Raw genomic sequence first — 111,764 nt, forward strand, 5'->3', positions numbered from 1 at the left:
TGAGTTATATGATTGTTCTGAAGAAGTATTTTACTTATACATATAATAATTCTAAGAAACAACCAATCTAAAAATGTACATGAACCTTTATTAACTAGGCTAAGAGTTTGACTGACCATGTCATTTACACGGACAACGTCATAAGTAACAGCTAGTAGTGAATATATTATACAAAGCTATGAAAGCCTTTTAAAATTCCTCACACAAGAAGTTAGGGTCGCCTAAATCTCTCCCGTTCGTCTATTAAATACATCGTTACGCAGCAGGATACCGGAATAGTAACGGGACTCGTCCTTTCTTTTTACTTTTTTTATGTAAGGGTAGCCGAGGCATGCGTTCACTTTTAGTAATGCCCAAACATTTTCTAGATGCTCATTTTTGTAACAGTATTTTAAGCTCTACAATACTTTTTTTTTTCGTTTCACAATAACAAATTTTTGCTTTTCCAAATTCAAACGTATTTGAAGAATTCTATTTTAAATTGGATTAAATATTTACCTTAAATAAGTACCAAAATTATAACTAGTGCAGCTCATAATGTGTATATTTTTTTTTAACTTTTCTACAAATATGATCAAGTAAAATACCTTGAGTAAACTAAAGATACTAATTAAATTCTTATCAAAAACTTAAAGTAAGGACCACTGTTTTGTTTCAAGATTGATTTAGGACCCGTTAGAAGATATTATGCGTGCAGTGAGCAGCTACTTTGTGGTCAAACTAAGGGTCCTTTGTTTACTATTCCTTTGTATAAATAACGGAAAGCAGTATTGTATGATGCTTTGTGACGTCACGATTTTAACAATAATAAACTTTTGCTGTCATGCAAACTCCGTTACAAAGTAACAGTTTCTAGTGTAAACCGGGACCAATAGTACATAATACCCTTTCTCAGAATAAGAGCGTCGCCCAAAACAAAAGCAGGAATGATATACGATAGATCATAAATCCTGAGACTGTGACGAATCTGAGGTTTAGAATAATATAAGAGGTAGTTTTGTGCATTAAGTTTACAACATGAATATAAGGTAGCCTCTGCGGTTATGAGAAGATAAAAGAATAAAAATGTTTTCTTGAAATGTAATTGTTATTTGTAATTTTTAAAGCTTAATTAAATAACAGTTACGATCATTTTCGAAATTAAATCATCATTGAATTAATAATAAACAGCTGCGTATAACATGCGACGTCTAGCAAAAAGTTGAAATGAGGATCGAAAACTTCAAGCAATGGCATCGATTGTGAGACATTCAATTAACATAACGCTAAATCTTGCAAATGTCGACTTTTTATGCAACAAAGTATTCTGTTACGGGACTTTTTAATGAAAGGGGTTAATATAAAGGATGCAGAAAAAGCAGAAAAAGGTCTGTGATTACTTAACCCATATCCGGTATTTTGACTATGGAACATATGGCCGTGTAACCCTTTGGCCCCGTTATATCGATTAGTTAACAGTTGTTTCATTTATGTGTAGAATAGTTTATTTTTTATTCATTCGTATTAACTTCTTCTATTTCGCCAGGTGAATCGTACCCAAACTATTATGAAGCCGATTGCTACATTTTTGAATTGAGAAAAAATCAATTTGTGAAAAGTATTACTTAAACAAATTTAAAAAATGTAATACAAAGGCTTTAATAAAATTTAAGGTTGAATTTTTAACAATTACGTCTATAATCAGAACATCGTTTTAGTTATATTTTGATCTATATATATTTACATGCATTAATAAAAACTAATGTTTTTACGGTTTAGATATAAATTATTACTTGTACTTGAAAAAGTTATTTTAACTTACATTATTATGTAGAAATCTCGACGATGTTACAAATCATTTCATTTTTTCCATAGCATTGTGATTGACTAGTATGCTTAACAGATAAGTTATCTAGTGTGTTAATTTATTTTCACTTTTCGCCATATCGAGTGCGTGGCGAGAGAGCCGTGACGGGTAGTTGTCGATGTATCGCCGATTCCTGGAATCGACGCTTTCCATTGCCGACTGAACTGCATCTTCCCGAGGAAATGCACGCGGGTTCGTTGCACTTACAAACTCATAACCCCCTTTCTAAAGCACCGATCCAATTATGTGCACTTTCGCAAGCCACTACTGTCACTCGCCTAGATACGAATAGGAAACTCGACGATGCGCTTGCTCGCCCACCTGCTCTGACGCCGCACTCTGTCTATGCTATCTATCGTCTACCAGCCCTTTGAGCATTAGCGTGTAATACCATTATACGGAAATGAAGAACCATATCTTCCTTTTTAATAAGGCATAATCATAAGTACATGAACAAAATACATGTTTGAAAAACATCTCGTGATTTTCGTGGTAAATAAAGTTAAGCAACTGTATAAACCATACAGGTACCAATCATAGAAATCCACTTCCCAAAAATAAGTAAGAAGTTTTCAACTTTTTCCGATCATAATTAATGCAATGTAAGAAAGTTTTTCCGCCGTAATCACGCTCCGTAGCGCACGCTAATGAAAACGAGACAGGGTATCGAACTCGTCTGCCGACGTTGTCATAATATACTGTCTACATCGTGAGTAATTTATAATTATATTCCATAAACTTATATAGAATATGAAATAATGTTATACACGTCAGATATATATAATGTTAAACGAAAATATATTTTATCAGACAGATCCAAGCTAAGAAAAATGCCTTTTTACAGATATATTTTTTAAAATATATTAATAAGTCTCACACCTTTGGTAAAATACGCATATACTTTTTATCAGTATAAAATATGTGTTCGTGCATAACTGTAAAACAGTTTCGTGTTTTATTTCAAACTATATTCACTCTTTGTCCTATTTAGTCACAATCACAAACAGAAAACACCGACATAGGCAGATATTACCTAACCCTGTTAATAATTTATAAGACGAACTGTAATTTAAATACAAAACTATGTATTTGGTCAGATGATTTAAATGAGGAAGATAATCATCCTGCAATTCAGCAACACAGATATTTGCTGTTTATATTTGCTCTGTAACATAAGCGTTTTAGAAACAAATTTAAAAAAATGTTATAAATGTTAAAACCAATACGATTTTTGACAAGGTAATTAATTGTTAATAAATAAATTGTGAAAATTGTGACGTTTATGACGTATCAGTCAACTAGACATGACAGGCTTGTCCCACATACTATTTCCAGAAACTAGACAGGTTGAACTTGTCATAAGTGATTGCAAAGACGGAGGGGGGATTAGAGTGCATTGACACACTTACCTACTGCACACTGCACTGGCGAAAATGCATCGGCGCCGCGTCGTCACTCGCATCTGCGAACACAACAACCAATCTTATTAGAACTCCTTCACCCTCCCAGTGTAACATAATGGCATTCACTTAGAGTTCAATGTAGCTAATGTGCAGCTCGATCAACATTGGACGCATTATATTACTGATGCCGCGGAAAAGTGGAATGAAGTCCGCACGACGGTGTGGTTTTCACTTACAAACTTGAAGTTAGAATTTGTACAAAATATAGTACTTAGTTTGTATTTTCCATCTATTATCTATATATGCGTTACATTTGTTATAAGTAAAATAAGATAGTTTAATGGTATTATAACGTCGTATTGATGTTTTGGGAACAATGATGGTAAAGGTAAATTTAATTATTTATGAATAAATAATTATGTAATATAAACTTTTATGGCTTTCATTGAAATAGTAATAAAATTAGTCAATAGAAATAAATTTATTATTCAATAAAAGCAAATAAGGTTTTAATATTCACTCTAATATACAATAACACTTTGATTTTGAACATTAATATTATTTGATTACCTTCTAAATCAAAAGTAATGAAAGCGCGTAGTAGTGCACTTGACACAGCGCGAGGTCAATGACTGCGTAGCTGCGTAGCAATGCATTACTGTAGTTTCGTAGCTCACTCCCAAATTTATGTTAATTTGAAGAATTCTAATTTAACATGAATATCTGATGATTTATTAACGATAAGTGACTGTATTTATTAATTATATTTCAGTGTATATTTAAGGTGGTGGACGTTACTTAATATTCGTAGAAAACTCTTTTGCGTTTAGATCCATTACCTTACAACTTTATTTTTTTAATATAATTATTTTATTTTTAAATCGTATAATTTCCCCGTAGAATGTAACTTAATAAGTAATTAAAAATAAAATTACAAGTACCGCGCAAGGATTTTTTCCTCATTTTTGCAATACGACATTCTGTTAAGACCCAATTGTGACGCATAACATTCTCGAACGAGGCATATAAATTCCTAAAAGAACCTTTCATGATGCGTCCATTTGTCACATTTTCTTTTATCTCCTTCGCAACCAAGATTTTGTTCATTAATATGATAATACTTACACGAATGCAAGGCTACTTTTGAGTACTAATGACGGCGTGGCACATGGGTGTCAATGCATCTCGAGATGACAATGAAAGTACAACGCGTTTCTCGCTTGCGATAGTTCGCGGCAATAAGGCCACCCGCGTTCAACGGCCCCGATTGCGCCGTTACGCCGAACGCCGCTCTCGCTGATCGTCACACTATCCACTGATATAATATTAACACTTCTAAAAGATTGACAGAAGTAAGATATGTAAGAAAAAAACTAAAGATATAAATCATACTTTTAAATCAAAGAAAATAAGCCTAAACTAATGTTTTGCACTAATGTATCAGTATAATTCGAATACAATTTGAATTCATTTTCATAAACTGAAACCAATTCAAAAATGGGGACAAATAAAAATGTTGATGTTGATGTAAATTTCCTTGTAAAAAAACTGAATAAAAAAAAACAATATAATGTCCTTTTTCATAAGGATATCACAACAGGCACGTTCATTTTTCTCTGTAACTTTCTACATAAACAAAATATTACTTAACGGTACCTCGACAAAAGGACGATTAATATACTGTATATTGATCGTTAAAAACAAAACATTGTATAAACAAGCTGAATAAACCCGATTGTTGGAAATTTTAACTATTAAGTAATCGTTGATAACGTTTACAGCGAATTTTTCGCATCTTGCTAAAGGTCGTTAACCTGATATTCGTAGAGCCTTTCATTTTCCGTTTTTGGATCTCACGTTTAGTCACAAACTAGTTTCCATCATATATTTTTTTAAACTGGTTATGAAAAGCATACAACTATACTATCACTATATTTATAAATAGTAAAATAGACTACTTTAACATAGAAAAATAGCGAATAAAATAATTCGTTATATTAACATAGTTATTTATAAAATTTATAAGGAGTCCAATGATATAAAGCAATCAGCACAATGCAACAAATTATTATGTGCAACACTATATTATTGTAAATATGGCATATTTATTAAAACTGCAATTTGGTACATCTATACCGAACTAAAAAATCAACTTTTGACTACATGTCTTACATGAAAAGTATGCATTTTTTAAATATTAATGATAATACATAAGCGTGTACGCAAGCATATATAAGCGTGTACGCAAGCAAAGGTGCAATATTAAATCCATCACTCTCATAATCCGAAGGGCCGGCAAACCTTTATTACTTTATCGCTAGAATTATTACACATAAGGATTTAAGACCAGGATCTCGAATATTTTTAGCAACCTATCTACAAAACCAAACAATGCTACAAAACGATGTTATTAAAATACTGTACTTTCAATAAATTACAATAAATATGTTCTTTCTTGGCAGAAGTACATCCAGTGGCTTTGGTTCTTAAACGAATAGTTTATATGTCATGTAATCTTAAAAGTGAATTAGATTTTCGTAATTGTCGGGTAAAAAGAATTTAGTAAAATATATTGATATAAAAACACAACTGGTCTTCGTAGAAAGTAATAACGGTGTAACCAAATACGTATGCGCAAGCGAAAGAAGGTGGCGACCGGCCATGATTCACGAAACTTCGGCCGCTCTGTGACATAATAAACAAATTAATATTATTTCTTCGTCGGAGTAAAAATCCCATTTCCCCATCTTACTCATACTGTTTACCATACGAGTCATCGACAAATCCAAGAATCGCAACTGCAGCAAACGGTATTTTATGTTATCACTGTATTTAATGTATAAATTTCTATCGAGCTACGTACTTATTTGTAGAATATACAGAAATATATATCAAATGCTTTATTTATGAGCCTAACTATCATTCTAAAATTAAATATATCATACATATAACTATATTAAGAAGTTGTTTAATTCAATGAGAATCATATGAGAAGGGTGATGATAAAACAAAATTAATGAATCTTCCGCCAACGTCACCGCGTCGGTCACTGCGTATGTAGATGATTGCAGCAGCTTTCCGGTAATGTAACAGTCGCGTATGCCTGTAAGAATTCTGCTGGAGGTTCGTTGAACTTTTGCGAGTGCAGAACGCAGCAGTAGGGTGGGGGAGCTACACTAGGTCACACCCGGCCGTCGGCACACTTACCTTGACTCGACGCACTCGGCGCCGCCGTGCGCTCTAGCATCGCATAGAAAACTAGGCAACACCCTAGTAGTTTCTCGTAATTATTTTTATGCAAATATAATGTATTTCTTATATGGTAAATCAATAATATACGAATCCCTAAAAAAATTGGATTCAAATATGACAATTTTTCTAAAATCGGGTCAATGTCTTCTCAGGGCTTTTTTTTTTATACAAGATAAACTTCTATAGCAACTAACAATGCAACAGAAATATATTTATATCACATTAAATATTTTCTAAATATGTCATTACAGATAACTTTTATAATTCTTTAAAAAAATCCTGCAGTCAAATAATACAATTTGTCACTTTTTTAATAAGAATGCCGATATTATTTACTGTACTATGTTATACTATAGCATTACTGTGTTTTTTTTTTGGTTTCTTTATGTGTAGCAGAAGTTAGAAAAATCTATTTCACTTTTTTCAAGCTAATATTTCGAGCTTAAATAACTCAAAAATTGGCACAAGGAAATTAACATCTTCATTCATCTTAGGTAAATTATTAAACTCGTTGCTTCCTTGGTATATAATAACAATTGTGGAGTAAAAAAGAATGTCTAATTGCATAGTACTCATCGATTATCACTATTAGGGCTTAAAACAAATAAAAACTATTTTGTTTTATGTTTATATAAGTTAATGAATCTTCAAATTGTTGATTCTTTGAATATATAAAATATAAACTGATTATCATTACATACTGTTTTTACAACAAATACATTATATTAACATGTCTCATAGTAATCAATAAAAACCCGGCTAGCTCGGATAAAATTAATAAAACTAAACATAAACATAATATTGTATATCCTTTTGTTTTCATATAATTTGTAACTTTTCAAAAACGTCGATGTATATTTTTTCTTTAAATTAAGTCTACCGTACTCCTACACGAAATTATTATAAATTGAAATTATTAACGCACTTTCTGACCCCGTAAACATCAGACATTGCCGCCCGTTAAACTGTCATGTCATTGAATTTTATGGATTTAATGCCGAAATATCTCAATTATACGAATTTTGCAGATATATATTGTCGAATAAAAAAGATATTACTTCTCAACGATCTAAAATTACGGATAGATTTCGATTCGATTTATGGTAGATCTACTCGAAATTGTTCAAAACACGACTGAACCGAGGTTTTAAAAGGGTTTTCTTTATCACATTCAGAATTTTAAACTGAATGCTCACAACAATATTCTCACATGCTAGCAGTTCTCTGATGACTCTGGTTTTCTATGTAATCAGTTAATTTTTAAACGTAATTCAATATAATTATTTGAGTGAACATGTATTCAGTTTCAGTTAATAACAACACTTTCTGAATCATAGGTATGTACAAATATATGTATTTTAATTATTATTAATAATTATATTTTTGACTTTTAATAATTTCACAATTAACCAACAACAATTTAAAATATTTTAAGTGAACATAAAATAAAGGAAAATTGATGTTACCGATTACACTCAACAACTGTGTACACAAGAATTATATAAATCCAAACAAATACACTTAATGATAGGTTAGCAGAGTTATGGTATAAGTACCATAACATTATGGATTGTAACTGTGTAAGTCATGACTTGCTGCTTATTTTCTGACCTCTTAGATTATAACAGACAGTATAACAGGCATTCGTTTGTGTTTAGTATAACTAGTCGCATTAAAAAGAATAATGGTAAATGTATTTTTCCAGATACATGCTAAATTGTAAGCAATGTTCTTTCACCTGAAAATTCGTGCTTAGTGTTTGAAATGAAATTAAATTAATTCCAAATTTCGGCCGTGATATGATATGAGCGGTGAATCATAGCCGAAGTTTTGGAGTTCAGACCCAAGCAAGTACAACCGAAATTTTTGTGCTCAATTTGTGTTTATAATTCATTGAACACGAATTCAAAGTACAACATCGTGAGTTGATCACTACAACGAGTATCCAATAAACCGCAATGGAGAAGTTTAGAAGATTAAGCTACAAAGGCGTTAGTCCGAAATTGGGACATAAACAGGCTATCATAATAGCCTATATAAGGCTATATTATTCAGATACTGCATATCCTCTGTGTTAATAACACCAATCCCGTATAGAAGTATGTAAATATATCCAGGATTTTGATTTACTACATGGAACCTACTTGTGATAGTCATACTAATGCCAATTTGTTGTTGTTTCATTTCATACTTCCACCTAACCTAAACTCACACTCCTAACAACTTATCTGATGTTAGAGTCAAAACGTAGCCAGATAAATATTCGATATTTCTGATTTATTTATCCGAACTATATAGTGTATATATCTTTTTAATTCGTATAAAATGATCATGGTAAATAACAAATTTATCTGAAGCAAGATGCTTAATTAATGAAAAAAATGTCTTAGTTTGAAAGAAGAATAGACACGTGCTATTAAAATTTAAATAAAAAAATCATAGCTCAAAATATCCGTCAATACTTTTTAATTTTCAAAAATTATAAATAACAAAGAGTTTTTGGTTACTGGTCTTTTCCGTGAAAAACGCATCAAAATCCGTTTAGTGTTTTAAATGAAGTTAGCGGAGATAAAAATCGTAGCAAAAAGCGACATTGTATAATATTATTAGATTCTCATTACATAAAATTAAACATATGAAGATCGAATTTTCAAAAGATAATGATTGCACAAATCATGACTGCGCGGAATGCTGACAAGAATACGAGCTGCGTTTCCGCATTCAATCGAGTGCTCGATTATCTCTTCGAAAATGCGCCCAACCTCTGCCATCATCAATGTCATTCAAGTGCCAAAAATGATTTAAAAAAACTTTTAATATTTTTTTTCTTTTAAATATTATATTGACCTGGACTGCCAACGGTATTATTATAAAATAAGGTAATAACGGCAAATTTTTGTATCCTTCGCCCTTAATGAAGTTACAATAATATAAGAAGAGCCTGTATCTATGAGTACTGTGCAGAGTGAGTTGTATGTTGTGCGATGTTCTCTTAAAATATTAACATTAGAACTACGTCAAATAAACATTTCCATATGTAAAATTTTAATTAATAAAAACATCATTTATGACATTCAGACTCGACATTAATTTAATAATTTAATAAATAAAATGTCTTTAAAATTGACTGCTTAGTTAGTAGCGTTTGCAACTTTGGATTTTGAAAATAAATTCAACAAATTGCCACAATGTTCTAATTTCCTGACTTTACTGAACTGGCAATAAGCAGTTGTTCAAATGAGTGATAATAATCAATGGGGAAAGGTCCTCGATCAGATAAGTTCTCGGAGAAGAAGACAAAACACTAACGAACCTAGACTGACGACCTAATAAAGATAATACGATATAGCTGTATTCTAAAGGCCTGTCGGCCTTGTGCCTGTCGTAATGGCGTCAATTATTAGGCTCATACCCAGTAGTCGGAGACCATTAAAGTCGAAAGATTCATATGTATCTCTTTATACAACATCCACAAGGAGGAAGTAACTACTAGGTAATAAGAAGCTCATTAAACGTGAACGTTTCCTTGAAATATTTTAATTTTTATTATTGTACTAATTTTATACAAGTACTAATGCATTTTTAAATCATCATCGTATAAAAGATAAAATAAAAAAAGCTCTGATATTCAAAGATATTACACAAAGCTGGAAATCGAATTGACGATTGAAACTCGTAATGGAATATTAGAACATGGAGCATTTAAATTTGGGGTTTTCGAATATATATATTTTAAATTTTTATGATACCTGAAGATAGGCTAGGCGGTGCGTGTAGTTTGATAGTCGTAAATACATATTTTTAATTTATCCTTATTTTATTTCTTACGTTGTTTATTTATAATATTTATATATTATACTTGGTGGTAGAGCTTTATGGAAGCCCGTCTGGGTAGGTACCACCCACTCATCAATTATTCTAACAGTACTTAGTATTGTTGCGTTCCGGTTTGAAGGGTGAGTGAGCCAGTGTAACTACAGGCACAAGGGACATACCCTCCTAATTCCCAAGGTTGGTGGCACATTGACGATGTAATGCATAGTTAATATTTCTTACAGCTACATTGTCTATGGGCGATGGTGACCACTTACCATCAGGTGACCCATACGCTCGCCGGCTCACATATACCTTAAAAACATTGTAGATTTTATTATATAAATTACAAAAATAGATGTTTCATCCTTTAGTAAAATTAAAAAAAAATTATCATTGCTCAGTATGTGAATAAAATCGTCAAACGATCTGAACAAATTAAGAATATAATCGATTCTAATATTATTTAATTGATGAAATAGAATAAAATCTGCGTTTTCCGTTTTTGTTCTTTATGTATCTACATCCTGAACCTATGGTATCTTTATACGTAATACAATCTTTAAAATCGTTAAAACATGGTTTCAAAAGACCTTTTTGAATGTAGTAATGTACATATAATATGTAATTAAAACATAATTATGTTTTAAGGATAAGTATCAAACGACAAAACAACGTGTAATCTATAAGTGACCCAGGTACCGAGACGATAACCGCCCAACCTAACTACGTTTTTTATCCACCGAGGAGCAACTTTGAATGTCAACTAGCGATTGCTAGTATACACAAATCAAACATGTTTTTTGTATTGATCTGCGGGTGATCGAACTCTGACTGCACACTCGAGGAGCTATTGCCAACGCTCATTGCGAAACAAGCTTAGAAATAGAATCTTAGAACTTTAAGGGTGAACACATACGAAGCATATATTATTTAGATAAATAAACGTTTATTATTTCATTAAACTGAAGAATGTTGAGTGTCAAAATATTTTTGGAATGTGTTAGATGGAGTTTACTATAGATATGTAAATTTATTTGTTTTATAAAATTGCAAGTAGGAATGTGCTAAAAATAATTGTGTATTAAATTGTGTAAATATTATACGACACTTTTAATGAGGTGCTTTTATAATTATATTTACTATTTTTTTTTTAACCTAGATGCTAGAGAATTCGTATATGCATGTATTGTCTTCTTCTAATAATACGACTGTAACCTTTTAAACATAGTAAAATATTCAAATAAAAGACTAACCCTTTTTAGAAGTTTAAATGAATATGTTTTCGGTCATAATGTTTTTAATTCCTAGTAAATGATCAATTCAATTACGTTGGCGCGTCCTCCACGTTAAAATATTGACGTGAAATTAGTACGAGCGATGCTCGTACCTATAAGATGTTTTAGTGTGCGTGAAATGTTTCAGTACAAAATAAGGATAAATAAATTAAAAAAAAAACATGTACACGATATTATTTACAATTTTAAGCGTTAATTTAACGTTTAAGGGCACGGAAAGTGAATTGAAAATACAACGAAATATTACATACGAATATCTATAGCTACATGACTTAAAAACTATTTATTCAAAGATACCTTTTAATTTTGCTCTATGTTTCATGACTTTTTATTAAATGTAAATATATTACTAAGACAAATAAAAATCTAAAAAAAAAACATAAAAAATAATATTATTATAAGATACATTGTACTTATTATGATAAATTGTAAAGTTCTTGTTTATACTTATTTCCTTAACTATGTTTACGAAAAAGTTTTCTACGTCAAAAAATAAGGTAGGTATAAAAATCAAAGTAAAAAAAGGTTATAAATGTTCAACAGGCTTATGTATTCTCACTTCTTTCAGAACAAACTTTTTGACACAATTTGAAAATAGGAGTAATCAAACTACTAGAACAATCAGTCGCAGATATATTTTATTTATTTAAATAACGTCATAGACACTTTTGAGTGCACTTTTTATCAGTAGATAAACAATTTAATTGAGATTCAAGATGATAATGAGATCAACACGCAAATTTTAACCACAATTTGCTCAACAAATTCAAACTAGAGTTACTAGATTTTTATATGCTTCATGTTTATTTAAAATTCAATTTAAATAATTATTTATCAGAGCTATTTACAATCTTTATATTCACGCCTGCCTTCTTTATGTTTTCAATATTTTGGAAAACTTTAACTTTAAAAAAATAACAATTAAGTTATTTTGAAGAAAATTGTCATGAGGAATCTTACGTGTTTCGAAAAAAATTAAGCCTTATTCAATCTCTTTTTATCAACCCGTATTGAATAATCGTGATGAATTTCTGATTCAACTTTTCAAGCGACTTCCTTTTCACTTTACTTGTGAAATATTTTCTTTACCCAGCCAACCTACCTATAACCCTACCCAATTTACAAGTTGATACTACTTCATATATTTAAATAACGCAGGAAAGTAATGCACTATCTAAATGATTTCAACATTATTATTTTTTTCAATAATGGTAGAATAATATTTTAACATTCACAGACCGATTATTACTTTTGTCAGTTAAATTTGTTATCAATTGCTACATGAGTAAAAACAAATGATAAAAACCTCGCAGCGATGCGGGTACTTGATATAGTTATTACCTGCGAACACAAAACAATGTTCACAGCATAAGCCTCGTAATATCGTCTCATCGTGAAAATACTTGAAAAGTGTTTATACTGTAACAAGTTCGAAGTCTAAAAACATAATTTACTAAAAATAGGAATATACAATTTATACATTGAATAATTATTGCCAAGATTGGTTCAGACTTTTTTAATAGCGTTCTTCTTTTGTTTGTTTTAACTAATACTAATAATATACTACTATATACGTAGGTACATAACAGATACTTACAATATAAGGATTTTTTGGTTCGTGATGAGTTTTGTTGCAATAATATACATTAAGAAATCTTAATGTATATAGCACTAGTGACGTATTAGATAAAGGATTTTATTATTCAAAACACTAAATAGACTAACACAAATCTTTAAAATTGATAATGCATGCTGGAACAGAAAAAGATATAAAATTACGGTGTTTCTTCTTAGCCCTGAAATAAAATAAAAGTAATTTAATGTATTTAAAACCATAGTTTAGAGCTATTATTTTTCGATAGCCAACATTAACGTCGTCAGCCTCTTGTAATTGGCTAATAGCTGTAGCACTCAAAAGAGTTCAACGCACGTCCACAGCCACAACTAGCCTCACGACTTACACAATGGCGCTTTTTGTGAAGCCTCGCTTTTGGTTATGACATCACCTTCAAGTTTATATCATAAACTCTATGTACCATGTGCTATATTATCATCATTTCTTATTATTTATTATTGGTCAGCGTATGTCGACTACCTAGTTAGTAGCTGTATTACCGCCTTCCAGGTGAAACTAGAATTCCATTTTAAAATATTTAAATAAATAAAGTATACTAAACATTAGAATAAGATTTTATAAAACCAGTAAAAGTAATTTATGTTAAATTTATTCCCATACTGAAAATAGATGACTGATGTTCATAATTTTACCAGATTATAAAGATTTGAGTCATAGATAATTGAACTAAAGAAGTAATTAATTATAAACTATGATATATTTCAAATAGGATACCCTACAAAAAGCATTTTAATTCAAAGTAAAAACATGTAATTCAGAAGAATACTTTATCAGGCGTAATTAAACCGACAAATATACGAATACAAATACATCCCAAGCTGGTTTTTATATGCTTAAGCGTGTAGCTCCTATATACCTAGCGATTCAAGGCATCAATTATGGTGGGAGTTGCAAAAACTTAAGGAATATTTCGGTGGAGGCTTGATGGCCGGTTACGTAAGTTCATCTAGTCTCAAGGCCGAGGACGTTGCACCCGAATCGCTGATCGCGTCCTGCCCGTTCCGAGTTTGGGCGCTACATTTTTTACCAACTAAATATTTGTAGCCCACACGATTCTAGTTGTGTTCGCTGAGATATTTTGATTTAAATCTGTTGCTTGAAAAATTATACAATACAAAGCAAATTAGCTGTTTGTTTTGTTTGCAAGTATTTAATTCTTAAGTAGTTAAATCACAGCCGCTAAAATCTTCATTTTCAAAATTTTTCAAACAAATTAAGTATTCAGTTCAAACCGACTAGTATTCATCTTTGAAATATTAAATCCCCATAAATAAAATTTTAAGACTTTAATCCTCATAAACATTCTACTGAATCATAAATTAGTTAATAATCCGTTCTAATTTAATCCGTAACCAAGGTAAAGGACTGTACAAGATTATTTGAATAGAACTGTCCTTTCTTTCAACAATCAGCTACCGTATAATAAAACTCTTTGTTATTCTGTTAACCAAAAGTATTAGCGAAACGAGATGAAGAGTTGTGCGGGTTTTCCTAATAACTAATTTAGAACTTTAAAAACGGTAAGTCGTTATTGTTAAATTAGTAGCAACAGTCTTTACTGTGACGTTTACTAATATGAGAGATTATGATTTATTTTTTTATCTGAAGACGCTATCATTAGAATATATAAATATTCATTGTTTTATAAGAATCTGTGATTAGTGCCACTTAGTTCTCAAAGTTAGATCGCCTCAATTTTTTTTCTATCTATTAAAAATTGTAACAATGTTGTTTTAAAAAACTTAAAACACATATTTAGACCCCAATCCACAAACAATCACTATTTCTGTCACAGGAAACGTAATAGTTTCAATGTCATTGTGTTTTTGTCATCGCAATGTGTGCTGGGCTGAAGAACCGTTATGTTTTTTACAACAATTTTATAATGGCCACCCTTTAAAAGAAAAAAACATGGGTTCCTCAGGTAAGCAAATCTGATCAAGGACTGCGATTAAGGCTGCGATCGATGTTACATAATGTCCTTTGTTACTCTCGCAAGTAACTCTGTTATTGCTAACTGTAAGCTTTTATTCTTATCTTATATCAATCACATCAAACTATTGTACATTTCAAGCGGCGTGATTATGGAAAAGAGTATGACGTGATATCACGTGCCAATCGATTACCATCTGTCGCTGTTTGAACTCATGACATTCTACTTTTAACTTTATAATGGTTAAAGTCTTTAGAAATATAGAGTCTTGAAATAACGTATGTACATAAACATTATTTACTTGATGTAAACTTGAAAACATGCTTTGAATTAATGGATATATTCTTGAGATATTAAATAAATTATTGATGAAATGTGTAACATTAATGAGAACGACAAACAAAGAGCAAGTATATAGTTCAAAATCAATTTTATTGATATGGAAAAATAATATTGATATTATTTTTAATATCAATAAAGTTTGAAAGATCACAAATGAAGAAGTTATAATGTTATGTGATAATAACTTCATTTCTGTATTAAAAACAGTCCAACATTGTAATTCAACGCGGGATATGCGATTAAGATGTTTTTCATTATTATTTGATGTTTATCATTATGATTGTGAATTAAAATAAAATAATTGTTAAACAATTTGTCAAATATATATGTTTCTATCCATTTCTCCCTCTTTTTTGCTACTATATCTTCTTTTCATTTACTCTCTTTTGACTGTCTTTGAATATAAGAGTAAATTTGGCTCAATATAAAATTAAAAGAATTGAATCACTTCATGAAGAAGTAGAACCTTATTTACTTAAAGATTTACGATCGTTGATGTTCTACTGTCAATAGTCACAGCAAACTAACCTACTAATGTCACGATCTACTAACGGCTTACATACTTGTAAATAAGAAACAATTTCGGATTAGGATTGTATTCAGATTCCTATTTAAAGTTCATGTTCACGTTTTGATATAAAAACGAAACCATAAAAATGCCCGTATTAAATATATTAAAAGGTAAGTATATAACTTACTCGCTTTAAAATTTAAATACTCGTAATGTTGTATTAGTGTAGAAATCGTTAATGAATTTTAAGTAATTATTATTATGACAGTAACTAGTATTAGTGCATATTTGTATATATTTAAACATTTAACTTGCTGCTTTCATTGCTAACACACGAAATGTTTATATAATCTCTAATTTTTATTACAAGCATTGGAATGGAATATTTGCCTGTGTGACGAAGTTTTGGATGGTTTTATTAAAATATTCACCGTAACTGCTAGGTAACAATGTTTTTATTTGAACAGATGAAGATCATAATGGATAAATTAACTTTGTATTTTATTTTTCAATTTAATCGTGACGGTAAAAAGTAAAAATGATTAACAACACTTATTTATACATAATAAATAATTAAATAAAAGAAAAAATAAGTTTATTTACTAAGCGTCAAATTAAATATATTAAAAAAATGATACATTATAGAAATGGGAAATACATAGAACAAATATCATTTGACACTTGTACTAGATTGCCTTGCCGAGATAGAAGTAGTCGTGCGACCGTGGCATTGGTTGCTATCTCGCTCACACGCAGCAGTTCATTCACCCGGGCTCTGAGCGAGTGCGGAAGAAGCGCAGGCGGCGGTCCGGCGGTATGGCGGTACGGGCTGTAGACAGCGGCGGGAAGGACGTCTCCGACCATGAACTGAGCCACACTTTATCAGTTAACCGGAGCTATCGGTGCGCTAACCCGCCTCCGCTCCACCATGACCCTTTAACGTGTTTCAGACTGAAAGCAACGTAGATCTCATATAAGACTTATATTTTTAATAATATTTTTAAGTGACGTGAAGTGTAGTTTTAAGTTGAGTGAAATAACGCTACGGATTATTTTCAATCTGGATATATTTTCGTGGAGTTTACAACTGGATTATTATGATACAATTGGTAAGTGATCGAATATATTTGTATAGCATTATTTTTAGTTTTTATTTATACATCTATGGTCGCAACGTTTTCACGTTTAAAAGACATCAACGCGTATCTTAAGGAAAAGACAAATCTTACTAGACCTTTTGTTAAAATAGAAAATAAAAAATATATTTTAATTTTAGCTATATTATATATTTATAGTTATAATTTTAATCAATTTTTTAATTAGTATTTAAGTAGCATAAATTATAAATAGCTATTATTTTGTTTTTATTAAATGACTATTTTAGAACTAAAATAGGTGACGTAGAATTATGTATGATATTTCTTTTAATTATGTTTTAGCGAGATACAATAGTTTATATTATAAACCATATCATATTTTACAATAGCAACATTTCTATATTTCATTACAAAATATATTAATTTAAATATAAATATTTTCATAAGTAATTACTACATGTAATATCAGTTTAACAATACATAAAGTATTATTAACAATAAATTTATATTATATGAAATTATAATTTAATTATTAATGTTCAAATTTCAACAACGGATCTTTGAAATTAATATTTTAATAGGACAAAAACTTTGAACATGCGCATGTGAGTTAGTTATAAGTATCTTGTAAACTATACTATATATATACAAGAAGACGATGTTACATCATACTACATATGAGCACCCTGGGTAGATTTGGGCTATAATTACCATAAACATCCATGGCACACATGCACACACAACGTCGGCAGTTGCAAAAAACGAACCTTGAACTTCTCGAGTTCAATTTCAAGGCGAATTCGCACGTGAGGAGGGCTTACGTAACTCACCCCACTCGCGCTTAATGACATGTGCGTGCGACTGTAAACAAACTACAATCACATTATATACTTAATTGATACACTTTTTGTTTACTTTACTTTTTTATTTCGTTAACCTTGAAATATAAATGTTTCTATATATTTTTTTTATATTCTTAAGTTCTAGATTTTAAGATGCAAATATTGATAGCCATGAATATCTTATAAAAAATTTACGTATTAAATATATATTATGTATTTGTAAAAATATATTTTACATAAAATCCGACTACAAACCACAGGAAATTAGCGTAAGACAAAAATAATAAAAAATAATGGAAAAACAAACAAGTTTAACCGACGTTAATGTCCATTATCTCGAAATAATTGACACAATGAAGACGTGGACGTGATCATGTAAATTTACATGCACGAACACAACCAAGGCGTATGTACAAAAATTACGAGAACAATATATAAATGTAGCGCGAATTGGATAGATAGAGCCAAAAACTTCCACGCGCCCACGCGAAAGTATACTCTGTGTCGTAAGAGAAAAGATTCAATTTAGTACACGTGCTTCGCGCAGATTCGGCAATGACACTGACTTCGGCCGATGATATAACAGCAGGCTGACAAACCCGTGAAAACTCGGTCATTGAACCGCGAGCTCGCAGCGGCCGCGGCCAGCTCGACTGCTTTCGCTTGCGCGATTTTGTGTTTACATCGCTCACCATAAAGTTGACTTTCAGTCTCACTTTATCTCCTTATGCTAAAGCAGTTCATATTTATTCTATAACTCACATCTCAACACATATAAAATTATAATAAATATAAAATAGATAGGTTTTTGAAACAAATTTCTTATAACAGTTATTTAATATAGATTTAAAGTATTTTATATCACATTGGGAATGTTGTGATTACATATCCCTTTTTTATGAAAATTTAAACAGTAAAAATCGTTGAGATAAAAACCATTTGGTAAATTAGACAAAATAGTTTGGGGCAGGTGTGTACAATTAACTTTTAAGTTTATTATTTTAGATATAAAGCTTAAGTTTTAACTTTAACTTGCACGAAATTGATTCACTGAAGTAAAATAAATAGATTCTGTTTTTCAAACTGGATGTCAACTTTACTTATTCATTTGGCTTAAATATTTTAATGATTATCACATTTATTATTACTTACTTTAAATTTTAGAATTGAAAAATTATTCGTGAATTACTACCAAGAAAGTAAGTATCTCGAGAGTCAGTTGGGGAGTATCTGTAGATTAAAGCGAAAGGATACAGAAGTCTTCCACGAACCATAATAAATATTCTATTTACTAAAAATTTACATACATATTTTTTGAATGCTTGTTTTAACTTTTTATTATAATAAGAAAATTAAAAGCTTTAAAAAAAATTAAACCTTCTTACTCGTCAATCTCTTCGAAAGTGTCTCATTGACAAAAAACAAAAATAAGTTTTTTGTGACTTATCTTTATATTAAAACTTTGAATAGAGACATTTAAAACTAACTTCAAAAGGCATACAAATAAAATATTTTGAAATAAATTAATTGTAAGTGAGTATACAATAATATAAAATAGTAAGCAATATATTTGAAACTGATTTCACTAAAATCATTCATTCCGTTTATGTATCTTGTTTTATAATTATAATTTTTCAGATAATAAATGGGGGTCAAAATTTAAATAATTTATAAGTTTCCATTATACAATGCTGTAATTATCTGAGATAATGACATAAATAAAACCAACGTAATGTAATCGAAGCTCGAAGCTAGAATTACTAGTTTGTATACCTCATGATGCGTACGTACAAATAAATCTAAAAATCTAGTCACCCGACGAGTTCACTTACGCTTACGTAGGAGTGCCAGGAAGGTCCTTGATGGGTAGAAAGTAAATGCTTCGTAAACATCGCGGGAAGAAGGGACGCGCGGGAAGTGCGTGGAACCTGTTCAAGCAACGGTACCTTGGTATGCCCCGGGGCGCGCGGACCTATTATGTAACAAACATTTTACACTCCAACGAGCTTTGTCTTATGTCACATAACCCATTGTGTCATTTAAAAAATATTATGGTAACGTAAACTATCTCAACATCTCTATTCTATATCATACTTAATGTTGGTAGTGACTCATTGTTTTAAACATTATATTTTAAAGCTAACAGAAAGTGTTTTATATTAAAATAAGCCGACCCACATACATATAACTCAAATAAAACATGTATGGAACGTGGTTTCCGGCGGCCATAATAGCGGTTACCGCACCATAGAATCGCATAAAGTACCGTTCATTCAATTGACACCCCGACTCTGTTGAATGCACATTTTTATACAGATAATTATTACATTATGCAATAGGGAAATACTTAAGAGGTCTCCTACACGCGAAGCCTTCGAACCGTGTCATGTCGGTACATTGACTTTACTTGACATTAAATCAATGAATGGATACACGTGTTAAACTTGATTTTATTATGTCTTTCTTTTGTACTAGGTAAATGTGTAAAACTCGCATCAATTTTAAATATTTCCCGTCTACCGGCATGTACTCACGAATATTCGTGAACATGTAAATATTAAAACCCCATAGAGACTCCCGCTGGGCCCTGATTTCACCCTCCTATTTAATTTTTTATCGTTTCGACCTAACGGTAGCATCGTCGCATGGGTACCGTATGAAATATTTTGTAATCGAATCTTACGTTATATTAAACGATTTCTACCTGTCCAGTAACAATGAAGTAAGTTACGCTCTTGATACATTTCATTAAAAATACACAATAAAAGCTTTGCATTTATAAATCTTATCATACTATAACATACTTCGAAACTACGTACACATGAGAAATACACGATAATATGAAAATAACATTAAAAATTTAAAGTTTTATTACATACTTTAGGTTTTCTATCTATGGTTGCACAATAACATTACGTATGGAAACCATGTAGATCTTACACTATAAACCTATTTGAAAAGGATATATGACTCAAGTTACAAAGAAGGCATATACAGTTAGAAGCTAGAACTTATCCTCTACATCTAGATACGCTAGACTCACGCGCGCGACATTGTACTCAATAAATATGAATAATTATTAATATTGCAAGAATTCACCTAATACGTTATATCCATAAATACAGAAGTAAACTTCATAATAATAAGTGATTGTACACATCAGATCATATTTCTTTGTCGAATCTTCTCAAATGAATGTAACGGTACGTCCTCACAATGGCGTCGTTTTTATTTTCCGGATTTAATCCTCTACCTGCGATTTCGGTAAACACTTGCTCTGAGTTTTTTGTTATTTTTTGCTGTCCATAGCTAATTATAAATATGCTTTGTCGTATTATACGATCATATATGAATTACTTTGATATTTAATTTTTTTTAGTTATTTCTAAATATTTACTGTACTAAACTAATTACTTAAAATACAGAGTATTCATAATGACAATCTGTAACTTAGGCTGCTTTGGTTTAATAAATTGATAAAATAGACCAAAGTATATTTAGAAGCAAGTAACAAAGGAAAGTAAACCGTGGTCGGTTGGATCGATGAAAGTAAAGGCCGGTGTAGACGGGTCCCGTTAGCCGGCCGGGCTCGGGCTCACGGAATACTAAGCGCTGACATACTGCGCGGCTTTTGACCCTAGCTACATTCTAGACTAGGACTTCGCACCTCTATACACTCGATTTATCATTTAAGTGCTAAAACTCTACACCATTAGACTGTATTTGTCTAATCGCAGTATTAATTTTTTGTATGACCTATCCTAAAATATAATTCATATGAAAAAAAAAACATGAAAACGCAACTATAATGCTTCCCTAGCAATAATAATTCAATATAATAAAAAAGAACTATAATATCATTTTGTACGTTTAAAATTTTTCAAAACAGAATTCTTTAACAATTCTAAGAATTCCGAAAACTGCATTACGTACCTATATCTTTTAAAGTGATTGCGTCATTGTATCACTAAATGCAAAAACTTCTAGAAATTACGCAAAAAACATCAAAGCGCTCTTTCTGTAAAACCATTAATGTTTTGTTACAAATTGCCTCGGACACTTTTTAACGATATTGTTTTATTATTTCCCTTGACGTTAAAAAGGACTTTGCAATTGCCGTGCAAAAAATGCAATTTGTGCAAATGGCGTTTTAGCACATTACTTTTATATTTATAGTACTACCCATAAACCAAAAGATCCGTTGCTTAGACATGCCTATTGTCTATTCTGACTGTTTTTTATTTCTGAAGAACAAACAAATGTTCATTGCCTAATAAAAAACGTATTGCAAAGAAACAAATCAATGCCCCTAGAAGGAATTTTACAAACAATTTATTTTTGCTAGATGTAGTGCGCCTTATAATAACTAGTACTTAAGTTTGGTGCGGATATAGGCAGGCGAGGACAACGACCCTACGCAAAATTCGCTGCATTGGGCTAGGTCTAGTGCATGCGCGTATGTACCAGCGTCAACACGGAAACATCACGAGAGGGAGCGAATTATGCGCCTGCACCTGGCTAGAGCAGGAAAAAGGCATGAATGAGTATTGAAGCCTACCCCAAGAAGGGGGAAATCGAGTTTGCACTGTGGGTTGTGGGCATTGCATCTACAGTTATAGACAATCCATACACCATACAGCACTGTAAGATCAATAAAGCGTTTCTTTCATTGAACATTATGCATGTGTTGAACGTTTCCTTAATACTTTGAATTATTCGAAATATTTTATATCATGTAAATAATATGTATTTTGAACAGTTGTACTTACATGATTTACTACGAAGACGTTACACATTTTTATTTTATTTACTGACGTACGCACAATTGCCTTTTAACTACTTATTTTACAGCACAATAATATTATTACTTATTTGGACCACAAATATGTAAATTGAATGTAAGCTGTAAGAAAAATAATGGTACCAGTTATTTATAAATAAACGCATATATGATTCGATAATGCATACATTATTTATTACAAAATCAGTCACATTGGAGTGAGTAAAAATAAAGCAGCCTCCAAAACATCAAGCTGTGAGCCTAAAGAAAATTGGTGTGATGTCAACGACCGCTGTTCCCAATACTCATACAGTAAACGCATTTCGCCGCACACACTAGCTTTGTGCGATTTATTCGCGCGTCGAGCAGCCGCGTGCGAACGGACGAGCGAGACACCGCGCGACGTCGGGAGGCGGGGGTTAGCGCAGTGGGACGACGCAGCTGAGGCCGTTCACCCCGGAAGATTCAGTGTTTTGATACCGCTCAAGCCTCCGCCGACGATGAAAACTGCATTTTCTTTGATGCGCTTCACTTTTCACGCTCCAATTGACTAACAATTACACGATTTTGTATTTTTGAATGTACTGACAATATCATATTATGGGAATATGAACATTGTAATTGATAAGGTTTGAAAATATCTTCATGATAAAGAAAATGACGAATTAACAATTACAAATAAGTGTAACCTGGGGGCTGTATATCAAGACACTTAAGTAACTTACCGGAATAAACAATCATAAACATGAAATAGACATTCATGATAATTATACACGTTATAGCTGAAGTACTTGTGACTGACATTATAATATACTTTATTTCTTTCCACGAAAATAAGAGTTTCGGATGTCACTTATAAATAATTTTATAGACAAATCACATTGAAATAAATTCAAATATTGCAAAGTTGTAGATTCAAGAACTATGACTAATTTTATAAAAATAGAATTTTCTTGTTATATCAGTTACTAGAACTTGTAAACAACTCCTAAAATCAATAAAGAGTGACGGCTACAGGGCTTCAGACGTGTCTGCAAGGAGCCAGACGTAGGGATAGGTCATGTTCGCTATAATGGGGTGAAATGGTTCCGTGATTGAGTAACAAGGGATAATATTAACAACGAAAATGTATTTTGATTGTTGTCACACTTTTGTTTACAAAATATTATAAAATAAACTTGAGTTTATTTTACAACATTTAGTAGTTTTTTTAATCGAGAAAATATTATTTAAGAATAGAAAAAGAAAAAATATAACAATAATATTATAAATGTGCGTATAAGGATACATCTAATTTTATATTATATGTATTTTTGATTCACTTTTCATTTTACATTTGTATAGAAACTGAAATATCAAAAAGCAACGCTGGCTGTATTACGTAGACAACGAAGAGTTTGAAGCTGTTAACAGATTAAAGGCTGTAAATAGTGAAATCAATATTGGATAGTGGTAGATGGCAGGGTGTGGTGTGGTGATGTCGATAGAGGAGGCACAACGCAAAACCCCTACTACGGATGGAAGTTCGAGATTACAATAAAACAATGATGAAAGGGACGGGCTCTTTCCGTATGCGTAAATTTAGAGGGAGACAATATTGTAGAGTTAGTAATTTCAATTCGAGAATCAGAGGTAAGGGTGTTTAAAGGCTGTGTCGTCGACCCGCGAGAGTGAAAGCTTGTTCCGGGGAGGCGAAGGCGAGCGCGCCCGCCCGCCCTATCATGGCTTTCGCTACCGTTCTCACGCTAACCTTTTGCACGTTGCTTTTAAAAATACTTTATAAAATGTATGTTTAAACACCAAAGTAAAAATTAAATTGAAATGACTTCTCAGAGAGGATATGCGTAAATAAAGTAGTTTATATAGTATAGTTTTTATATAGTAAAATACTCTTCCGTCTTTGTCTCCGGTTGCTTTTTTACGTAATTCTGGAAAATAATAATCATACGACTGTTTTGTAATGATTGAAAGTTACTACTTCCGGGGTTCACATGGCATCGTCAATAAAGTGCAAGCGCGGATCGGGAGCACGGTCAGGGCGCGCCGCGGCCGCCACACTACGGAAGTAATGAACTTGAATGCAGCGCTCGGTCGCACTGCACCGCGCCGTCCCGCTCTAGTCTAATTGGAGAACACTAGGCGTGAACGTGACGTACTCACTGCACTCGCTGTCAAATTCGTCCGCATTCTCCATCACGGGCCGCTTTCGTCGTCGATGCGTTTATCGGAACGAGACGCGAATATGTGTGTCGATTGCATTCTCGGCGTTGTAAAAGTGCATCTAGGTCGGTCGGCATAGCGCGACGTCGGCTTAGTGCGACGCGCTCCGCGGCTAGACGTGGGGCAGGTCGCCGAGCCGCGTTGCATAATGCGCTCTGAGCGCTGCCATCGAGCACACCGCCCGCGAGGGCCCGCTCGTGCGTAGCTGCCGCAGCATCCGCACGCCGTCAACAGACTCTCGCGATAGCCGCGGGCCGACATGAGAGCGGTGCGCTGGTTCCCACCTCTCGTTCCCTTGCTGACGCTCCGCATACTGCTGGAGTATCTCAAGTCACTCGACATCGCTCCAGCTTCCTAGACCAATAGGTCTATCTCTACATAAATTATTTACGCCAAAGACAATTAACATAAATGTATTCATTGAAAATTCTTCAAATTAAAGTTATTGTTGCTAGAAGAAAGCATTGAACGATGGTTTTTTGTGAGTATTAACAGACGTATTTGTTCCGTTCATTTGCTTTGCCTTTTTTATTAAATCAAAGAAATATTTAAATAATTATAATTTATTTATGTTTAAGTGTATAAAAATTAATCGCTGTAGTGTTCTGATAACCAAAGTCCAAGCCGGAGTGTTCGTGATGATTATACAAGTGTTGCTTCTACTAAATTTAAGAACTAAAAACTAATTTCATAATATAACTACGGAAATAAATAAAACATATATATAAACGGTATAAAAATATTATTATAAAAAGCTTAACAATAAATCCAAAACGGCAAAATTCCTACAATTATTTTTAAATCTTGCAATATTTGTGTGCAAAAATACTAAATATATAAAAACAATTATATTGGTGTTCTGTATACGTTTTAGACGCTAAATTTCAAAATAACTTGCATACTTTTTGAAGTAATTTATAATGAACACTTCAAACTTAGTTTTTCATTAAATAAAATTACTCTGTACTCTGCGACTCTACATTAAAGGTGAATTAATAAACCCATGTAAAAAAATAATCGTCTAAAAATCATCAAACGATATCATGTCGCTGTTTTATGCTTATGACTTGTGTCATGTGTAACACACATAGGAGTATAAAGAAAAATTAAAAAACGATATTATTCGCAAAATATATAAAAGCATAGTTACAGGCGGTGCCCATAATCGATATTATAATCTTTATCTAGACGATGTTACTTATATATATTTGCGATGGAAACGTCTACGTATCGCATTATTATTAGACTGCAAGGTTGCACTCACATACGTAATAAAATGCTTGCAATATCACGGCCAGATCTATATCTCCATTTAACGATTCAATAAATAATAAAAAATGCAAAATTTAAATTAAAAATTCGTTAAGTGTTGACTAACTAAAAACAAAAAAGTTCACAATTGTAAAAACAAAGTAAAAATCAAAATTATTTTATTGTGTCTGTAAATTAAATGTGTCGCTAATTAACGAGTTATATTAGGATGTAGTTAAAAGTAATTAATTAGTACTGTATGATAACGATGTAGATAAAATGGAGCATACACGCGGTGAACGTTAAAGGGCAAGTTCAAGTGCGATGCGCCAAGGTTGCTTCCTACTGCGCGGGCGCCGATGCGCCATGTAGCGCGTTCTATTCTTTAACTCACAGCTGTTATATGCATGTTATTATGCAATGCTATGCATTTTAGTAGAGCCATTCATGTAGTAATAGTATTTATTGTAATTTATTTTTGAATAAATACCTATTTGGTTTTCATAAAAATGACTACTGTAATTATTAAAATGATTGTCAGTTTATTTGTGTAAAATTTGGTGATTAACAATTGAGATTATTAGAATATTTACTTTTTTTAAAGCTTTATTTCATTTAAAATGAGCACAAATGAAATATAAAATGAAATTTTATATTAAAGAAAGTTATTTTAGATACTCAAAATCATCTTCTTAATAAAAGAAAATGTCTGTTGTATAAATATTAAAAAAATAGAAGTTAATTGACCTCCTTAAAGAAATCCTTATTTTTATGCTTCAAACGTGAAATTAGACATAATTTACCTTAGCGAAAAATAAATGCAGCGAATTGATAGCGTCTTGCGTATAGAACTGCGAATTTTATGAAATAATATGATAAATATAACTATTAAAGTTTATTTTGTTCATTTAATACATGATTTGAGATCGGAAATATATTTGTTAGTACTTATAATATAAAATTATACTGAACTTGAAGGTTAATTATACACTCAGCGGCAGAAAATGTGGCCCAAACTCTAAAATTCTTATAACATGCAATTTTGGTATTGCGTATGAGAATTTTAAGTGGCAGCGTATCGTGGCGTTAGTTTTTGTTAATTTATGAGTTTCAAAGTTATAAAAAAAGTTTATTTGTTTAACGTAAGTGGCACTTAACGTTATTAAGTGTAAAAACGCCCAAAACTCAGTTGAGTTAAAGTTCGATATTAAAACGGTCGTGCATTTAACCCTTATTGTTTTGTTTTTAATTTAATCTTTAGTCATTTTTCTTACTAAAAACTGAAAACTATGGCCTTAAGTTCAGCACAAATCGCTCAAACTGTGTTACTTCGGAGTCAAGGTTTTACGCAGCGTGAAATCGCTGTATCTTTAAATGTACCACGTACAACTCTAAGATATGCCCTAAAAAGATACGATGAGACCGGCCTATACACGAGGAGACCAGGAAGTGGCAATATCAGATGCACATCAGCTCGGGATGACCGATTTATCATCCTCGCAATATTGAGAAATCGTTTCCTTACTGCGGGTGAAATAATGCAGCGTCTACAAACGACAAGAGGCGTCCGTGTAAGTGAGCGAACAATAAGAAGAAGAATGGAGGAACAAAACCTGCGTTCCCGAAGACCAGCACGAGGTCCAGAACTGCTCCGGCACCATCGTGTAGCTCGACTTCAATTCGCTCGCGAACACGCTAATTGGACTCACGAGCAGTGGGCTAAGGTTCTGTGGACCGATGAATGCAGAGTAGCCTTAAGGCATCCAGATGGTCGCGAACGTGTGTGGAGAAGGCAAGGAGAAAGGTTTTTACCCACCACTACCTGGCAAACAGTAAGTTTTCATGGTGGCTCTGTTATGGTCTGGGCAGGAATAAGTTCAGACGCACGTACGGAGTTAACAAAAATCGAAGGTCGCTTAACAGCAGTGCGATACATCGAAGAGGTCCTCCAAGAACATGTTTTACCATACATGGAATTTATTGGAAGCCAGGAATTTCTTTTAATGCACGATAATGCGCGACCTCACACAGCATTTTGCGTGAATAGCTACCTATCGGAGGTAGGAATTTCAAAATTGGACTGGCCAGCACGAAGTCCGGATTTAAATCCAATAGAACATGTATGGGACATGCTTAAAAGACGCATCAGATCCAGCATCAACCCTCCAGAGTCTACCAGTGATTTAAAAACCGCCTTGATAACCGCCTGGGAAGAAATACCCCAGGTTGACATAAAAAACATAATTAAATCCATGCCTGATCGCATGCAGGCAGTCATCAAGGCTAGAGGAGGCAATACCCGGTATTAATTTTAAGTCCCGTAAGTTTTTGTAATTTTTTTTTAAAACTTTCTTTTGTTTATTTTTTTCCAATTTTAGAGTTATTTGTTATTTTTAAGATAAAAAATTAATTAATTGAGGTATTACTTTTTTTTTTACTTAATATTCACTTTAATACCTTTAAATTTTATGTACAAAAAAAAATACCCCTATTTCGTGTTTAATTTTGGTGTTTAACCACATTATGTGTTTGGGCCACATTCTGTGCCGCTGAGTGTATATAATTTGATTAAACTAGGTACTGTCTTAAGTAGTTAGATAAGAAACGTATGGACGAGTCGCGTGCGGTTTGATGTGAGCGCACGTCGCGACTCGTGTTGCGTCACGTGTAATAATTATCGACTTCTCTTAATCCCTAATAAAGAGATATAAGATTTTTCTCAATTGTATCGAATTGGATAAACCAATCAATTATACCAACGATTTTAAAAATGTAACTTCATATCAAATATATGAGCATTACTTGATCGTTTTAGCAATGGGTTGAACGTTTATTATTATTTTAACATATTGGTATTCTTTGCACATATTACATTATATTTATTAATAGAAAAGATTTTTTATATTTATAAAATTGAAAATTTAATCTCATCGATATATCGTTAAGAATAAAATATATTTATTTTATTGGTTTAAAAAAGTATATGTTTAATAGTTATATAATTTATTTACAGATAAAAGTTACATAATGCAGCCTTATCGAAGTTATTTAAATTGAAATCGTACCTTAATAATGTATTAAGTATATAAACAGTGTCTTATAATACTATTCCACACTTTTATATATAATATAAAAGTGTGGATGTGTATATATTAAATTCATCACTTATTTTTATTTTACTTGTGATTCATTGCTCATATGGTGTACCCGTGCTTATGTAATGGTATCAAAAACAAACACGATTGGTTTGAGAAAATTTTTGTTCAAATTGGAAAACACTTTCCACGTTATTCATCGAATACACATTGAAATTCAACAATATAGGATAACTTTACGTGTGACAATCGTACAACGAATACAATGGTCATAAATGCTATTTCATAATATTAGGCTTTAAACACACAAAAAATAAAATAAGACTTTTGTCTAATAATACATACTTTTAAATTTTGATTGAATAGCTTTTTTTTTAATTTAACATATAAAACCTCTTATTTATTTAAAAATCCTAATGCTGTTGTTATTTTAGATATGTATAGCAAATAAATTCGTATAGCAAAATTTAAAAATCATTTTTTTACGAATTATTTATTAGACTGTATATTCTCCGTATTCACGTGCTTTGACAGTTCTGGCAAATATTCAACATGCTGAAAATATTATTTGTTGCTGAAATTCTGTTTTTATTCATCCGCATAGCTATTTAAGACTACTTGATAAGAATGTATTACTTTTATTTTCTTTGAAAATTTTTAATTATTAATGTTACTTATTTTATTGCTTCAGGTACACACATTTCTAAAATATAGACAACGGATTTAGTCAACAAAATGAGACTGGTAAGCCACATTTAAAAATATATTCATTTGAAACAATTAACATATATATGTTTTTAAAATAGAATCTAAAAACCAAGCTTTTTAAAATTGATTTCTTTATTTACTCGGCTCTTATCTATTTTGTAAGATCATTAAATTTAGGGGCGAATTAAATTTGTGGAAAATACATATAAATAGGCAAATGGGAAGTGTCGGTGCGCAGTCGAAAATGCGCACTTGTAACAAAACTGGGTCAGTAGTAGCGCCGCCCCTTTATTGAACAGCGCTGTTGTCGTGGTTGCCTCACTTAACTAAAATAAACTTTCAAAATAGCATGACAAGACTCAAAATAGGTTAACTTATCTGGATATGCAGACAGAGTGAAAAGGGTGGAATGCATTTCGTTTGCATTTTTGCAAATGACTGATAGTAGCTCACTTAAGTGGATTAATTACAATCACTGACATTTTAATATGGTCCATTATAAATATATAATTCCACTGAATATTTCAAACGATATATACTCATTTTCGTAATTATAGTTTAATATTTAAATGCAAATTAATGATGTAATGTTTAATGTTTATAGTCAACAAGTGAAGAAGTCCCGACGACGACGGTTGGCCGCACAGCGAGTCCTAGCGCGAGCGCTGTAAACGCAGTGGGTGGATCAGATGCGTATGATGTGACGCGCATGCGAGAAGAGGAGTTTGAAAGGCTTACAGTGTACATAGTGCCCGACGTTCCCTGTGAACGCGGCCTTCCTAATAGAGCCGAAAGAACCCTCCCTCGCAGTCTAGCTCTTAGGCCATCTGCAGTACTATCAACACCTAACACACCGGTATATTTACATAATATATTTATATTTTATTTTAATAAATAACATTCAATTACCCTTTTTTATATATTATATTATTTCAATTTTTAGACTGAAGGCGTGTGGAGTACAGGAGTTATTCCACGTGGTACAAGATTTGGACCATTTGAAGGCACACGTACACCAAATAAGCCAAATGACAAAGTTTCTTGGAGATATTATTGGAGGGTGAGTAAAATTTTTTTAGACAAATATTAATACCTTACTTTGCTTTACTGTATGAAAACCCTATTGATATAAATATTAGTATGGTTGCGGCTTAATTTATCTTTCCTATCCACAAGCTGATTAAAAAAGCCTTACACAGCCTTTAATTATCTGGCACAAATGTGCTCCAACTAGAGTAAATTGTTGGATATATATATGCTCTTCTTTATTTCTAACTAACCTATTCCTCTCTATTTTGGGCCAGGTACAAGAAACTGTCAGACATCATACTTATGGAAATATTAAGGTGAGCCTGGGCTTATTACTCTTATTCTGGTGATGGTCTTAAATTAGCTTTAGAAAAACATGAGACGAAAAATAATTATGAATTTAAAAAAATATTTATCAGACAGTATCAGTCGAGTCCTATATTGTAATGATATTCATTATATTTCGTCCTTGACTTCCCTTCATAACAATTGTAAGCATGTTGCTATCAGCTGCACGCGTACTGTAAATATTAAACACGTGCCATATGTTTTATATAATATGCGTATAAACACTTAATACACTATGTCACAACGATTCACTTCCTTATTCAAGTTAAGAAGTCTATGTTGTTAATAGTTTCCTATTAATTATTACAGATATTCAAAGATAGTGATTATTATTACCTGGATGGTTCGGATACGAGTGTTGCAAACTGGATGCGATATGTGGCTTCGGCGTATTCTTTGTCCGTAATGAATCTTGTTGCATGTCAACACCAAGAACACATATACTTCTACACTATCAGGTATAGATTTATTATTATTATAGATATTATTATTAATATATTGTCCAAATATTATAAAATTGTATTTATTTGGTTATTTACGTGACTTTCCTTTCCAGGGATATTATGCCAAATGAAGAACTTATGGTATGGTATTGTAAGGACTTTGCAACTAGGCTTGGTTACGATATCGATCCTGAACGAGCTACATATTCCATCTGTAAGTAATAATATTTTATGTTTACCTCTTGAAATGTATTGAAAATACATTTTTTTTTTTCAATTTCTATATCTATTTTTACGATTTCAGGTAAAGAAGAAACTATAAAAAAAGCTTATGGCTTGCCACCTGCACCAGTACATCCGGAAATTGCTTTTAATCATATGAAATATGTTCTTGGACTTACAAATGCGAAAGAGCTTTTGGAAGCCGAAATTCCAAGTAGGCGAAGGAAAAGAGAAGCAAGTGATAAAACATTACACGAGAATAACAACTTACAACCTCGAGATGAACAAAGAAATATGATCAAATGTGAGCGATCTTTTGTAAGAAGTGATATATCTACTTTGCCTCTAAAAAGTGATTCAATCATAAATGAGCACCTATCTTTATCACCAACTGGCTTAATGCAACCACCTTCGCCAGTAAAAATTCACCACAGAGATAATCAGACTTTAATTATTCATCAACATAAAGAAAGTTCATCTCATCTAGTAATACACCAACTCGAAAATCAAAGGCTTCATGGCAATAGGTCACCTGCGCAAAATTTACAAATGCGAGAACTACGTGGGCCTTCACCATTGGCACAGAATAATCAGGAAAAACTTGGCAGTAAATCTCCTGTTTTCACTCATTGTGTACCAAACCATTATGACCATCAACTTACGCCTAACGATGGCTCAGTAAGATCAGATGAAGGTTATCACAGCAATGGCTATCATGATGAATTTACTCCTCCTGAGGATTCTAGTGATTCAGACGTAGAAAATTATGTCCTAGATTGCTCAAATAAAACAAACGAGCCAAAAGAAACAGTAATTGTTCAGAAAGTAGATCAAGATATGCACCGTAATGAATATAGAAAAGTCAAAATAAAAATGCCGAGGGCATATCAGTACCAAAATCATAAAGATATGGATTGTGAAAGTGAAAAAGAATTAATAATCGCAGAAGAAGTAATGAATACCTCACCTCAAAATTTATCACCGCCACGACGAGACCCAGCAACGTCTACAGTCATAGTTTTAGAATCATCTCAAAATACAGTGGTGCCTATAAATAAACCATACTATGAAGATGGTACTGTATCACCAACACCTCAGCCTGCTTTTATGCGATATACTCCACCAGATACACGTATTCTTGAAACTATTCTCACAGGAAACAGAATCGACACAAATAATAACGATCCTAATAGAAGACAACCAAATGCTACACCACCTCCATCGTCACCAACTGAAATGGCATATTCATACAAAAAAAGCCAAAGGTATGGTAATGCCTGCAGTCCTGATTCTAGTTCAAATTTAACTCCCTTGCCATCATTACTGCCATTACCACAACAATTACCACCGCCAAATTCAGTTTCTGTTTATTCTTCATCACCTCCCCATACGATTCCACACACTACAGAAATACGTGAAATAAGAGAGATAAGAGAAATAAGAGAAACGCGGTATGAAAGCCATTATCCCAATTATTCATATGGTCTATATTCGCCACCAAACTCAACAATTATTACCCAACTTGGTTCTCCGCCGACAACATATTCTCCAGTTTCATCCACACATCAGTATGAAAGAGCACAAAGTAACCAAAGTAATCACCACTTTCCTTCCTCAACGAGTGTTATAACTCTTAAAAATTGTTCACAATTGAGCTTGATCAATTCAAACGTAAACGGCCAGCTTATACCTCAACACAGCAGTATGAGCCCAGATGGTACATGTAGTTTAATGGTTGCACCAATGAGTCCAAACTCACAATCTTCTCGTGGTTACAGAAGTTTACCTTATCCATTAAAAAAGAAAGATGGAAAAATGCATTATGAGTGCAATGTATGTTGTAAAACTTTCGGTCAGTTGTCCAATCTGAAAGTTCACTTAAGAACACATTCAGGTGAGCGACCATTTAAATGCAACGTTTGCAATAAATCGTTTACACAACTAGCTCATCTACAAAAACATCATCTTGTACACACGGGCGAAAAACCACACCAATGTGATATCTGCAAGAAGCGATTTTCATCTACATCAAACTTGAAAACTCATTTACGTCTTCATTCGGGACAGAAGCCATATGCATGCGACTTATGTATGCAGAAATTCACTCAATTTGTACATTTAAAACTACATAAACGATTACATACAAATGACCGGCCATACGTTTGTCAAGGATGTGACAAAAAATACATCAGTGCATCGGGTCTACGCACTCATTGGAAAACTACTAGTTGCAAACCGAACAATATTGAAGAAGTTTTGGCAATCACAAATGCAGCAAACACCGAATGCATAGGTAATTATTATTAAATATATTTTTTATTTTCACCAACACGCATTCCTGTTTTTCACAAATATCACTGTTTTTTTTTATTTCTTATATTGCATTATTGTTTATTAATAAATAGTAATACCACTAAAAACTGGATGTAACTATGTGTATTCGCGAGAGCAACTGAACGCAATGCACTTTCTCTCCGTAGGTGAACCGCGACTTTCACTTGCGCTCTCGCTGAACGCGGCCGATTTCATTTTCGCGTGCACTTTGCAGGTACCGTCGACAAAGACTGCCACGAAAGAGAGGGGCATGAGGCATATGAAGTGCACTCTGCATCGCAGGGAGGGCTGATGACAACCGGTGGGGCGCGTGTTGCAATGACACATGGCGAAGCTCTCATGGGAGGGCAAGCACACTCCACCACGCCGCATCTAGCCATAGGACACGGGCAGCTTTCACCCGGCCCGGGTGGGCCGCAGTACAGAGCATTGTTGCCTGCTGTTTCTGATCACGAGCAGCAACATTACAGTTCTTCAGCTGGTGAAACACGACCGAGTGTGATAGAATCCAGCCAACCACTCATCATAGAGTGCACCTGAGCCTGTCAGGTATCGTCGCCGCCCTCGTCGCCGCGCACTCTCATCGGACGCGTGTTTCCCCGCCGCAATATGTGATTCCAATTTTGTGATCAAAAGAAAGTATTTGTTAAATGGGTTAAGACATACGTGTGATTAACACTACAGATGGTCTTATTCAGTGGCTATGAGATTACGATACGAACGTTAAGTTGTAAACATGTATAAATATTTAGGCTTAGAATAATATGTATTAATAAGTACTAAGTACTTACGTAGGATACATTCAGTTCAGTGAATAAGTGTATTTTTAGTAAGTATTGTTGTTATTTGTTAAGGTCTACAGCCCTTTCTTTACGCTAATGCTCAATTGTTTTTTATCAACTATATTGTAAATACGATGCTCATGCATCCATTTTATATAATTTATGACTTTTTTCATGTAAATATCCTGTAAATATATACATACGTAGGTAATATATCAGTATAATTATAGCATGGTATTATTAAAGCAGGAACTATTAATTATTCAACATTTTCTCATCTTGTTTAAATGCAAGACGTCGTAAGCAACGAGAATTGCTAAAATTTCACCAAAGAAGGTCTTATCGGTTGTTTGTAAACATTAATTTTATTCTTCATCGAGCTCATATAATATATAAATATTATTTTATCACTTAAGAATTTAAAGCGGATACTTTTATCACGATTTATGTTTTCAATCATTTTTTTTAGAAATTTTATCTCAAATTAGTGGGTAAGTGCCAAAAGCGCGATTATACGTACTTTATTAAGTTTTAAGTTAACCTTAGAAAATATTCATATAGTATTTTCAAAATGTTGTTCCTAATGAATTATTAAAAAAAAGTACGCGCGTATATGAATCAACTTAATTCTAACATTATTTAGAATAGAATGGATGAACTTTGTACATTATCCCTACGCTAGAACAAATGGTGCTTCACATCGTAGAGTAGTCGCTCGTGTCAGTCGCCTAAGAACTGACCGACAGTTACTACATGTAATTATTATTCACCGATTTTACTAGTTACTATTTTATATTCCAAATTTCGATAATTATGATTCTCCTATTCGAAAAGGCTGAGATAAATGTGTAATGTGACGATTGGCGAATGTAACTATTATTCTGGTTTACATTATGTGTAAGTACCTATCCGTCGTATCACAATAATTTAATATGGTGTAACTTATACGTGATGTACAACCGAGCGATAGCTTTTTGTATATTTCTATTGTTCGTAAGATAAGATTTTACACGCAATCACTTATAAAATTATTATCTGTATATTTTATACCAAGCATTTACCTACAGAGCTAAAATTTTTGTAACGAATGCCGTTAGAGATAATTTGTCAAATTAATAATATTATAAACAAACATTAATCAGTAAAATAAAATTATTATGATTTCGACGTTAAACGTATTCTGACGATGTTTTATATTAAAATATTATATTATCGTTACAACAATAATTTTGCAAATTATTATACTCATGTGATTACTTTCAATATATTTGAATTTAAGTATCTCAAAATGTCTTAAAAATTATATCATTTGTGTTCACAGTTACTTGTTACATTGCTCTTGAAATTTATTAAAAATGTTTGCTGTTTTCAATATTGTTTATATTTTTATGGACTATAATATAAAGCAATAATATCGTATCTCTTACTAACGTCGAAATCATCTAGAGTAAAGTACGGCACTTCCTATAGATACCTTAAATTAAAGGTAAAGTGTAACAGTTTACCTAAATATTAATAATTAAAAATAATTGCTATTGCATAATCTTGTTAATAACTTCTCACCATTCCTTGTATTGTTCGTGTTCTCTTGGATTTTATAGAAACTTATGTATTTTTGTACTTTGTATTTCAGTTTAAGTAAAGAATGGTAAAAATTATATTTCTACGTAGACAGAAGGATATTTATATAACAACTTAATCGCACAAATATTTATACATCATAGCTGACGCTATATGCATTAACGCATACATCAAGTTAGCAAAATTATAATATTATTAATATAGCTTGTATAACTATTCTTCTGTTAAAATGATAAGCAATAAAAACAAATTAAGAACTAAATTAAATCGATTTATCTAAGCGTCCTCTGTGTCTTCAGTTACAACCGATGTAAATATAAACAGCTCTAAATTACTTTCAATATCATTTATAGATATTTTATTATAATTAATCAGTCATTTTACTAAAAAAAAACAAAATATTGTATAAAAGTTATACCTAAAACCTAAGAAAAATAGATCGTTCTTACATTATATAAGTACAATACCCTACGGTATGACAACGTAAGCGATACGTAATATCATTGTATTCGACAATTTCTGCTCTATATTTATAAAACAGAAGACTCATATGTCTCGTGACAAAATAATTATGTATTATATATGCCAGAAAACTCAATACTCACTGTAAAGGCCTGTAATTTTGTACACCTCGATGAACAGTTATTTTAAAACACCAAACAAATTAAATCAGGAGTAAAATTGTTATTGTAGTTTTATTGTTCCTTTCCTTTAATTATTTAGTGACATTTTTAAAATGGTACAGTTAATTAATTGTGCATAATAATAATTTAAAATTACAAAGAAAAATCAAAGCATTTTATTTTTATGTAACACAATGATCTTCGGCTGTTTTAATAGTGTTTTACACAAAATATATAAAAGCACTGCAAATATATGAAAATGTTATTATAATAACTTCGTATATACATATATGATAATAAATACAATCTTAACAAATCTTGTGTGTTTTTTGAGTCATATTGTTTTGGGTTATTAGAGTAAAAACATCAACAACTTGTACATTTTTCATTGAATGAAAATGAAAGTGTATTTATTAGAAAGCTTTTATATTCACGTACATTTTATAAAAAATGGAAAACTCAATCACGTGTATTATTTAAAAAACAATTTTTAATTTATTATAGAGCTATGTTACTAGCTATAGCTGCCCATCATAAATACATTGTTTTCATAAAATAATATAATTTTAAAAAATATATACGTAGCCTTAAAATTGTTATGGTTATTCTTATTATATTAAATCTTCGGTTGCTGTTTGTGCAGTACACTTTTTATAATGAGTCCTCATATTCGAAGACTGCGTGAAAGTGAGCTTGCAGCGTGGACAGGAGTAGGGCTTGTCTCCAGTGTGAAAGTTCAAATGAGACTTAAGGTGGTGTTTCTTTGTGAACGCCTTCGGGCAAAGATTACAAATGAAAGGCTTAATTCCTGAAAATAAAACAACAAAAATTTAAAAGATACTCGTGTATATTATTTAACTTTTCCTAAAATCGCAAATATAATTATTATTTATAATATTTTAATGATAAAAAAATATCAGAGCTTTAATACATTTTTAGTTTGATTCGTAATGAAATTTATATTATCAATCATCGCAATTTTACTATAAATCTAAAATCGTGTTAGATTTATTATAATATAACAGTGCTTACACTCTAATACCAAAATTTCAGCTCTCTAGAATCAGTAGTTTAAGCTTTGCGTAGATAAACACAGACGGTTAGGTTAGGTTAGCGTTAATAACGATTTTATAAAAATGTTAACAGTTAAGTGCTGTCTTCGTTTATTTTTTCCATACACATCGAAATGTTATCATCGTGGAATGTAGATTATAAATAATGATTTATTTTACTTTAAATAAATCCACAATTATTGCAGTTATCATCATATTTTTTCTATTAAAAAAAAAACTATTCAGATAAATGACCTTAAATAAACGTTATTTTTAATTTTACTATGTTGACTTGGTTTTCGTTTATCTTAGGTGTAAGCTGTATTAATACAGTCTTCGTAGTTTTATGTGAAGCGCCATTTGCAGACGTACACATTTTGTGCTCTTCCGTCTAGACAAGCTAACTTAACGCATTATATAAGCATCGCAGTCTTGAGCATCCCCTAAACAGTTTTTCTTTTTTACATACACCCCAATTTTGTCGGCTATCAGGATTTTCGTAGGATTTTTTAATATTCAATATAGATGAGATCGCACTGAAACCTACATTATTCGCAAGAAATTATAAAATATGTATTAGGATAGGATATGAGATGTGAGTGATGATAATACACGTAGCTTTCTCCTTGATAGGATTACAATAACAATAGTAGCTGTAATGACGAATAACGATAAAATATCAATGTAAAGCTTACTTCCCTTACAGTACTTTTCCTCAGCTTATTACTGTTGATATTTTTTCGAATACCGATATAATCATAAGCATAGTATATTATAAAAAAAGAAAATAAAAATTTCGATATTTATACTTTAAGATAAAAAAAAACCAATGACATTTTTTACTAACAAGGTTTATATTTTGAGACTTTATAAATTTATTATTAATTGCAAAAAATATTTAATTAATCGAGTGTTAATTAAATACGTTTTAGTTAAATACAAATAATGATGTTCACGCTATTTGAGTGAAAATCGTTTACAATTACCTACTAAATTATTTTATTGTCTTCTAATCAATAATTCATTTCCATTTGCGCGTTAGGTGTAACGAAATATAATTGGCGGATTAATTGTTTTGCGAAAAATTACAATAATCGACAATGATAAAATCAAATAAAAGTTCTCTGGATACATCTAACACAATCTGTATATGCTTTGTATGCCTGATTGTCTTTGTCTTATTTCAACAATTTTATGTTCCCATCGAATTCGATGAAAAATAAACCGAGTCTGCAATAAAAGTAAAATTTTACTCTCTTACTAACTGTCTTTTCAGATATTGGTTGCATTTTAACCCTCATAAGTCACACCTGCACCTCAAACTAATGTTATGATATGCTGTGTAATTATTTTAATGAACTGATTTTTTTCCTTATTTATGTTTGGATTCAGAAAAACTTCCATTCATAAGACATGTTGTATAAAATTTTCAATTTCAGAAGTAATGCAGTTTAAATTACTGGGCATATAAGCGTGATTTGTTTTGGTAAATTTTATCAATGTTGGTTTTATAAGGTTTTATAAGGCTTTTAAAGGACATAACTTATTCTAAAAAATCAACTTAATCTCAAAGTGACTATTCAGTCACTAACTATAAAATAATATTTAAATACATCAATCGAATAATTTGATTTTTTTTTTGTATTTGATAAATATCATTAAATAATTAATTATTTATACTTAACCTGTATGCAGTCTCAAATGTAGGATCATATTGGACCTATCTGCGAATCTCTTCTCACAATACGAGCAAGCGTAAGGTCGCTCCCCACTGTGCGTACGCTGATGTTGCTTCAATAACATTTTCCGAGAAAATGCCTTTCCACATTCATTGCATACGTGTGGCTTAACACCTAGAACATATATAAAATCATACATGTTCGATTGTTATTATTAAATATTCATATTTCTTTTTAGATTATTGAATACTAACAGGAAATTATTAAAAAAAAAAAACTATAACAATTATTTTAATTCTAAAAAAGGTGTTTTGTAACATTTTAATAGATATTTAATGTAATATCGACCGTACACATATGTAGATACATACATTTTCATAATTACAACATTACAGTATGTTTATAAATGCTTACTGCTCTTTATTACATAAAGAAAAAGTAAGATGATTATTATGCTATAGAATAATGCGGAATAATTATATTTTTACTTTTTAGTGCGCATTAAATTGTTTTGAAGTAAAGTAATAGGAAATGGTTGTTGCTATGTTTTCCTTTAAAGTATTCACAAATTAAAATCAGTGATCAAACACGGTTATTCTAACCACTTACCAGTATGTATTCGTAGGTGCATGTTATAAGCAACTCTTTGATTAAACGATTTCGGACATGCAGTGCATTTATATTCTTTTTGATTCCTAAAAGAATTCCAAATCGTTATAAGTAACAAGTTCAATAAATTAAACGAGACTCAAATATCATCTCAAACTTAAGAAGAAACTTTACTACCTATGAATTTTCATATGACTACTAAGATATCCTCTATCATTGAAGTATTTTCCACAGACGGGACATGTTGTCGCGAACTCCTTCGTGCCGCGATGAACTGACATGTGGTACTTAAAGTTTCGTAATTGTGAAAATGACTTGTCACATTCCACACATGTGTAGTGAGAAGAATGCTGTCTCATCTGTGTACCAATTGCATCGTTGTTCGAGAAAACCTAGAAGTCAAAAGTAGTTTCTTAATTGTAAAAAATAAACATTGCTGGTGGTTAAATAAATATCCACTCTACGCTGAACAAACTCTTGGTTTCTTAATCTAAATCTTCTCAAGTACATCCTTAGTCAAAATCAGAAAATAATATGATATCTTTGAGCACCATGTAATTATTTTGTTTTTGTAAGTTCTTGTTGATAAGTCTTTGTACAAGCTTGCCTGGATAGGGCAGGTTAATAGTCTATTATTTATATAGTCTCTAGATATTCTCCCGGCGCATTACTATTATATTATATACTGTATACCGGTTTAAAGGGTCAGTCGTATATGTACAATGTACATACACGAAAGTAATAACGACTTAGTTTCCAAGAGTGGTGAAGTATTAGCGATGGAATGATTAATTTTTCTAATAGCACCAAAATCTATAGGTTCTAAATATGTATATAATTAAAAAAATATATAGTATTTGTATGAAGATTACTTTTATTCATATTTAAAAATAAATTTTGCTTCAAAGATACCAAAAACAAAAGAAACAAAAGCGTTATCATTGCAATCAACCAATTGACGTATTTTATCCAGCTGAAATAAAATTTATTGTTTGATCTCAAGCTACTAATCAAAAATAAAATTTATTTTGAGACATAATTATGTTTTTTTTTTTAATTATTATAGTCCCCGAACATCGTTCTTACCTCTGACTGATCCATCTCCTGATTCCGTCCACGCAAAGGTCTAAAATTGTATGGCAATATTGGCTTCCACGGACTCACGGACTGCAAAACTTGATTAAGAATTGTTACTCTATTTACCGTATTTTTCGCTTTACTTTTTAAATCTTGTTCATTTATTGTTTTTTTAGAAAATGATAAATTATTGTTATTCTGCACATTTGTTAACAATTTTGAATTTACTTGGGATAAGTTATGTCCTAAAGTAGTTATTACTTTATTTTGTTTCTTATGAAAAATATTTTGGTCTCTAAAATCATTACATACTTGTTTTATTACTTCCATATTATTCATAAATAATTCAGGTTGATCCAAAACTCGGGATCTAAAGTTATCAACAATGTTTGAAATGTAGCAAGTTTCATCAATTTTTTTAGCTTGATCTTCAAATGAAGTATTCACATTATATTCAGGCATAAAAGTTATCTGAGATTTTTTTGAGAGCGTCTTGGATCTCTGTATCTCTACATTGACATTCGTCGAGAGCAGAGATTTTGCTTCCTGATAATGTTCATTAAAAATTGGTAGCACGCCTGACGCAAGTCCTTTATTGTTACCGCTTAGATATGTCTTGACAAATGCATCACGAGACTGCATCTGTCGGTTCCCAAATTTAATTTTTATGTCGCTCACATTGTTTTTCCTAGATTTTAAAAGACTTGAACAATTCCCACGTTTGCCTTTATCAAAGTCTTCATCGTCTGATAGATGTTTAACTTTATTTATAATATCGAAATGCATGTGCTCATCTTTTTTACATATTAACGAAAGCGAACTATGTCCTAATTCCTTACTTTGGCTTTGAAAATTATCATCGTCGAAATGGCTATTTTGATCAAGGCCGTTTATTTTTGACAAGTACTGAGAATCGACAAAAATTTGCATCGTATTAATCATTTCAAGAAACATTTTCACTTGGTTTCTTTGGACCATTACTTCTCCATTATATAAATAATAAAGTACTAATGATAGTGTGTCGATATCAAATTCGGGTAATACTATTAAAGTTGGGGAGTCTTCCAATGGGCAGGATAATAGTAAATCCTATAAAATACAAGGAAATTAAACTTTGGAGCTGGGACCAACTAATCTTGACCTAATATAGTTTCACGACCGCCATTTACCTTAAGAAATTCGCTTGCACTAGCCAGGACCAGTCGATGTGATCTAAATATCTGACCTCCACAGATCAAATGCACGTCGTACCAACCGCCGGAAGAAAGCCATTCACACATCTGCCAACAAATTAATAAATTATGGTAATCTAATCACTTCCGAGCAGTCAGAACCTGTTTCATAAATGCAAGCCCAACTACATTTTCATATGCTTTATTTGTATTTGTAATTCATCTAATGCCCATCGATGAAGAAAATTTGCGTATACTAAATGATATTCTAATACATATAAATCCACCTATTCACATTGGAGTACCATGCCAGAATCCCCAAATCCAGAGAAGCCCTGCACTGAGATATTTATTTTATACATTTTTAAGTTAGGAAACACTAAATTGATATAACTCGTTTCGTAAGGGGATAATAGCCAAGTAAAAAGAGTATCGGAAAAGAAGAGCAATAAATGCTCTTCTTTTCCGATACTCTTTTTACTTGGCAAATAATTAAAAAAAATCTTCGCTATTTCAGTAGTAGCATATTTTGATAATATATAAAATGTATTTATTTATTATACCTATGTTTTCATGGTAATTTTTTCCATTCTTCAATTTATAAAACCATACATAAAACAATTATTGAGATGAAAAATATATAACCTCGTTAGCATTAACTTTGTAAATAATAATTTTATCATTCAGTTACAAATACCTATGCAGTTATTTGTTTGTAAATTAGATATGCCAATTCGGATACTATTATTAGTTAATCCTAATAATAGTATTTAAACTATCTTACTACCAAATAATAACATGTTTCTTAAATAATTAACATTAATTTCTTTCTACTGAGAAAATATAAGTACGAGACGTTTCACATTGGTAAGTAAAAATTAACGAATAACGTTGAAAATATTAGTTCAAAGTTTTTAAGTAGCGCCACTCGTGAAAGTCAGCAAATAAGTCTGATCAAATAAAGGAAAAACTAAGTTAAAGCATGCGACCAATATTTGATAAAGCTGTTGCCCCCAAAATACATAATACTAAAATTATACAACTTACCGTTACGATGACTTTTTTAATTCTTGTCTATTCAATACATTTTTTTAAAAAGGAAGTAAAAAATAATGGAATTTAAAAAATACTACAGTGATATTCTAATATATTAACGTGTATATATAAATAATTTATAAATCTACACTTTACTATTAATTACGAAGCTCCAAATGCAAATAAGATTCAAATATACTACATGGGAAGACCAGGCCTTATTCTGGGATAAATCCTGGTCTCGCCGGCCTGCCTTGCCTCTTGGTTATTGGGACCTATAGTATTGAATTTATACCATGTAAGATATATTAGTTTTATTGTAACCAAAGAAGTATTGCAAAGCTGAAAATATATTAATGTCGAGTTTACTTTATTTGTATTAATATTTAAATAAATCTAATTGACTATTTCGCTAATTTTTTATTCTCTATCTATTTTAAAGATTATAATTATAATAAACTGTATTCTCACTAGCAACGAAACTTTGTATAAAACTAGAGCTTGCAGACATTTAAAATTTAAAATTCAGTTGCACTTTGAATCTACACATTTATAAAACATATTAAAAAAAAATTTAAAATAATATTATATAATAATTCAGAACAGAAGAGAAATACTTACTATGTATTAGGTACTAAGTTTTTTCCAACTTCTACACAAACTTAATGAAATTTAATGAAAAAATCGCTTCACTCTAAGCAAGTCACGTTTGTCCAAGGAGGTACCATTTAATGCGTACATGACTTCGAAACCTACAATGTAGCACTGTACTCCTACCAACCACTAACGGTCTAAGAGTCATTTACATTATAGCTTCAAAATACAAGCTTTTAATTACACCTTTATTATACGCCAAATTATACATTTTCGTATTTTTTTTAATAAACCGCTTATCTGCAGATTGTAACTACTGATAGCCTTTAAGTTTTTAGAAAGTAAAATGATATGAGTATTTATATGACACTGATAAACAAGATATACAAATTCAGTTTTTCATTTATTTAAACAATTCAATTTAAAGCCAAGATATTGTAATTGGGTCCTATATTGTGATGTAGGTACTTACTAATCGTGCCAAAAACTTTAAAATAATTTGGTAAATTTCATTATAATATGATTTTACATTTAAGTACAAGAAGACATCCTATGAATATTGGTATGTAACAATTAAGTTTTAATATATACTGAAATGTAACTAATAACAGATTTATTATTTATTTATACCTATCTAATATAATAAATTTATCTGTTATGCGCTTCTATACGCTTGGCTACCAAAACGTGTAATTTTATTGTAATTTGGCCATTGCTTGTGTTGTTGTAAAGAAGGATGGATATTATAATTTTATTAAAATCCTAACTAAATATAGACTTTACTTAGACATTATGAAGACTAGTTTTCATTGTTACAGTAACACCACAGATATTACTAGACTACTTCTCAGAAATGATCACTGTTATTACTTTAAACGAGACATAACATAGCGTGAAGCATTAAACATTAGATTAAGTAGTAACATAATTTGTATCATAAAATGAGATAATATCTTAACTTTCTTGGTAATTTTAGTAAGCTTTCAAATCTCAGAATCTACATAATAAATCTTTTTTCATAGTAGTTTAATTGACAGAATGTAACATTTAAAATAACCAATCAGCGCTGGATGTACAATTTAGTGATACTCGGGGCTACAAGCAAAGGCGGCAAATTTTGAAAGGCGCCAAATTAGGAGAATCCAAAAAAAAAACAAATCTTCGCTTTGTAACGAATGCTTTTATAAAAACCTGTAAAAATATTATTACCAGAAGACATTGGTCGTTTACGAAGTCAACAGCTTACCAAATTAGAATCGAATATAAAATGTCGTGATACGTCACTACATTTCAGTTACTCGCTTAAAACTTCGGTATTTGTCATTTGTATCGATTTAATATCTACTGATTTCGATTTACAGTTCGGCAACTCTTGAGAATACTATGCTCCATCAAAATATTTTTCTGCAAGGTTATAAAATTATTATGATAGTCTAACTTTTTTGTGATTAAAAATAAACTTGGTTCAATACCACAGGAACCTCAACTTTGCAAAGTAACTACCATCACCCATAGATATTTGCAAAAGTCCCTGTCCTACATTTTTTCGAAGCATAATTAAAGGCATCTGTTTGTAAAATTCTGTAATCAAGTTTTTGTTGAACTAACTAAGCAAAAGAAAATTCATAAATAGGAAAACATAATAATCAACAACTTGATATTGTAACAATTATATTTATTCATCAAATATATTACTGTCCATATATTCAATACCATCATTATTTATAACAAAAGATGAAAAATAATTTCCATTACTTGCATTTTGATCATACTTATCACAAATACAATAACAAACACTTTTACCACAACCTCTACATTTACTGGAATGTTTGGTTGTAATTTTATCATCAAAATGACATGTTATATAGTCATCAATATCACAGTTAATATTATGTGAAATGTTGTAATCATAAGAATTTAATACATATCTTTTCAAAAATATGTCAACATTTTCAAACGTGCCAAGATTATTGAACTCTTGCTTTTGTTTTTTTGTCAATATTTTCTCAAGCATGAAAACTAAGTGATGATGATAGCACTGGAATGTTATTCTATCTTCACTCTTATCCTTCATGTCCATCCAGAGTCTTATACAACTAAGAGGGGTCTTATTACTTCCACTGAATAACGCAGGATTGCTTAATATTGCACTAGCAGCCATAACTCCGCTACATTTAACAGTTTTATGTAGCTGATCTGCATCATCCAATGTCTTAATGCCACCATTTGCAATTACTGGTATTCTTACTGTCTCGCATACTTGTCTTAGGCTATCTACATTGATCATATCACCACTTTTCTGTACTGGTGTACGTCCATGCACGGTCATAAAATCTATACCACATTTTTCAAGCTGTTGACACATTGTTATTGTTTTCTTTAACTCTTGTAAAATTCTTATTTTAACAGATACACTAAAATTGGACGGAAAGTTATTTCTAACTGTTCTGAGTAAACTATGAATAAGTTCGGGTTGAGATAGTAATGCACATCCATATCCGTCTTTCATAGCCCATCGCTGTGGGCATCCACAGTTTAAATCAACTCCATCTGCATAGGAGTAAATTAATTTGGTTGCATCTAAAAAATCATCAACATTATTGGCTGCAAACTGGACCACCAATGGAGAATCATTAACAGTTGTTATAAATTCATTAGCTCTTGCTTTTTCATTCTGACAGAACGAATCAGCTAATATCATAGGAGTAAAACATAAATCAACACCATAGCTGGAAAAAAAATTGAATATTAATGAGGTAAAATACAGCAAGCTCTTTAAAAAATATATTTATCTATAAATACACCCATTTTTATCTTACTTTTTCACTAAAGTTCTAAATTGCACTTTACTGTATCTAACCATAGGTGCGCATACTTTAACATAAGTATCATTAGATTTAGCATCATGAAACAAATCATTTACATCTATTTTCATTTTCATTTCTAATTTATTTACAATATATTGTTTTATGAAAAACTTTGAAAAAATTATAATCTTTTAATATACTAAAAAATACAACTTTTTTAAGATTTTGTAAGCTATTAAACTTGATTCCGAAACTTTTTTATTTTTTTCTTAAATAAAGTTCAAACACCAAATAATATACAATAATACACGTGAGCGGTATGTTACATTCAGAATTCAGATTGACTTTTTATGACATATGTCAACTGACAGCGGAGTACTGTTGTTTAAGCCCTGTTAATAACAATGTTAAAATCAACTGGTATTTCCACTATTATGTTATAAAGCCAGAAAATGAAAATAAAAAATCTTCACGATTTATATTATAAATAAAGCAGAGTATATTAATTTCCTTTGAACGATAGAAATTTTGGTATATCATACTCATAATATCAGTATGTCGTCTCAAGCTGAGCTATGCCAGCACAACCCAGCTCTTGGTAATGAGTATGAATTAATTACTGAAACTGAAAAGATTTTTGTTTTTACTTCATTTGAATAAAAAAGTAAAATTAGATTTATGTTACTATATTAAAAAGTTATGACATTTAAATTTAATATATTATTTATGGAATGGTTAATATTTCTTTGGGTGGTTGTAACCATAACCACCACTAAGCTAAGTGACCTATTTTTTCATTCGACATCCTATACAACAACAGCCTGTAAATTTCCCCCTGCTGGGTTAAGGCCTACTCTCCCTTGAAGCAGAAGGCTTGGAACATATTCACCATGCTGATCCAATACGGGTTGGTGGAATACATATTATGTAGCACCTTTTTTATTTATGATATATCCTATATTATTTAAATATATTACTTATTAATTTACAAAACTACAATGGTGGCAAGAATGTTAGCATCTTGTTTGTTAAATAGGGAAGTTAAGTCACGATTTCAATCCTTTTGCAAAAATTGAACATGACCTTCTGTCATCAATAGTGGTAAAGAAATTTAAAGTTTTATACATTAATAAAAATTTTAACATTATAACTCCAAGGTCCAAATTTTTCAACCCAGTGTGGCGTCCCCTCTTATAAATATCGTCTAAATACAACATAGTCTACACTATCGACATCTGAAACGAAAATTATCGATAAGTTGATATTTTTAGATTGGTGTGGAGATCTTTACTATGCGGGAAAAAAGAGGGGAATTTTATAGTTATACCAAAACGATTCTTTAGCCGTTATTTTGTTAATACGAAAATTGAAATTGTAGTCGATTATTAATTAGCATGTATAGCTAATTAATATATATAGCAAATACTTTTTCAATATAGTAAGTAGGTGCACTAGTACGTGGGGACTACACATAAACACGATAGTTTCCAGAATGAGTAGTAGTGACGAAAAACAAAAAAAGGTAAACACAGGGTAGTATTGTCATTTGTATACATTGTATCATAAAAGGCAAGAGTCTCAATAACAAATGAAAGAAAACATTAAATAACAAGGTTTTTTTGCCTTTATTTCTGTGTGGGGAATTTGTTGAATTGAGTCATATTTTTTCCCGAATTTGGGGAATTTCGCTTAGATTTTTGGGGAATTAGGTGAATAGGCATTGGCAGCCCTGGTCGAGACCTAATTTGACATTGACATCAAACACATTGACTGTGACTCGATCAAACCTCTAAAACCACACTAATTCCACTATATCAACACACTATACATGTTTTATAAAAGATAAATATAAGTATTGTCTTTTCAAGATGAGTACTAAATGTATTGATATTGGTTTTGTCGAAGAAAAATCGAATTGGCTTCTACATCCAAGATTTTTCCCCAGTAAAGTTGGTGGAAAACCTGCTTGGTTAGATCTAAAAAACATTCCAAATCCTTCAGAATTATCCTGTAAAAAATGCAATGACCCACTCACTTTTTTATGTCAAGTATGTTGTTTTTATTCTTTTACAATGAATTTTAAATATTATAATTGATAATATTAATATATTTTTAGGTATATGCACCCTATGAAGATAGTAACAATTGTTTTCACCGAACCATATTTCTATTCATTTGTAGAAATGGTTCATGTTGCCAAACAAATTTATCTGATAACTTTTTAGTATTGCGATGTCAGCTCCCACGTAAAAATGATTTTTACTCATTTGAACCATATGAAGAAAATGAAAATGAGGTAAAATGAAAAAAAGTCAAGTAAAGCTGTTCACTCTATTATTTTAATTATTACCTCAAAACAACTTAATCATTATTTAGATTAAGGTAACATTAATTTATTTTCAGAACTATCCAATGGATAAATGGGCAAAATTATGCAATCTCTGTGGTTTAAAAGCACCATCTCATTGCTCTAAATGTAAAAAAATATTTTATTGCAGCCGTAAACACCAAATTATGGACTGGCAAAAGGGACACAAACAAATTTGCAATGATTCACAAAAAGTAAATTATTATTATTATGAAAATTAAAATTTACAATACCAGCACAGATAGACAATTCTATTTCAATAATTTTATTATTTCAGGTAAATGAATATAGCTCTAATTGCTTTGTTGTAACAGAAGCTGGTAAATCAATATTGTTCAAGGAATGGGAATTAATTGTAGACGAAGAGGATGAGGTAAGCTTAATATTTAAGAATATAAGAGCTATATACAAAAGTAAATATTATTAGAAATAATTTATGGCAATGTAGTTTTTGATCAATTCTGTATTTTAAAAAGGAAGAAGCTGGTAATATTGATCCCAATGAAGAAATGGAAAAATTAAAAAAAATGATGGAGGAAAAAAAGGCTGGCACTATGAGTAATATTAGTGAGAGTGAACTTGAACAATATGCTGGAACATTACCTGAAGATAAAGTTTTTAACAAATTTTCTAAAAGGATAGCTCGACATCCAGACCAAGTATTAAGGTATGATAGAGGTGGCATACCTCTATGGATAACAGGAAATACAGAAAACAGCCTAACCAATATTCCTAATTGCCAGTACTGTAATGGTGAAAGACAATTTGAATTTCAAGTAAGTTTGTTTGTTATGTGTACTTTATAAATTGAAGAAATGGCTTCTGTGAATTTGTTTAATATACTTATTATATATGTATACATTTCAGATAATGCCTCAATTATTAAACTTTCTAAATGTTGGTATAGAATTTAACAGTATAGATTGGGGTGTGCTAGCTATCTACACATGTAAAGCAAGTTGTGATGCTGGACCAGTATATAAGGAAGAGTTTTTAATTAAACAAGATTTGACTAAATAAATAATTTGATAAATCTATAATGTTTATTATTACATTAGTTACTTGTTTCATCTTGACTTTTCTTTTTTCCATAATCCTCTGATAAATATAACAATAAATCATTCAATCCACTAAATTCTGTCCGTGACTGTGGTGGATTATTTTTTGGCAATACAGGTAGAATATTACCCATTTTTATTCTAAAATCTTTGAGCTGTAAAATAGAAAATTAATTATGTAAACAACTTTGTTTAATGTATGTTACATTAACAAGAAGTTTAGAAACAATTATAACATTACATTACTTACATCTTTAGCACCTGACAATTTCCATATACCATAACAAAAACAAGTTGTACCACCAATAGCATACAGTGAACCCCATCCGAGTGCTCTTAGAGCAAGCATTGCACCTGCATCTGCCAATTCAATGCTCCCGTGTAATCCTGAAATACAAATAAAAATGTCAGAAGGAGCTTCAATATGAGCAAAAATCTTCAATATCTATTTTTTTATAAAAATATGTCTCAAATACCTTTGTTAAAATATTTAGGATCTGTTTTCTTAGCTGCAGCTAAAGTAGCACTAAATCCAACAAATGCTGATATACCAGCAACAGAAGCTAAAAATGTACCAGCTGCAATAAGTACAAAAAAAACACATAACTATCTTTAATACAAATTTCTTCATTATAATATATATTGCTATTAGTATATTATATTTATAAATTAAACTTATTTAATAAAATAAAAACGCGTATCTCAGGGTTAAATTAGAGACAGTAAACAATATACTTTATAAAAATTATTATTAACATAACTTTAATTCGTTTTAAGCGGTCTTCATCAGTCATTTTGTAGCAATTTTTTGCCCACAAAATATCAAATCTTGATAACACGACTATATAACTATTAATAATTAATTCAATAACTGCATTGTAATATATTGCATATTAAAATTGTTAGTTCGATTTATAATTACATAAAAACAATTAGGTATATAGTTTTCAGAAGTGACAGCAGTTGAATAACATGTGAGCAGAGACAGAGAGCAGTGTCACTGTCACGGTGTCACTGTCTTCAATAAATTACAGAGTATAATATTGCATAATATATACATACTTTCATTTTCTTCAGTGTTGCAAAATTATCGACTGTTTGTGTATCGATAACTATTTAGTATATCGATAGTTTCATTAGGTCCCGTGAAAAATACTATTAATAACAGAATTCTATTGATAGATGATGATTTTTTGAGAGAGATGATTTTTTATATTTTATGTATAGTTGTTATAGTTTTATTATAATTACTCATGATGTGCTTGATTTTGACAATTTTGTAGTTATTTTGCCCGCAGTATTGAGCGGTTGTTTTTTATATTACGTATCTTAAGGAACTAATATTATCAAAAAATCTCCGAATATCGATGATACGGAACCATCAATACTATTGACAGGTTTTGGTTAAAACTAAGGGTTTATGAATGTTGTATATAAATTTTCTGCATAATGCAAAACAAAATTTTCCATGTATTCTAACCAGACTTAATCCAAGGAACGGCATTTAAACAATTACCAGTGTAGCCACTTGCCATCCGATCAACACGTCGTGGACATTCGCTGAGGTCTCTAAAAATATTTCTTAACGGGGATGGAAGATCGTTCTATTCCAAACATAATAAGGAAAGAGCCAAATAAACAACATGTAAAAGCAAATTGATTGATCATGATATTCACTATGGATTTGCAAAAAATTGCGTTTTTAACGTACCTAACTATAACTGATTTATTAACAATCTCATGAAATACAAATTAAATGTTTTGTTTACCTTAATTAATTTATTTTATTTGGTTCATCAACAATTATTTTTTTCTACTTAACTGGAATAGGCTATATGCTATGTTTTTTAGATTTTTATGGACGTATAATCAACCGAAGAGGAAAAATAAAACAAAACGTTCTTTGCATAGCCATATTTTTCTTTTATTTTTATAACGATCGCGTCGTTGACGAATTCTTGAATAGTAATATCGTCCTCCTGATCAGTAATTTGCCGATATTAAATCCTATTTGTCATACTCTTTCATTTCAATTTCAAGCATGCTCATTCTATTCATCGTTTTTTTTACAATTCATTGCACTTACTCATTTGATAAAAATAAAATCGAAGCATTCTTTACTACGAATGTTTATACTGCTAACTCAGTTCTAAACAAAAATATTTGCAAATATTAATGAAAAGATTTATAGAATACCCTCAGAAACAACTGTTGTAGCTGCCGTGCAATTCTGTATGTGTGCATGTAATACTTGTTATTACACGCAGTAATTTAAGAAAATTAAATATTTTTGCTAGATCAGCCATACTAAACCTTTATAGTGACTATAATATAAATCCTGTCGCCATAAAATTGGTTGTCTTTTTTTAGGTCTAACGTCCAAAACAGACTTTTTGAGAAAAACGTTGAAATAAAGTAAAAAGCCATAAGCTTATTCGTTTTTAGTAATTGTACTTTTTAATAATCACAATTAGTCTAAATTTAGAAGTCCCATAGCACTTAGATAGGTAGAAACGCTTTTAAATTATTATGGAAGAAGTAGGGTAGGTTTTCTCTTAGTAGTACTAAAATTACCTAATGGAACCGTGTCTCTCGTTCATATATCAGTTGGTTGATACATTTTTGACACCTTTCGATGTTTGAAATTACGTAACACAACCCAGGAAATAGAGGGACATGTACTAGGCGCATACATCACTTACGAAACTTTATTAACGCACAGAAGCTGTAGTAAAGTCAATTTTTATGTCATGGTATCCGAGTATTTCTAAAATTTCATTGCTCTTACTGAAATGTGCAAATAAGGATGCCATTAATGATATTATAATAAACAGATATGTTACATCCCAAGTATTTAAAGAGGATATAGCTTGATAAAAACAATAAGTAAAAGGGATAACTAGATGTTTTAATTACGTAAAACGTATTACTACATAATTATGATGAAAACGACTAAAGACAAACGTCCCGATTAGGACGTTTTCTAGTCTTCACTTTTTGTGCGTTAATGACATATCTGTTTACTAGAACATCATTGGATGCCATACTATTGAACATTTTAGTATTATTTGATTTAACTTTGTGCAACGTGATTCGCCAACGTATTAGTTAGATGGTTTTGCTATATTATGAATAATGCTAAGTTATGAATATTTGGGGCTTATAAGACCAGTCGGTATTGGTGGCCAATAATCTATTTGAATGAGAAAGGGACTGATTGTATACGTAATTGGATTTTAATATAATAATGGCATTAGCTACCTTGTTTATGTAACGATTAGCTATACGCTTCCAGCTATATCTTGCGGTGAAATGGATTTGTGGTGCCAATAACTTTTTGAAATTTCTGATCAACCACCGGCTCGATCGAAAAAAAAAATCAAGCATCTGTTCTCTTCAGAAGCTACAGCTATATCTAATATTATATTGATATAAGACAGACCTTCAGTAATAGACAATGTTTAAAAACCAATATTGTAAGTATATATATAAATTCTACATTAAACTATGTTCCATTTACCTTTGTATGTAGCGAGAACGTTAGAAATTGCATTAGAAATGAAGTATTTAAGTCTATCTTCTCTCTTGCTAATGCAGACTATACTACTGATAATTTGTAAGTATTTATTTGTTATTTAAGCTTACTAAACTTAAGTAAGAGTTAAAAATATTATGGTCAACTTGGTACAAATAAATACTTTTCAGTTAAAAATTAAGGCAATATTTAAAAATGTCAGTTAATGATTGATTTTATTTTATTTATGTAGGATCTTACACCTAAATAGAAAACTTTAATTGTGACAAAAGAAAATCACATAGCTATTAACTTACTATCGTTTTGTATTTATGGAAGCTATATAATACATTAAATTTAAAACTTTACATTATCTTTATAAAACAGATACAGTATTAAATACATGTAGTAATAGTATTAACTAATATTTACAAATCCTTGAAACAACTATACACTTTATTAAATTAATAATAATTTAATATATTGGATAAATGGACAGGCAACAGTTTTAACATTCATTTCTTTTAAATTTTTTGTTTGATTCAGTCACCACATCTTCCAATTTATTCAATCTTCTCATTTTGAGAAATGAAGTACTGTCACTTTCACTAACATTTTGTCGAACACAGTTCACATTGGATACATTTTGATTATGTACACCATATTTTTTATCACTGAAGTTCTTACTTTTATTTACTATTAAAGTATTTTGAATATCTTTAACCAAATCACTAGTGTGCAATTTAATAGGTATAAGAATTTGATTTTCATTGTCACTCTTCTTTACAAAGTCTGGTTTTATTTGCATCACAGATCTATTTTCATTATCACTAGAAAGTCGAATAGTTTTTCGCACATGTATTGTGTCTGAAGTGTCAACAAAATTTCGTTTTACTAATATTTCACCAGTTGATGTTTGTTTCAGGAAGGTAATTGTAGCTCCGTCAGATTCCTTTACGTCACATTTGTGAACTTTTAAGGTAGTAGTTCCTTTTTCACCATCTGTGCTGTCTTCTGGTTGTTCTTCTGTTTCAATTAGTTTACCTGTAAGTTAATATGTATAAAATACCATAATTTTAATATATTTTAAATTATGATTATATATTATACTTTACCATTTAACGTAGGGAATGTAATATCTGGCAAATTTAAATGCGAATCTGGGTTGTATTTGTGCATTAAAATTTTTAATAAATTTGAAATCTCCTCTCGTTTTCGCGTCACTACAATCTCATCAAACCAGTTGGCTAATTGTTTAATTGGCAGTGTATAATCCAGAATGGGAACCTAAAAGTTAATTTAAGATTAAATAAAGGTCACATGTATGCTATATAGTAATAAGAATATAAAAAAAATCAGTTACCTTAAAAAACTGTTCAACATATTGTAATAAATACAATCCACAATCTGTAAAGTTATTTTGTTGTGGAATTTTTGGACAGCTTCCTTTAATATTATCTTTGTTAAAAACTTTATGTTTAGAGATCTGTAATGTATGAAATAAATTCTATAATAGACACATTATGTTTATAATAAACTTTTACATAATTAAATTAAAAATGTTATTCTTATTCCACAAATTATATTTTTTTTTACCTTTGCCTGAAATTCACAAGTTAAATAGTCTCGCAATGTTGCCACAACCCTTGATCGAGAAGCACCAGCTAATGAGTCAAATATGAGAATACAGGGCCTGAAATAGATAGATAAGATTAATTTTAAAATTCTGAAAACATGTGAAACAATCATTCAAAATAATTACTACAATAATATATTAAATTAAAACCGGGGCAAATATAAATATTAAAATATTGCATTTTATGTATATAAAACATGAGAAACAATACTAAAGATCATTTAACAATATTATATTATTAATATTAGAATACATTATATTTAAGCACTGAAAATGTGTTAAAAATTTAATTTCTTACTGTTTAATTGGTTCATTTTTTCTAATTGCTGGTGTTTGTATTTCAGGCTTTTTCTCAACTTGGGCTTTCTCTGTCTCTTCCTCATCTGAATCACACTGCATGTCTAAATCACTTTCCTGGAATTAAATTAAAAAAGTTATTTTAATCCCATATTTTAAATTATGAGCTCTTATGAGGTATATTGTACATAACAATTTCAAAAATCCCAGTAATAACAGGCACATTCAAGCCTATTTTATACTATGACTCTATGGAGGCAGAGCAGTACCTTTAAACATCAATTATTTATCAAACTGTAACATGTGTATTTAACAAACACATGCAATCTATATTTAACATGAATATAGTTAATTCACCAATAAATAACCTACCTCAGCTTCTGCCTCATCACGCTCACTAAGGTTATCAGAGTCACAACTTAATGTAAGCTGTTCCTGTTTTGTAAGTGGTGTGATTGTTGTGCTTCCTATTTGCATTGAGGATCTGCGTTCTGAAATAAAAAAGACATAATTATACTTAAAGATTCAAGAAAAGCACATTGAGGATATGAGATACTTTTCCAGTACATTTATATATCTTTAAGCCATTTAATAAAATAAATTTAAATATTAGTTTCAATATGCATTATTGTATAATGTTATATATATATATATATACCACATAAATTGTAACCCCCAATTTTACCCCTTGGAGGAGAGAGGAGTAAACTAGCTTCACATCAAATTTCTTATAAATTGATTGAACAGTTTAAATGTGCAAAGGTATCAGACAGGCTTACTTAGATAGCATACATATTTCATTTATAAATCTCACCTTTTTTCTTAATTTCTTGTGGTGTCACTGTTCTGTTGTCAATCATACTTCTGCAACCATCTAGGCTTGGATAACAAATGATAGCCACAAACCAATGACAATTTTCATTAATAGGAACTACAATAAAATCTTTCTCAAATATGTTTACATTTTTCGTCCAAGTTTTAACTCTAGCGTGTCGTTTTTGAGCAGGTGTCAAACTGCTATCCCATTCATGAGGGTTTGAACTTTTATTAACTTTGCTTGGTTTAGTGGTAAGCCTTTTATAAAAAAATGTACTAAAAATATGAGTCTTTTCTCTCTGACTATGCGTTAAAATATCATGTACTAAATGTTTTAAATAAAAATCTATTATAACATCATTCAAGAATTGATCTTGAGCTAGGCACATGTAATCCTCTGTATTTATTGGAATCCCGCCTTTGCCAGGTGGATAAATAAGAATTTGGCGTATTTCAGCTGGGTTGGAACTAAAAAAGAAAATAAATTATTTTTAATTGTGGTATATACATTTAGACTGTGAAAAATTAAAACTATATAGTTTTATCACCATCGGAAGTTATATAAGTAAAATTTGATAAAATTTATTTATGCTTTAGAGAGTTTTGTTACCTTTTTTATGCAAGAAATAGAGTAATATATGTAGGCAATATAATCAGTTAAATCATTTGATACTTTTTTTTTATTAAGTCCAACAAAATATTGACACATTCTTACCTTTTAGTTCCTGAAGGTATGGAAGCACTCAAGGATCTAGTTGCCATTTTTTGCACATTATTGCTCTCCTTAGGACAGGTTCTTACTAAAATTTCATTTGCTTCTCTTACATTTAATTCATCCATCACTTTACCGAACAATTCTTTTAATGCAGCCTTTGCTTCATCTGATATTACTTCCGGTAACAGAGTTATTCTTTTATAGGGGTCTTCTTTTGACATGGGATTGTAGAAAAGACCTATTTAAATATAAGAGAATATTTAAAAAAAACATTTATATGCAAAATATAGTTATACAACACACATTTCATCACGAGCATCTCTGTATATTTCCTTGGTACTATAATTCAACATGACCATTACAATGAAACATTTAATCTCCTAGATGCAATTTTTCTGTTACAATGATTTCTATCAACACAGATAAATTATAAACACAAAAAAAAACTTTTGTTATCATGTTTACATGTCCATATTACTATCTTAACTGTGAATAATACTGTTTTTGGTAATTAAAAATATATACTAACCTGATTCTTCTACCATATCTAATGCTTTTCTAATTGAAACACCACATTTATTCATAGTGTACAAAAAAATCACAGGAAGGCCTTTCCCAAAATGTACTAATATTCTAACAACTTCTTTAAATGGTATTTGAAGGGCAATTTCTCTTGCTTCATATTTTAATGAAGGTGCAACAATTTTAATACCCCTTGTTGATATGTGAACCTGAAAATAAAAAGTTAAAGTTGGAATTATATTTATATTTAAAATATCAAAGAAGATACTAAAAACTATAAAAATTCTACATATTTTTAACATAGAAAAACTCCTTGACTCACCTTCTCTTTTGGTGTGTATCTGTATGAACCTATTCTAATTGTTCGGCAATTAAGAAAAGCCTCAACACCTTGCAAGCTGTTAAAATTTACTTCTCTGCTTTCATCTAAAAAAATGGATTACTTCATTAATATTTAATATTAGGATTGAACAATTAAGAACTATAAATTCATTATTCATAAATTTTATATGAAATAATCTGTTTAAGACACCATTCAATATTCACTTAGGTACTCCAGGTTAGGTTATTTATAAATAATAAATATTAATACAATGTATTTATATTATTCTAATACATATATTTCTTCTTAAATCTTAAAGAGTATGTCTAGATTCAAATAACTTTTAAAATTACTCGAATAAAAAGACAGACGGCTAAAAACAGGCCTTGCTTTAAATATATAAACATTGTCGTTGTGTAGTCCGTATATTACACATGTGAGTATACAAAAAGAGTAAATAGTTTGTAAACAAAACTGAAAAATGATGACCATGTATGATGTATTTCAGATAAAAAGTAATGTTTTAATATTATGAAATATTAAAAAGCCGACTGTAAAAACTAAAGTCGTCATTGTGTATTTATTGATCAGACATCCAAGTTTGTAAGGATAAAATGAGCCTAAACGTAACTTATTGTTATAAAAGTTTTTAAATCACTCAAAACTAAAGAGTAACTACCTTTTTTCATGATGCTGCTGTTGCCTCGAGACATTATTTTAACCATTTATAAATACAAAACGCACCGCACTTTTATTCACCATGACAGCGAGCGATAATGGCGAATGACAACGGCGTACGACAATATGACAGACGACAGATAACACAAAATCGAATGAAGAAAATCGATTAAAATGGATGAATCGAAATAACGAACGAAAGCCTTAATATGTATATAATAATTTTAAATATCATTTAGCTTGGTATAAAATATTTATTGCTTTGTGGATTATATTATTTTGTTCTTTACTACATGAGCAATTTTAAATTGTACTCGATTTATTTTCGACACAAGAAAATCGATTCGAACGTAACTTTCCATCTCAATCAATATTAAAATTGTTCCCTGAGTATCATATAGAAATAAAGGTTTAGATGTTAAATAGACTTAAAATATTTTTTGCGAAATAAGAAGAGTGTGGGAAAAATTACCATTACGAACAATATCTGGCAAAATCTGTTTTAGACAGTATTCCTACAAATGTAAATAATAAGGAGAAATCATATTTTGCGAAAAGTGAGATTGGTACACCAATCCAATCGTAATTGTTATATAACAAGTACGAATAAATTGGCCGCCGGCGGTCCAAGATGTCGGGTGTGTATACTTCATAAGTGCTAACACTTTTCTAATTGACCTAAGTATATTACTTAAAAATAAATAATGTCTGGCAGCTCTAGGACCTAATCCTATATACGTCATTTATTTCTCAGACCTTTAAGAAAAACTTTTATGATTTTAGCTTAGTAAGTAATAAAATAAATTATATAAAACAGTAAATTTTTTATTCAATCAAAAATATCCTCGTCATAGCACCCATTTTGTCATTGGTCACCATTTAAATTGGCTAACAATTAAAAGTATGTAAAAACCCTTTAGGTCCACAGACCTCTGCTGTGGCCGGTTTGAGCGATCTTATAGCCGCAGAAGAATAATGAAATAAAAATAGACACAACCCAACAGCACAAGCTATAGGATTAAACGGAATCACGAGCTTTATAAGACATCGGAGCTGTAGCTTATTCGGAGCGGACCTTGATAGGTCGCTACCGACCGATCGTCAATTCTGGTGATTCACAGGGCTGCGTACTATCATTACCTTCTTTGTTTCATCTGCATATCAATGACTCGTTGCAAATCATCAACATTCACTGCACCTTTTATATTGTGCTAATATTTTTTGGGAAAACGTAGAGGAAAAGCGAAACAATCTTGTGTCTAAAATCGAGTTTTTGGTAAACAAAGTCTCGGAGTGGGCTCGGCTAAATCTAGTTCAATTCAACTCTAACACAAGTTTACACGTTAATCGCTAAAAAAATCCATTGATCGTATTTCTACGATTTGAGAGCATGTCCATTGCGACCACAGGTACTGAAAAAGGTATTGAAACACTTGGCGTTGATGTTGCGAACCTCGTTCAGTTTTGTGGCCAATTGGAAAATAATGCCAAATTTACATCAAAACAGCTTGGTAAGACAGTAAACGTGAACCTTAACTGTAACGTTTAAGAAACTGTCTTAAATTTGACGGTATCCACCGCAGTTCAATGTTTGATCACTCTGCATCTTCTACCACTTTTTTCACACGGAATATATCGAGGATTTATTGGATTACTCCCGAATTTAACCTTCATCGAAGGTTAAATTCGGTTTAATTCCGATAACCACTTAGACGTCCCATAATTTACTTTATTTGATTTTTGAATCATTTTAAAACCAACTTTCGGCGGTTTTTCCAAACCGATACGCCTTGGGAACCTTCAAGAGATGAGCGCTATTCTCTATTAAATTTACTAATAGGCTATTTGACTGGTTTTTAAAACCAATTTTATATATTTGAAGTTAAGGAACCCAGTAAAGGTTGTGTTTTTTATTTCTAGTACATATTTGCCGAAAAATATAATATTAAAAATTCCATATTTAAATAGCGCGCAAAAACGCTACTTGGACAATATGGCGCTGCAATGGGGTCGGTGACGTCACTTTATTGTATTTTAATCTGTGGTACATACAGTAGAAAAGCAAAGTTTACAAGAAAGCGACTTCACCATAAGCACGGCCAATCAGGAGCGTTTTGTGTCACGTGACAAACGTTTGAAAAAATGCATTTTTATTTATGGATTTTTAAATAAATTAAGTATTATTTTCAACTTTCCTTATTAAAAGTAGCAGAAATAAAAAATTTCAGCACACATGTATATGGCCGCTTTCTTGGGGTCAAGTCGCAGAAGTTCGTTAATTAAACTCGCACTACTGAATAATTGTTCACTTGGTACCCTACCTGGTGTGGTCGAAAAATATCTACGAGCTATTTGTTATAATTCTTGACGGTGGACGCTCCACCATTTTAGAGAATTTTCTTCAGCAAGTACCCTTTATTTATTGCGGTAAGAAATAACTTTGTCGATGGGGAAATTGTAAACCACTTGTTGCAAATAAATATAAATCTGCCTTAACACTCACTGTTTACGATAAGCGGGGTCCAATACGTTATATTTAATTTGCGGTATACAAATGGTAAACAATACGAACAAAACTTCGCTCCTATCGAACAATGAGCACGCTCGATAGCCGGCTCCACGTAATTTTTATTATGTAGCAACTTGTAAGACATCCGCATTAGTATGCAACTTCGCATCGATTATTGCGGATGAGTAGTGGTTGGGATGTTTAAATTGACGCGGAAAACTCCCTCAGATGCGAATAAAAAAAAAAAATAGCGGAGTTTGACAAGTGCAATACTTTTTAAATTAATATACTTACGGTTATTTATTGATTACTAATTTAGCATCCAAACAACGTAATATGTCATGCAACATAATGATGAGGAAGTATTAAAATATCTATTATATTGTACGGCAAATTTCGCACAAAGAAAAGAAAGGGATTAGTAAATAATAACGTAAGAATGGCTGAAGATTAGTCAGTTATGGACAAGAAAATATGTGATCAAAAACAGGACAAAAGACTGCGCTATGAAATTTGATAAAAATAGTACAAATACAATAGTAGCCATGATTAAAAAGTTATATGTAACGAAGAAAAAAATTTTGATAATGAAATGAAGTAAAACTAATGTGCAGATAGTTTTAATAAGTTATTACATATTAAACACAGTACATCTTATAACGATAACGATTATTCATCTATCAATTACCCACTAATCCTAGTGGGTAATTGATAGATGAATAATCATAATAATCAGAATAATTTAAATTTGCAATTTGCTACATGAAATCTCGAATAAAGAATTTGTTACGCAATTCCAATTAATTTATCCGTACCTACTTCCGTTTTTATGACTCTCCAAAGCATTAATAGACGTCCTTATGGTGATGTGTAAATTAATATAAATATGTTTTTAATAGTAACTGAATTTACTCCGGTTAACTTGTAAACGATCTATCTGGTTCAGAAAGATTCCTTTTAAGAGTTACAGGCTGTTTTCTTGCTATTGAATTTTCATAACCAATTTTAAGCAGATTTTTTTACTAAGTATTACCTTATTTGTAAAACATATTTAGTGAGTTCAAATCATGACAACTGTTTCTCGAGCTGTATTGACACAGCTTTATTACAATCTGTACTATGTTTAGTATAAGCACCCATACGGCAGCGGGCCCTATATATTAATAATAATAAATGTTCTACTTTTGGATATTTAACCTATTATGTGGTTATTTACTAATTTAACTGTAAATCAAATAACGAGCATTAATAGTCGTTTCTTTTAGTGAGATTGTTGACGCAACTATATATTAAAAAAAGAACTAAACGTCTTACTTTTAGTATATAATGTTATGACATACACATTACAGTACCTATATCGACTCGCTCTCACTGATTAATTCACAACAAATTTAAATCATTTCATTGATAACCTAATGAATTATATTAATCACCTAAATTGTTGTATTCTTATATCGTTAGATTTTCTAGAAAATTCAGGAAAACAGAATACAAATAAACTTAAAGTGATGTTAGTAAACATACTATGACAAAAAGTAAAAAAAAAACTATAATAAATTTTTTAATTTTAAAAATTTATAAAATAAAGAGTTAGCCTAATATCAATGATATTCTAATTAACAGATATGTTATATCCATACTAAACAACAGAAAAAAGTGTGCCGCGCCGGGGACCGTTTGCTTAGCTCCTTTAACAATAAGTAAAAGGGATAACTAGATGTTTTAATTACGCAAAACATATTACTACGTAAAACGACTAAAGGAAAACGTCCCAATTAGGACGTTTTCTAGTCTTCACTTTTTGCGCTTTAATAACATATCTGTTTACTAGAACATCATTGCCTAATATATGTAGTAACTTTAAGGCTTTGCTTATAAAATATAGAAAACAGTATAATATTTTTAAATTTAAAAATATTATATTGAATATGAAAAGAAATAAGTACTTACCATCCATATTATCGATACCGATACCGCTGTCCGGAGTCCCCCCTTCGATTTCACTCAACGAGGGTTCCTTCATATTTATTGACTGTTCGTGCTATTAAAAAAGAAAATATAGAACTTACTATTATTTAATATTTTTAATATTCATATCTACCCTACAAATATTCCTTCTGCCTCTACATCCATATATCTATATGTAACGCCAGGCCATGTAAATCGTTCGGATTTACCGTACCATCGGATTATGAGAGTGCTGGAATATAGTGCACTTGTTTTTTTTTATAATATCGGAAGGCGAACGAGGAAATGCACCAACTGATGGTAAGTGGCCACCATCGCCCATAGGCAATGGCGCTGTAAGAAATATAAACCATTCCTTACATTATCAATGCACCACCAACCTTGATAACCAAGATTTTATGTCCTTTGTGCCCATAGTTACACTGACTCAATCACCCTTGAAACTGGAACACAACAATACTGAGTACTGTTGTTTGGCGGTAGAATATCTGATTAGTGGGTGGTACCTTCCCAGACGGGAAGCCACAAAGCCACCAAGTGAAATTGGTTTTAAACCCAAAACATTTCCTGCCTAATTGAGTGATTCTTTAGATTGAATGCCGTGCCGTTAAATAGTAAGTCGGTCAGGATGATAACAATTTTTATAATAAAAAACAGTAATTAATGTGTATTTGCTTACCTGATTATTTGATATTGAACTATTTGAATCCTCTTCATCTGAACTCAATGTCAATATGACTAGTTCAGGATCAGGCTGCTTGCCTCTCGGTTTCCGAACTCTTGAAGGTTTCTTATCTGCAACCTGTACGGCACAATTTTATGAGGTTAATGCCACGCATATTAACGAACGACATTAAACTAATAAATGAAAAAAACTTACTGTTTTATTATTTATGGTTTTAACTGTTGTTTTCAATAAATTTAATTTAATACTTTCTCCTGAGGCACTGCAAAGAAAAAAGTAAATAGGTATTATATTTAAACAGATCATTTTAATATATCATGTAAATTATACAAAAGTATTCATGCTTAATTTATAAATAAAACTGATAATTAATTTTCTAAAATGAAAATCACGATGTTTCTTCATAGACAATCTATGTGATCAATTTTAATCTCAAGTTAGTATCAATATACATAACACAACATAAACGGTACTTACATTTGTTTATCTAATATTGATTTTTCAGGTTCCTTTTTCTTTTGTTCTACTTTCTTACTTGCTATTGGTACACTTTTAGGTTCTTCTGTAAATACTCTTTTACATCTATAACAACAAACATAACAATTATTTACTTTAAGTTAGTTACAATTCGTTTATTTTAAAATACAACAAACAACAACAACAGCCTGTAAATACCCACTGCTGGGCTAAAGGCCTCTTCTCCCTTTGAGGAGAAGGTTTGGAACATATTCCACCACGCTGTTCCAATGCAGGTTGGTGGAATGCACATGTGGCAGAATTTCTATGAAATTTTTCACATGCAGGTTTCCTCAGGATGTTTTCCTTAACCGCTGAGCACGAGATGAATTATAAAGACAAATTAAGCACATGAAACAGTGGTGCTAGCCTGGGTTTTGAACCCGCAATCATCGGTTAAGATGCATGCGTTCTAACCACTGGGCCATCTCGATTCACATTTTAAAATAATCAGATTAAATTTACCTTTCACAGCGGCTAAAATCAAATCCTGTGTACCCACAAGATTTGCAAACTGCTAACATTCCATTCACAAAGCGCGGAGGAGGCGACCTCTGCTCGGGAGATTCAGGACTATTATTTACTGAAAACAAATATTCGACACACGTCAAAATTTTGAATAAGTTTCTTTAATGATGTCTTAAATTTTCGCGATTATTACACATTTAAATAAAACTAGTTATAACGGATTTGAATCGCGTATATTAATTATTTTTGACATCCCGAAATTTAAAATCCCAAATCCAACAGAATGCATGACCTAAATATACAGTCGTTGCCTTCTGCGTGCAACCGGAACGTTACTCAAGATACCAATTGAGAAACCGTTGGCGGTAGTTGTAAATAATATTTCCTTTGTTCTTCAAATAGACAAATGCCACCTTAGTCTACCCGTGACCACGAACGCTGTAAAGTGCTCGAAACGTCGGTATGTCAAAAATAATTAATATACGCGATTCAAAGTTTTTTTAAGTTTAAAATATTCAATACTTTTTTCGTCAATGGTATGAAAATAATCCAAACAATATAAAACAAATTTCTATTGTTTCAGTTAAAATCATATAATTATAAAAAACTAAGAAATTTGGAAACAAACCATTTTCCGGACATGGTCCTTTTTCAGGCGTAGACATTTCACTACTATGAGGTTGTGATAATACATTCGGAGAACTTCTACTACTCATGTCTCCGACAAACATCTGTAACAAATTATATTTAAATAATATACTAGAACAATGTGCTTAATAATAGGTTGGGGAAAAAGTTTCTTCGTATTTTATATGAAAATTCAAATAGTTTTTTTTTATAGTTTATTTACATTTGATTGCCATTGAGGTGCCATTTTGTTACATAACTTTTTGCCATCTTGTTGGTAGTGACATGATCCCATTGCTGTAAAAATTTTGGGGCTTCTGATCGAAAAACTGCGACAAGTGGTTTTGGCAGTCCTCTCGTGATGTTAACCTGACACTGCCTAAGGAATTCTGCAGAGACCGAAACAGATGAAAATCTGAAGGTGCAAGGTCAGGACTATACGGCGGATGCATTAATACCTCCCAGCCAAACTCTCGTAATTTTTGTTGAGTGGCTAAAGATGTGTGAGGTCTAGCGTTGTCATGGTGAAAAACCACACCCCTTCTGTTGATCAATTCTGGCCGCTTTCTCTCAATTTCTTGCTTCAATCTCATCAATTGTTCGCAATACAGTTTTGAATCGATGGTTCTGCCGGGCGGTAACACCTCATAATGAATGATGCCCTTCCAATCCCACCATACACACAGCATTACCTTGTTGCGAGTTAGTCCGGGTTTTGCCACAGTCTGTGAAGCTTGACCGGCCTTTGACCACGATCTTTTTCGCACGTTCTTGTCGTATGTGATCCACTTTTCATCACCAGTTCTCAGCTTCTTCAAAAATGGTTCGGTTTCATTACGTCGTAATACAGAATCACAAATGAGTACACGGTTCATTAGGTTTCTTTCAGTGAGTTCATGAGGCACCCATATATCGAGCTTTTTTGTGTACCCAGTTTTATTCAAATGAGTCAAAACCGTTTTGTGGTCAATCGCCAGTTCTTCAGCTACATTGTAACTACTAATATGCCGATCTTGCTCCACTTTTTCAAAAATGGCATCAATTTTGTCCGTAACAGGGCGACCAGAGCGAGATGCATCTTTGATATCAAAATTTCCGGCTTGAAAACGCTTAAACCAAACTTGCGCTACTCTCACAGATACTGCATTAGGTCCATAAACATCACAATTTTTTTTCGCGGCTTGAGTTGCATTTTTACCTTTTTTATAGTAAAATTTTAAAATGTATCGAATTTCTTCTTTAGATTCACTCATTTTAACAACAACAAAAACAAATGAAAATCACACAAATTCCTAATTTGAATTTGGAAGTGCCTTCTTTAAAATTAAAACTTTTTAATGATACCAAAACCAGCCAGATACAAATGATATAGCCAAAGAGATTTTATTACAAGTTCATACATACTATATGCGAAAAGACTTTTTCCCCAACCTAATATAATAAAAAGCAATGATACATACTGGATGATTTTCTAACATCTCTTCAATTCTCGTCGTGGAACCTACTGATACAAAATAATCTATTTCACTACTAGTATTTTGCATACATTGTATATTAGTGTCTTCGGTGAAAGGAACATTGACCTGAAACATTTAATTTGATTTAATAAATTTGTCTTTAAAATAGTCCATTATGGAAATAGACATATGTAATACCTGTTCTAGAACCTCTTGTAGTGTACAACTTTCTTTAGGTAATGTAAATGTGATGAGCCTTTGTTCCCCATTTTGTAAGAAAATTAACATTTTCGCTGACTGTGTCTCAAATGTTTGTTCTGAAGGTCCGCTCCCTGATTCACTGCCTTCTGTAATAAATAATAGATGTAATACGAAAACAAATTCTTTATTGCTAGATTTGAAGCTATTAGCAAATGTATCACTATTAAATTTAAAAAAAAAATGTCAAAAAAGTTTAGGATTGAATTATTTATTGGGTAAAAAAAAAAAAAAAATTTGTATAGAGATAATAAAATAAAGCTGATTGAACTTATATGAAAAAATAATATTAGTAGTTAATAATGTAGCATAAATATTTTTGCTAAACTAATAATAAAAAAATATTAACCTGTAAGTTGGTTTGGTTGTTGCTGCGTTTGCATCGGAGGCACTCTTTGAACTGGTCTTTGTTGTTCTTTACTTCTTACTAATGTTTGACGCCCACTTTCCCTAAAAATAAATAGAGAGTACCTTATAATTGCTAGCATGTACCAAGGATACTGAATAGTAAAACTATAGTATAGCAAATCTTACCTTGTTTGCTGCTGTTGTTGTTGTTGTTGCTGTTGCTGTTGTGACAAAACGCGCGATGAGTGCATTCGTCTATATTCGGCTACGGACATTCTTTGACCATTACTTAAAGTTATAAATTGCCGTTCCTCTTCAGGATTGTCCGGCTCCATTAGCAATTGGTTTATTGCTTGGGGAGGTTGTTGCTGCATGTGAGAATTTTCAAAAGCTAACTGCTGTGGTTGGAAACCATGTTGAGTACTGAAGTTAATTTGATGTTGTTGAGAGACTCCAGCACTGATTGGGCCCGGAGTTAGCCTTCCAGTGTGTGTCTGCCGTAAGGGAGATGGGGTTTGAAACTGTTGTGGAGGATTAATGTTTTCTGTAACAGGATTTTTCTGAACGATTGCTGCTGTTATACTTTCTTCAAGATCATCCATATCGCTGGCATTGTTTGGTTGTACGGCGACTTTTTTAACTTGTTGTACTTGTTGGGGATGAGGGGAAACCCGGAGTGCCGTCGAATTTATAGCGTTTTGCTGAGGTAGAGGTCCATTGCTTATATTTGTTTGTACGGTATGATGTTGGGACATTGAGGTTTGTAAGGTTTGGGTTACTATGGTACCTTGGGGCGTTATTATACGTGCGGGTTGTTGTGCGTGCTGTTGATTTTGTTGGTTTAACAAAATCTGTTGCTGAAAATATAAATTTGTGATTAAAACACATTTTATTAATACAGTCACAATATTAATACGTATGGATGGCACACAAACCTGTTGTGTAGTGAGTTTCAGTTGATTAAGTTGTTGGATTTGTTGTGGATGATTTATGACATGTTGTGCAAGTTGGTGTTGTTGGAGTTGCTGCTGCTGCTGTTGTTGTTGTTGCGTCTGCTATAGAACATTTAAAAAAAGAGATACATTAGACAACTTTGCTTAAAATAGCCCTGAGTTGAAGAAGGCATATTTATAAATAAGTCACTTGTTGGTAAGTTGTTTTCGCTAACAGAATCTGCGACTACGAGAAGTGTATACAATTTCTGGTATATACTTATTGCAGAATATAATTTTTTATATATCGCCCCCCAAGAGATATGATAATTTATATCTCACGTGCTTATAATAACTGGCTCATTCGAACTTTTCACTGAAAAGCATTAATATAGTATTCAGTTATACAGTACATTATATCATCGATGATTAGATTTAAAATGATCGATGAGCGACCGATAACCGAACGAGCAGATATTCGTAGAAGCCTTACGATCAAAAGCTTGGGTTGTCTGGAAGAAATGGCTACTTAGCCATAAGACCGCCCGTTGTACTCTACAATATTATATATAATATTGTAACATATTATAATGTGTAACATGTGGTGTACAATGAAGTATAAATAAATAAATAAATAAACGTAAATCAAATCTTCGTACGTTCAAATAAGGGATAGACAATATATTCCAACCAAGGGATATTACAGATTTTTTTTTTTCTCGAAATGTGTATTGCTGTTGGCCCTATTGGCCTCTACAGCGTCACCGGGTGGGGTAGGCGAGCTATATGCTCAGGCCTAGTGATGGGTGATATTACAGAGCAAAGCTAATGTCATGGATATACCTGCAACAGCGGCGTGCGCGGGCGCGGCGGGCGGTGTTGCGCATGCGCGGCGTGCGGGTTGAGCACGCGCGGCGAGCCGGGCCGCGCCGGCCGCGCGCCGCGCACGCCGTTCGTGGCCAGACCGCGACCGTTGCCCGCCACCGACGCGTTGAGGGTCGCCTGCGATTACACGTCATCGAATAATATCAATGCGACATCTTTAGGCGATTATAACATTTAATAGGCTATTTGACTGGTTTTTAAAATATATTTTATATTATTTAGTAGAGGTTAAGAAACTCAGTAAATGTAGATTTTTTTATTTCTAGTACATATTTGCCGAAAAATATCATATTAAAAATTCCATATTTAAATAATGCGCGAAAACGCTACTTGGACAATATGGCGCTGGAATGGGGTCGGTGACGTCACTTTGCTGTATTTTAATCTGTGGTACATATAGTAGAAAAGCAAGGTTTACAACAAAGTGACTTCATCATAAGCCCGGCCAATCAGGAGCGTTTTAAAAATGCATTTTTATTTATTGATTTTTGAATAAATTAAGTATTATTTTCAAGTTTCGTTAGTAAATAACCATTTTTAAACTCATAATATACACTGATTACAATAATTCACAATTAATTTTTCGCATTGTCAAATAGCCTATTACGACAGATACTATCGATTTATCGTGCACATATATGCACATAATGTGGCTTTAGAGTTACTTGCATAATTCATGTTTATTTCACTTGTTTATATACTATACTTGGAGCAGAGATGGCCCAGTGGTTGGAACACGTGCATCTTAACGGATGTTTGCGGGTTCAAACCCAGGCAAGCACCGCTGATTCATGTGCTTAATTTGTCTTTATAATTCATCTCGTGCTCAGCGGTGAAGGAAAACATCGTGAGGAAACCTGCATGTGACAAATTTCATAGAAATTCTGCCACATGTGTATTCCACCAACCCGCATTGGAACAGCGTGGTGGAATGTGTTCCAAACCTTCTCCTTAAAGGGAGAGGAGGCCTTTAGCCCAGCAGTGGGAATTTACAGGCTGTTGTTTGTTTTGTTTTTGTTATATACTATACTTGTATGGTTACTATATTTGTTTGCGGAGAAAACTTTAATGAGGTAAGCTACTGGAAATATTAAAATCATGTTATTTCACATCTTTGGAAAGAAACCTATATCGACAATATAGATTATCCTAATTAGATAGTGGCAGGGGAGGAGTGAAATATTACATAGTCAATACAATAAGTCGTCACAATAATAGCTGGTTTTATATGCATAGCAAACAAATTACCATTCAACTTTATACATTCGAAAGAAATCCTCAATAACAATTCTCTGATTCATTTATAATTTTAGTTTTATTTACTTTAAAAAGAATATGAAATAAGATTATTTTGATAGTATTCCTCACATTCTTTATCTTTTGCACGCGCCTCAAAGGAATATATAAACATATACAATCATAACTTTTGATATAGCCATGTGGTACTTACCTGTTGGTGTTGTGTATTGAGAAGTCGTGGAGGTACTTGCAGAGGCGGAGTGGGCATCGGCGATCGCATTGCGGGGCGACGAGGACGAACTGTTCGGTTCGCTGTCCGCACTAACGTAACCCCCGCCGGGGTGTTAAGTGATTGATTAAGCAATCTTGGCTGAGCCGGTCTTGTTGGAGTACCCTAAAGAGAGAAGAAAATATAAATATATATATAATAAATAATTTACTTGGTGGTAGGGCTTTGTGCGAGCCCGTCTGGGTAGGTACCACCCACTCATCAGTTATTCTACCGCCAAATAACAGTAGTCAGTATTGTTGTGTTCCGGTTTGAAGGGTGAGTGAGCCAGTGTAACTACAGGCACAAGGGACATAACATCTTAGTTCCCAAGGTTAGTGGCACAGTGACGATGTAAGGAATAGTTAATATTTCTCACAGCGTCATTGTCTATGGGTGATGGTGACCACTTACCATCAGGTGGCCCATATGCTCGTCCGCCAACCTATACCATAAAAAAAAAATATATTTATATAACAAAATTAGAACTGACTTCAGAAAAAAAAAAACCCTAGAGAAAATCACGTTTTAAAATTTCGAACAACAGAAACACTATGTTAGGTTAAGGTTTAACTTAAAACGTAATTTAAATATTAAAATGTATTAATAATCTTACAGTTTGATTAACATAAGCTGCATGCATCACAATTTGATGTTGTATTTGTTGTGGTTGTATCTGTTGAGACTGTAGGTGCTGTTGATGTTGTTGCTGTTGTAATTGATGTTGAAGTTGTTGCTGCTGCTGCTGCTGTTGTTGAAGCTGCTGCAGGTGAATTTGTTGTTGATGTTGTTGTTGTAGATGTTGCATAAGTTGTTGTGGGGGCTGAAAAATCAGAATATTTTTATTGTGAAAATATTGAATAGACACTTCTTTGTATTTATAAAAGATGATTAAATAAAAAAAATACTTATATTAACACATATTTTTTTTATTATGATTGCACTTAATAACTTTAAAAATCAACGAATATTTGAGAAAAATATTAAAATTTAGAAAAGCAGAAAATATCAGCAATAGAAAAATTTTAAATTATATTTTTTAATAATATTTTAAAAAAACCTGAAACAAATACCATGAATACAAACTGATATGACTAATTTTTCAGAAAAACTTTTATCAGCTTAAATATTTGAAAATAAATTGGGGGCACACTCTTATAATTAGTAAGGTAATTTTACAAATAGGACAGGTTATACCAACTGTGGCAAGCATGTTTAAAAAAAAAATTAACATCTCTTGAGTTTCATATAATAATACATACATACAAATATAAAAATATATTAAAAAAAAACAACACTTGATGTCAAATCTCCTATAAATTTGATTCAGTTTGCCGATGTATATTTTATATTATATATAAAAATGTAAGTTATGAATACAGTTGAGAAGTATTGTATGGAAACCCAATGAAATAACTAACAGTTTGTGGTGGTCCATGTTGGGCTGGTGGCTGTGGAGGTGGTGGCTGAGGTGGGGGTTGTTGCGCAGGATGAATGACAGTGGGTTGAGATAAAACATGCGCAGGACTCACCAACTATCGAAACAAAACACACATTTTAGAATTACAATAAAATACTTAGAGTTTAATAACAAAACATTTTATTTTACATGGGCAGAATAGAATCATTTGTAGAAATAAAAAGACTAAAATTAACTAAAAATAATTATCAAATATTATATCATCATAACAAATAGATTAAACTTTAATTGATGGTTAAATTATTAATAGCATGTCTAGTTTAATCAATATATATATTTATATATGTATTGAAACTATCTTCCACATTATATAGGCATGTTCAATATGTTTATTTACAGTATAACCCAAATCTAACACAGGTTACAATTGTTATACAAAGGAATTGACTTTTGACCTCTGCAACCTTGTAAATGTGAACAACAAAAACCTTCTTTCACATATATTCTGTATAAAAGTCAATCATACAGTATATATATGAAAGTCAGAAGTTTATACAATAAAAATCAAAATGCATGAAGATTTTCTTATTATTTAAATCATGCTAAAGAATAAAGGAAAAAAGATAATATGTACAGGTATCTCTAAAATTAAATTAAACTATAATAAAACATTATTTAAAGTAGTCCAATTAACAATGAAAAAAAGAATGAAATACATATATACCCAATTCCATTTAGATAGTCTTGTAAATTATATTACAAAAAATATAATTAGTAAATTTGTATACATTTTTAACAAAATTTCGCTAAAGCAGTGACTTTTTTACAGCTACTATTAGTATACTATTTAAAAAGTATCACTTTATTAATCAAATATTCTAAAGCAAAATATACCTAAAATATTGTTAAAAAATAGTTAATGTATGGGGTATATAAATAAAGCTTACAAGTAAAAACAATAATCTTATTAAATACAATATTCAGCAAAAATTTTAGTAGTAACAACAATAGTTATGTTTAAATAAAAACTTTTTTGAAAATATATTGTCCATAGTTATAATTGATATGTATAAACTGAAAAATGTGATTGTATTGAATTTTAAGTATTTTTAGATTATATCTTCTCATTTGACTGTAATTTTAGTGTGTGTCTCTATTTAGCTGCTAGCTAAACTTTTCAGCTGATTCATCTACAATTTTATAAGAAATAATATGTTTATTTTAGATGCCTTCATTGAAATATTGATATAACTTTTTATTTCATTTAAATTTCCAGAGAAACTATGAAATAAAATTTTAAGTATATGCTTTATGTAGGAGTTATTAAAATTGCCAATTCATAACATCATTCATTCATAACTTATGTTAAAAAAAAAATAAGGCAAAATACTCAAAATAGTTTTGTACAGAAGATTAAAAAGCATGGAGATAGTATTAGTTAATTTCCTGTTAAATTTTATAATTTTACTCAAGAAAATGATGATCTAATCTATATTCTGAAATGGTTACCACCATTTACATAAAATTTGAATAACAAGTGCAATTTGCTTAGATCAATGTTAATAATTTGTTTATTAATAAATGTTATGAGAGTTGAAAGATTATTATCATAGAAGATATTATGTCATAAAGCCTATTCCAACAATATGTGAAATAAACACAAGTAAACAAGTTTGCCATTGATTACATAAAATGTTACTGATCGAGTATGAAGAATGACATTAAATAGCAGAGCTATTAGTGAATCAGGTGGAATATGAAAATATAAGGTTTATTTACTTTAACCACACTGAAATGGAATAGAGAATAGAAGAATTAATGTCATATTTATTATGAAGGAAGAAGAAAATTAGAAATGTTATTAAGAATATAAATATTCTATGGAGGCCTGAGAAAGATGTACAAATATGTGCATGAATCTCATAAGGGATCAAACTCACAAAATATGAGCAACTGATGACTACAGATATAGATGAATGTTAGAGTAAAATTGCAGCAATCTCACTTAAACATGTAAGGATACATAAATACTGATCATAATTGAATGTCATTAAGTGAAATAACATGTTTATCCATTGGTATTATATCTTTTACCTGCTTGTTAACAAAAAAAAAATATGTTTGTCTATAAATAAAAAAGGTATGAGAGTTGAGCTTGTCATAGATGTAAAAATAATGTATTCTTTGGTATACTAAAAAAAAATACATTCTATGACTTAATGTTATTGTTAACAATTCAGTCCTTAAGCTCAATAGACCATTAAAATATTTTTGCATTAATAATTCATATGGAATTGAAAAATGGAGCAAAAACTTTCACCTTCTTTATTAGATATAAATAAAACCAATTATAAACAACCATGTAAAAGATTATGAAAATTTATAAACTAATGTTTTTTCATGCTTTGTTGTTTTAATAAAAATATCTAGATATTTAGTATAGCCTCACGTGCACATGTGATATTAGAAGTTAATATCAATGCTAAACATTTATCTAATTAACAGACATACATGTTGGGGCCGCTGTGAAGCATCAATGATCTGTTGAGCCTGTTGCAAGACAACCTGTGCATCCATAGGTAAATCAGATGTGTAGTAAACCTACAAATAAAGTGTTTATAAAAATAATGCATATGTGGTGGTTTAACATGTTGACCAGTAGAAGTATGATTTTTACCATACAAGTATCTATTTTAATGTCATGATAATTACCAGTCTGATATGACATTACAATAATTAATGATTTCTGAAATAACAAAACTACAATTAATGGTTTTGAGCTTTTAAATATTACCTGATGTCTGTGTAAGGCTTGTTGTTGATGTTGCTGTTGTTGCTGTTGCTGTTGTTGTTGCTGTTGTTGCTGCTGCTGTTGTTGTTGTTGGAAATCTGTACGTGGAGCTTGAGATGGCGGATCATGACGGATAATGTATTGTTGCTGATATTGTAAGCCATCTCCAACTAGTAATTGTGGTTGTACAGACTCACTAACAATTATATCATTTGGTTGATCTGTTTGTTGTACTACCACCTAAAATAAAAATAAAAAAATATGAAATATATAGCTCTTGCTGTTAAAAAAGTATACATGACAAAAAAATCCCCTTTTGTATGAGATTTTTAGTCAATTAAACGAACCTGCTGTTGTGGATATTGTTGATCATCTTGATTTACTATTATTCCATCGGAACATATTAAATTTGGGCAATATCTTTGCAAATCCTCAAGTGTCAATGAATGTCCTTGCCCAACTATTTGGTAGTATTGAGCCATTGCAAGGAATTAGCCTAATACAAAACATAACCAATTAATTATTTAACATATATATTATTTTTATTTGCTTTGTAATGCTTTTAGCTTTATAAATAATTCATTGCCTGAAATGTTATTTTACTTAATAATTTAGTTTGAAACAATTTTAATTGAACATATTTATTGAAAATATTAAATCGAATGCTCCTAAATAAAACAATCAATTGTTATTTATTTCTGACAAATCGTATTTACAAAATGTGTTTATTAAAGCAAAATTAATTATCCACGTAAAACTAAATGTGTATGTTCGTTACCTACATAATAGTAAAGTTAAAAGTTTTGACGATCAACTGATTCGTTGACAGCTATTTCATACATCTTGTACACCCTGAGAAATACGTACAACAACAGCAGTGACTTCGTGGATAAAGCGATTGCCTCAACTATGGCGACGACATTAACAATCACTTCACAATCACTAAATATTTCACAAACTATACAGCATATTTCTATCTATTTCATACGTTGAAATAACACGAAAAAAATAGATCTGAAATCGTTTAGAGGAACGAAACGAAATGGCTTCGATCCCTTTAGTCGAACCTAAATTCTCTCTAACATGATGGTTTTCAGTAGGTAAATCAAAAATTTTAAAACCACTCCTTACCAATATTTACTAAGGACATTTTAAATGCCATATATATACAGAAAGGAGTAACTTTTAGCATCAAAATGCAAAATTTTTAACTCAAACGCCAAATCTAGAAGCAATTTACATTATGGCGTGTGTGTCACTTTTTTACAAATATATTTTTTTTTAAATATCTGTAGTGTTGCCTTATGATCGTTTTAAGATTTAAAAATAAATATTGCTTGCTTTATACAAAAGTAACCATTGTTTTTATTTTATAAGAATATTAATACAATCATCTACACAACTTTAAGTCCTTAAACATAAATGAATATTAATTGAAAATGTTTACTGTATAATCCTTTTATTAGAATCGTGTGTTTATTTATAAAAGGAAAATCTTATATGATTAATAGAAAAAATTGTATTTTTACTTTACAACTTTTACATTTCAAAACATTAACTAAGGTTAAAATGTCAACAATTAACATATATTCCATATTATTTAAGGTTATTTAGTAATTTTACAATCGATCAGGTTGCGTGAAATACAACGCGAGCAATGTTATACGAAAACTTGTTGGACAAATTACTTAAAAACTAAAATATACCAAAAATAATCTCGAAAATTGTGTATTGGCTCAGTGTGGTCTGGGGTGTTCGTGTTCAATTTATATTAAACATTGTCATAAAGTACATATATTTATCTAACATAACTAAACTTCTTGACTATCAAATTTTCGTCAGTAAACATTGATTGTAATTGAAAGGCACATAGATATATATTTAAAGCCAAGCAGGTACTTTGTGATAAATGCTCATTAATTTTCGCGTATGCTCATTAATATTTTTGTGAGTCGGGATATACGAAACATATAACCCAACTTCGCAATAGAGAAGAGGCAATATTAATATTAATACACAAATTAAAAAAAAATGTATTTTTTCTATTTTTCGGATGCGACTTGACCAAGTTGAAATATTAAATTCATTGGAGTACGTTTTAAGTCCCCTCACGGTACAAAATATCGATTATTAAAATTCCAAAAAATTATGTATAGTTTTCACCGAATATCATTTTTAAACAATTTGTTTTACGAATACATAATCTGTGCTGTTATGCAGACTAAATATACCTATTCAAAACAATTACTATAACAAACTGACTACTGTCATACGTTTTATCATAATCTGTTGTGAATTTAGTTCCATTTTCTCTTTTATCTGTGACATACTGTCTGACTTTCTGGAGTAAAGAATGATTGCGAATTTCTGAGACGTTTTTAAATTCGAGATTTGATGTTTCTTTGCAAAACTGTTACATTATTTTTATTTTTCATGTAAGATTCAGAAATATATACTGCATTAATAGTTGTAGCATAGCAGTTTTCATGAAATTTATACAAATCGTAAATTTTCTATTCTTCAAATTATTTGATGACATTTTGTAGCTGTCCTCACCCTTACAATTTGTGCAAATGGATGATTCCGTGATTTCTCCAGGTATTTAGCATCCTTTTTTAAAATTCTTATTGGTTTAATAACATTCGATTAGAAAAGATACATTTTTAGGAAACAAAATGGGGGATTCAGCTTCGGAAAGTGATTCGAGCTCTCTCGATGGCGGAGCAATGCTGCCTCCGAGTACTGTTTCCCGAGATCAATTACAGAAAAGGATTGAATCACTGCAACAACAAAACAGGTGTCCATTATTAATATTAAATATAATTCGAAAATATAACTTTCGCTTTACTAAAAATATGAAATATAATATTCCAATAGGTTTAATGCTCATTCCTACATTCATTTGTACAGTTTATGAATGTGTTGTATTTAGAGCTTTATTTTATATTCAAAGTAAATATTACATAATATTGAATAAAGATGAATAGAAGAAATAGAATGCCTAACAAATGATTGCAGATATTTTAGACATTTATCAATTTTCTACATTGCCAATTCTTTATACTTTTAATACTTTTGCATATTTGATCATTTTACTGCATTGTAATATAAATTTTACATAGCCACAAAAACTATGGTATTAGAAATATAATTGCTGAAGTAAAAATATGATAATCAGTGTTAAAGTTACAGTTAATAAAGTAAAGATTGTTTAAAAATATGTTTATTACAGCATCACAAAATACATATTAAAAAATCATTACTTGATAAATGATGTTGCTAGTATGGACTATGGATTGTTCATCATTAGTGAAAATTAAATTTAATATTTAATAGATAGGCCAATTCAATAATATTAAATAAACATATTTGTATTGCACAATTTATAATTACTGTTATTATTAAAACAGTGCTCTAATTGTTATAATTATGTTATTATTTTTAGATAGCACTTATTTTTAATATAGTCCAATATATCTGGTAGGGCAGTATAGGTGCACAAATAAGTGTAACAAAGCAATGTATAATAAATATTTCTAGAATATGTTAAATAATACTCTTTAGGCTTTCAAAACATTGTGTATTTGGGCTGAGTCTATTTATATGTAGATTTAAATTGGAAGCTAAAGAAAAATGAATGGGATATAATAGTTAATGTTTTTGTGAAGGATAAACAGCAATTGCCATTAATCAAATTTATACAATAAATACAAAAGTAACTGTCTTTCACTGTGAAATAATAGATGGAAATTTTCTGAAATTTGGTATGAAGCAACCTTTAATCACATGGAAGGACATACACTATTTTTTACTGAACACCCAAAGATTAACCCCTGAAACATGAGCGAACAAGTGCAACAACAACTAGTTAAACAAACATACTTTTTCCCATAAAATCTAAAAGAGCCATTGCAAATATCTTAAATTCATAGTATATACATATATTTATTGTCACCATTAGGTGTGTTATATTATTAATAAATTATATTTTAGAATAATTAATTCCCATTTGAACCAGTCACTGTTGTATTATAAAAGTATTTATATTACCTATAACATTGACTAGTCAAATGTACACTCCATATATTCTTCTATAGGCAGGTTGATTGATTCTATGACAAAATTTCACTGATTTGTATTTTATAATAAATGTCAAGGGCTAAAATCTAAGTGTAATACTCAAATGAAACAATTTTATTACATTAATAACTATTTAGATGATAAAAAAGCTTGAATCACTTATTGTAGATATTCATACCAAATATATTACATTAATTGTAACTTTAAAGTTCATTAAAGTTATTAAATTAAAATTTAAGATTTTTTTTGTTGGTTAATTTTGGGCTCAAGCTTTTTTACTTAAGTAAATAATTTTTTTATTAATTTTAAAATTATATTTTACAGAGTATTAAAAGTGGAGCTTGACACTTATAAGCTGAGAGTTAAGGCTCTACAAGAGGAAAATCGTGCATTGCGCCAAGCTTCAGTGTCAATTGTGAGACATTACTATTTTTTAATTTTATTTTGAGAAGGCAATTGATTAAGCAGTACTAATAATAATAACTGACACATTTTAAAAATTTAGCTCTATTGTAATCTATAAAAAAAAAATGTGCTTTTGTGTATAATTTTTTTTTTACATTAAATTTAAAGAAAAACATTTCAAATTATAGCAAGCGAAAGCAGAACAGGAAGAAGAATATATTTCTAATACATTGCTGAAAAAAATCCAAGCACTAAAAAAGGAAAAGGAAACACTTGCACATCACTATGAAAGGGAAGAGGAATGTCTGACTAATGACCTCTCCCGAAAATTGAATCAAGTAAGATTAACATTTTAATAAACATTAAACACATATTATCACCATTATTCATAAACAATTATTTAATAGGCTATTTGACAATGCAAAAAATAAATTGTGAATTATTGTAATCAGTGTATATTATGAGTTTAAAAAAGGTTATTTACTAATGAAAGTTGAAAATAATACTTAATTTATTAAAAAATCCATCAATAGAAATGTATTTTTTCAAACATTTGTCACGTGACACAAAACGCTCCTGATTGGCCGGGCTTATGATGAAGATCACTTTCTTGTAAACTTTGCTTTTCTACCATATGTACCACTGATTAAAATACAGGAAAGTGACGTCACTAACCCCATTGCAGCGCCATATTGTCCAAGTAGCGTTTTTGCGCGCTATTTAAATATGGAATTTTTAATGATATTTTTCAGTAAGTATGTACTAGACACAAAAAACACAACTTTTACTGGGTTCCTTAACTTCTACTTAATAATATAAAATGGATTTTAAAAACCAGTCAAATAGCCTATTATTTAATACCATGTTTTCATTTGATAGGTGTCTAGTGTGTCACTTGAACATCTGTAACAAAACTGGAATAGTTATAGTGTTGCTAATGAGAATTCGAAAATATTGAACTGCATGTTCCAAATATAACAACAGCCATTGTTCCAAATGAGTACTTTAGTTTCACTTTTAATATTGTTTTCAAGAATTTTAATCTTTAGTCTCAACTATTATTGGACATGCAATAATACAGGTGTTAGGATTAGCAATAACGCTAACATTTCTGCATCATTCTACTGATCGACTTAATTAACGCACTCAAATAGGCGTGCAAAGACGCGAATGGTAACTTGTCAAGTAAATAAAAGTTATTCTGGTAGTTGTTTATCAATATTATAAAGAATTATATTTCTTAAAGTTTTTATATCATGTTTTCGACAGTTACGTCAAGAAAAATGCCGCCTGGAGCAGACATTAGAGCAGGAACAGGAGTGCCTCGTAAATAAACTAATGCGGAAAATAGAAAAATTAGAAGCAGAGACACTTGCAAAGCAAACTAATTTAGAAAGACTTCGTAGAGAGAAGGTATGTTCATTATACATTAAATTTATAATTATGATATATTTTGTTTAACCATAGAAATAACATATAGTAAAATAATTATTAAATACAGGTGGAATTAGAAAACACATTAGAACAAGAGCAGGAGGCATTGGTAAATAGGCTTTGGAAGAGAATGGATAAACTAGAAGCTGAAAAAAGATCCCTACAGATTAGATTGGACCAACCAGTTTCGGACCCAGCCAGCCCTAGGTGACTTTTTTGACTTTATAATTTACAAAATTAATGACTTTTCTTTCATCCACCTTATTTATGCAATTTGCTTATGTAAGCCAGTTAACCTCTAGTGAAGTTGTAGGTTAAAATAAACTAAACATTAATCTTGTACATTGTGGTAGGTGTTTGTTGATGTAGGTCTATGTTTATGTTCATTGCTACCCAGACTGGCATGACTGAAGCCCTACTAAAGACAAAGATGGCTAGTACATAATTATTCTACCGCTAAATAACAATACTTAGTATTGCTTTGTCCTGCTGAGAATTGTGATTAAGGAGTCAGTGTAGCTACAGGCACAAGGGATAGTTTACATGTTTGGAGGGATATTGAAATTAGGAATGTTTATTATTTTTTACAGGGATGCCTTCTATGAGTGTTTTCTAGCGGTGATTACTTACCATTAAGTGGCCCATTTTTCCTATCCACCTACTTATTTTAAAAGGGTGCAATCAATTACAGTGTAAACTTTTTATAACGTTATCCTTTATAACGATAAACTCTCTATAAAGTAGAAGTGAGCATGACTTGGTTGGTTTGCATTAAAACCCACATATTGATACACTCTTTATAGCGATACAGCCATTCTCTATTACAAAGAAATATGTTCATAATTTTAGACAGTAACTATTTATTATCCTGCTCACCCAATCATATCTAATCTTCGAAGCATGGAGTTAGCATTTTTCGCTGCTAATACAATCAGTATTTTTTTAATTAAGATGAAGAGGATGATGAAGTGGGCGAAACTTATTACCACCAATTGTTGCTAAGTTGGTTGGTGTAAAAAATAATTTATAAGCATATTTTACCTATTTCGATTTCGATTCGATCGATTTGGTTGTTTTTTTTTTGTTCACTCCATATAACGAAAACTCTCTATAACGACAGAAAATGCTCAGTCCCTGGAGTATCGTTATAAGGAGTTTACACTGCATATAGTCTTATAAATTTAATATGTTTTTTTTATGTAAATTTAATCTAAAACAAATTAACAGACCATGATTGATTATGTTGTGTTTGCCAGGGACATCAGTAATGGTGATACTGCATCTAACTTAAGTAATCACATCCAAACATTGAGGTCAGAAGTTGTTAAATTAAGGTAACATGAAATATATTTAATTGTAGACTAGAGTGATGGAAGGGAGACTTATTTAATATTTATGTTCAGGAATCAATTGGCGGTCTCGCAAAACGAAAATAAAGAGAAAATGCAACGTTTTGTGTTAGAAGAGAAACATATCAGAGAAGAAAATATTCGCTTGCACAGAAAGTTGCAACAGGAGGTAGATATGATTGTTGAGAAACAGTTACTTGTTTAATTGATACCTGATACTGGAAATAATTGTTTTAACGTCTTCGAAAGTTTTGTTATTGGTCGGCATTTTGTGGGGTTACTGTTTGGGCGTGTTTTTGTATAATAACATACAATTCAATTAATTTCATACAAACAAAAAGACAAAAGAAAAGATAGACATGCATATGTAAACATATAAATCTTATGCTTTGCATATTATTATTAGTCAGTTTCATTCAATGGATAATAAATTTATGAACTAAGTTGTCAATACATTTTGATTCAACAGATATAAATGAATATCTCTTAAGCTGCCTTTAGAAAATAATGATCGAAAATGCTGTTGTCAATAATGTGCTTATAATCTTATAAAATATAAATAGAAAATTCAACCGTCTAATGAAAAATTTAAAATGTACTCTGACCAGCTTCTTGTTTGTGTGACAGGTGGAACGTCGTGAAGCGTTGTGCAGACATCTCTCTGAAAGCGAATCTTCACTAGAGATGGAGGAGGAGAGACAGTTTAATGAGGCTCTGAGTGTGAGTACAGCCAGTTTTTAGTAAGCAAGTTTTGTGAATATAAAGGTCCCACAGTCGACACCAATGATGTTGTAGTAAACAGATATGTTATTAACGCGCAAAAAGTGAAGACTAGAAAACGTCCTAATTGAGACGTTTGCCTTTAATTGTATTACGTAGTAATACGTTATAATACATCATAATTACGTAGTAATACGTTTTGCGTAGTTAAAACATCTAGTTATACTTATTGTTTTTATCAAGCTATCCTTTTTACATTTTACGAAATGTAAAAATAAACTAAAATAAACGGTCCCCGGCGCGGCACACTTTCTGTTGTTTAGTATGGATATAACATATTTGTTTATTAGAATATCATTGGTCCACACATTATTTTAAAATTTTAAAGAAATAGGTATGTCTGAGAGCTTGTATTACGATACTAAGCGAACAATCAAATAATTACAACCGAAATTATTATTTACATTAAGAGTATCACCACCATATCAACATCTGTTAAGTTATCATCTTTTGAATTATTATTGGTGAATTTTTAACGTCTGCATCCGTTGATTTTAATACAGGAATATATTTAATTATTTTATTGTTCTAATTGACTATGTGGTGTAAAATGTAACTAATCAGTTTCTCGTCAGTTCTTCTTGGTAGAATTTACAATCTGAATAGGTCGTAAGTTTATATTTAATTTAATGCTTACACAATCCGAGCCTATTTAATAAAGAATATTTTTATTTGGATATTTAAAAGAAAATTAAAGTGAACTAAGTATAAAGAAGCTCGAGGTATCGAATATTCGTATCGCGTATTTAATGTCTTAGATAAAAGGTCCAAGTTCGCATATAGATACAATATTTCGCATATTATTATATCCGTATTAATGTTCTCCGTTATAATACTTGTCACACCTGACATTCAAATTTCGTCCGAATGTTCCCTCAGACCACCTCATAAAAACCTAATATTGCTGCCTTTGGAAACACAACATACTTAGGTACAAAAGTTTGCACATAATGGTCTCCGTTACTATCGCGAATATGTTTGATATCTAACATCACTTCGGCAAAAGCTATCACTTTGATTTTTTGCCACTGGATAACACATCACATGCATCAAGTTTTTATCTTAAGAGCTTAAATTGCTCTTGGAATCGCCAGTAGCTTCCACTCTTAGTGATAACGTATATTAATGTCTGGTAACATTATCTAAGGGCTGCTCAAGTTGCAAATTTGTATGCCAGAATAACTTTTAGCCAGATTGCTTGCAGAGAAACATCTTGTTATTAGTCACGAATTCACTGAACGTGTTTGCGCACTACATTTCTAGAGCCTTTCAGTGTCGTCACGGTAGCATGCGTAAGCGATCCCGTGGCGTCCGCCGAAAGACGGAGAGAGTACTGCTGGTTTTTTAGTGGATAAACCCGGTGTGCTTGGGCGCACTTGGCGTCCAGTGCTCTGTTGAGTCCCACACCCCCCCCCCCCCACTCTCCATCACTTAGGGGAAGCGCGTAATGCGTTTTTCCAGCGAGAGAAAAAAGCCTTTCAGTGTTCTCACATTTCGAGTGCCGTGTGCTTTGAGTTCGAAGTATACCTTCGTTAATATCCACCAGAATGTCGTTGGTAAAAAGAGCACTAGGGCTTACCGCTTTGAAGGATCTATGTAGTGCGACATACACGAATTCTAGTCCTGCAACGGATTGATGCCAGACAGTCTGTTTAACCAAACTGGCGCCTTGTAGAGTAAAGGTGGCGAAACCCAAGTATTTCACGTACCAACTCGGACGAGGAAATCGGATTGTTCTATATACCTCGGCAATTTAAGCGTTAATGATAAAATGACAATTCGTTAATGAAAAAAGTCGGACAATTACTTTTCTTCAATATGGCCAATATTGAGTGCTGGTAACACAACTGTGACACATATTGGAATGAAATGTGTAAATCGTCAGTAGTGGTCGATATAGGGAAGATGCGATATTTTTATTTTTGTGTCTATTTTAAAGAACTCCATATAGGATAGACCACAAGTATATTAAAAGTATAAAACTTGTATGTAATTAACTGCAAAAAATGCGATTACTTTCATTCGTAATTATTGTTAAAAAACAGAACTATGTCAAATATAAACCTTGCAGTGGGCCTTCTTTTATATATTTTTAACAAACATTTTCATAAATATTATATTTGCATGTGCATATTGAGCGCACTCTAATGGTTCCGTGCGCGCAGGCGCGGTCGCGCAGCGTGTCGTCCCCGGGCGGGTCGCGGCCGCTGTCGCCGTACGCGTCGCCGCTGCTGCCCGCGCCCGGCCTGCCGCTCTCTCGCCCCGCGATGCACTTCAACTCGCAGGTACGTCACACGCGTTTTTTTTTTTTATGGTATAGGTTGGCGGACGAGCATATGGGCCACCTGATGGTAAGTGGTCACCATCGCCCATAGACTTTAACGCTGTAAGAATTATTAACTATTCCTTACATCGTCAATGTGCCACCAACCTTGGGAACTAAGATGTTATGTCCCTTGTGCCTGTAGTTACACTGGCTCACTCACCCTTCAGGCCGGAACACAACAATACTGAGTACTGTTGTTTGGCGGTAGAATAACTGATGAGTGGGTGGTACCTACCCAGACGGGCTTGCACAAAGCCGTAGGGCTTTGTGCAAGCCAAGTACAACATCCTAGAACGTAGCGTAGAACATCCTTATCAAAGCAGTCATTTTGAACGAGATATATTAAGAATGTCATCGATTGTGTAGATACAAATAAAATGGTAATGTGTAAAATGGATAATAGACAAGAATCGGGGCATCTGAATTATTAATACTCGTTCGATGGAACCGACAGGCGAGACGGGCGAGCGAGCGGTTCGTGAAGCCGGCGGTGCCGGGCGGCGCCCTGCTGCCTCCTCGCGCGCCGCTGGAGCCTCCCCCCGCGCCCCCCGCGCTCGCCGCGCCCCCCGCGCCGCCCGCGCCCCACGCGCCCTCCTCGCCCTCCATGCAGCCCGCCAGCCCCATGGACACGTCGTCGCGGGACTAGCGCGCCGCCCGCCCGCAGGTCGCCGCCGGGGCGAAGAGATTCGGCGAGTGTCCCGAGACCCAGTAGGCTTCGAGTTACATTATCGTTAAACCGTTCACGCATAAATGCAACGAAACCAGTGGCGTAGTTATCGTAGGGCCAGGTGGTGCAGTGCACCAGGGCCCCGGAGTTCAAGGGGCCTCTAAACTAAACCTTAAGCTTCTGAAGCTAGAAAATCACGACCCTGCACACAAGATTTCTTATTTCCTATAATTTTAAAAGGTAATTATTAGTTAAAGAGGGATGGGAAAGAGGGGGTGAGGGCCGGATTCTTTTTCTATATACCGGGGCCCTTTCTCACCTAGCTACGCCACTGAACGAAACAGAGTATATTAGCTTGGCAGTCTCATCGTATCGACTCGTACACCCGAGGGGTTCGGGTAGGGCACCGCTAGTGAAGGAATTGTGAAGATAGTGATACTAAAATATTATATTATAAATAAAACAGATTTGTTCGTTTTGCGTCGAAGGCGTTTAGCCTTTATTTTGGAGTAATGGAAGGTTTATTGATGTGTGTTATCGATAAGGAGCTGATGTTTTATTTGATTTAATTGGTATATTTTATTTTTATTGCCAAGCTCGACTATTTATGTACACAGTTTTTGTTATATTGTCACTATATTTGCTGTATTTAATTTTTAAAAATGGGATTATGTATTTACATATTGATATTTATTTTAACGTCTGTTAACCAACTATTTACACGGTTACAAAGAAGTCGGTGTGTCTACTAACTGTCTACGCGCATAACAATAAATTATTCAAAATAATTGAGTTAGGTTTTAAGTAATGCTCTATTGATTGACTAATTATCAAATTCCATTAAAAAGAAGCTTATTATAAATAAATCAAATCGATGACAACTTAACTGGAACAATTCGTGACGATCTTAATGCTGCCATTTGTAAGAAAATCTAAGAACATTATAAAGGCGAGCATATTATTTGAGACTTTAAACAAGCTTCTTTCACATATGATGCGATTTAGAACGATTTGATATGATAAATATGGTTGTCGATAATAAAGATAATTTGATGATTAAATTATCAAAAATCTATTGTTACTACATAAGTCCTCGCTGCTGGCCACTTAAAGTCAGTTTAAAACGGCTTAAAAAAATATCGTAGTTATTATTTAATCGCGATCGCATGCAGCCTACGGGCAAGTGTTATGTCGCTCACAAGCTCTTGCGTCCTTAAAGATATATGTACTGTGCACATCACTCACTGCCTTTTAAGACTTGACACGTCCCTTAAACCGATTACGTATTTATATATTTCAAAACACAATTGGGGTTTAATAGATCCGTGATCCTAAAAGAAAAATTAAGACGTATACGAATCTATTAAACTCGATATTAGTCCTGAAATGGACTATTACATATTAAAACTTGGTTCGGTTAGGGAACGTTGTCAAGTTTATTCGGAGATACCGATAATTTCATAGTGTAATCATATTCCAAGTTATTGCTGATTAACAATTGGAAATTAAATTCGGGCTTCATGGTATGAGGCAGTGGGTTTAATGTTATAGACTGTATAAATTCGAACGTGAATAAAGGGTTGTAGAAGATTAAATATTATAATCTATTTGATTAATATGTTAGGGTCTTGTCACACTACTCTGAAATGTTGTAAGCAAAATGTATGTTATGTTTAGAATGTTGTGTTGTGCTCTTCTCTTTAAGGCAGGTTGTTACAGATTGGAAGCATTTGGGAGTAGTGTGCGAAGTCTCGATTCAATTATGCAAATTTTCACTTAAACAGTTTATTTTTTTCCAATGTTAATAAAAGAAATTATACGCATTAATATTTATTTCATGTTTTATTTCAGTGTATAATATTACCCTTAATAATTAACAATAATATAATAATAAATAATAATATATTATTATTATTAATATATTATTAATAATAATATATTAATAATCTTGGATATGCACCGAGATGTAGTTACAATGGACAAGGGACTAACTCCGCTCTCCTTAGGCAAAGAGAACTGGCGCAAACCTGTAGTACTAAGTACTGAGAACCGCAAGGAGGTATGGAAGAGCAAGGAGTTACACGGACGCTTCTATCGGGCCCTTCATGGACCCGATGTGGACTTTATGACGTCCGTATCTTGGCTACGGTTCGGTAACCTATTTGTTGAAACCGAAGGTTTTGTCTGTGCGATTATGGACGAAGTTATTATGACGAACAATTACCGGAAGTATATTGTGAGGGATGGCACGGTGGACATATGTCGGGCGTGTCACACTCCGGGCGAATCCCTTAGACAAATTATTTCCGGTTGTTCTCGTCTTGCTAACGGAGAGTATTTGCACAGACATAATCAAGTGGCCAAGATTATCCATCAACAACTTGCACTTCGATACGGTCTTGTGGTATCAGAGCTACCATACTACAGGTATGTGCCCGACCCAGTTCTCGAGAATGGCCATATCACACTGTACTGGGACCGATCTATAATCACTGACAGGACTGTTGTCGCCAACAAGCCTGATATAGTGGTGATAGATCGGTCAGAGCGCCGCACGATAGTTGTTGACATCACCATCCCTCATGACGAGAATCTCGTGAAAGCTGAGAAGGATAAACAAATAAAATATCTTGACTTAGCTCACGAGGTTGTCGACATGTGGGATGTGGATACAGCAGTTGTTGTGCCGATAGTTGTTTCAGCGAAAGAGCCTCGACCAACATCTTAAGAGGCTCTCGTTAGGCAGCTGCGTCAGGGGCCTGATGCAGAAGGCAGTACTCCTCGGCACGACGCGTATTGTGAGGAAGTTCCTCTCTTTGGAGCCCTGACCACCGGTGGCTTAGACCCTGTTCCCGCCACTGGTTGGCCTCTGTATTTTATATTTTTAAATATATTTTATACATATGTTTGTATTTTATATTTAAAAATGTAATATTATATGAGTAAAAATAAATAAATAACAATAATAAATAATAATAATAAATAATAATACTTAACATCACTGAACTCTTAAATAAACACTTCATGATTTAATAAAAACATTTTTTATTCAAGGAGGCTCATAAAAGCACTTTTGAATCATAATACCACAGGGTTATATTGAGAGCAGTGAGATTTTATTTTCGTATAATAACAAATATACACAAATATGCCTGTAACGTTATAGCTAACGTGTCTTATAAGGCAGGGCCAGTGTTGATAGATGTATTTCTTAAAATTACATGATTAGATATTGTACATAGTTGAAGCTTTTTCTTCAAGTTTTTGCAGACTTTTTTTTACTATACTTTCTGTTTTTCTATTTAAATATGTGTAGGCTTTTCTGAAAGCAATGCTTAAGTGAATCAACGCCGTTTAAAGTATTAGTACCCTACTTTTTTACCCTTTTTCTTTTCATGATATCAACATTAAAAAATATTAAAAAAATGCTTAATTAATATATTTACATGCGGGGATTATTCGATCTGATCGATTAATATGAATAATAAGTTACAAACAAAATAAATCTACCATCTCTATTAAAATGGCGTCAAATCGAGATAATAAGTTAGCTTATTTCATTCAGATGATTTATATTATTTTCAAGAAATCATTCCATAAACAGTTTAAAAAAATAAGCACGTCAGTTACAGCAATTTTTTTAAGAAATTACCCATTAATTCAAAATCTAAACCAAAAATCAAAATAAACTTTATTCAAGTGGGCTTTTACAAGCACTTTTGAATCGTCATTTAACAATTAAGTGAAGCTACCACCGCGGAAAGTAGATTAGTAGATTGCACCGGTTCGGAAAGTAGATTCTACCGAGAAGAACCGGCAAGAAACTAAGTAGTTACTCTTTTGCAACATTTAAAAAATACAGTTATATTAGTTAAATACAATTTTATATGTATGTAATGTATCCTGCCTGGAAATCAACAGGTATTAATTCCACGCTTTTTTATCATCTACAAAATCTTGTATCGAATAATATGCTTTTTTTACCAATGTATTTTTTAAAAACGATTTGAATTTACGAAACGGCAAAGTTAAAAATGTCTGCGGAATTTTATTATAGAAACGGAAACCTTGCCCTAAGAAATATTTATTGACTTTGCGGAGTCGGAAACTTGGCGTTATAAGCTTATCCTTACTTCTATTGTATATATAATGATTATCAATAATTTTATCGAAGTGATCAATGTATACATAATATTGTTGTAAATATATTGCTCCAAGATTATAAATAGACCGGATGCTCTCTTTTGTAAAATAAAGACAGATTCGTATGACATAATACTGTGAAAATAACCAAAACTAACCAAACGAGCGGTGTCAATATCAGTTAGTTGTCTAATTTTTCTAACCGCGTATGCTGCGGAGCTGAGTCTTCCTGTTAGGGATGATAAATAGGGACTCCACTGAAGTCTGGAATCCAATTCTATTCCCAAGAATAGCATAGTATCGGCTACATCAAGACGGCCACCATTTAAAGATATATTATAATTTTGCCTTCTAATATTGGGTAGGGTAAAATCTACACATTTTGTTTTTTGATCATTCAAAACCAAATTATTTACTTTTAACCAATCGTGTATCTGTGATAATGCACCGTACACATCGTCATAGTCAGTTTTTTTCTTGTCGACTTTAAATATGAAGTGAAGTATGGTTAGCAAACAATACTATATCACAAATACCTTTAACATAGAAAGGAATACTAGAAATTGAAAGGGACCCAAAATTTAACTTTGTAGAACACCCATTTTAAACGTAGAATTTCAATGCGACTCAAAAATTTATCGGCACAGAAAAAAACGAAAACAATATATTAAATCAACATATTTAAAAGTCAATACCTCATCGAAGGTCTTACTTTAAGCGGAAATAGGGGTTTCAATATTGTAACAATTATGGTATAAATTTGTTTCACTCAAGTTCCAAGTATATTAACTATCCATCCTTATTCTGCACGAGTAAGTACTTTGAAAGTTATATAAAATAAGCAATCAAGAAAATTACCGTGGCTTTCGCAGCCTACCAATGTAGATTTTTCTTATGAGTTATTTTAAATATTGTCCATCATCTTTGACGCTCTTGCTCTTTTGTGTTATCTAGATTGGCTATATATAAGTTATTCTACAGCTAATCAGAAGCTTTTATTGGTTCGAATAGTGTATGAGTCAGGAATAAGTATAATAATTTGTAAAACACAGAAAATTGATGTGAGCAGTGTCTGTGTGAAATTGTGATATTAAAACAATGAGCTATTGTAGTAAATGGTGTAGCGGAGGAAGCGTAGCATCTCAACCCTTTTGTCTGGCAATGTAAAGCCAATAACCTCACATTCAATGTTATTTTATACTATATATAAAGTTAGGCCAGTTATTTCTGGCTTTGCTTAGACCCATATAAACATCATAGGCTAGAACTACAACTTACTATGGCAAAGTTACATAGTTATCAGATTAGTAGAGTTTGTTGCAGTTCAGGAATAAGCAAACAAATCATACCTTTTGACAATAGTAGAACAGCACATGCACACATAGCTTGCGCTTGGCTTGTTTATTTGTAATATCTGCTTAATGATTTTATCTTATAATAAAAATATGTTATAGGGCTAAATGCTCGCGCGAAGTCGCGACGGAAAAGTAACAATTATTAGGAATAATTCAGATCAAGTTCATTGTTAACATTCAGAAATACTGTATGGGTCAAATGTGTGCGTAGTTTCAAAATATGTATTATTAAAATGAAAAAGACCAAAGGCTGTGTTCATATAATTAGAGAAATTGTAAATAGAGAAATATTCTTTAAATAAATACCAAGGTGTCGTAAATTAATGCGTAGTCGCAGTAGTATTAAACACATTAACGTATAAATACACCCCACAACCAATTAAGTTGACTAAAAAAACAAAAAAGTACGAACAATCAGACCAATACTACTTCTATACTTAAATTAATGGAACAAATTTCAAAAAATAAATATTAGCAGTATATTCACAAATATTGTTTTACCTAAGTATATACCTGTAGTGGTCACTATTTTACCTTGTATATCTCGTTGTGCAACATATATTCCTCTGTGACACATTGCGTTGTAATGTGCTCTCTACGATATCGAGAGTCGAGATGGCCCAAAGGTTAGAACGCGTGCATCTTAACCGATGATTGCGGGTTCAAACCCAGGCAAGCACCGCTGATTTATGTGCTTAATTTGTCTTTATAATTCATCTCGTGCTCAGCGGTGAAGGAAAACATCGTGAGGAAACCTGCATGTGACAAATTTCACCCGCATTGGAACAGCGTGGTGGAATTTGTTCCAAACTTTCTCCTCAAAGGGAGAGGAGGCCTTTAGACCAGCTGTGGGAATTTACAGGCTGTTGTTGTTGTTGTTGTTGTTGTTGTGCTCTCTACTGTGTAAAGTTTAAAAAAATGGATATATTATTTTATCTTTAGGTATTCAGATATCCACATATATAGAGGGATGCTTAATGCTGTATTTTCGTAATTTTAAATTACTATTCGATATATTCCATTTGTCTTTATAATTCATCCCGTGCTCAGCGATAAAGGAAGACATCGTGAGGAAACCTGCATGTGACAAATTTCATAGAAATTCTGCCACATGTGTATTCCACCAACCCGCATTGGAACAGCGTGGTGGAATATGTTCCAAACCTTCTCCTCAAATGGAGAGGAGGCCTTTAGCCCAGCAGTGGGAATTTACAGGCTGTTGTTGTTGTTGTTGTTGTATGTTCCATTTTGCATACCCTGCATTAATCTCTTTGAATGCGTTTATGGTCACTTAACTCTCTCAAGTATTTTCCTCGAAAGAATCTTTTCTTTAAAGTAAACAAATATAAAAGTGAATCTAGTAACACTAGGAAAAATCATTAGAAATAAATGTATGGTCATATTGAAAATTTTATTTTTATATGTTTTTAAATTTTGTATTTACCAACAAAGATAAGAATTTTAGTTTTCCGCTGGTCTATTAGGACGACTTGTTCGGCACCTTTATAAAGCAGAGAACTAATCATATTTTACACACGCGTCATAAACCTAAGCAAACCAGAGACAGCCAGGACAAGGTGTATTTGCGTTGGACACTGCTAGGGTTACAGGTAGAACAATTTGCATAATGCCGCCCACGAAGAATTTTTAGCAATATCCTATTTTTATGATGGGCAAACTGCGGAAGGAGCTATTGTATACACCGCCTAGACTCAATAAACCATCATTAGCATATTATTTAACATAAAATAATCAAAAGTTATTGTTTGAGATATTCGCTTTGTTAACTACAAAATAAATTTAAAGTACCTAATTGTTTTTTTTTCTAAATCAACACTTTAAACGAAAAAGAAAAATTGTACTTTAACTTACAAATTAATTAAATTAAAAAAAAGTCAAATGATTATGGCCATATACAGTCACATTTCCATTTGAATGAAAAAAATGAATAAAAGTCTGATTTCTTCATTTCAGATCTTTTATGAAAATAAAAACAAGTTATAAAAAATAGTCACTCATTGAGCTTAAAATAGCTTTCGAATTCCGTTATTAATAATGACGAGCTTTATCTATTATTTTGTAAATTAGTAAAATCATGTTCACTTGAAAATGTTAGTAAGTACATAAGTTCTCGGAGTAAACATTTGACTTGAAACTCTTGAAAGCGTATTTAAAGTAAACTGAGTTTAAGATTCAAATAGAAACGTCAAGTCAAGTCCGAGAGACGACAATCGTAAAACATGATTGTTTGCTAACCACGAATAGTTGGCGTAGCGTTATTGATCCTTCCAATAATTATCGAACACGTTTCATGTCACTATGTTTAAGCACATGTTTAAACACAAAAGTGGACGAGCATGGCGGAGACGCGGCGAGACGTTGTTTATAAGTTTACGCACGGAAACGTAGAGGTAGGCAGTCGGTAGAGCTAACAGAAAACCCGACCCGGTAAGAGAAACGTTCGCTTACTGCGAAAGATAAGAATATCCGTTTGTTTGTGTTTGCTGGATACGCATGATCGTAAGCTGTTAATATAAAAGTAATGCTTCACTTATTTCAATTTAAAATCGTTTTCGAACAACGGAACAAACTTTTCAAAGTTTTCCTTTATCGTTATTTAAGTTATTAGGTAAAGATTTTAAACATTAGACTAGGAAGATATTTGTTTTTATTTTACCAGGGTTTTTTTTTTTAAATATTAAACACACACTTAAAGAAATATTTTGCTCAAATTTACCAGAATAGTTATAAAACTTTCCTTGTAAATTAACAGTTCAAATGCTTTAAAATTAATAGTTGTAAATATTGACTTTCCATCACGTAAAATTTTTGAACTGTTATCTTTAGCGTACTGTTAATGCTAACGCTAATGACAATAAATTTTTATAACATATGGTATTTTCGGTATCAACACGTTTCGTATAGGTTAGTGAGAAAAGTTTGTCAACTTAATCGTATCGAGTAAATTATAAAAGCGTTAATATGACGGACATGATTTAAACTATGACGAAAGCGTTTAGAACATAATTTTGCGTCAGATCATACTGAGCAATCAAAGTAAACAAAATAAGTGATTATAACATACTTGTTTCTGATACGATTGTGTAACGTTATATCTTCGAACATATTAGTTTCTATTCAAATAAACTGAATAGGTACCTATATCACTGGTAGATGTAACTATGAGGTATGTTTATGAAAGGTTTTCCAAAGTACAAAATAAGCTTACCCCAGTCCTAGTACAGGTCGATATGACATAAGATAACGAGACTAAATAGTATTTACGCCAAGGTGTTAATTTCAGGAGGTTAGAGTAGCGTGAATTTTATTTATATGAAAAGTTAATTCATGGCCTGCTAGCACGTAGTGTTTAAACGGCGGAGTTAGCACTGGGCTCCGAATAAACAAGTCGAACTGGAGTTTAGCTACGTGAAGATATCGTACGCGTGCGTCGCTTTACTTCTTTACAGCTGGTGTCAAAATAAGTTCACATCTACGTCACTATGATACAGATTAACTGAATCTTATTAATATGATTTTATGTATTAAAATGCGATTTTACATTTTTTCCCTGATTAATACCTTTTTAAAAGTATTGGTAGAGGAAACTATATTATTACCCTAAAACGATCTTTAAATTGATTTAAATATTTTATTCAATATTATAAAAATTGTGTACAAAAGAACAATTGTTCTTGTTTATGTGTCCTTTATCGTATATTTGTACGGATCTACCTTTGTAGGTAGGTAGGTACTCCAGCACATGAGAAATGCTGATTTTAGTGTAAATTAAGATTAAAATAATAACAGTAATAAAGTAATTGTTAATTAACAGCTTGTTAATGTGAGATACCTGGACCTCCAAAAGAGGAGAGATCATAATATCTTTACCTAGCTTTAACGATCAAGCTGCTCCAATATGGGTGGGTGGTTGCTTTAATAAAGTTGAATTATTTGTTTGAATTGATGCAAAAGTTGAATAATCTTAATCTATGTACAATTGTACATACATAACCTCCAAATATTAATATAACTTCCAAAAGAATATTTTTCTTCTAAAGTTTAGAGACGGTAGGTAAGTGTTTCCTACATAGAAGTATAGATACATTTGTTGGTAGGTATAATAACTACTGCGATCGGCCATAACGGCGGAGTGTTTAAAAATGAAACGTTTCTGTGGAGAGCGTTGAGCTCGTTCGTTGTTTGAGGTTTCCTTTTCCAATTAGCACTCGTCCGGTAGACCGTAACTGGGTGAGGCGAGTTTGGTATGTCGGAATGCTGGCTAGGCCCTCCTCGGGAGGTATTACACGTTCCAAGAAAAACCATGTTATAAGCTATCTGTTTAAGTTTTATAAAGAATTAAGAACTAGATTATAAATTAGTTCATATATTTATCTTTAATACATTTTTTTTTATATGGTGAATTGAATTTAAAAAAAATATTAGTGCTACTATGTGCGCTTTGAAAAGTGTATTTCTTATTAAAGGATAAAATTTAAAAATTCGGTAATAACGCTATTGAAACAACATTTTTCTGTTGTATAATAAATACAATATTTGTAGTAGTATCTTCATAATCATAGCAAACTTATACACATTTCTTAATAGCTCTGTCTGCAAAAGCTCACTATATATATATATCTTATATGTTTAAAAAAATGATGTACCTATAAAAATAAACTGACTGATAGTTAACAGTGAAATAAACAAATAATAAATAATTAATAAAATATCAAATGATAAAATAATATAATACTATCGCTTAAATTATATTTTTGTTATACTTATATTTTCTTTGCGAAACGGTCCTCCTATAATAAGTATATAAATATTTACCAACTTTTATGATTAAAAATCTCTACAAATGTTATCTCTAAAAATTTTTACTCAATATGATTACAAATAAAAATTTCTTTGAATACCATTTCTTTGATTTTTAAAACGACACGTGATTAATAAGAATTAAGAAATATTTATAATATATCCATATATATTGAATATTCGGCGTAAGAAAATATAGTATGAATTGTATTTATTAAAGTTTAATAAATAAGTGCTTTAATCTGTCCATACCTATAAAAAATCGTCTTGATGTCTTCTTAAAGGGCATCTCGCAAAAACTTCAGATTCATTAGACCATACACTTTTGTACCATTTTATTCAACTTGTTTCAGACAAGATTTTTGGCTAAGCAGATATGATCTACACAAATAATAAAATTGTAGTGTCTGCTTGTAATATTAAAATAACCCTTTTTTACTCAATGCATATAAGTATCTATACACGGTACATATACCAAAATAACATTTTTTACAACTATTGTCGGTCTGTCTGTCTGTTTGTTCCGAGTTATTGATCTCTGGAACGGCTGGCCGATTTTGACTGGCCTTTCACTGAGAGATAACTGATTTAACAGGGAGTAACTTAGGCTACAATAATTTTTTTTCGTTAAATTCAAACGCGGTTGCGGGCACATCTAGTATACAATATAATTCAACGTTTAACTAAGTCACAGTAATACGTGGCCGGGTCTTGTAGTTACAATATAATTTTCAGATTTATAGTAAATATACGTATGTGGTCACTTACGTCTGTAGACGCTGGTATTCCACCAACCACGGGATCCGAGATATAGTGTCTCTTGTGACAGTGATTACCTACGAATAAAATATATGTATGGCGGTAGAAACGCAATAATAAAAGAGCTGTTCGGTACTAATTTGATGGGAGAGCGTAGCATCATTTTCATAGTTAGGTACCTATGAATAAAAAATAAGTATTAAAGTCAATGTAAAAATGATAAATAAATAACTTACAGTCTATGTACCATTTGGTACATAAAAGTTTTGTATTTATTGTTTAAACGTATCATTTACGTTACCTGTATTATGAAGAAGAACCATTCATTTATAGTGATATGAAGATTGTTTTAACTTTTTAAGCTCATTAGAGCAAGTGTCGATAAGACAAGGTTAGGATAGATAACGAAATTTTTATCGGAGCTAAAATTCCATTGATTTGTAGTGTTTAAAAAAAACTTAAGAAAATTTCATGCAACACAGATAAGATTTTAAGAATTGATAAAAATATTTCTCACAAGTTATTATAATATATTTTTCTATTTTATTAGAATAATGTTTAAAATATAGCATAAACTTTATTAAATAACGAAATTAATAATTCTGTACATAAAAAAAAACTTCCGATATAGATTTTTTTTATTATTTAAATTTGTTTAACCTTCTTGTTTGAATAAAACATTTTATAAGTGCTTAAAAAATGAACCTAGTTACTGAAACCTATGATTCGGAGAGACACTATTATTTCCCGTTCATTTTATTAGTGTAGAGATTGTATCTAACTATGCGAACAATTAATTATATTACTAATATTAATAATCAAAAAAGAATACATGCTTTTAAAAGGTTAGTTTTATTAAAACAACAATATGTCAAAATGTTTTTAGCCTAATAAATAATCAGGTATTAAACTAAGATTAAGACTCTATGAAATTAATTAACTTAGTTTGCCTTAATTATGATAAAGACAAGATGCTCCTAAACCAAAACCAATTTTCCGCTACGGTGAATTTGGTTAATTGAGAGTCAAATTTTATTGAATTATTGAGTGTCTATTAGCTGACTAACCGCATCGATGTTGCGCAGGATTGTCACAAAAGCGGTTACGGATCGCCACCAATCACTTTCTATGTCAATACGATGGAGGCGGAGTTTAAGTAACACGTTAGTGGTCACAACTCTACATAAAATCGTAACGAATTTGAAACCTTTACAACATAGTAATAAGATTCAAAATTGTATGTTTAATGCAAGCTAAACCTTATCCAGTGTTATGGGAATTTATGATGTATATGAATGATACATGGATGAAAGTTGCATGATGGAGTTAAAGACTCGGTGGGTATATTATTTTGTGTACATGCTAATGAGGTGTAGTGCGGTCGAGTTTGTGGTAGTTGGTCATGCAGTTGGCACGTCAGCACTGATTTGTGTTATGATAAATAGACGACTAACTTTTTTAACACGGCTGAGAATTGCTTAATAATTGAGAATATTGTAAAGAGATACTATATATTAAATAATTAAAAAGAATACCTAAGTGCACAGCAGTGAAGTGAACTGAAATGTATACAAATTTTATTTTTATTTGAGTGTGCGTATTAAGGATAACAATTTTTATAAAAGGTGAGTGATAGTATTAGCGTTTGTCTTTCAAAGGTTAAACTATCTTGTGGTATGATATATTTTAGCTTAAGAGAAAAACATGCGCTTGCGCAACTTACCTAATAAATAGACGTAATGAAAACTCTCTTAATAGTCCAAAGGTAACTCAAATTATAAGCAGTATCTTTTTAATGATAAGTGTTCACCTTAGAGTTAGTTATTAGTTATTTACATTTCTTATTATCTTGCCTTACATTATTATAAGATATTGCAGTGCTGTAACTGTAAATACCTTTCCTTAGGTATATAGGGATGAATCGTCGGACGTCTGTACCAGAAAAAAAAACGCATCGTATATTATATATTTACTTATATTAAATAAAATTATAAACTTAATGTTTCAAATTATATTTGGAGTTATTAATTTCGTTTAATAAAATGTTAATTCGTTTTTTTATATTTCAATCAACTGAAAATACATATATACATATACTCTACAATAGCTCATAAATTAATCTTTCATAATTAGTATCAAGTCTAATCATTATCATTACATAATTTAAAACAAAGTCGATTACCGTTGTCTGTCCTCGTGTACGCTTAGATTTTTAAAACTACGCAACGGATTTGGATGTGGTTTTATTTAATATATAGGGTGATTTGAGAGGAATGTTTTTGAATATAATACAAAGATAATATAGCAAAGAAACACTGACAATTTGACATGTAAATAAATAAATTCTATAGAGTATATTTAGTATCAGTATTGCACCCGTGTGAAGCAAGGGCGGGTCGTTAGTTCTTAAATATTTAATACATACTACCATCGTACATAAGCACGAAAGCACCGTCGATAGCTATTATTTATCCAATTTTATTTATTGATGATTGATCTGATTGATTTCTGAAATAAAATTGAATTATAAATATCCTTTTGTATCCTGCATTTTCTATTTTTATTTCTACAAGTTTCCTTCGTGGCATACTATAACGACATACTTATGACGGAAGAGCAGTGATATTTATACCAGCCTAACTGCATTAATATAAAAATTAAGTTAGATTGGATTTTATTTAATGCTGTGTAGGCATTTCTAAAAAATTGAATAGATATAATTAATAATGAACAACTCACATTATAACTTTATATACTTACATAATATATTCGGTTCCATGATATAGTTTTCAGCATAGCGGACTGTCTCGTTCCCGCCCATTAACTATGTCACTAACGGTAATATTACTTGTTTTAAAAGAAATGCAAATAATATTTAAAATTTTACTATGACCCATACGCTACAATAAATAAAATATTACAAAATGCAGCTTTATGGCTAATACAAAACAGCTTTATATTTTATAGCTAATTTAATTAAATTTTCATTGTTATAGCTTATAAAGTAATAAATACAGAGATTTCTGCAACAATTTTGTATAATCTTATTTAAATGTAGTTATTAATAAGTTTTATTATTGAAAGTTATAAAAATATGCAATGCATTGTATGAAAAACTTTGATTAATCACATTTAATTAATTTTATAGTTTTTGTACTTGATAATACCCGAGTCCGAGATTCGTTAAAGCGGGTGGATCTTAACTGATAATATGTGTTTGAACTCTGGCCAGCACAGCTGATTTTTTCTTGTACTCGGTGGTACTTACTTACTTTACTTGGTGGTAGGGCTATGTGTAAGCCCGTCTGGGTAGGTACCACCCACTCATCTATTATTCTACCGCCACATAACAGTACTCAGTATTGTTGTGTTCCGGTCTGAAGGGTGAGTGAGCCAGTGTAACTATAGGCACAAGGGACATAACAACTTAGTTCCCAAGGTTGGTGGCACATTGACAATGTAAGGAATAGTTATATTTCTTACAGCGTTATTGTCTATGGGCGATGGTGACCACTTACCATCAGGTGGCCCATATGCTCGTCCGCAAACCTATACCATAAAAAAAATAAAGAAAAACATCATGAGGAAATCTGCATGTGTGTATGTTCTGCCACATATGTTTCCACCGACTTACGAATTAACTCCAAATCTTCTAAGGAGAAAATTTAGCCATATGTTGCGGATTCGTGATCTTTATAGTCGAATACTGGAGTTACATCTTTGCACATTTTTGACATACAATTGATAATTCGAATACCTACTATAAGTTATTCATAAAATGAATACTCCATTTTTCGACATGCGGTTAAGAATTGAGGTACTTTCTTATACACTATTGTATTAGGATTTTTGAAAAGAAAATCTAATAGAAAATTGTTTCTTATATTTACTTTTAATTACTCGTTATGTATAATAAATATACAGTTATTTAGAAATAAATAATTTCTTTATACATTTACGTATACCATTATTATCAACCTTGCTTTTACATCTCTAATACAGATAAAAAATAATATTAAATTATTAATTTATCTCGTTAACTAAATATTGCATTTCAAATTATCCAGGATAATTTCACTGAATTCATAAAAACAATGCTGTATGTATGCATTACTTTATTCAATGAAGTTATTTGTACAGAAGTGATATGCTAGTGTAAAAGTAAAAAAGATTAAAGGAGCTTATAATTGTTTTAAATTACACTACTCTATGGTAGGTGTGACAAAGTAGTGAATGCGCGGGCGCAATATGGGCGCAGAGCGGCAGGATCAGCACAAAGGCGGGCGCTGCGGCGGCAAGTTCCGTCATCGGGTACGAAGGCCTATCGGCGCGTCCGCCACACCACAAAGCCCCCCAATAAACTTTTATAACACACATAAAACCCTGACTTTTTAACCCGACTTATTTGAATTAATATCAATTCGGAGTTCCTCAATGGGCTTCACTCGTCAAACTCTAAAGTTTTATGACAACCTCGGAATTGTGAAATAAAATTTAATTGAAATGTATCCCCGAAAAAAGTTTGATTGCGGTTATCAGCTTCCGAATTTGAATATTTACATTGAATATTTCTGGGGATATAAACTTGACCAGCAGGCATAATAGGCGTGCGTTGTCCGCTTTAGTATGTGGAAAATTACACGCTCAATCGATGACTCTTGGTTGATTGAAATTTATCAAAATAATAAAATGTTACGCTTTTAAAAATTAACAATAGTTACAACTTATAGTTATACAGTTACAAAAAAAGGATTGTCGCATCGACTAAATAAAGTTCGTATAAACGATTTCAACGCGCGTGTAATGTGACAAACTGAAAATAGACTACAATAAATCAAATTAAATTTCAACTAATAGTCTCATTTAATTATACCTTCAATTGTATTTGTCTAATAGTAAGCAATCAGGAAGAATAAAGGTTTTTTTTCAGTTTATGACATACCAATAACCTTATTGTGTCAACAATAAGAATTTCAATTTATTTGTTGAGACAAACTTTATTGATCATGTGTTGCGTTATTTGATTTTAGCCTATTGTTTGATTTACATATCAAGGCTGACGGTCGTATACATGCCAAGTGATAATAAAAATTCAAGTTTGAAACGTCGATGACGCAAGACCATTAAAAATACTTACTTGAGTTTTCGGCATCATTCCATTTGCATAGCCTCCACGGCCTTCATTACGCAGCCGTTCTGCAAACTTTGAAATTGGAAAAGACAACACGAGCTATATTGTTTCAATGGTTTCAATTTTGGTCTGTTCGGTCTTGCATTTGATAATTAGCACCTCGCAGCTCACATCGCGCCACGCAACCACGCTAGCCTGCGGTTCAGCGCGAACAGAAACAGTAAAAAGTTAATTGCATATGCACATCATTTGTTTATCATTAAATATTAGGTACGAAGTCGTAATTGTTAAAATATAACGTAAATAATTTTCCTAACATAAAGCTCTACACCCCTACAGTTCGTGAACAATTGCTGTTCAAGAGTCGACACCACACAAAACGCTTATATTTATCGAAGCGGCCGCCATAAACTTTCAATCACGGGCTCCGTGTACCTTTCGAAGCAACATTCAGAGCCACTCGTTGTTATCTTTAATATTTTATAGGGATCAGTAAAACGACGGCACTGCAAAGCGATTAAGCGACATTCCACTTGTGGCCATCGATGTGAGCTTATATTAGGGTTGGAGTTAGGGCCCTGTCGGCATCGATAACGAATCGATGTAATTACACGTAATTAAAAACCGATAAATATTTATTAACGGTGCTCTATGGATATATTGTAGCGGTCATCGCACAGAGCCAGATACGCAGTCGGGGCTAACAGCTAGTCGAGCAGCATATTTAACCTTACCATTAAAAAGCAAATGTTCGCAATTCATCTATACGACTCAACTTTAATATTTATACCTCATGGAGTCGTAAAACGATGAATAATGACGTTGGAGTTGAGTTGGCTAGTGCTGTAATTACTTTGCTTTTATACATAAGTACCGAACGTTGCCTCTCTTGTTGTGTAAAACTTAAATGTTGTCGAGTTACGATATGTAGCTTTATAGATTCCTGAATATAACTGTAAAACAAAAGAAATATAAATATAAAGTCGGAAGAGATAAGGAATCATTAAGCAGTATAAAAGAAAGTTAAAAGTTGCGTATGTAATAGATATCCATATTCATATGTTCAAATTTGGTGAAACGTTGGTTTTTTTTTAGTGATTTCATTTAGTTCGTATATGGTATACTAATGAGAGGATATTGTTTCCTTAAATATATTGATGATGATGATATTGATCCATTTATTTTTCTGTCCCTATTCATTATTTCGATTTTCAAGTCGAACCAATCAAAATGTATATTTATTTTATGTAACGTTTTTGATTTTTGATTTATTTATTACATCATATCGTATCTATCATATATAAATATAATATAGATACGATAATAATAATAATAATAACATACATTATTAATAAGTTAAAATAAACTATTTTTAAATATATTTTATTTTCGTATCTTAACGCTAGTTTCAGCATGACGGTATAAAAATGTAATAGAAATTGATTTAAATAAAATGTTTATATAGTTATTTACCCGAATGCAAATTTAAAAGCATGAAGAGCTACATTCGTCTAAGAGAACTCTCTACATTTCTATATCATTATTCGTTCTGTATGTACCTATGTATGTTGTAAAATATTATTTGTCTAAAAATCGTGTATTACTAAATTAATATTTAGATACCGAAATTAAAGTTCATTAAAGTTCAGTGTCAATTTAAATTATCAATGAAAATAATGTCATTTCACAAGTAAATTAGCCATTACAGAATTATCATTCTGTGTTCTGATTCAATAAAGTAATATATCCAGGAGTTCGTAAAATCGTCGTTTATTGTTAAATTATTCGATTATAAAAATATGTCAATAGTTTATTTCCTATATACGAATTAACGCATCTGGTATGCATTTTTTATATTCCACTTGAGTTAGATAAAATAGAGCACTGATAATTTTCTACAAGGCCTAACACACTGCGAAAGAATTAAAAAAGCGGTTAGTGAGTAATCAAATCTGTTTGCAAATATGAATAAATTAATTACCTGTGAAATTAATAGAGTGTGAACCTTTTAAATTTATCAATACTGCAGAAGCTAGTTCAAAAAATTAAAATTTTTAATTTGCCATATACATATATTTAATGATTGATGCACCTAAATTTTATAATGTTGAAAAAAAGCAAGGTAGCAAAGTTTCGGTAAACTATGCTAAGGCAAATTACTTGCGTGTTAGGGCTTTGAGCAAGCCCATCTGAGTTCAGGAACCACCCAATCATCACATATTATATCGCGAAGCAGCAATACTTAGTATTTTTATGTTCTGGTTTGAAGAGTGAGGGACGCAGTTTAAATATACAAATTGCATGGGCGCTGTTTGATTGGAATGTTTAATTATGGTGGCAATGTTTAAGGGCAGTGATGACCACTTACAATCAGGTGGACTATTTATCCGTCCAACTACGTAATAAAAAATAGCACATTGTTTTATATGTAAAATATCTCAATGCGGTATAATATAAAAAATCAATAATTATACCACTACACGCCCGTAAATATACCACTGTTCTTACCTCTTAGCTCTCTGGGCTTCTCCCGTTTTGCAGAGAGCGTTTGAGCTTATTCCACTATGCTATATGTTTCATATAATCCATGCTGCTTCATCTACATACATCTATGTAAATGCGGTAGATTTTTTTGATTTCGAACAAATCCAGGATTTCGCAGAAAATGTTCCCTCGACGCCGATTAGAAGTTTAAAAAAAATAAAGCACATAGAAATTCAGTGCCGTGTTTATTGATGTATTCTAACCACAAGATGATATTGGCATATTTTTTTAATAAATTAAATACATTTTTAGAAGCACTTATTTCTCTTTTCGTTAAGCAATAGGTTATATTAGGCTGTCGTACGTAAACCTGCGATTCTACAAAGGATAATAAGCAACTTTTGTAATATCTGACAACGCGTGTTAATTACAATGTTTCTGTAATTATGTTAAGTTGTCAAGTAAAATCGATACAATGTTGTGTATATGACTTATTGAACAATTGAAACGAAGAAATTAACAATATGTATAAACGCACAATAATATTATGTATATATACCTACATATAATAATTCAAATTGTGAAAAAATACAACTAATAAATAAATATATGAAAAAAAATAAGATTTAGTTTTTCATATGTACCGATATACTTAATATATCGTATCTATAACGTTATTTTTTTATCATGCAGTAAAATTAAAAGTGAAATAGACATGTATCCCTTATTAATTTAGACATTGACAAATATTATGAAATTTTACTAGCTACTCGCTCGGGTTTAATTTATTAATAAAAAAATTATACCACATACAAAATTGATTTGGATCATTACTTCCGAAGAAAACATACAAACGAACAAACAAATTTTACCTCTATTTAATATTAGTGTAGGTGTTTTTGAAACTTTGAATATTTATATAACTATTTACGATTCCTTATGGATATCTTTATTTGCATTTAAATAAGAACAATGTTTTGTCAAAATCTAAGTTTGGTCGATTCTTGAATATTGAACTACGTCGACTAGTCTTCGATAATAAGTACAATAAACAGAGGAGAATCGTGAGCCGAACGTACAATAAAATCTCAGCTCATATTTGCTATAAATATTTCGTGATGGTTTCAGTTAGACGAAACGGTTACATGTAATGTGCTTCAGTAACCATTTTGACGAATGTTAAGATAGGCAAGATATTTTCATATCTTAATTTATAAAATATATGAAACCTAAAACGATTGGTAGTTGATTTGTAATCACTTAACGCGAAATGTTTTTTTATATATAATTTTAATAGTATTTTGGAGAATTTAGTCTAATTTTAGGAGTGAGGACGACGACGATCAGCATCGAATTTAGATCATATGTCATTGCCCTATTGACGCTTTATAATAGACAGACAGGAAACCTATAATCCAGGCAATGAGTCAACTGCTGTTACGATTTTTTTTTATATGTTCAAATAAGGTAATATAAATGAGTAACTATATTTGCGCTACAAACTTTTAGTAATGAACCACATATAATATCGAATTTCAAACTATTATCCTTAGCGCCCGTATCTAGGGCCTTTTCCTTTATGATTTTTGTTTTAAATTGGTAGTTCTAATAACTATTAAAACTATTATTCACTTAATATTCGTGAATAATAGTTTCAACACAGTTTTCAATTTATTTATTTTTTACTTTATATACGTAACTATAGTTTCAGTGTAACCTACCTAGGTGTATTCGCGCTTATATCAGCCCATAAATTGATATATAAGAATGCAGTAAATCATAATAGGAAGCTTCGCGAAATAAAATAAGAATAAAAAGCAATGACTGCCTTTGTTTTTTGACCCTAAATCTAAAGGGGCAATCTTCAACTTTGGACCCTGGTGCACTGCACATAGCTAAGTCTATCTTTCATGCCACTGGCTAAGTCCATCTTTTTAGCATTCTATTGATCTTTCTCTATAAAGTTGAAATAAAAATAAGTTATCAGCTAACGTTAAGACATACGTTTAAGTAGTACACGTGCAACATAATATGCTTAACATGTAAAACGGAAAATACATATTAATACGAGTACATACATAGTTTCACAAAATATACATCCGCATTGTACATTAAATCAAAATACTATAGGTACATAACATGCATCACATCTAGTTGAAAAACATTAAGTTAAGTTAAAGAAATTCAAATAGTTTAAAACATAGTACGTATAGCAGGAAAGTACTTTTTTTAAAAAATATATTTTGGCAGTACTCTAAGGTGAATTCTTTGATTCTGATGTCCTAGCTGTTAAATGTTACTTGCTTTCCTTCATAAAAGGTGATTGATGACTAAAAAATACGAGACCTAAAGAATAAATCACCAAGGCAATTTCTTGATGCTAGTTTTTTTTATTTTCTTGTAGTTGTCGCCAGCGTCTTTATTAGAGTTGTAGTCTTCAGGTGTTCGGTATAGAAAGTTTGCCTTTTCTTGGAGTTAAGGCTTGTTTTGTATCAAATTCGATTCATTGGTGATCGTGAAACAGCAACAGATAGACAGTCATATAACTTTTGCATTTATTATACGTATGTCTATTTAATGCTTGTGCACTTTCTCGGTAAAATTTATTGCTATATATTTTCAAAATTGATTAAATAAAATAAAACTGTTGTAACAAATGTCGCTCCGTTCGTAGAAATTGATTGTATTAAAGTATTATCTAGTTATCTTCGTAACTAGTGTGTAAATAAATTGAAGTTCAGACATTTAACATTTAATTTAAATTATTTTAACAGATATTAACTATAGTTGTGCTTGATTATAGAAGTACAGGTGAGATACCTGTTTATTCTGGTATTGATATTGAGTTTTATATTTTAATTAGACTTACTAGATAAATTTGTATTTTATTATTCTAAAATAAATAATTATCAGAATTGCCTTGTAGGGCACAGCAGAACTCAGAAGGGGAAGTTTGCTTATTATAAATTAACTATATCTTTAAACAATGTTTACTCTATTATTACACCCTCTAAACCGATGATCTGTAGGTTAAGAAGCTATGTTTTCTTGTTTGTACGGTGTTGTTTTGCAGGCCAAGTCACTAATTAGTTGCTTTTACTAATTGATCTAAATTAGCTTGTTGATTAATTCTCTCAAGTCTTCTTCAATTTTAAAATTTCCACGTAAGCGGTGTATATAGATATTCAACGCATTTCATCAATTCAATTATTAGTGTAAGGGCTTTTAGTTGTGCTGATAAAACAAATATTATATAATTCTCTTTTTCTGTGACACTACACTTTTGAATAGTTTTAAGTGTTTTGTGATGATATAAAATATGATTTTGGAACGAAATTTTACAGCAGACCTGGCTATAACGCTAACGTTTTTATTTCTATGAAATTTTTAGTTTTTAGAAATAAAATCGTTGCGTTACCTATGCATAAAATTAAGGAGTAAATGGCATGTATGATATCTCCCTTTTAAAGTACGTACGTTTTAGTGTCTCTTTGAGATTTCAAATAGCATTTTCATTATTATTCTGATTATATAAAATTATGTTGTCGTCTGGTTTGAGCAGTCATACTAAACATAGTTTTTTGCAGCGACAGCTATAAAGAAAAAAAAAATTAAAGTGAAAACACTAAATTGGCAATTTACCTTCATTATCATGTTTTATTAAACGCGTTATACAATATTATAGGTTTTAGAATTATTATTTTTTGTGTTTATGTGTGTATTACTTTATTTATATATATGTTTATTTATAGATAATACAGATATTTTTTTAAAAAAATATGGTTTTTATAAGTTTGTAAATACTTTTTCTCTCTTCTTCTCTTTATCCTCTCAGTACCTCAAACGTTTTCTGGGGCATCTGCGTCACGAGTCGTTCTTTTCACATCAATGATTTACTATTTTTTGACAACTTTAGTATTTATTTATTTTTATAATTGCTATTTATTTTGAAAAATAGATCTTCACCAAAACCATAAACTATTTTTTATAACTATATTAATTATTGGAAAATAATTATACACATATATCGCCATTGAACACACACACGATAACATGAATGAATAATAACTTCATAAAAATGTGTAGACAAAATTGAAACTACATATTGTAAGTACATTAGGTAAAGAAAATTCTTTTATCAAAGCCTATGTTGAATATAACGTAAATTGCAGTAATAATATGTTAAAAGTGTATTTGTAATGTTTGTTTATGATGCGCCTTTAAATCAAAAACGCATGTAAATTATAATCGTCACCTTTTTGCTGTTAGTCGTGAAAGTACGAACATATATTATATAGGTGTATATATTCGTTACATAATTGTTGATGACTACTTGAATATTACTAGATAGTAATATCTTGGAAAGTTATTACGGTGAAAGTGATTTGTACTTACGACAATGACAATGAACAAAAAATTTAAGAGGGAAAAATTAACTGGTCCAGTACCGTAATAGATTTAAATTAAATTGTGTCTTCAAATCTGTAACTTTTCATAAAATAACACCCAAGATACTCACTACTTCTGCAACATTCTTTTTAAGGTGGTTTTATAAAACTTTTATAAATGTATATTTAGATATACAATTGAAATCGAAATGCACAAAGTAAGTCACAATAAAGTTGCCTTAAAGTTGGGACCTAAAGTAAAATATGAAAGAGTAAACACATGCTTAGTTACAATTTAAATGTTACATATTTATAATATATACTGATATACTATTCCAAACAAAAGGGGAGGGGTTTACTCAACTAATAAAGAATGATAATATTAAATTAACGCGATATCATTGGTCAAATTGGAAATATCATTTTTAATTTGGGTGAAATTGCTATCAGGACTTAGGAAGTAAAATTAAAGTGGATATAAGTAGGTATGTGGAGTAGACTTGCATTATGAAAACTATTAATAATACTAAAATATATAAACCAAGGGCTGTTTCCAGTTTTGTTTTTTCCATTTTCTATTGAAATATCGCTATATTTAATACTACCTATATTATACATACCATGCATTACAAAAAACTTTCCATCTAGTGAACGAATCCCGATATAAGGCTTTTTATATACATATGTGTTAGGCAAATTTACCCATAGACGGACAGCGACCATGGTGACAGTATCATAATGAAAGGATTGTTATAATTTTTTAATGAAGTAGAATGGCTGGTGTTGGGGATTGCCAAGAAATTTTGGTTTTATCTTGTGGTAGAGGTTTGTGCAAGTTTGTTCAAATGGGTAACAACCACTCATTAAGTATTCCACCGCCAGACAGCAATACTTAGCATTTTTATGTTAACCACAGGCACAAGAAACGCGTCTTTTATATATATTTTTTTTATGGAATAGGTTGGCGGTCGAGCATTTGGGCCACCTGATGGTAAGTGGTCACTATCACTCATAGACAATGACGCTGTAAGAAATATTAACTGTTCCTTACATCGTCAATGCGCCATCAACCTTGGGAACTAAGATGCTATGTCCCTTGTTACACTGGCTTACTCACCCTTCAAACCGGAACATAACAATATTGCGTACTGTTGTTTAGCGGTAGAATATCTGATGAGTGGGTGGTACCTACCCATGCGGACTCACACAAAGCCCTACCACCAAGAATATTTTTTCGAATGGAATGGCGATTTACAACGATGCGTAATTTGCTTGCGTCATTTGTTAATCGAAAGCTATCGGTTAAGTAAGAACATAAGTTTCGTGGTTTCTAATTTACGACCATGATTTTAATAATAAATAAACAAATACAGTTCTAGATTTTTTTAGAAATGATTTACAATTATGACTTATCTGGTTAAACTTAAATAAGGAGTTTTTTAATTGTATGATAATTTGATAAAGGTGATCAAAATATAAGTGTAATGACAATAAGCTGCTAATGTCGAAGTAGCTCGGAATTATCCATTCAGTCTTTTGAGATGGGATACAAAAATTACTGCTAAATTATTTTGTTAAGGGTTTTGAAGAATAAAATTAGAATTTACTTTTTTCAAGTAGGCTTTTATAATCAGTTTTGAATCGTCATTTTACAAAACTATATTAAGTGAGGGTAACACTAATTCAGAATGTAGATTCTACCGAGAAGGATCGGCATGAAAATCATTAGTTACTCTTTTCCAACGTTTAAAATACAAAATTATGTTAGTTACAGACTCTTATATGTTTATAAATTATAATATATCTTGCCTGTCAACAAGTATTAACTCCACGTTTTTTTTTTCTCATCTATATAATCTTGGATTAAATAATATGCTTTAATTATTCATGTACTTTCTATAAATTATTTTAATTTATGAATGTTGATTGAA

The 111,764-nt window shown here is 31.4% G+C and overlaps 7 protein-coding genes and 1 long non-coding RNA gene across 19 annotated transcripts; 3 read left to right on the top strand and 5 right to left on the bottom strand.

Annotated features, from left to right (window-relative positions):
* Positions 1-3,255: 3,255 nt before the first annotated feature.
* Positions 3,256-34,622, bottom strand: LOC124530234. 2 transcript variants are annotated; one of them, XR_006966462.1, is made up of 3 exons: positions 34,481-34,622; positions 31,741-32,059; positions 3,256-3,308 (listed from the first exon to the last, which is right to left on the bottom strand). It is a non-coding gene; the product is annotated as an uncharacterized LOC124530234 (long non-coding RNA). The 2 variants fall into 2 exon arrangements; XR_006966461.1 differs by lacking the exon at positions 3,256-3,308 and adding an exon at positions 16,873-16,985.
* Positions 16,982-37,453, top strand: LOC124530232 (PR domain zinc finger protein 1). Of its 3 annotated transcripts, none has more exons than XM_047104285.1 (9): positions 16,982-17,143; positions 30,011-30,063; positions 30,632-30,883; positions 30,971-31,087; positions 31,332-31,373; positions 31,714-31,862; positions 31,961-32,061; positions 32,152-34,362; positions 34,618-37,453. In XM_047104285.1, the coding sequence occupies exons 2-9, from the start codon at positions 30,055-30,057 to the stop codon at positions 34,941-34,943; spliced, it is 3,207 nt and encodes a 1,068-aa protein (XP_046960241.1). In that variant the 5' UTR covers positions 16,982-17,143; positions 30,011-30,054; the 3' UTR covers positions 34,944-37,453. The 3 variants fall into 3 exon arrangements, with proteins under 3 accessions (XP_046960241.1, XP_046960243.1, XP_046960242.1); XM_047104286.1 differs by lacking the exon at positions 16,982-17,143 and adding an exon at positions 25,302-25,454; XM_047104287.1 differs by lacking the exon at positions 31,332-31,373.
* Positions 37,454-37,677: 224 nt separating this feature from the next.
* On the bottom strand, positions 37,678-44,894 carry LOC124530464 (zinc finger protein 286A-like). Its single transcript, XM_047104637.1, has 8 exons — positions 44,635-44,894; positions 42,976-43,086; positions 42,254-42,895; positions 41,816-42,109; positions 40,907-41,121; positions 40,730-40,815; positions 40,127-40,294; positions 37,678-38,197 (listed from the first exon to the last, which is right to left on the bottom strand). The coding sequence occupies exons 2-8, from the start codon at positions 43,084-43,086 to the stop codon at positions 38,001-38,003; spliced, it is 1,713 nt and encodes a 570-aa protein (XP_046960593.1). The 5' UTR covers positions 44,635-44,894; the 3' UTR covers positions 37,678-38,000.
* Positions 44,895-46,265: 1,371 nt separating this feature from the next.
* Positions 46,266-47,741, bottom strand: LOC124530649 (tRNA-dihydrouridine(20a/20b) synthase [NAD(P)+]-like). Its single transcript, XM_047104890.1, has 2 exons — positions 47,427-47,741; positions 46,266-47,336 (listed from the first exon to the last, which is right to left on the bottom strand). Exons 1-2 carry the CDS (start codon positions 47,546-47,548, stop codon positions 46,283-46,285), a joined length of 1,176 nt encoding a protein of 391 aa, XP_046960846.1. The 5' UTR covers positions 47,549-47,741; the 3' UTR covers positions 46,266-46,282.
* Positions 47,742-49,165: 1,424 nt separating this feature from the next.
* On the top strand, positions 49,166-50,819 carry LOC124530650 (programmed cell death protein 2). Its single transcript, XM_047104891.1, has 6 exons — positions 49,166-49,462; positions 49,531-49,710; positions 49,818-49,976; positions 50,060-50,155; positions 50,259-50,558; positions 50,650-50,819. The coding sequence occupies exons 1-6, from the start codon at positions 49,283-49,285 to the stop codon at positions 50,800-50,802; spliced, it is 1,068 nt and encodes a 355-aa protein (XP_046960847.1). The 5' UTR covers positions 49,166-49,282; the 3' UTR covers positions 50,803-50,819.
* LOC124530651 (transmembrane protein 242) lies at positions 50,790-51,849 on the bottom strand. The gene is made up of 4 exons (XM_047104892.1): positions 51,601-51,849; positions 51,317-51,418; positions 51,091-51,227; positions 50,790-50,995 (listed from the first exon to the last, which is right to left on the bottom strand). Exons 1-4 carry the CDS (start codon positions 51,632-51,634, stop codon positions 50,837-50,839), a joined length of 432 nt encoding a protein of 143 aa, XP_046960848.1. The 5' UTR covers positions 51,635-51,849; the 3' UTR covers positions 50,790-50,836.
* Positions 51,850-52,739: 890 nt separating this feature from the next.
* On the bottom strand, positions 52,740-76,975 carry LOC124530647 (putative mediator of RNA polymerase II transcription subunit 26). 8 transcript variants are annotated; one of them, XM_047104889.1, is made up of 29 exons: positions 76,843-76,975; positions 76,059-76,207; positions 75,715-75,951; positions 75,432-75,521; positions 73,033-73,035; positions 72,117-72,323; positions 71,444-71,626; positions 69,952-70,110; positions 69,112-69,231; positions 68,363-69,033; positions 68,178-68,278; positions 67,769-67,917; positions 67,574-67,696; positions 66,115-66,217; positions 65,484-65,601; positions 64,980-65,084; positions 64,698-64,764; positions 64,497-64,619; positions 63,800-63,890; positions 58,663-58,766; positions 58,348-58,549; positions 57,819-58,056; positions 57,102-57,571; positions 56,660-56,778; positions 56,289-56,404; positions 55,951-56,047; positions 55,718-55,840; positions 55,470-55,641; positions 52,740-55,398 (listed from the first exon to the last, which is right to left on the bottom strand). In XM_047104889.1, exons 2-29 carry the CDS (start codon positions 76,191-76,193, stop codon positions 54,863-54,865), a joined length of 4,962 nt encoding a protein of 1,653 aa, XP_046960845.1. In that variant the 5' UTR covers positions 76,194-76,207; positions 76,843-76,975; the 3' UTR covers positions 52,740-54,862. The 8 variants fall into 8 exon arrangements, 7 of the variants coding, with proteins under 7 accessions (XP_046960845.1, XP_046960842.1, XP_046960841.1 ...); XM_047104886.1 differs by having other exon boundaries at positions 69,112-69,228; positions 72,922-73,035; XM_047104885.1 differs by having other exon boundaries at positions 67,769-67,914; positions 72,922-73,035.
* A 1,031-nt stretch (positions 76,976-78,006) lies between these two features.
* Positions 78,007-88,585, top strand: LOC124530243 (coiled-coil domain-containing protein 6-like). Of its 2 annotated transcripts, none has more exons than XM_047104298.1 (11): positions 78,007-78,309; positions 78,379-78,508; positions 80,116-80,206; positions 80,385-80,534; positions 81,466-81,609; positions 81,698-81,837; positions 82,896-82,964; positions 83,034-83,148; positions 83,607-83,699; positions 85,925-86,044; positions 86,540-88,585. In XM_047104298.1, the coding sequence occupies exons 1-11, from the start codon at positions 78,285-78,287 to the stop codon at positions 86,729-86,731; spliced, it is 1,269 nt and encodes a 422-aa protein (XP_046960254.1). In that variant the 5' UTR covers positions 78,007-78,284; the 3' UTR covers positions 86,732-88,585. The 2 variants fall into 2 exon arrangements, with proteins under 2 accessions (XP_046960254.1, XP_046960253.1); XM_047104297.1 differs by having other exon boundaries at positions 78,008-78,309; positions 82,887-82,964.
* Positions 88,586-111,764: the final 23,179 nt, after the last annotated feature.

The sequence above is a fragment of the Vanessa cardui genome, chromosome 6 (genome assembly GCF_905220365.1).
Source record: "Vanessa cardui chromosome 6, ilVanCard2.1, whole genome shotgun sequence".
In the NCBI taxonomy this organism is placed as follows: Eukaryota; Metazoa; Arthropoda; class Insecta; order Lepidoptera; family Nymphalidae; genus Vanessa; species Vanessa cardui.

Bases quoted from the DNA above. Each gene is read 5' to 3' on its own strand.
- LOC124530232 (XM_047104285.1), top strand. The intron at 30,884-30,970 runs GTATATTTACAT...TTCAATTTTTAG, and splicing joins TATCAACACCTAACACACCG to ACTGAAGGCGTGTGGAGTAC. The intron at 32,062-32,151 runs GTAAGTAATAAT...TTACGATTTCAG, and splicing joins ACGAGCTACATATTCCATCT to GTAAAGAAGAAACTATAAAA.
- LOC124530243 (XM_047104297.1), top strand. From the start codon at position 78,285: ATGGATGATTCCGTGATTTCTCCAG. The intron at 80,535-81,465 runs GTAAGATTAACA...TGTTTTCGACAG, and splicing joins TCTCCCGAAAATTGAATCAA to TTACGTCAAGAAAAATGCCG. The intron at 81,838-82,886 runs GTGACTTTTTTG...TGTGTTTGCCAG, and splicing joins TCGGACCCAGCCAGCCCTAG to GGACATCAGTAATGGTGATA.
- LOC124530651 (XM_047104892.1), bottom strand. From the start codon at position 51,634: ATGACTGATGAAGACCGCTTAAAACGAATTAAAG. The intron at 51,419-51,600 runs TTATGTTAATAA...TACTTATTGCAG, and splicing joins CCGCTTAAAACGAATTAAAG to CTGGTACATTTTTAGCTTCT. The intron at 51,228-51,316 runs GTATTTGAGACA...TTTGTATTTCAG, and splicing joins TCCTAAATATTTTAACAAAG to GATTACACGGGAGCATTGAA.
- LOC124530649 (XM_047104890.1), bottom strand. From the start codon at position 47,548: ATGAAAATGAAAATAGATGTAAATGATTTGTTTCATGATGCTAAATCT. The intron at 47,337-47,426 runs GTAAGATAAAAA...TTTTTTTTCCAG, and splicing joins TTTAGAACTTTAGTGAAAAA to CTATGGTGTTGATTTATGTT.
- LOC124530647 (XM_047104882.1), bottom strand. From the start codon at position 76,193: ATGGCTCAATACTACCAAATAGTTGGGCAAGGACATTCATTGACACTT. The intron at 67,918-68,177 runs GTTAATATTTTT...TATTTATTACAG, and splicing joins ACAACCAAACCAACTTACAG to AAGGCAGTGAATCAGGGAGC. The intron at 56,048-56,288 runs GTAAGAAATTAA...TATCTATTTCAG, and splicing joins AAAAATGAACCAATTAAACA to GCCCTGTATTCTCATATTTG.
- LOC124530464 (XM_047104637.1), bottom strand. From the start codon at position 43,086: ATGTGTGAATGGCTTTCTTCCGGCGGTTGGTACGACGTGCATTTGATC. The intron at 42,896-42,975 runs GTAAATGGCGGT...TGTATTTTATAG, and splicing joins GTGCAAGCGAATTTCTTAAG to GATTTACTATTATCCTGCCC. The intron at 41,122-41,815 runs GTAAGAACGATG...TTTGACTTCTAG, and splicing joins AGGAGATGGATCAGTCAGAG to GTTTTCTCGAACAACGATGC.
- LOC124530650 (XM_047104891.1), top strand. From the start codon at position 49,283: ATGAGTACTAAATGTATTGATATTGGTTTTGTCGAAGAAAAATCGAAT. The intron at 49,463-49,530 runs GTATGTTGTTTT...ATATATTTTTAG, and splicing joins CACTCACTTTTTTATGTCAA to GTATATGCACCCTATGAAGA. The intron at 49,977-50,059 runs GTAAATTATTAT...TTATTATTTCAG, and splicing joins TTTGCAATGATTCACAAAAA to GTAAATGAATATAGCTCTAA.